The sequence below is a fragment of the Tenebrio molitor genome, chromosome 3, assembly GCF_963966145.1.
Source record: "Tenebrio molitor chromosome 3, icTenMoli1.1, whole genome shotgun sequence".
NCBI lineage: Eukaryota > Metazoa > Arthropoda > Insecta > Coleoptera > Tenebrionidae > Tenebrio > Tenebrio molitor.
Genome location: NC_091048.1, coordinates 25,771,625 through 25,883,842, shown reverse-complemented (window position 1 = coordinate 25,883,842; position 112,218 = coordinate 25,771,625). Strand labels below are relative to the sequence as shown.

The 112,218-nt window shown below is 39.4% G+C and overlaps 11 protein-coding genes across 17 annotated transcripts; 4 read left to right on the top strand and 7 right to left on the bottom strand.

Moving 5' to 3' along the window:
- Positions 1 to 7,256: 7,256 nt before the first annotated feature.
- Positions 7,257 to 8,380, bottom strand: LOC138125290 (chymotrypsin-like). Its single transcript, XM_069040531.1, has 3 exons — positions 8,222 to 8,380; positions 7,955 to 8,169; positions 7,257 to 7,906 (listed from the first exon to the last, which is right to left on the bottom strand). Exons 1-3 carry the CDS (start codon positions 8,276 to 8,278, stop codon positions 7,348 to 7,350), a joined length of 831 nt encoding a protein of 276 aa, XP_068896632.1. The 5' UTR covers positions 8,279 to 8,380; the 3' UTR covers positions 7,257 to 7,347.
- A 1,591-nt stretch (positions 8,381 to 9,971) lies between these two features.
- On the bottom strand, positions 9,972 to 11,095 carry LOC138125291 (chymotrypsin-like). Its single transcript, XM_069040532.1, has 3 exons — positions 10,937 to 11,095; positions 10,666 to 10,880; positions 9,972 to 10,617 (listed from the first exon to the last, which is right to left on the bottom strand). Exons 1-3 carry the CDS (start codon positions 10,991 to 10,993, stop codon positions 10,059 to 10,061), a joined length of 831 nt encoding a protein of 276 aa, XP_068896633.1. The 5' UTR covers positions 10,994 to 11,095; the 3' UTR covers positions 9,972 to 10,058.
- Positions 11,096 to 14,476: 3,381 nt separating this feature from the next.
- Positions 14,477 to 15,487, bottom strand: LOC138125292 (brachyurin-like). The gene is made up of 3 exons (XM_069040533.1): positions 15,360 to 15,487; positions 15,101 to 15,312; positions 14,477 to 15,052 (listed from the first exon to the last, which is right to left on the bottom strand). The coding sequence occupies exons 1-3, from the start codon at positions 15,414 to 15,416 to the stop codon at positions 14,494 to 14,496; spliced, it is 828 nt and encodes a 275-aa protein (XP_068896634.1). The 5' UTR covers positions 15,417 to 15,487; the 3' UTR covers positions 14,477 to 14,493.
- A 2,400-nt stretch (positions 15,488 to 17,887) lies between these two features.
- LOC138125293 (brachyurin-like) lies at positions 17,888 to 18,958 on the top strand. The gene is made up of 3 exons (XM_069040534.1): positions 17,888 to 18,045; positions 18,095 to 18,306; positions 18,351 to 18,958. Exons 1-3 carry the CDS (start codon positions 17,989 to 17,991, stop codon positions 18,892 to 18,894), a joined length of 813 nt encoding a protein of 270 aa, XP_068896635.1. The 5' UTR covers positions 17,888 to 17,988; the 3' UTR covers positions 18,895 to 18,958.
- Positions 18,959 to 20,680: 1,722 nt separating this feature from the next.
- Positions 20,681 to 22,734, top strand: Eno (alpha-enolase). The gene is made up of 3 exons (XM_069040530.1): positions 20,681 to 20,838; positions 21,123 to 21,273; positions 21,337 to 22,734. The coding sequence occupies exons 2-3, from the start codon at positions 21,150 to 21,152 to the stop codon at positions 22,512 to 22,514; spliced, it is 1,302 nt and encodes a 433-aa protein (XP_068896631.1). The 5' UTR covers positions 20,681 to 20,838; positions 21,123 to 21,149; the 3' UTR covers positions 22,515 to 22,734.
- A 3,832-nt stretch (positions 22,735 to 26,566) lies between these two features.
- LOC138127326 (odorant receptor Or1-like) lies at positions 26,567 to 28,194 on the top strand. The gene is made up of 4 exons (XM_069043301.1): positions 26,567 to 27,526; positions 27,575 to 27,674; positions 27,754 to 27,858; positions 27,907 to 28,194. Exons 1-4 carry the CDS (start codon positions 26,961 to 26,963, stop codon positions 28,123 to 28,125), a joined length of 990 nt encoding a protein of 329 aa, XP_068899402.1. The 5' UTR covers positions 26,567 to 26,960; the 3' UTR covers positions 28,126 to 28,194.
- A 2,559-nt stretch (positions 28,195 to 30,753) lies between these two features.
- Positions 30,754 to 32,897, bottom strand: LOC138127111 (nucleosomal histone kinase 1-like). The gene is made up of 5 exons (XM_069042974.1): positions 32,439 to 32,897; positions 32,196 to 32,392; positions 31,656 to 31,875; positions 31,433 to 31,606; positions 30,754 to 31,375 (listed from the first exon to the last, which is right to left on the bottom strand). The coding sequence occupies exons 1-5, from the start codon at positions 32,713 to 32,715 to the stop codon at positions 30,825 to 30,827; spliced, it is 1,419 nt and encodes a 472-aa protein (XP_068899075.1). The 5' UTR covers positions 32,716 to 32,897; the 3' UTR covers positions 30,754 to 30,824.
- Positions 32,898 to 33,100: 203 nt separating this feature from the next.
- On the top strand, positions 33,101 to 34,525 carry LOC138127112 (putative protein FAM10A4). The gene has a single exon (XM_069042975.1). The coding sequence runs from the start codon at positions 33,217 to 33,219 to the stop codon at positions 34,342 to 34,344; it is 1,128 nt and encodes a 375-aa protein (XP_068899076.1). The 5' UTR covers positions 33,101 to 33,216; the 3' UTR covers positions 34,345 to 34,525.
- Positions 34,436 to 35,729, bottom strand: Ttc1 (Tetratricopeptide repeat domain 1). The gene is made up of 2 exons (XM_069042977.1): positions 34,935 to 35,729; positions 34,436 to 34,882 (listed from the first exon to the last, which is right to left on the bottom strand). The coding sequence occupies exons 1-2, from the start codon at positions 35,593 to 35,595 to the stop codon at positions 34,755 to 34,757; spliced, it is 789 nt and encodes a 262-aa protein (XP_068899078.1). The 5' UTR covers positions 35,596 to 35,729; the 3' UTR covers positions 34,436 to 34,754.
- Positions 35,730 to 35,802: 73 nt separating this feature from the next.
- Positions 35,803 to 38,517, bottom strand: Ctns (Cystinosin). Its single transcript, XM_069042976.1, has 9 exons — positions 38,282 to 38,517; positions 37,721 to 37,835; positions 37,285 to 37,375; positions 37,064 to 37,237; positions 36,876 to 37,016; positions 36,727 to 36,826; positions 36,390 to 36,680; positions 36,219 to 36,336; positions 35,803 to 36,035 (listed from the first exon to the last, which is right to left on the bottom strand). Exons 2-9 carry the CDS (start codon positions 37,776 to 37,778, stop codon positions 35,908 to 35,910), a joined length of 1,101 nt encoding a protein of 366 aa, XP_068899077.1. The 5' UTR covers positions 37,779 to 37,835; positions 38,282 to 38,517; the 3' UTR covers positions 35,803 to 35,907.
- A 240-nt stretch (positions 38,518 to 38,757) lies between these two features.
- On the bottom strand, positions 38,758 to 103,380 carry LOC138127110 (uncharacterized). 7 transcript variants are annotated; one of them, XM_069042970.1, is made up of 13 exons: positions 103,167 to 103,380; positions 90,013 to 90,089; positions 75,758 to 75,997; positions 56,350 to 56,480; positions 50,544 to 50,685; positions 50,213 to 50,280; positions 46,043 to 46,294; positions 45,021 to 45,263; positions 44,539 to 44,752; positions 44,341 to 44,486; positions 40,935 to 41,216; positions 40,672 to 40,884; positions 38,758 to 40,613 (listed from the first exon to the last, which is right to left on the bottom strand). In XM_069042970.1, exons 4-13 carry the CDS (start codon positions 56,435 to 56,437, stop codon positions 40,507 to 40,509), a joined length of 1,755 nt encoding a protein of 584 aa, XP_068899071.1. In that variant the 5' UTR covers positions 56,438 to 56,480; positions 75,758 to 75,997; positions 90,013 to 90,089; positions 103,167 to 103,380; the 3' UTR covers positions 38,758 to 40,506. The 7 variants fall into 7 exon arrangements, with proteins under 7 accessions (XP_068899071.1, XP_068899070.1, XP_068899069.1 ...); XM_069042969.1 differs by lacking the exon at positions 103,167 to 103,380 and adding an exon at positions 91,224 to 91,317; XM_069042968.1 differs by lacking the exon at positions 75,758 to 75,997 and having other exon boundaries at positions 103,167 to 103,379.
- Between the last annotated feature and the right edge of the window lie 8,838 nt (positions 103,381 to 112,218).

The window sequence follows — 112,218 nt, the reverse complement described above, 5'->3', positions numbered from 1 at the left end:
TACAGGGTCATTATAAATGATTGTCCCATCGTAGTAGGCGTAGTTGGATGTGCCGCAAACCTTGTGACATGAGTGAGACTAGTATCGCGATACTGGCGGTAGTGGAAATCTGTCTACTATATATATATATTTGTTTTAATAAACCGTCAATTAGTTCCTTCACGAAAACATTCAAACCAGTTAACTTTCCTAAAATGAATACATTTTTTGAAAAATGTATTGCAGCAATGAAATGAACGTCTTCTAATGCTTCTTGAAGAGTTTCTTTTTGTACATTTTCTGCAGAATCATGTTTAAATAATTTTGACTGTTATAATGAGAATGACCATTGAAATAAGAGCCAAATTTCAGGAGATTCTCTGTTTCAACTACGGGGTGATCAAGAAGGACTGTTTAAGTTGGTAACACTGAATGGTATTTTAAATCGTATAACAGCAGTAACTTTCGATTGTTGATGGCTTCTCGTTGTTAATGCTATACCTATATCAGATATTTGTCAAATAAACCAACAAAACATATCCGGTTGCAGTGTTATAAATAACCGAATTAAAAAATTTTCTTAATTGTACTGCCAACTTAAACAGTCCTTCTTGATCACCCGGTAGAATGTTACTCGTTTATAAGTCTAGTCCATGGTACTGTAACGGTCCGAATAGGTTCGATAAATTAAGAATTTTAATTTTAAAATAATTTCAACGAAATTATTTTAAATACCGTTCATTTGCAACGGAAATGCTGGTCAGTTGTAAATTTTATTGAATCGGTGTCGGCACCACATTCCTCAAGTGAAATCTGCCAACCTTTCTTTGAAAATGCAGGTACACGTCTTGTCCGAACACAACACAAAGATAACAGTTTTTATGGGAAAAGAAACATTGCAAAATTTACTCGTTCGACAATTTGGGGAGTCCAGTTAAAATCAGGGGATAATTGAATTAATGAATTTGATGTTAGCAGGTTTCAAATTGAGAGAACAACAAAATTAATGTTCATTAGGTTAATTTACCTTTTTTAGCATTCTCAAATTTGTGGCATATTTGTAATTAAAGGGCGAGGATGGCAAATTAGAAACAGAGCGCTTTATCGTAGAAAATAACTGGAATCGTTTGCACTTTTAGTTAGAAAAGTAACAAAGCAAAGTAGAAAGGGAGTCCGTAGAAAACACAGAGGACCGGGTAACGGTAAAGCCAGGTGGTAGTCGTAGAAATCAGAGGTGTGAGTGAGAGAGAGAGAATGAAAATTACGAAGAAATTATTAATTAGAACGGTTTTGGGGAATCAAACCAATGTAGAACAATTTTTAGAAGTAGCAGATCAACGGAATTTAGTTGCATGACATGACAATCTACCTATTCAACGGAAGAAGGCAATGAGTGGGAAAAAGATAGAAGAAATAAAATTCCCAATGTTAAAATAAGACAGACGATTGCGCAGGAGTCGGTATGGAAAGCGTTATTAACCTCTTTTTGTATATCGCGCGCTGTCACTGTTCAGAAGTGGCTAAAGCTACAAACAGTCATAACACTCATTCACAGCTGAATGTCGGTTATTGAGGTTAAAACAAGAGAAAATATTAGTTAATTCTTTAAAGTGCTATCATGGTTGCGAATTGCTGTGTACCTGGTTGTAAAGAAAAATATAGAGGATCGACAAAGTCAAACTTGTTTGCTTCAAACCTTGAAACGTTAAATATTACTAAAAATTGCACCAAAAATTTTACTAACTTCTGGAAGTGGTTAAAGTCACATAGGCAACACTCCTGACAACTGCGCATGTATGGATAAGCATTTTACGCACATTGAATAGGTGGATTACGTAACAACGTTTCAAGCCCCATTTAGGTTTCAAAATAATGTTAATTTGTTTCATTTTTATTCTGTTTGTTTTATTTTAATTCTGTTTGTTTCAATTTAATTCTGTTTAATTTTTGGTGCTGATTTTTATTATTGTATAGAGTCGGTAATTTAGTGTTCTGTTTAATTCTGTTTGTTCCATTTTTTAATTGTGTTTGTTTCTTGATGTTGAGGTTTATTATTGTACAGAGTCAGTAATTTAGTGTTCTTTTTCAGAGTTCTAATTCAACAACAAATTATGTACATTCGGTCTGGTCCTAACAAAAGTCTAAATTTAAACATTTAAAATAATGGTGGAAAAACGGAAACTGTAATTTCAAAAGTTCTAGAGATATCGAAAGGGTGTCGCGGTCGGCGTAAAGTAGTAAAGTCACTTAAAGTAGAACCGAGCTGATTGGTCACTTTGGTCAAGTAGGGGTTGCGAAAGTGGGGTGCGCCAGAAATGATAAAACCGAATGCGGAACGGAAAACAAGACTTTTTTTATTCACTCGGGGTTTGATCTCCAAAAGTAGCCGGAAGTACGTTCAGTACTTCCAGTCCAGCACCCATTTTGTGACCACGTTCTTTACATTTACAAGGTAAATTATTTCTCTAATTCTGGTACATTATTTGTAGTGATTTAATTAGTCAAACAGCATTCAGTTCTTTATCGTTCTAAAGTAAAGATTATATTATTTTCTTTGAACTTTTGATGACCACGTGACTCTTTAGAATCTTGAATTAAATTCTTTATCGCGAAGTATGTGATCTTCTTGCATTTACCGATTGGGGAAACGTGCTCTCGACAAGTTTAAATTATTATAAAAAAAGGGGGGCATCTTAATTCATTATTCGTCGCTTTGGGACTTTCTCTCGGTTGGGGGAAGCTGCCGCCAGTGTTTATCGTTCTCATTAAAGCTGTTGGTCCGGCGTAGAGCACAAAGAGCCATCGCCAAATTTAGGTGGATAGTGACTCTTTAGGTACAGCTGACACGTGAAGAGAGGTACCCTTGTAAGTCTGTTAGAACTCTTTTCCCTTTTATTTTACCCTTTATTAGACCAGGCTAGACTGAGAGGTTCCAGGACATCGCGTCGGGTTAAATTTAATTGGGGAAATAATTGTAATCTAAATCGGATCACATAGTTCGCATCTCAAACTCGTAAAATGCTGTTCGCGCCAGAAACGTCTGTATTTGCCCAGCTTAGTCATTTATTCATGAGCCAGATCTCAATTCGTGGGCCGCGAAACAAAAAAATGCACAAAATGTACGAATACTAAGTAGTTTTATTTTGAAAACATAAACTACCTACTTTAAAATAATGATATCAACTGTCAACTACAACAATTTACTACAGTTTTACTCTCCTCACTTTAACTTTAGCAAATTCGTTAATTAGGGATGTGTAGTCTAGAGTGGCAGCCAGCAGTGGCTTATTGAACTTCTTAAGTAGTGTTTTATTAATTTTAATTTGGAAAAACTCCTTTCCCAGTAGCTACAGAGACAGGGAGTGTTAATAAAATCTCAACGCTACAACAGTACCTATTCGGAGACAATAGTAAATTTACGAGTTTTATAAGACGCTAGATTGTGACACGACGAACGCAGTGAGGAGGTATAAGTTTCCAGAAAGTCCCAACATCTTGTCTTCAACTTCTGTCTACATAAAAATTATTATAATAATTAGTTAATTTTGAATAAACTTACCGTCCTAGAACACCAAAATTACTTATCGTCGAGTTTATCGTTAGTAACAAGTAAACACAGCTTACCGTCTTTCCGTCTTGGAAGCAGACTTGATAAACAAGCAAACAGAATACATCAGTACAATCGCGCAAAAATAATTTAAAACATCCAAAGGTTTCATAGAACATGGGATACCTCAACATCACGTAATTCTTCTTGAAGATCATTTGCATTTATATCTGATCTGATTCATTTTCGACTGAAAGTATTGACTGAAGACTGGTACAATAATTTCCTAGCATTCCTATATCCTTGAGTTTTAAAATGTCATATAAAAACTGACATTTTTTTCTATGGGTTTTCAGAAGTGTGAATCGTTCATTCAGAGAATTCAGAAAAATGTCCAGAATGTAATTGAAAACATTTATTTTAAATTTATTCTCCTCTGTTATAGTCCAGTCAATATAAACATAAAAAAGGGTCCGACCTTGCAAAAGGTCATGTAGTTCTGGTTTTTTAATATGTTGTTTGGATCTCAGCCAAGAGTAAAACACCAAATTTGCAACTTCGAAAGACTTGTGCGCGCTGCGTGGTAGCCAAAGAACAGCAAAATTTTTGCACTATTTTCAGTTTTTGCTCAATATCTCCTAAGATATGAGTCTCACAGAAAAAGTTGAAGTTATCTTTTTTAAACTAGATTAAATTCGCTACAGTTTGTGCATGCAGCAGTTTCCGAGATAGAGCTCTTCAAAAATTGGGTATTTTTTCCAAGAAGTAAAGTTTTTTTGTTTACGTCTCTTATTTTATTAAATATCATCAAAAATACTCGCCCCATGAGAAAAGTCATGGGCAATGAACATGAAGTGTATTTATTTAGCTTTAAATTGAGATCTGACGGGCAGCTGCAGGTCCAATGCTTCTCCCAAAAGTGGCATATAACCGAAAACCTCGAAAAATGGAATTTTGGAAAAATAAATGAAAACAAGTTTTCGGCGCATCAAACATCACGTATAGGGCCTAAACCGATCAAATAAGTTATTTTAATGTAATTTAGTATGTGTGGTTAACAACTTGAAGAGAGTCTCTGAAGTTGGTGGAGAAATACTGCCCTCAGCGCCAGACTTGTTCTGGTTCTGATTGTATGGAAAATCATCGAACACCCCAAGTATGCTCGTTTGGAACGGGCTCATGGAGCAGGTGACAAGTGGTCTTGATTTTGATCGACCAAGAATTATTTTCCTCTCATTCATTGGCGCGCTTTAATTTGAGCTCCGGCGGGTAGATGTTCTGGCATATACAAGTATGTTTATCATGAACCCCATCTTTACGGTCCACTGTGCTAGCTCACTGCTGGAGATTCCACGCACATGTGCCAATCCACTGTAGCTTTTCATAAACCACATCAGCAATCAAATATGACCATAAGCCGGGCCAAAATCTATCGGATCGGCGGATTGTAAAATTTTGTTCCATGAATATCTTAAACTCTTTGTGAAGAAATACTGACCAACTGAGTGAAGACAAGGTAGCATTTTATCAATAGTACCAAGGTTCTTAATCACCCTGACGCTCTGCCTGGATGAATAGTTTTACGGGAGTAGACGTGTGAAAATATTGGTCCCACAGCTTTGATTACATTCCAAATTATGCAATGCAATTTTGAATTTGGCACTTAGGCTTTGGTAAGTCCTATTTTCCTTTACAAACAAGATGAGAGACCTCTCACTCTCATGTAGCTTATTCTCAGTTTCGGCTCTTTCTTTCCCAATCAAGTCTACCTCATCCAAAATAATGCCAGCCAATATCAGATTAGTCAAAATGTGTGCTCGTACAGCTCGTGAATAGGCATGACCATTCAGCATCTTGTCCAGGACTGTGATCTGTATAAATAGTCATAAATAGCGCCTTCAAGCAACTCCCTGCCATTATTGCACCGATACAACCCATGAATGACATGAGGAGATGGAACTCTCCAAGCCTCACAACCATGCAGCTTAACTCAGAATGCTGGCCATCCTCAACAATATCTCTGGCCTTAAAGAACAGTGGTTGATCAAAAGTAACGAAGCAGGTTTTTTGAAAATGATATTTACTTCTCTCACTGGCTTCAAAAGGTGATATGAACACTGTATCGTAATCAGTAAGTGGGGTGCGGATAAATGAGAGGAAAATAATTTTTGAGCCATAAAAATCAAGACCACTTGTCACCTTGGGGTAGTTGATGATTTTCCATACAATCAGAACAAGTCTGGCGCTGAGGGCAGTATTTCTCCACAGACTCCCTTCAAGTTGTTAACCACACATACTAAATTACGTTAAAATAACTTATTGGATCGGTTTAGGCCCTATACGTGATGTTTGATGCGCTGAAAACTTGTTTTCATGTATTTTTCCCAAATTCCCTTTTTCGAAGTTTTCGGTTATATGCCACTTTTTAGAGAAGCATTGGACCTGCAGCTGCCCATCAGATCTCAGTTTAAAGCTAAATAAATACGCTTCAAGTTCATTGCCCTTGATTTTTCTCATGGGGCGAGTATTCTTGGCGATATTTAATAAAAAAAGAGAAATAAACAAAAAAAATTCACTTCTTGGAAAAAATACCCAATTTTTGAAGAGCTGTATCTCGGAAACTGCTGGACGCACAAAGTTTGCTTAGGCCTCGAACTGAAGTGAATTTAATCTAGTTTAAAAAAGATAACTTCAACATTTTCTGTTAGACTCATATCTTAAGAGATATTGAGCAAAAACTGAAAATAGTGCGAAAATTTTGCTGTTCTTCGGCTACCACGCAGCGCGCACAAGTCTTTCGAAGTTGCAAATTTGGTTTTTTACTCTTGGCTGAGGTCCAAAGAATATATTAAAAAATCAGAACTACATGACCTTTTGCAAGGTCGAATGTTTATATTGACTGGACTATTAAGGGTTCATCTTCATAGTCAAAGTGACGCTTTTTCCTTCTGGCTCTAACTTCAGTTTTGGCAGGAAATTCTATATTGCATTCAAGATTCTGAGCAGTCTCATTAGCAGCAGTTTTATCTGATCATATCCAAATTGTCTACAACTTTTCATTTTTTGAATGGTTTCTGATAAGTGATAATATCCTTTCACAATCTGACAAATTTATAGTTACAGATTGCAGTAGCATCGAGACGGAATTTATTTTTTCTAATTTTGACATATAAAGTGACACTTTTCAAAATTAATTGACGTTGGGAAACGTCACACTTTTCGTAACTGGTTACGAAAAGTAAAATCTTTCCTAACTGGTTAGGAAAAATTTATTGTATCATCAATTTGACACTGTCATATTTTTTGTTTTTAAGCAAAATAACCGTGCCTACTTACGTACTTGATATTTTAACACAATAATAATTTATTATTAATGAAATTCATTACTTCGTTTAACGTTTGAAGAAACTTTTTTTTTGTCAAAATTAGAAAAAATCTTGTATGTAACACTTTAGGAAATGCAATTTTGTGTAACTGGTTACATAAATAGCTATTAATTTAACTAAAATATCATGCCAAAAAATCACACACTTCTTTGACACAGTTTGAATTTTATTCTTTACGTATCTTAGCATCTTCCAATTTAGGCAGGACAATGATAGAGTAATGCTCAAAAAATCTGAAAATTAAGGTCTAGTCTCGGTAAGTTTGTTGGAAACGGATGATTCCATTTCAAGAAACCAAACATGAATTGGAAAAATAATTGAAAATTTTAAATAAGAACAATTAATTAAAAAATAAAACTTCTTTATTTAATTACTTATAATGAATTAATTTCTTGATCCTCTCTACATAAATTAGATAATGTCAAAGTACAAAACTTATTTGATTTGAACATCACTGTTGGTTTCTATCCAGTCCAAGAAGCTGGTAACTCTGGAGAAACCAGAAGGATATCCAGGCAAGCAGAAGATGATTCCGAAGGAAACCACACCAATTTGTACATCATCGATGACAAGAGGACCACCAGAGTCTCCACTGCAGGAACCGGTATATTCGTCTCCAGATGTACAAAGAATTGAAGAAACCAAACTGCCGAAAAGCTCTTCACATTCTTGGTTGCCGATGACTTTTACATCGACGTAATTCAGGACGTCGGATATTTGATCACCGAAACCGTCAGTCAAACCCCATCCACTGACCCTGGCAGTTTCGCCGGTGAAGGTGTTGGAAGCATCAGCCTTGCTGGGCAAACTCACTGGTTTGATGGCATCATTAAGAGTAACAGATTCGGGGAGCTTGATGAGACCGACGTCGTTGATGATTTCCTCACCGTCGTAGTCTTCATGAACTTTGATTTCGGTGCTGACAATGTTCACTTGAGTGTCTTCAGCTTGGAGGGGTTCGTGGGCTCCAAGAGTGACATGAGCCTCAGTAGCTCTGAAAGAAGAGTGTAATGACTGGAGAAATGAACAATAACAGACTTACCCGTCACCACAATGTCCTGCAGTGAGGACGTAGTTTTCGGAAATGAGGGAACCACCGCAGTACCAGCCTTCGCTGTTGCTGTAAACCTCGAGGAAAGTTTGATAAGGGATGGAGTGTGGGGTGGCCTCTTGTCCGCCGATGATTCTGGGATGGGGTTTGATTTTGATTTCACCAACAGGTTGTTTGAACAAATTGCGGTAGTGCAATTTGGTCGGCTGCGAAATGGTATTATTAAAATTCAGACATAATTAGGAATTATTATCTTACCTTTGGGACGGCAGCTGCCAAAGCAACGATTGCTAGGATCAGAACGATTGTTTTCATGTTGGAGTCGTTGTGAACTTTGTTGGCAACTCACACAACGTTTCAAATTTATACCCATTTTTGCATCTTATCATTTTTTTTACAAAGCAATCTGGTACTTAAGATTAATTACAGAGAAAGAAGTACAAATAGAACTGCTGTCAATCATAGAGATTTTATTGATACCACCGGAAATGGAATTTAGAGGACTCTCCTAATCTGGCTTTTATTTGTTTTGCACTAAAGTCTGAAGCAATATATTTTAGAATATGCCACCACTTAGTACTTCTGATACAAGGTGTCGCAAAATTAACGTATTCCAAGGCGGGGGTCTTGTAGGAAAAAATCTCAGGAATCTCGAAAAAATAAAATAAAAAATATAGGGGGAGTCTTTACAAAGATATGTGGGTCTGAAGGTTCAAACTTTTCATCATGTTTTCTTCAAAATTTTGAAATATGGTGAAGATGATTATGTAAAATATTAAAATATAAATGAAAAGACATTTCTTGAAAAAACAGCTTTATCTCGAAAAAATAAAAGTTTTATTTTTCCAATTTTTGTTCAAAATGGAAGTACAACATAGCTACAATATTAATCAGGTACTTTTGAACAAATATTGGCAACTTTGATATTTTTTTCAAAGTGACACTAATTTTTTTTGACATTTTTACTTGGTCAACAGGATGTTGTATACTAGTTAGATGTTTTCTCATCTTTTTTTTTTTACAAATTGTAGCGATTTAAATTAAATTAAGTTTTTATGTTGGTACTGCTGATCAACTTTGACACATTTTTAAATCATATAGGTTTTTTTACAATATCAAATTATTTCAAAATCTATAAAGTGGATACCTAGTTATCATTCCCTTTTATGTTTGTCTAACCTTAAAGATAAGACACTAATCAATCATTGTATTATTGTTACTAAAGTTAACGTCACGTTATGTTTTTACTATTACAGGAAACTATCGCTGTTTTGGAACTCACAAAACACAACCGACATCTGTCAAAGATGTGCTCTATCTTCTTTCATCAAAAAGTCATAAGTCATAACCAACTTGATGAACTCTTCATTTGAACACCCGTTACCATAAAGTGTGAAACGCTAAAAACCAAAAAAGTTAAAACAAAATGAAGTAAAGTTGAGACAAAAGTATGTCTAGTAAACTACTTATTACACTATGGAAAAATCTCGTAGATAATCATAGATAATGTATTAATTACTCATCAAATAGAGATCAATCAATTGTTTTTCTTCTCATAAAGATTCTGGACCGGATAGCTGTAAAGTAAACTTTCCATTTGACAGGTGGACAAAGTCAAAGGTCAATCGCTTTGTCAAAGTTGAAGGGTTAGGCTTCTTGATAAGATCAACTTTCGTTGATCCTTATCTCTTTATTGACTAATCCAGCTTCAATGGTCCAGTCTGAAGTATCAAAGTCTTAGCAAGATAGGCATTATCTTCGCTACCAGTACTCTTGAACTTATTCTTATGAACGTCTTACCAAGTGCTACAGTATCTTAGAGAAGTAAATAACAGTCTGAATTTTATTCTTAACATATCTTAGTATCTTCCAATTTGGGCAGAATCAAGATGGAGTAATACTCCAAAAAATCATAAAATCAAGATTTTGTCTCGTCAAGTTTATTGGAAATGGAAGATTCCATTTCAAGGAACCAAACACGAGTCGGAAAAATAATAGTAAATCTTAATCTTATTTAATTATTTATTATTAAAGTACATATTAATTAATTTGTTAATCATCTCCACATAAATTAGATTATGTCAAAGGTTAACATTTATTTGATTTGAACATCGGAATTGGTGGCAATCCAGTCCAAGAAGCTGGTGACTCTGGAGAAGCCAGAGGGATATCCAGGCAAGCAGTAGATGATTCCAAAAGAAACCACACCAATTTGGACGTCATCTTTGATAAGAGGACCACCAGAGTCTCCACTGCAGGAGCCGGTATATGCGTCTCCAGATGTGCAAAGAATTGAAGGAAGCAAACTGTCGAAAGTATCCTCACATTTCTCGTTGCTGATGACTTCTACGTCAACATAGTTCAGAACTTCGGACAGATCGGTATCGAAACCGTCAGTCAGACCCCACCCACTGACCCTGGCAGTTTCGCCTGCGAAGTCATTGTCAGCGTCGGCCTTGCTGGGCAAACTCACTGGTTTGATGGCATCATTAAAAGTAACAGATTCGGGGAGCTTGATGAGACCGACGTCGTTGATGACTTGTTCGCCGTCGTAATCTTCGTGGATTTTGATGTCCTTGCTGACACTTTGCACTTGAGTGTCTTCGGTTTGGAGGGGTTTGTGGGCGCCAAGAGTGACATGAGCCTCGATAGCACTGAAACAAGATTTTGACGACTGAAGGAGTAACACTTAAGAGACTTACTCTTCGCCACAGTGTCCTGCGGTGAGGACGTAGTTTTCAGAAATGAGGGAACCACCGCAGTACCACCCTTCGCTGTCGCTGTAAACCTCGAGGAAAGTTTGATAAGGGATTGAGTGTGGGGTGGCCTCTTGTCCGCCGATAATTCTGGGATTTGTCTTGATTTTGATTTCTCCGACAGGTTGTTTGAACAAATTGCGGTAGTGCAATTTGGTCGGCTGTGAAACGGTTGATATTAATAAAATTCAGACATAATTAGGAATTATTATCTTACCTTTGGGATGGCAGCTGCCAGAGCAACGAAAGCCAAGATCAGAATAGCTGTCTTCATGTTGTTGGTTGTTTCTTGTAACTATAACTACGACTCAAAAATTCTAACTTATATACCGAAACTGAACTCTTATCTGGTCAAAGTTTTCCTTGAAAAAGTGGAATTAACTTTTAGATAATCTCCTACTCCAGATAACTCTTAGCAAGGAATTTATATTTAGAGGCGGAATCAATTATATTCAAATGATTTTTTTTTTGTCTAGTATTTTATCAACCGGAAATTAATGTTTGTTATAAGTGGATTTATGTTCCAAAGGTTCCACATTTTGCAATATTCCATAGTTCCTTCTAGGTGAAGTGGTCTTAGGTGAACGGACTTTGAGATGTGAACAAAAATTACATTTGCTATGTTAGGACGGTAGAAATAGGAAAGTTCTGAAAGTGTACGTATTGTTCAGCTGCACCAAGTTCCGAATAAAGTGTTTGCAGTTTTATAAAGGTATGTTCTGAATGTTGCTTCTTTCCAGAATTCGTGGTTTTACGACTTTTGTATGAACTGTTATTTTAGTTCCTTACAATTGAATACATAATCGACTATAGCTTTTTCAATACAAGTGAGCAAAGTAGTGCATTTAATCATGAGGACGGAAGTTGGCGTCCCAGCCGTAGGCGAGGGCCCCAACCGGACAAGAATCTTTGTCTAAAAAATAAAAATAATCTTTGTCTAAAAGAAGAATCTTTGTCTAAAAAATAAAAAGAAGGTAGCAGAGAAACAATATGTATTCCTGTGGAGTAAAAGTGTTATTTCATTTCTTGTGTAATTATTGGCCTCGTTGCGCTGCGCTGTTTAAATTTGCTTTTTTTAATAATAAATGCCAAACATTTTTTTAATAGATTTTTATGTAATTTTTTTTAAACATTGACCAAGATAAATAATGTGTATTTATTATCAGCTAACATTCAGAGATTTCATCTTCATTCAGTAAAAAAATGTGTAGGACATATTGAGATAATCTAATCTTGGTTATTAAAAGAAACTACTTACAAAGTAGAAACACGTGTGATAAAAATAAAAAATCTATAGTGCTCAAGTGCTCTCTTTGGGATTTTTTTTACTTCAAAAAAAAAAAATGTAAAATCTTAATCTTCAAAGAATCATACGCTGTGTGTTTTTGTCCCTCATTTAAAAAATAATTTTGACAGATCTGGCCACTTCCTGTTTGTACACTTGTTTTCAAAACTTTCGCGTACACGTATTTTTCGCTGTACTAAATCAAGGTTGTAATTAATCAACTGTGACATTTAAACTTTTGAAAAGTCAAAATGCCTCGACTGACAGAGCAAGACAAAGAAGAGGTGGGAACAAGAAGGGACCGTGAGTAGAAGACCGATCATAATTTTTTAAATTGCTGTCAATGTCATCAATAATGTAATTTCAAAATTACCCGTTCACACTGATTATTCTCCTTAGGGAGTAAAAGTAAAAACGTCAGATAGACAGGTTTTGCCAAGATTTAATAATCATCACAATTTATTTATTAATATTACAGTTGGATTTAAAAAAAAACGGGACACGTCAAAAAAAAAGGGACTTTTAAAACATTTTTGCGCGATTGTACTCTATTTGCTTGTTTACCAAGTGTGTTTCCAAGACGATAAGTTGTGTTTAGTCGTTACTAACGATAAACTCGACATTCAAATCAAGTCGCTTTGAAACAATTGAACAATTCCCTTTTCCCTCTTTTTCTTGTAGTACAACTACCTTTAGGGGACAAATTTTTGCGGAAGTCATTGTTTATTGTTGTTCTACAGTTTAGTATGAATCTTAAACGACATAAAGGGAGTTAAAATGGCGTTTTTAAGACTGGAGGTATTTGAGTAACGCGAGATTAATCTCCACCCTTTAAATTATTATCTATCTGTTAAATTTCACAAAAATCGGTCCACAAATAAGACTTAAAAGTCGTAGGTGGGACACCTGTATAAAAAACACATACATTTAAGAGTATCTGGAGGCTCTTTTGTCCACTCTTCTGTTTGATTTGATGAATCAGTTATCATTAATTACGTCTATGTCTGAAAATGCGTTAACAATTTTAGATAACAAATTACCTACGCGACGCATATATCACATTGTAGGTACATCTAATTTAAAAACTTCTAGTTAAGTACACAGATTTTGAGATGTCTGCAGTATATCAAGGTTAAAATCTCAAGTGTAAAATCGTCTCATTGTAACAATTTCAAGTTCAAGCTATCTACAGGGTTGTTATAAATGATTGTCCCATCGCAGTTGGCGTTGGTGACGTAGTAGAATGAACCGCAAGCCTCATAACATGAGTGAGACTAGTATCGCCGATAGGTGGCGATACTGGCGGCACATCCAAAATTTGTGTGGGTTTTCAACGCCAACTGCGATGGGACAATCATTTATAATAACCCTGTATTTTGTCTTTATAGCGTTTGCCTACTTTAAAATTAATTAAAAAGTAGGTACATCGCTTTTTAACAGTCGCAGCAATAATATTCCAAAATTTTTAGATAATAACATTATTAATGAAAATCTGCTGCCGATGGGTTATGGATGTTAATAATAAAAAACCCAAGGTGCTAATACTGCTAATGACAACGTGGGTTATAACAACAGATTAGTTATAGCCCAGTTTACTTAATTAAAATTAACAAGTAAAATGAGGTTCAGATCTGGACGGTTCGGTGGTAACACATAATAGTACGGAACAGTTTACATCATTATTTTTCTAGTGTGTAGTAGTAACGGGCGTTCAAATAAATTTATATTTAGAGCAACCTATGGAAATTCAATTGTATGCAACATTTTTCCAGCGTAGAAAATGACACAAGAAACGTCTGACATTTTAACAAAATAAAATTAGGTTAGAAAATATTTTTAATTTTTGTAGTGCATTCTCCCTATTCCCCCTCCACGGAATATGACAATATGAAAATAGGAAAAAGCTTATGTAACCTGTGTAACTCCGAAGAATAATTATTGGTTACCTACAAAAATTACTTTACACTATTAACAGAATAATTAGAATGTCGCCTACGCCTACTCTAAATATATATTTATTTGAAGGCCCGATAGGAGTAGTAGTAATAGTGTAGTAGTAGTAGTAGTAGTAGTAGTAGTAGTAGTAGTAGTAGTAGTAGTAGTAGTGTAGTAGTAGTAGTAGTAGTAGTAGTAGTAGTAGTAGTAGTAGTAGTAGTAGTAGTAGTGTAGTAGTAGTAGTGTAGTAGTAGTAGTAGTAGCGTTGAATCACTACTATCAGTTAAATTTTGTTTGGTTTACACTGATAAAAGAGAATAGAAATTCCGATAATTTTCGGTAGTTGTGTAAGAATCTTACCGAAAAATTCCTTACCTCTAACCATCATTACGCTTTACATTTTATCAGCATCATCATCTATGTTCCCTTTTGGCGTAATCTCTTACTTTCCGATAACTATCACAACCTCGTTCACTTAAGATTTTGATCTTTCTCATTGAGATAATTGAACTGGTGTTAAATAAAAACTGCAAGTCATTCAGTTCGACTCTTTATTACTCAATTTGTACATCAGTGTTTTCACCAATCCAGTCCAAAAAGCTGGTCACTCTGGTGAAACCCGAGGGGTACCCAGGCAAACAGTAAGTTATCCCATATGAAACGATTCCAATTTGGGTACCATTGAGGATAAGAGGTCCGCCGGAGTCACCTTCGCACGATCCAGTTCTTGCATCTCCAGACGTACATAGAATAGAGTCGATGACATTGTCGTAATCTCTGAGACACTCTTGATTGCTGATGACCTTAACGTCAACATAGTTGAGAACATCTGAGAGAATTTCGTCAAAACCATCGGTCAAACCCCAACCACTGACCCTTGCTTCTTCGCCAGTAAAGGTATTATCAACGTCAGCTGTTGTTGGGAGAGCAACAGGTTGAATGGTATCACTCAGAGTGACAGGTTCTGGTAGTTTAATCACAGCGATATCGTTGATTATCACATTACCATCATAGTCTGCATGGACTGTAACATCTTCACTGTCCACAGTAATTTCACCTTCGACAGATTCGCTGAGGGCGTGGGCGCCTAGAGACACCATGGCTTTAACCACACTAAAAGAAGTGTCAGTGAAGGTGCGAAAAGAAGATTCAGGTACTCACTCTTCACCACAGTGCCCAGCCGTGAGGACGTAGTTTTCCGAAATGAGCGAACCACCACAGTACCACCCTTCATTCTCGGTGTACATCTCGAGGAAGGCCTGGGATGGGATGGAATGGGGCGCTGCTTCTTGGCCGCCGATGATGCGCGGCAATACGTTCCTGGGTTCGCGGAGGGGGTGCTTGTACAAGTTGCGGAAGCGCAATTTGGATACCTGAGGGAGTCGATGCGGATAACTGGTAGAAGCAGAGCGAGATTTACCTGAGGGGCAGCTGTGGTGGAAGCCACGAGGGCCAAAAGGATCACAGCGGACCTCATTTTTGGTTCTGATCTAAGAAAACTTAAATCTATCGCTTATATAGGTACCGAAAGAGTGATTATCGAGATGAAAGTATAAAAAGGATTAGTACGACTGTCAGATTATCTAAGTGTGTTTTTGTATTTCGAGTTTTAAAAGAATTAAAAACAAATATAAAAATGATTTATTGGTGTCTTAAGATAAAAATGTATTAGACAATATAATTATAGACTCGGTACTACTCTTCCGATTAGCATTTGGACTTGAAGGGCGGCTCAGGTGTTGCGATCTAGAAGGCAATGGAAGGCTTTTTTGATATGCTGATGCAATCCTCGACCTTATGATGCTTTCAGTTCTCGACAGTCTACTCGAGATTTCAATCAGTACGTGTCTAAACACAGATAAGATAGTAAATAAATAGTTGAAGAAAACTAAAACTCATATTGTTTACGATGAAAAATGTACTAATTTCCATATTGCCTTCGTGCCTTCTGTCACCATCATTCTTGCAAAAACTATTTTCAGTGTACTAACAATGATTGAATTGTGCCCCAAATCTGAGAATAGTAGGTGGACGGAAGCCGAACCCCATTCCATCCCTTACCAAGTCTCTTTAAAACTGTACAGGAATGACGGTATGGAGTGGGACTGCAGTGGTCCTCTCATTTCGATAATTTTTTTGCGGTACCAACTTAAAATTGTAAAACTGCGAATTCTATCGTTCAATTGTCGGTAATTTTTATCCCAGAGGATTGGCATGTCGAGGAACCAGTTTTTAGTCAATCTACATCATCTTGTTGATCGATAACGTTTAAAGCAAATTGTGAGGTTAGAAGAAGTCGTCGCTGGTGTTTAGTGTTTACGTTCCTTTTGAGATCCTCGTTTCATTGCTTTCCTACATGTAATAAAACAATTCTTTTCAGAGCTAACTTTTGTCTGCGTTTTTTACGATCCCCGCAAGTTTCAAAACATTCGAAGATGCCGAATATTCACGTTGACTGTCATTCTACTCACGTATGCTGTAAAGCAGCCTTTAGGAATGAATAACCTCACTTCACATATTGTCATGTGTCAATCAATTGTGTCTATGTTCTTATGGGTGACAGTAATAAATTTCAAATGGTAATTTGCAAACGTCAATCATAAATGACAATGAAGGTTAAATTACACGCAATTTTTGTGAAATGACAGGAAAAGGGTGGACGAAATGTTTTGGCCGGAATAATAGTAATGTCGTGACGTCATGGATGTGTCATGAGTCTTGACGTAAAGTCCCTTTTTTTATAATCAATTGTCAATGTCAAAATACAGTAAAAAAACTAAAAAATCACTGACATTTGGTCCAGTTCTATCTCAGTTTCACCACTTTCACCCTAGATTTCCCCTAGCTAGATCATTATTGAGGTTATGTTGCATATGTTTATGAGTTTGAGACACGTGTTTAATTTAAAAATAAATTGTCAAATGTGACAATTAGTGACATTTTCAAAAGTCAATGTTCCAAACGTGATTTATAAAATTCACTGTTTCGAATTTTCTGTCAACCTGACAACACTTTACACGCATTATTTCGTGATTCTGACTATACCAATATTTGAAAATTTATATTGGCATCTTGAGACAAATATCATAACAAATTTCAATTTTTGAGATTTTGAGTTGATGATTTTTCTGCAAATTCATTCCTCCGTTTCAATTTGTTTTTCAAAAAATAGTTCTTTTCAGAACTCTTTTGATAACTATTTATCAACTAATAGGTAAAATACGGGGTGATCAAGAAGGACTGTTTAAGTTGGTAACGCTGGATCGTATTTTAAATCGTATAACAGGAGTAACTTCCGGTTGTTGGTGGATTGTCGTTGTTAATGCTATACCTATATCAGATATTTGTAAAATAAACCAACAAAACATATCCAGTTGCAGTGTTATAAATAAGCGAATTAAAAAATTTTCTTAATTGTACTGCCAACTTAAACAGTCCTTCTTGATCACCCGGTATATTAAAAGTTGTTAAAAACAACACTAAACAACCAGGTTTGGGTCAAGTGCCCTTACAAATTTGTTAATGTATTTTACACGCTTCTGCCAGTGGCTGCTGTTCAAGAAAGAGTTGCGTTGCTTTTCCTTGGCATCATAGGACGGAAATTTCAAGCAAAATTAAACAAAACTGTCACAAATGTAGTTAAAACCTAACCTAAAAATTTGACGTCGCTAATGGAATAAACGTACAACTCGCGTCTTGCTCTAATCGCACATGCCAAAGCGAGATGCATAGTGTCTTCCAGGATTTCCAACAGCTTTCACCAGGATCACTAGCTATTTGGACTGGGTAGTTGCCAACTCTGATGTAATCGTGTCACTAAAATTTCTAATAAACGGCCGAACATTGTGCAGCAATTTTTATCTCTTCCAAAAATAGAATCGAACATACCGGCAGGTCAAAAATGCATGTTTGTATTGAAACTAATCTGAAGTAGTTTTTCTTGAGAGCCTCTTTCCGTCCATTGTCACTACGTTTAAAAGAATATCCTGATAAGAGCAGACGTAGTATATATACTCGCAAAAATCTTTCCAAACAAATCAGTCTTCAAGATGAAAACTGCAGTCGTCATCCTTGCTCTTGTTGCTTTGGCAACCGCCGCCCCAAAGGTATAGATACATTTTATTTGCGCTTAAACCCTCCAACGGTTTTTTTCAGGCAACCAAGTTGAACTTCCGCAACTTGTACAAACAACCCATCAAACCCCTTGACAAGCCTGTCCCGAGGATCATCGGAGGCCGCGAAGCCTCTCCCCATTCCATCCCGTTCCAAGCCTTCCTGGAGGTATACTCCTCCAGCGAAGGGTGGTACTGCGGTGGTTCCCTCATCTCCGAAAACTACGTCCTCACTGCTGGACATTGTGGTGACGGGTAAGTTCAGTGGTACTCAGATTTTTGTCTTATAAATCGTTCAGGGCTCGCCAGGCGCAAGTCACTTTGGGAGCTCACAACATCCAACAGGACGAGAACACTCAAGAGGTACAGACCAGTACTGACGTTACTGTCCACGAACGGTACGACGGCGACCTAATCATCAACGATATCGCCGTGATCAAGCTCCCTCGCTCCGCTTCGTTGTCCGACGCTATCCAACCAGTAGCTTTGCCTAGAAGCGACGGCGACACTTACACCGGTGACACTGCTAGAGCTAGCGGCTGGGGGTTGACCGATGGACAGGGAAATAGCATCTCACCAGTCTTGAACTATGTGGACCTTGAAGTTATTAGCCAACGAGAGTGTGAAGATGTCTTCGGTTCTTTGGAATCGTCCATCTTGTGTACTTCCGGGGCCAGGGGTACTGGTACCTGCAGTGGAGATTCTGGCGGTCCCCTTGTTATCGATGGAACCCAGATTGGTGTAGTCTCCTTCGGAGTGCAATACTGCCTAAGCGGCTACCCCTCCGCCTACACTAGAGTTACTAGCTTCCTCGACTGGATAACAAGAAACACCGACGTCTAAATTGTCTAAATGCGTTTATTGGAAGCACTACTAAATGGTTTAAAATAAACTTGATTTGCTTTTATCTTGATTTTATTTTAAACTCAACTACAACTTTGAGCCGACTCCTTCATCAACTATTCCTTTCTTTCAATTTAACAGAGTTCTTGATTGGAGGTTTAAGATTCCATTTAGCAAATTATGAATTGGGAAGTCGCAATTGTACGAACACTTAGTGTTGATAAGTGTTCCGAAATGGACTATTGTCTTTCAGGATTTCCAACAGCTTTCACTAGGATCACCAGCTATTTGGATTGGATAGTTGCCAATTGTCATGTACTTTTGTTTCCATAAAATCTTCAATGCACGGCTAAATTGTGCATCAGATAAACATCATGATACGATAACTTTGACTCCAAAAAATGTGTTCTTTATTTTTCAAAATTTAATAAAAATATACCTATCAGATAGCACAACTAATAATTCCCATCAAAGATATAATCGATTATACTAGCGGGTAGTGGGTCAAAACATGTATGTTGAAACTAATCTCAAGCACTTTAGAGCTTTTTCCTTACATTGTCACAATTAGAAAAAAAAGCTCCTGATAAGAACAGACGTCAGTCAATTACGGTCCTAACAAATCAGTCTTCAAGACGAAAACTCTAATAGTCATCCTTGCTCTTGTTGCTTTAGCAGCCGCGGCTCCGAAGGTAGACAATTTGAATTTTCCGTAGAGGGATATGGAGGGAGCACTGCCTATGCTGGCAATGTAAAGGAAGCGGCACGTCGCGAGACCTGTGCGGAGACCTTTTATGACGCCTTTTAAAATGACCGCCAGTACTTCGTGAAATTTCGTGACGAGGGTCGTTGGGCATTAGATGCTTCATAGGCGTCGGTGTTCCGTCATTTTACTGGGATTTGATTTTTTACACGTGAACCGGTTGGTGAATTGTCTTTGTATTTTTTCAGTTGTATAACTCTGATCTGTTTTTATTTTGAACTAAATATTTACGCTCGTCTTCCTACAATTCCTACAAAAATTGTCCCCAGAAAAAAGTTAAAGAGACGCCACTGGAAAGATGAAATATCTGCGTTAACTTCGGTTTCGCTCGGCTCATCTGGAGACCTTTTATTAGGTCTACAGAAAAGCGCGGTCGTATCTACTTTTTTGAAGAGTGCTCCCTCCATATCCCTCTACGGAATTTTCGCTTGAAGCCTCCAATCCTTCTTTTCAGACAACCAAGCTGAACTTCCGTAATTTGTACAAACAACCCATCATACCCAATACCCATCGACAAGACTGTACCCAGGATCATCGGAGGCCACGAAGCCACTCCCCATTCCATCCCATTCCAAGCCTTCTTGGAGGTGTACCCACCCCCCATCTCCGAAAACCACGTCCTCGCTGCTCTCTACGTCACTGCTGGACATTGTGGTGAAGGGTAAGTTCTGCGAACTTTGATAAATTTTTGTGGCAATCCCATATGACTTAATTGTAGCGGCTGTGGCGTTTCCACAGACCGAGGGATGTGATTATGCGGTAATCCCACATAAGAGTTGTGGCGATCCCACGATAAAGGGGTAAAAAAAAAATTGTATACTTTACTGTATTATTTTATCTCATGATTTTATCTATGGAGCGGTTAGAGGGACAGCGCCCTCTGTCGCCCCCAACTCTAAACGTCTATCATTTCCTGTAATATTTTGCGATTTGACGCAACAACAATATCGGTGCGTTGATTTACATTTCAATTAGCTTTATCAGATTTATGAGCCCAATTGGCCTTATCAGATGCACTTTACTGCCTTCAGTGACATTGCAGGGACCTGTATCTGGAGCACCTTATTTTGACCTTCCTATAACCTTGTCATTTGTTGAGAGGTCAAAATTTGACACTTTGGTTGTGTACCGGCTCGAAGGTAGCAAGAAATTCAGTTCGTTCCGAAACAAATCAGAATTACGTAAGTAGATAGCACTAGTCGAGCCCCAATAACACCCTTTAACAATTTTAGCAGCTGTGTCATTTGCGTGATTGTTTGTGCAGAATTTTGGTGATTTTTCAAAAGTTGCGGTAATGAAGGTCATTTGCTATGCTTGTAGTAGTATTTTGAATTGAAATATTTAGTGAATGAATGCGTCCTCACGACCCTTAACAGAGTCGTGTAAAGTTGATTGAATAATAATAAATTTTGTGTGACAGTTGTTGGACATGTTGCGAAATTTTACGTAATATCGCCTGTTGCAGCGTGCGTTCTGCTCGTTAGTAAGCAAGATGCCTATCAAGTGTATTCAGGCCCGCCAGATTTTCGATTCCCGCGGCAACCCTACCGTGGAGGTCGACCTGATCACAGATTTGGGGCTGTTCCGGGCAGCAGTGCCCTCAGGGGCCAGCACAGGTGATTCGATTTTGCGATGGTTCGGTCCGATTTGACGATGATTTGCGAATTGTTTGTGCGCAGGTGTCCACGAGGCCCTGGAGCTGAGGGACAATGACAAAAAGAATTATCACGGCAAGTCGGTGCAGACCGCGATCAACAACGTCAACCAGATAATCGCCCCCGAGCTGGTCAAGTGCAACCTGGAGGTGACCCAACAGAGCGAGATCGACGAGTTGATGCTGAAGCTCGACGGCACCGAGAACAAGTCTAAACTGGGGGCAAACGCCATCCTGGGGGTCTCCCTCGCCGTGGCCAAAGCTGGCGCCGCCAAACGCGGCATCCCGCTATACAAGCACCTGGCGGACCTCGCCGGCAACACGGACATCATCCTGCCGGTGCCCGCCTTCAACGTGATCAACGGCGGCTCCCACGCGGGCAACAAGCTGGCGATGCAGGAGTTCATGATCTTGCCGACCGGGGCCAACTCGTTCACCGAGGCCATGAAGATGGGCACCGAGGTGTACCACCACTTGAAGAACGTGATAAAGCAAAAGTTCGGACTGGACGCCACCGCCGTGGGCGACGAGGGCGGCTTCGCCCCCAACATCCACAAATCCGAGGAGGTGCTGTCGCTGCTGGTGCAGGCCATCCAAAAGGCGGGCTACACGGGCCGCATCGACATCGGTATGGACGTCGCCGCCTCCGAATTCCACAAGCACGGCAAATACGATCTCGATTTTAAAAATCCCAAGTCAGACAAGACCAAGTGGATCACGGGGGAGAAACTGTTGGAGAAGTACAAAGGCTACATCAAGAAGTTCCCCATCGTGTCCATCGAGGACCCCTTCGACCAAGACGACTGGGCCTCGTGGAGCGCCATGACCGCCGCCACGCAGATCCAGATCGTCGGCGACGACCTCACCGTCACCAACCCCAAGCGCATCGAAATGGCCGTCGAGAAGAAAGCTTGCAACTGTCTTCTGCTGAAGGTCAACCAGATCGGCTCCGTCACCGAGTCGATCAAGGCGCACTGCATGGCCAAACAGAACGGTTGGGGGACCATGGTCTCGCACAGATCCGGTGAAACGGAAGACACTTTTATCGCTGATCTAGTCGTGGGGCTCTCTACCGGACAGATAAAGACCGGAGCCCCTTGCAGGTCCGAGCGCTTGGCTAAATACAACCAGATCCTGCGCATCGAGGAGGAGCTAGGGGCGGGGGCCAAGTACGCCGGAAAGTCCTTCCGCTGCCCACACTAAACCACGACGGACGCGGTGGCTAGTTTTTTGGTTCCAGGCAGTTTTTCATTGTCACTGCCAGTTTTTTCCATTTTTTAAAGTCGCCAAATCACAAGCCGGTCGTTGTTGCGCTAGCTGCAAGGGTGTTGTAGTTGTAAATGTATGATGTATGAAGTGTACAATAAATTGTAAAAGAAAAACGTTGACAAAAATAAATATATTTATTCCAAAATACAAGAAATCGGTGCACGATTCAGTCTTTGCTGAGACGTATTTTGAATGTTTATTTACTGTTAATTGATGGAAATCCTGTAACAACTGCACTGCACTTCCTCAAAAAATAACTTTGGGCAAGTGACTACGTAGGAAATTACTATTTTCTTAGGAAAATGTATTTGTCTTTCTTTGTAAAGAATTATTCTGTATGCTGGTTTGGAATCTTGTAAGGGACCTTACTGGTGTTTCTAAATGCGGACCTTTAGGTAGATCATTTCCATCTTTCAAACTGTAACTCACAAGGAAAATGCACCCTGACCCCTCCCGAATACTGCCAGATTATCTAGTTTGAACAAAATAGGAAGTATTCTTTTAAATGTAAGATTAATTCTTTGCCGTCGCCGCCTTCTTGTCCTATTGGCGGACACTGCATATGAAAATGTGCTGAAACAAAGTACCTACAGGTCTAGACATCTACGTTTCAACTAACTAAATAGAGAACACACAGTTCACTAAAGTGTCCCAGAAAAGGGTTAGTTATTAGTTATTTCATTATGCCTAATAGCTAATAAATTAGGTTCGTTTCTTTTCGATTTAGAGCTTAGAAAGGAATTAGGTATTATTTAATAATGCAAAAACCACAGAGATAAAACCAACTGGTTTGATAAAAAATATACAAGGTGATTCACGAATACTGTGTGATTTAGCGCCTTTATTCCTGCAACATAGAATACTTCGCTGTTTTTCAATTTGAATAAAATTTTGTGATCATACTGATCGGATTTCAGAAAAATAAAACGATATTGTCAATCAAATGTGTCAAAATAATTATCTTTTTGTAATAACGTGCGAACAATTAAAAAAAAATCGAGTTACCTGGATTGTGCTATTCTGATGCTTTGATTGGTTCAAAACACCATTTTCGCCTACTCTGATTTTTTTAAAATTTGATCGCACGGTATATCAGACACTATTCGTGAATCACCCTGGAGTAGTTAAGTGGTAGGTATATAAATTGTTGGTGAATATGCAACGTGCCTCAGTCACAGAAATAACTATGTATATTAATTTTAACCAGTGACAGTTCTGGTCAAGAACAACAAAATTTGTATGTATCATTTTTTCGAAATATAATTTTCATTTCAGTATTTTTCCCTTCATAAATTAACGAGCTGTCTATTTACTTGCATTTTCTCGTTATTTGACCCAAAGACAGTGACCGTGAAATAATACTTTTTTGTAAAATCAACGCAAAACATTGTGTTTTTAAAATACCTACGCTTTTTCCGCTCTGCGGCGGAGGTGTAGTTTTTAGTTAGTTTTTTCCGACTCCACAAGGCAGGTGTTTGACATTGACCACCGGCTCTCTGGAGAGGTCGAACTGTCGAATATATCTTCGGGTTCGATTTGTGCACCGATGCCTCTTCCATGCCAGAGTGACTCTGGAAACAGCCGGTTGGATTCCGCTTCTCGATGCACGTGGTCTCGAAGAGCATCGTCTTTTTGTCCAGCTCGCTTTTACGGAGCTGCAGTTTTTTTTTTGTAGAGGGGGAGGAGAGGAATGAACGAAACGAACACGTCTAGAGCGTAAACGAAAATGAACGAATTTCGGCCGGCGTCCCCTATTTATCGCGGCACGGACGGAACTCGCTCATTGGCCGGCCAATGAGAGAGCAGAGTGCCCAGAACAATACCGGGACGCAACGGCGTCCGGGTGACAATTGGTGGAAATTGTAAAATGGCTTGAAACGCCTTCTTTACATTAGCTGTGTCACCAAACTTCTCATCAACACAATAAATAAGTAATTTTATTATAAAACAAATAAGAATACAATCTTAATTTGGTGGTAGTGCTTACAGTAATGCAATAAATGAGCAAGTCTAATATATTTTGTTTTAATACCAATTAAAAAAAAAAGACGCACGATAGAAGTGAAAAGTTCTATGACGCTCGTAATCGATTTTAAGTAATATACAGGATGTTTCAAAACGAACGCACCAACTAGGTACTATACTTGGGCCAACCAACAGATATAGTAATAAAAAAAGGGGGATGTGGCCTGGTTGCGTAGAACGATATACGCCGAAGCCTGTTTCACAATGAAGCAGGTTCTTTCTAACAAATAGAGAACCAAAAATCTTGAAAAAAAAATATTTTGTAATGACTTAATCTTTAATTCACCTAGAGACTTGGCTCGTTTTAAAGCTTTGCAATGCAGAGAATCAGGATCTTGGTTACATGCAATACCTTCTCCTAATATTGGTACTCTTTTAGATAACACTTCCTTCCAAGTTTGTATTGGTTTAAGATTGGGTTGTAATCTTTGTACACCTCATATTTGCAAATGCAATGCGAAAGTTGACGAAATTGGCACCCACGGTCTAAGTTGTTTCAAAAGCAGTGGTAGATTTTCAAGACACACTGAAATTAATTCCATTATCAATCGGTCTTTAACTTCAATTCATGTGAATTCAACTTTAGAACCAAACGGACTGTCTCGGGATGACGGAAAACGCCCAGATGGGATGACTTTAGTACCGTGGATTAAAGGTCAACCTTTGGTTTGGGACGTTACTGTTGTAGATACACTTGCAGACAGTTACGTATTGAAATCATCTGAAGTCTCAGGTTCTGCCGCTGAAATGGCTTGCAAACGCAAACATAGCAAATATAGTTCAATCATTTCGTCAAACTACGTGTTTAAAGGTTTAGCATTTGAAACCTTAGGCCCTTGGTGCAAAGAAGCCATCGATTTCATTAATGTCATCGGAAACCGACTTATCGCGGAATCAGGCGATTCAAAATCAAAGAAATTCCTTTTCGAGAGGATTTCCCTTGCCATTCAACGTGGAAACGCTGCAAGCATTCGAGGCACTTTTCCAGATTCCGCAATATTATCGGAAATTTTTGTATTATAAAACAAAAATGTTTATGTAATTATGTTATAATATAATATTTTTATACATTTTGTAATACAAATCGAAAAATGCCAAGGAAAACAAACAAACATAAACACGTGGTCAAACTCCCGAAGCGAGGTTAAAACGAATGAGATGCCGGATGCCGTCAAGTAATTTTTGTGGGTGTAGGTACATCAGGCTTTCGAAAATTTGAGCACGTTTTGAATAAGCCAATTGGAAGCTGCTATTTAAAATACGCGGGCACTAGGGGGCGGTTTTATTACTAGGTAGGTATATGTGTTGGTTGGCCCAAGTTGTACAGAATACAGTGAGAAGAACATAAAAAGTAAATTGAAATACCTTTTTCAAAGTAATCGTTGATATAGAAATGGTCAATTGTTGTTTCGTTGCTATAATTATAAATTGTGTATAATGTCTATTTATCATTGTTCAAAATGTATGTGAATTTGTTGTTACGTAAGCAACCGTTAAAGCTTTAGTGTTTTAAAGGCCCTTTTTCGCACGCATTTTAGTGTCAAAAAGAGGGATTATGATTCAGGTATAATAAAATTTTTTTTTTGTTCCAATTGTATTAGACAGAGTAGGTATTCATTCAATTGCAATAACATTCACTAATTAAATTATTTTTCTTTTTAGTCCATTTGCTTTTTTAAAAACCGAAATTTAAAACTTTTCTTACACAATTTTTGAATAAATCTTAATCAATTAATCATGTGCTTGTATATGTCAACAAAAAAAAAAAAAAAATTGGAAAAATAAGAAAAAACAATATTTGTCATTTCCGAATCCAATCAACTTCAGATAGCACGACATGATGAGTAGTCGACCATTGGAATGAATTTTAGATAAAATAGACAAAAAAGTAACGATACAAAACGATGTAGCGTAAAATTAAACGTTTGACTTGATGTGACGATTAAATATCAATTAGCTTCGGCGATATCCTCAAACCATTATTATCGATCAAGCGTTCTAATTCGTAGGTAGAGTTAATAGCGACTCTGGCTATTAATTATCCTAATTGGACAATTGCTTTGTTGCTAAGAAAAACCTCCAACTGTTGTTGGACCACCCGAACAGACCTAAATTAAAATTTACCCAGTCGGAGCTTCACACAATGAGCCTCACGATCCACGTAAATATCTCTATTTCTTCACGATCCACTTTACAATCATATTTTAGGATTACGACCTCCGCGATGCCTTCGCCCTCGAGCGCAAACTCCTCTTGGTTGTCGGATTCTACCCTCGAAGAGACAAAAACTATCGCTACCTCTACCTCTTGAGCGCTTTTTTCAACTTGTTGATCTCGTACGGCCAACTCTTGACCATGATCATCCAGATGGTGCTCGACAGAAGAGACCTCTCCAAACTGACCGAATCGCTGCTCTACTTCTTCACCCACTTCACGTTTCTTTGCAAGCTGTTGAATTTTCAGTACTACGAGCAAGATCTTCTAAAAATCGAAAACTTTCTAACCGATCCCGCTTTCTACGGGTTCAGCGACGATCAGTTGAAGATCATTAAAGCCAAGATACGATCTTCCGACGTTATTGCCACAGCGTTCAGGATTTGTTGCACTTGCACTTGCACTTTTTACGCTCTGGTGCCGTTTATCGACGAGAGCAGGAAAATGAGTCTGCCGCTCCCTGGGTGGCTGCCCTATGATGCGACCGAGCATTATTTTTCGACGGTCTTTGTACAAGTGTTGAGTGTGTTTATCAGTGCTTATTGCAACACCGCGATCGACATTATAACGTGGAAGATGATCACATTGGTGTCGGCGCAGTTCGAAGTCCTTCGACAAAATCTGGAAGTCATCGACTATGAAGCCACTCCTGAAGAAAGTGAAGCAGCGCTGGTTAAGTGTGTGGAACACCACACGAAAATCATGGAGTAGGTATGTGATGGAGACCAACACACTTTACCATTTTGTTTTTTTAGTTTGGCCAAGCAAGTCCAAGTGGTCTTCTCTAAGGGCATGTTTTTGCAAATTTTTGGCAGCGTGATTGTGATTTGCACCACCGGTTTCCAGATGATAGTAGTGAGTCTGAGCTTAATTTAACCGCAGCGTCAACTGTCAAACTACCTCCAATTTGAAATAAACGACAAATTTATTTTAGGTGCCCATTCCCAGCGTCCAGTTTGTCGTTTTGGTGTCGTATTTATGCGGAATGACCACCCAGGTGGCCACTTACTGCTGGTACGGCCACGACGTCATAACTACGGTATGTACTTTTTTGAAAATCGACCCATTTGTTACGATTTTTTTGCAGAGCGACGCAGTCGGATTGTCCTTCTACATGTCGAATTGGTACTTGTGCGACGAGAAACTCCGCAGAAGTATGTTCATATTTTTGGAGAAGACAAAAAAATTCACTTCGGTCAAAGCTGGAAACTTTATTACTTTGTCGTTGGCAACGCTGATGCAAATTTTGCGCTCGTCGTACTCCTACTTTGCTGTGTTGCAGCGGCTCTACACGGATGACTCTTAAATTGACGAAACACGATTCTTGTTAAACATTTTATTTGCAGCACAAAGGCACAATCGTCACAAGCGTTTAATTTTTGAAGTGAAACTTTTTATGGGAGGGGTTTGAAATTCTGCTCGGCAACCTTTTTGTGTGACGAAAAGTGGTGGGGGTAAACACTGTCTCGCACAACGGTTGCGCCAATATTTCCATCTCACTTAATTTGGAGTATAATTATGTAAATTAATCTGTTTGACACTATACAAACATCCCTTAAAATTGTGTATACTTCTGTCTTGGTCAGACTCACGGCATTTATCGATAATGTCCTCTCTTTTAATTAAAAATGAACAATGAGTTACGCATTTCGATATTGTTTAGTGTTATCGTTAAAATATACAATTTTGTTGTAAATCTGCTTAAGTCAGGCGCAGAAAGAACAAGAGCGTGGCGTGAGAGAAAACGTACGAGTGAACTGACAGTTCAGAATGTGAAAAAAACGGTGTAAATAATAAAGACAATGAACCAGCAACTAGTACCTCGGCTCAGCCACCTCCTCTTGCACCTATCAGTGATAATTTACAATATTCTGATTTTCCTGTAATACAAAAGTTTCACTTCTATCGTGCGTCTGTACGACACACTCTCTTTTTTTCATCATTTTCTTGCCTTAAATAACTTTTTATTCATTATCAACGTCATTCTTGGCATTGTTCTGTGCTCTCATTGTTCAATTTACGTAACTCGTAACTCTATTTGCTTCTTCATTTCTAGTGGGGCAATATAAGCGTTAACTATTTTTGGACCTCTTCTTCTTTGCTTCCTTTTTTGTGTCTAACACATTTTCATCACCTCCACGATTTATTTTGAAAATTAGATACTCTATAAAGATGACCTTTCAAATCGCAATGAAACAAAAGTTTTATTTATCGTGCAAAAAGATACCATTCACAAAAAAAAAGATTTAAGAGAATATCACACGTTTTATTTTTCCCTCGTGGATTTGGGCGTTTGCCTACTCGCCTTAGTTAGCAAATATTTGCTCCCTAGTGAGTTTTCATTTTTTTGACAGTTGTGACAAAAATCTAATGGGAGTTTTCATTTTTTTTGACTGTTGTGACAAAAATCTAATTGTGTTGTCAAGGCAACTACTAATTCCATTAAATTCATCGAAAGATGACAACTCATTTGTCATCATTTTTTTATTCTTAAAATTTGAGATTTTTGTGCTGTTTCTACTCCCTACCGTGAAAAAAATAGTATATGTATATACTTCTGGAGAGAATGCTCATTTTTCCCTCGGTGCTTTGTAGCCCTCGGGCTTCGCCCTCTGGCTACAAACTGCACCTTAGGAAAAATCATGCATTTCTCTCCCTCAATATATAATATACTATTTTTACTTTGCAGCAGAAACTAGGGAAAATTGCATTGTAAGGTTGGCATTTAATGAATAATGACGTACACAGTGGGAAACACATAGTGGGAAACGTCAATTCACTTTAAACGAAGTGGATGGTTCGTCACATTTGGAATTATAACATTAATAAAACAAATAAGAATACAATTCAAAAAGATAAGAGTAATAAGAAGGTCCTGAAAATAATTACTGTTGTTTATGTTTTACATGTGAAGAGGAATAATTTGTTCAATGTTGTTTGATCGTAGAAGATGCCATAGACGCTTTAAATTTTAATAATCTAATAATCAGCGCGGAAGGGGGTACCAACCCAACAGTAAAAAAGTTACTATTTTTTTTTTATTGTTATACAGTGTGGAATAAAATGATTTACATCTAGTTACCTATGGAATTTTTGCACATGTAAATTTTCCTGTACGGTTCTACTTTTTTTTTGAAGAATTAACAAACGTTGGTGGCCACTTTCAACACTAGCTGTGACTTGCTTTTGTTAGCTCCTTTTTAATTTCAATCTCTACTTTGCATTCATATCATCCCTTCGCAATAAATCACATTTGGAATTTTGGAATATTTTGAGGTTAGGCTTTCTTTTTTTGTAGAGCGGCATTTCGTATTTTTACAAGGGTAATGCAAAGGTAACTAGATGTAAATCATTTTATTCCACACTGTAGTTATTTACATAAAAGTCAGGAAAATCTCACATTACTGAAGAGGAGCTAAATTGAAATACGAGGCACTTTGTGCGGAGTATTTTAAAGCTTCGACTCAAGTAAGAGATTTTACTGACGTGTATTGTATTAAATTTTTCCGGAAATCATAAAAGACGAAATTTACAAATTGTTGAATTTTTTTTTACAAATTCCACAAAAATCAAGTTTGTCAATTTTGTTGGCAACCATAGTTACAAAGTAAAAAAACATCGAAAAAATTTATTTTGCGTCTTGTAGTCTTTACAGTACTAGTCCGGAAAATTCAATTTTCCTGCGCGTAAATAAGCAAGAAAATGTTGTTTCCAAGACTATTTCCGGAAAAATTATTTACTTTTTTAATTTTATTTTTAAATATTTTTGAGATTTCCCCTCCTTTCTTTATAGTTTTTTACTCTTTTTCTTATATCCAAACCATTTTTTAATCTTACAACACAATTGGCAAAACAGCTCACATTAGAAATGAAAACCCACTTCGGTATTGTTTTGTCGTCGCTTCTTACTTAGCTATGTTGCAATGAACCCCAATTCTAATTAAAAATTTTATTTACTGCAAAGGCATAATACAAAACATGATTTAAGAAAACATTACAAGGATTTTATTTAGATCTTGTTGATTTGAGATTTCGCTCGTCGTAGTTTACTTCTGGCAGATTCCTCCTCATTCTTCCCCCCGCCGTTGCAGGACTTGTTCTAGGCTTTCGTTTGGCAACCTTCTCATCGTCCATTTTTTTCTTGATTTCTAACATTTCGGCGGTATAACCGTTAGTCTCTGGCACCTCAGTCTTTTTATTCTCTTTGTTTTTCAACTGCTTTTTCTTCGCTTCCTTTTTCTCTATCCTGGCCATAACTTCCTTCATCGCCTCCGTCATCACCTCAGTAGTGACAACTTCCTCAATCTCCTGCGGCTTCTTCTTTCTCCTCACCGTTTTCTTCACCACCACATCTTCGTCTTCTGAGTCTTGCATTTGAGCTAAATCTTCCTCACCTGTGCTTTTTCTTTTCTGCGCACCTTGCAACTGCAACGGACCATCCACTCTCCCACCATTCTTCTGTACTTCATTCTCGAACCAACTACGAATTTTCTTATAGTCGGGCTTTTCATTGTGCTTCAACTTATCCACGTACTGTAAGTACTGCGTTAATGTTTCTAAAAAAAATGCATTCACAACATTCATTGACCTCTATTTTAATAACCATCACTCACGGTGATTCTTCTTGAGACATTTTTTAACGAATCCCGGAATGTCACTCCAACTCTCTTCTTTCAGTTGCTGAACCGTCTTGGGATTCTCCAGTTTGGAGTCCCACGGTAGACTACCACCCAACCAGTGGATTATGTTGTAGCCCAAAATTTCAAAATCTCCCCTTCTGGTGGGTACTACAGTACCAAAATTTGCAACTCAACTAATCGACAATCTACTACTTACCCCCATGATGGGCGTCGCGACTGAGGTACTCGATGGTACCGTCGTGAGCTTTCTTGGGATTCGGCTTAAATTCTTTGTCGGTCGTGAATTTACCCGCTAAACCGAAATCGACGAGGTAGGCTTGATTTTTATTTTCCGTGGTGTCGCCCAGAAGGACGTTGCCCCCTTTGATGTCGGCGTGAACGTAGCCCGTCTCGTGTATGTACTCCAAAGTGTATGACTGTTCAAAAAGGACAATTTCAGGTTTTCTTTATTAACTTGGTCCAATCAAAACAGCAACTTATAAATTTATACGTTCGGATTACCGTGCAAGCAACTGTACACGTTTTCACTTTATCAACAACGTAAACAAAATAACAAAACTAATGTGACGTGATAATTAAAAATATTTCTACAATATTCAATTAATTAAATGCTCCAATTTGGGTACTTTACCCATAATCTGTCAAAAAATTGTTTATCTAATATTTTTTTGTGGAAAATTTGAATACAATATAAAGCGCTGGTTACACAACAAACAACAGCGCTGATTACACTTACAATCTGCCAAGCTAACTGGTATACCACAGCCTCTGGTAGCGCCCCCTTGTTTTTCTCCCTCAATTTGTCAATATCCACTCCGAACTTCTCCATAACAATGAACCTATATTTGGCAGCCCCCACTTCGTGGGATCCCGACCCCAGATACGCTGGCATCCCAAACCTCTTCAATTTGTGCTTCTGTTTGAAAGCATCAACTGAAAATAAAAGTTACAGCTTTGAAACTACAATAAATCCACCTACTGTCGGCTTGTTTGGCATTCTTCATGTAGAAATGCATCTCGACGAAAAGAGGTCCGTTGCCGTGGGGCTCCACTTTTATCACAAATGGATATTTAGACGAACTCTTTGACGCGTCTTGAGCAGCGTAGATTTCCCCAAATCCCCCTTTACCGATAGATGGTCCCAATTTCCACCTAGTTTTGGCAATGTCGGTTAAAATCTCACCCTTGGGAAGGGGCTCGGGCATGCTGTAACCGTTTGTGGCTTTTTTACGAGGTTTCTTTGACGCTTGGGCCATTATTAGAGGTTACACAATGACCGTTAAAACACAAACAAATTACACCCGTCAGAAAATTCAGGTTAACTAATTCTTCAACAATTACGAGTTTTTAACTGATTTTTAAAGGGAAAAAGTGAATCTGATTAAAACACGATAACGTCCCGCTAAACGCTGCTTTTTTGACAATTGAACAGTCGTACCAACGTACGTTATCTTTGACCAACGTAACGACCTGAGTTGGATCGCAATGCTAAAATAGTTTTTGTTCTTAATAAAAAATATTTTTGTACAAAAATATTTGCATTTTGTATTTTTAGACTTGTAGAAGTATTAAAGATTAATTTTTGGAATTTATTTGTAATTTTCTGATTGACAGAAATTCTCTTTATCAACGGAGCTTTTATTTACATTTTTGACAGTCATTCGACAGCCGCACCGGTTTCTAGAATTTTTCCATACCGATATAATAAAACGCAGTTGTTTGAGATTTTTGGACAAAAACGAAATATCCAATCGAAAATGAGTTGTCCTTTTGGAAAAGAGTCCTTGGACAAGTTGAAACAATTTGTCGACGTTTGTGCGGCCAATCCTGACTTGTTGTCTTCGCCGGATTTGAATTTTTTTAGAGAGTTTATAGAGTCGTTAGGAGGCAAGATTCCTTCACCTTCGAAGATGTCCACAGAAGCCCCCGCCGACAAACCCGAAGAAGCCGCCCCGGAGGTAGAATCTGAACAAGAGTCTGATCTGGAACTGGATACTGAGGGCTGCGTGGAACCGGACAGCGTGGGCGACGATCAGAAGATGGGCGACCCCGAGAAAGAGGTGAGCGAAGAGGATACCGAGAAGTCCAGCGAGAAGCGCATGGAAGCCATGATTCAGTTCTCTGAGGGCAATTTCGACAAAGCCATCGAACTATTCACTGAAGCAATCGAATTGAATCCATCCTCGGCTCTGCTGTTCGCCAAACGGGGCCAAGCCTTCTTGAAAAAGACCAAACCTAACGCCTGCATCAAGGACTGTTCGAGGGGCCTGGAGCTGAACCCCGATTCGGCGGCGGCGTTCAAGTTCCGCGGCCGCGCCTACCGCCTCCTGGGCGAGTGGGAAAACGCGGCGAAGGATTTCCGCCAAGCGTGCAACATCGACTTCGACGAACAGACCGACGAGTGGCTCAAGGAGGTCACCCCCAACGCCAAGAAAATCGAGCAACACAAACTCAAGCAGGAGAGGAAGCGGATCGAGAAGGAGGAGAAGGAGAAGCTGGAGAGGGCTCAAAAAGCGCGAGAGGCGCACGCTAAAGCCAGCAGTGCCACACCAAACACCGAACCAAACACAAACGCTACTCCTAATCCTGACGATTTTTATAAAGTTTTGCAGGATCCTGAAATCAGGGCTGCCTTCGCTGATCCGGAAGTCTCGGCGGCGTTCGCCGACATTTCTTCCAATCCAGCTAATTTCATAAAGTACAAATCTAATCCTAAAGTCATGGCTTTGATCACAAAGTTGTCTGGGAAGTTGGCAGCCACCGGGGTCGGGCCTGGAAGCTTCCCAGGATTTCCTGGCGCGTTTCCAGGGTTTGGAGGGATGCCGGGGGGCGGCGCCGCCCCACCACCACCATTCCAACCCCCAGATGATGACAACTTAGATTAGACATGACTGCTTCTTTTTTTCTTTATAGTATAAAGGCTGATTTTATGATAACCATGTATCAAGCATTGCGATTTACAAATTAAAGGGAAACTTGTCAGAATCTATCATCTTTTATTTGCAGGTAATACAGTAAAATGTTTTGTTAAGGGAACAAAGACTCAATAAATATGTTGAAGAGTTACATCTCCTATTTTCAAACCAACCAGACAACCTCCTTCAGTTTGTTCACGAGAATAAGACACTTAGAAATGTAATGAAATGTGAGACTTGACATTCTAGAAAAATCCGATAGAAAAGAAAAAATCGTCACATGTACAGCTAAATATCACAATTGTCCAGATGCATCACATATACAATACAAAATCTACCTGATCTGTCTTTGTGGGTTTCCCCTAAATTCTACCAACCAATTAATTTGATGGATTTTGTTGGAAATTTACAGAATATCCTCCAGTGTTGGGGTCCTGCTGGAGGTTAAAATTGTTTGTGGACAATCCAAACGGTCTCAAGAAAACGTTCCCCAAGTCTTTTAATTTTCCTACAACACGCAATCAGCAATTGCACATTTGAAACCTGCAACCAACACATACCTAGCATCTCCTCCTTTAGTTTTTCATTCCTGTCACTTATCAAGGGCGGCAACCTATGACTTGCGCTTAACGCGTCTCCATTCCCAGGATCCAATTCTAGAATTTTCTTGTAATCTTCCAGACTCTCATCTAACTTGTCAGTCTCTTCATACAACTTAGCCCTCCGCAAGTACGCCCTCACGTACTTGTCGTTCAACTTGACGGCTTTCGTGCAATCATCAATCGCGCTGGCTTTCCTCTCCACCTTAATTTTCGACGCGGCCCTATTCGCGTACAAAATCGCCCTGTCACTCTCATACTTCAGCGGACAGAAACTCAGCGCTTCTGTGTACGTCGCAATTGATTCTAAATATTGACAAGTCTTGAATTCGTCGTTTCCGCGGTTTTTCAAAGCTATCGCTTGCTGTCTTTTCGCTTCTTTCGCCTCGTCCGTGAGGTCAAGTTCTTGATTTTTTAAAGCTTCGTCGTCAGAGTCGTCCGACACGTGTTGGGGTTCGTCCACTTTGTCCGACTCTGGGGCGTCGAAATCTTCCGGAATGTGTGCTTCGGACTCGTCTTTGCGCGAATCTTCCACCGTGAACTGGGCATCTCGCAAATCTTTGGTTAGGTCGTCGATGATTTGTTCGTTCGTCGGAATTTCACCAACTGTGTCTTTCGACATTATCACTGATTTGTCCACCCCCAAGGTACAGTATCGCAATATTTACACCACAAATAAGCAATTTTATCTGTTTAAATTCACACAATTTGACGAGTAGTGACTGACAGTTGACAGCCAAGTCGGTCGGTAATGCAGTGCGCATCTTTTGGTGCGCATGTGTCAATTTTTTCGAAAATGGAGGAGGGCGAATTTTGAAAAACAGTCAGGTTTGTATAATAAAATATATTTAATTGTATAACAGAGCGTTTTCGAATCACATTAAGTATATAGCAAAATATGTTTTGTTAGGGTGTATAAAAAAGGACATCTGACTCAGCTCTCTTCATAGTTTGTGTGTCTGTACAAGACATAGTGCTGGACGATGAAGAAAATGTCGAAAATCACCGAGAACAGGCCCAGTCCAAACTTTGTGGGGTCGCCAAATATGGAGACCCAGTCGTCTGCAACATTCAGGTTAGTTTGGGTGTAAAATGTTTGATTGCGGAAAAAGGCGTTTTTCGCATTTAATGGCTTGTAAAATTCTAATATTGTGAGTTTGAAATGTGAAAACAACGGATCTTGACGCATTATTGCGGTCAGTCGAGCGTGCTAATAACAACGGTATTTAACTGCGTCATACTTACCATAATTATAAGAGTTAACAATCATCTGAAGCATACTCAATGTGCCTCCTGTAAAGTCGAGGAAAATATTTCCGATGCTCCAACCGACCGTGCTCTTCCTCTTGTAGTTCATGTAGGCCTGGAAGGCGTAATTGTATTAAACCGTTTCGCTTCTCTGTGTAAAATCCTTACTTGAGGGACGTATTTGATGAGAGTGATCGTGAGCTTGACGTAGGAACAATAGTACAAAAAGTCCAGCCAGTGAATCACATCCGTCCCCGCCAGGATAATACTGATGAAAAGAAACAAACCAAAAACTCCCAGAATCCCTCTGGCCACGAGCGAGACTCTTTGATCGCTCCTTTCGTAAAAAAAGCATTGTGTGATAGTAATTACAGTGGCGACGGCGGCATGTACAGCGAACACGATGTCGTTGACTTGAACTGGATTCAAGCCTCTGGGGTACCTGCTCGAGTACTCCTCCTGAAACGATTCCGTCAGCACCGCGTCACACAAAACCTCGCCGTACCTTAATCTCGGGAATGAAGTACAGCCCCAAGTTGAAGACGCCGTACAGGGTGAAACCGACCAGATTGAGGGCGAGAAAGTCGAAGTTTAACCCGACGACGCTGCAACAAAACGATGTGAACGACTTGCGAAAAATTTTGTCGCGAGCACCTTTTCCTCTTGAAGTTGATGTAGATTTGGGGGTAGAAGGAAACTGACCACGCCACGAAGTACACCCAGCCGACGACTAGAGAGAACGTGTCGAGTCCCGGGATTTTGTTGACCGTGACACGCACGTACGCGTTATTCGTGCTGGAAAGAATCAGTGAGGGTGAGCGCTTCGGGGGTTGGTTAGTTACTTTATGGCGGGGTTGCTTATGTTTGCCACCACTTCGGAGTGTCCGGCTCCGGTTGCTTTGACCGTTACGTTGACAACAACATCTGCACGGACTTCTACAGAGGAAGGACTGACACTGATTAGGTCGGTGTGTTGGACGTCAAAGTGGAGGAGTGCAGGATCTCCAGTGTAATTCCTAAAAGATGACTTTTAGCGCTGCTTTTCACAAAACGGGGTGATTACCTGATTTGCAAAAAGAAAACGTCTGTGTGGTCTAGTTGTATGGTTAAGTCGTTCGTCGATACGCTAATATCACATTGAGCATTTTGTACAACTGGAAAAATTTTTTTTGAGACAATGTCAATGTTGGGTGGGATGAAGAAGCTTTGACTATCTACAAGTGGTGGTAAAGTGCTTGTACGGAAGATTGGAAAAGCTGGTCGACGCAAAGCAAAATATGTATTTAATGTGTTGACAAATTGTGCGGCGAGCAACCGGTTGTGCACCTGTCTTGCTCGTCCAGTTTGCCCAAAGCGTGCGATTAAAACAGTGTCGATTAAGAAAATCTTTTACCTACAGCCGCCGCTTTTCTAATCTTATACAATTTTTGGAAAACCACCAAAACTACAGTCGTACAAAATCGATTAAAAGATGGAATGTCGTTCGGCGCGAGACTCACCGTTGATGAGCAATGCTGCGAGGAGCAACAGCTTCCGTTTGGTGAAGAGTCGTCGCATGCTGAGCCGCGATGAACCTTGTCGTCTGAAAATTTGGCGCCCAACTGGTGGCGCGTCCTGCGAACAACGCAGCAGATTAAGTCTAATTCCGGGCCATCCACAGACGATAAGAATGTTACGAATTTATTGCTGATAGTGGGAGACCTAAATCCGCGGTTTGGGCGCGGATTAAACGGTCTCCGTTCATTCATCGCAATCTCATCAAGGATCGCACGATTTGCATCAAATAAACAATTAGCGCGATAAGGAGTTTAAAATGCAGATGACGACACGCAACGCCGGACGCGACGAAATCCGATACTGGGTTTTTTAAGGTCAAACGTCGAACGTGAGGGACATAAAAAATGGCAACACACGCCCGGGGAAATGGGACAATAACGCAGAAAAATGTGTTTCGATTTTAATTATGTTGCGCACTGCGACTGGCATAATTGGATTCGAAGCGAGGTAAGTAAACATTTTGGCATCAAGGTTGTACGCGGGTGATCGATACGGACACAAACCTGAGCACCGGTGGCGGTCCTTTCGCAGGATCAAAGCATCACCGTCGACGTCTTCGTCGCACACTTCACAACTTAGGTTATGTTTACAACTTGCCAAGCTTTGAATTATGAAAGAGGCAAAGCGCGCTGCTATCTCTACTTATGTTGCGATAACACTGGCTCTCCCACCAAGACCGCGCTGCGAATAACCAGCAGCAACTCCAGACCAAGCCCGGTCAATTCCGACATCGTCGATTAATTGGGAACAGTAATCACGATTGAATTGGACAAAGCGCCCGATCGACCGTTTCGACGGAAAAATGTCGAGATGTGGGCCACGTGTTGGGCGCCAGGAAGCGTTCGGTGTTATTGATCGGCGAGGCGAGTCACATCGTGGCAAGACCGTCTAGTGACACACTTTCGGCCGTTAGAACGTGAAAGTCACTGTGCGATACTCGGCCGGGGACTGTGCCCCCGGGTCCAATAAAACGCACTCCTCTCTTCCATGTTTTATTCAGATAATGTACAGATATTATTACAACAATTGTATTTGTTCATATATTCAACATTTTGTGTTTTTTTTATCAAACAAAACATCCAAGGCACCATTCTTCTATAGCGCGAGGTGGTCCGCTTGTACGATTCCGGCGATTCACACTCTCGAGTATGACTTGCAAAAATTTTTTAGATTGCATTGCATTCTTGCGATAAGCGAATTGGTGTAGATTAGATGCAATTAAGATAGGGAGCGGGGCCATAAAACACGAATCCGAGCTGTTGGATTTTTTTACAAGCGAGCCATCACGCGCTTTACATATTCTGCCTTTGTAAAACAGTCTACTTGCTACGAGTACTATCTTAGAGTTTGTTCCAATTTAATCTATTTATTTTTTACATATTCACCTATTCTAATCCACTAAATTCGTTAATAAATTATACATACATATCTTACAATGATTGCAAATCGCACAACTTTGTATGAAATATTAATCATTTCGGCATTAAAAGTCTATCGAAGTCGTTACGAAAGTAATTTGCTGTATGCTTTATCGCTACGGGAAAGCATAACACAAATTATTTCGCCAGAACGCTTATCGATGCTGGGCGACATTTCGAGCGGCGTCGGAAGAAGTGGTTTTGAGCGTCAACGGAAAAGGGGAAAAACCTGGGTCATACACTCGTTTGACATTAAACGGGGGGGCTTCGTGGAAATCGAGCGGGAGCGTAGACGACCAGGAGTGCACGTAGGTGTCGCCCGACATGTCGCACCAGTTTCACTTACAACCATTTTGTCATAATAGTCAATATAAAATGATAAATCATAACGATGTGTAATATGTAGGTATACAAATTTCTACTAAACTATCTTATATTATTGCTCATGGAAAAATAAAAACGTAACTGTCCAAATGAATCGCATCACGAACATGATTACAATTTAACAAAAATAAATGTAATATTGCTTCCGGTTACCAAAAATATCACCATCCATATATTTTTTTAAACAAGCAAGTGTTAAGTGCAAAAATACGTATTTTATTGCAAGCATTTTTCACGAATAAAAATGCTATTATCGTTCATTTAAAAACTCCTTGAATAAAATCAATCACAGTTTTCAGCTATTTTGTTTCTATATTTGTGTGGGTCGGGTCGAAACAAACGCGTTCGTTTATCTTCGCGGACCTTAATGATATGTTGAACCTTCTTTCGGGTGTTGTAACAGATGAGAAGCGATTTTTCCCGGATCGAATCGCGTTTGTTTCGCTCAAAAAGGAATCTAAAACTATCGAAGCAAAGTTAAAATCAAGTCTGAGAGGAACATCTTTTTAAAACACTAATCTTACGATTCGATTCAAAGTGGTTAAAAGTGAGGGTTACTTCCTAAGTCGGTTCTACATTGCAGTAATCACAGATTAAAGTATATACTTAATTACATTACAATATACAAGGGTATCTTGAGACTCGTTCCTAAGAGAGAAGTGTGTAAAGATCCGTTCGGAAATTTTAATAAAACGGCACTAGCCCCATCCGAGCGAGAGCCGGAGTGACGAGGAAAATAATCGAGTGAAGGTTTCCGTGGGATGGGCGGTGCTGGATCATTTGAACTTTAATCACTTCCACTTGATACATATTTAACAACAAAACACAACCGAGATATTCCGCTTCACAACAAAAATCGGACCGGCGAGGACCTAATTATTACAGTCTCATCATTGAATAAATTTCCTAACTTACGAATATGTAGATCATCTCTGAATGAGCGCCACGATGGCGTACTTTAGAATATTGGAGTAAAGGGTGAGAAGGAGCAGCGCTTTCGTCTCCCCGGAGCTGCTGGTCTCGACGCATTTGCCTGAAAAATTCGATTCGGTATGGCTATCGAGTCGAAGTAATTTTAACGATGTACCCACCGGTACTGGTGACGTTAAAGACCAGCTCCCCGGTTATCCCCGGCCTGACGACGCGATCACAGTTATCGGCAGATGTCGAGAATAGCACCAAATCGGGGCTGGACTCCTTGTAGATGAAGCAGTATCTGCGGGAGCCGTGCGACGACCGGCTCAACGGCGTCGTTATCAAGTAGCTGGTGCCGTTCTCTTTCCAACCCCCGTGGCAAGAGTAAGCTGAAACATTCGGTCGTGACACACCGGAAGCGCCCACCGAGGCCACTCACAGGTGATGGCGTCCGGAGAGGAGCACTGCGCCCGGAACTCCATCGTGTCGACGGAGTTGCATCCGATGACGAGGCTCGTGAAGCCGGTGCTGTCGCACTCCACGCTCTGGTCCACTCGCTTGATCCTCCTCTTGTGGTCGGGGGCCGACCTGGGGAACTTGTTCACGTAGTAGTTGTTGTCGTAATAACGGGTGTCGCTCTGGTGGGAGTTCTCGCTCCTGATCAGGTTGCTCACTTCGAATTTGCCGGTGTAGGGGCAGGCCCGAGTCTCGGGGAAGGTCGCTGTAATTGATACCGTCCTCACAAAAAAATTCGCTCTCCTAGATAAAAGTCGACGCGCAGATTGGTTCGTACAGTTGGAATGAAAGTAGGTCACAGCCGTCACACACATTTGTGGACTTCAGGTAAAAACATCAAATAACCTTTTGACGAGGTGATTTCTAATGTCAAGTCCAAGAGTAGACAATATCTGACTCGTTTTAATTATTCAGATTCCAATAAAGTTAATGTCCAACTTGTTAAATATTTAAAATTTCTTACTGAATTTAAAAGCTGGAGGTTCTGAATTAAAGCTCATTTATAATGTATTGCTCATACATATCAATTAAACAAGAAAGGACTGTGGAAATTCCAATGAGCTTTCTAGAAGATAAATGGCTCGACGATCCCTTTCAATGTAAATGCGTTCGATGTTTTTTAATGTAGTTTATTCGACTGATTCGATTTAAATAAGTTTCTGTTTAATTTTACTAATTTCGTAAATGATATGTTGGATAAAAATTGTTACAGAAATATCTCCTCAAAGTTGGCGTTGAAGAGTCGATTGTGAACGCACCACTCGTCATTCTGCAGGGTATAAAACACAAACAACGCAAAAAGTGAGGTTAGAATGTTAGATTTAAACATAGATAATATAATAGTATCGTATATAGAATGCAAACTTCAGGAAATTTGTTTGAAATAAAACAAGAGCGCCCTCTGCATTTTTGGGGCTAAGTATTAAAAAAAAAAAGAAATAAAAATGGATTTTATTATTTTATTGTTTGAAACGACGTCCCTGAAGCTTCCAAATCTTTTAAAAATGGTTTCGCATTTGCTTTTGACAGTTTTGACAAAATTTTCAAGACCTGTCAAAAATGTGACGTTGAATGTGTTGTCTATGGCACCGGTTCGTTATCTGCTCATTTTGCTTTAGGGCAGTTAAGAGGCAGTTTACAAAGGAGAAAAATGAGAATTTATGACAGTTGAAAACAATAAAATTTTGTATGCAACTCGTTTCTGGGTAAATTGGGTTTTTCTAATTGCCCTCGAGGCCTTAAAACCCTCGCTACATTCGTGTTTTAATCTTGTCGGGTAATTAGAGAAGCCCAATTTACACAGAAACTCGTTGCATAAATAGGTAACCATTATATCCTGTTCACGTTGGATTGAACATCAGTGGTGCAAATCGCACACATTTGGCATTAACTTTCATATGAGTTGTCATAGTAACAGGTCAGGTCATTTGCACCACTGATGTTCATTCTAACGTGAACAGATATTATTTTACTAAAATTGTATTGAAGGTATTTATGAGGTATTTCCAATACCTTCTATTACCTAATAGATACTTTTTCTAATAAGAACAACATCAGTTAATATTTAAACTGATTTATTTTTACGAGAAAAATACATTTAAAAATACAAAAGTATAAACCACTGACTTTGACTGTTATTTACCTTCAAAAGCAGGTTTTTCGGGATAGGTACTATGACTTAGTTTTCCACTACTGGTAAAATCTTCTGCAGCAAAGTGAATTCCACAAATTCGATAACTTATTAAAAATTCTTTGTCTTTTAGCGTTTCGATCTCTCAAAGGGTTCGGAAAGCGGTGCCGAGAGAAGTTTTTATTAAAACATTTAAAAACTGAACAATTATATTTTGACATTTTTTTAGTGTCACAATTAAAAAAAAAAACACGGCCTCCTAGAGACTCATTTTGAAATATATTATAATTCAGAATAAGTGGCATCGCGGTAGGCTTTGGAAATTCAAATTTACGTTGGCAGCAAGACCCTTGCTAATAATAACCTAGTTTCGATGCTGTTGGTAACCTTCGCTTTTAATTTGGCCTTGATATTATCATTGGAATCGTTTTGTGTTTATTTTCTTGTTATAAGTATGTATTTGCAATTTCCTTGTTTCATTTATGAAAAGTGTATTATTTGTCTGGGGGTTATGTCTGCTGTGGGTGAAAACTATGTCAAAATTATGTAACGCATAACCTCAGAATAAAGTAATGACGGTTTCACATGTTTACTAAATTTTTTGACATAACATAAAGCTCACTTTAGAGAATCAACGCCTACCGCGATGCCACTTATTCTGAATTATACTATACCTACATTATCAGTATGATTTTCCAAAATCTACAACGGACTGCGTTCTATGTTATCAATAGCAATGATCAAAAACAGACATTTTTCGAATGCGACTGGTCGGGAAAAAAGACGAGTGTCTTATGTATTTGGGAGGCCGTGGAAAAATGATACGTATTCATAGAAACCTGTGCTAGAAACATTACAAGCGCCATCTTTATATTTGGGGCTAAGCTTTTAAAATCATAAAATTTCGCATACATTGCATTCTATATACGATAGTATATTATTATATTATCTATGGATTTAAAGAGCTGATCTCTGATCTAATCTGTGGTGCGTTCACAATCGACACTAGACAAACACCAATTTTGAGGAGATTTTTGAACGAACATCCGATATACAAATTGATATCTTAAAATTTAAGAAAAAAGAAATTTGTCGCGATCAAGTGAAGTAATAATTTGTGTTGACGAACTGAGCCCACCTTTAATTTGACAGTTAAAACCGTAAGAATCAATCTACGAATCCACTTTTGTTTTTCATGGCCAATTGGCCTCCGAAATTTATTCGGTCGTAAATCAGGCGAATTCGAGTTGGAGTTTGCGACGTCGACAATTTACTTTTTAACGAATTAAAATTAGAACCTGGCCCGATAAGTCAACGGCGAAAAGTGAATTCCAGTTTGTTTGGCACGCGCTTATTTCAGTCGGCAGGACCACCGAGAAAGAGTCGTTAGAAATAATGAATGACATTCGGTGTGACACATGTTAACAATTAACGGCGATATTGGCGGTCGCGAGGCGAACAGCGTCTGTTCGTGGGGTGGCGGAAATAGATCAAGCGGCGTTAAAAAGGCGGAAGTTGTTCGGACGCCGCCACCTTCGATCGTGGGCGGAACAATGCGTTTTATTTTCGGGTTTAATTTCGGTTTGCAATTTGGCGCGTGATTATGCGGCAGATTTGTAATCGAATGAGGCAGCGAGACGCGGTATCGACCGGATTTGTGCCCGTCGCAATTAGCATCGTTGTCGTGTGGAGTACTCACTGACTAGGGTGACGTATGGCAAATTGGTCCTGTTGAAGTAAGCCGGATTGCAGGCGTCCTCTTGTCGCTTGGTCTGGGTGCCAATTTGGACCTCGATGACGTGCACGTCGCGTCTGTAGAAGGCCATGCAAGTGAATCCGCTTTGGCTGCAATCAATCAATTAGGGGGGTGGGTTTTGACGAGGGCACGTCGACCTACCATCCCATCGTGTAGTGCGTCAAGACCACCACGGAGTTCTCGTCCCTCGGTATCAGCTGGGTGCAGACGACTTTCATTTCCAGTCCGGATGAATTGGTTATCCTGAGGGTGGAGTTCCTGTGATGAAAACTGTAAGTTGCCGAGTAATCCAGAGTGTGCCAGTGGTTATAACTCGCCACCCAGGCAGGGAAGCGACACTTATTCAACAAGGGAGCTGGAAAAATTCAAATCACTGATGTTACGCCGGAGAGAAATTAGCCCGGGTACAACTGAGACAAATTCCGGATTTCGAGAGTTTCCCCCGTAAAGGGGATATTTCGGAATGCAAAATTTAATCAAGTAATGGCCGAGAGGCGCATCTTAATAAGTCTCCCGCACGGGCCGGAAAAAATAATAACAAACGCCAACAAACTGCTCCCGAAGTTTGAAATTGTCACCGCGACCGTCTCCAAGGAGCGGCCCATTCGTATTCAGGAACTCACCTCTCTTAAGAATCATAGTCCTGCTTCCCTCGGTGGCGCTGAAGAGTCCATTACAGGTCGCGTCTCCGCTTTGTGCGACTCTATAATCGACACCATCCAGAGCTTCCGACGCCGCCGACGCCTTTTCGTACACAAAGCATCTGAAACGGTCCTCGTTGGACGTCGCGTGGTTGTGGTGCACTTTGCCTACTAAATACCTCGAACTGCCTTCTTTCCATGTCGCCAGGCACTGGAGCTCCTCCACTGGCAACGTTATTAGATTTTAGTGCATAATAGAGGCTGATAGAAAAGTGAAAATTTATGAGCCATTGCGAAGCCCGACCGGAATTCCAGATGAAGCCCAAAAAACAAACACGAATCTGCGACGGTCCCAGTGGCGTCCTCCCCCCCACGACGAAAGGTTTTGCGGACGCGAATGACTCCGGGTGCCCGCCCCTCGTTACGCTGCTGGCTCCGGCCGAACGAAAGTCAATTGTGGCTTGCATATTGATTGTAGAAATGTTTATTAGTGCGGACCACAACAGAATTTCTGTTCGTGCCGGGTTATTGGATGTCGTAATTACGTTTAATGGCATTACGTTACTTGCAGAGAACTGCAAACATACCCCAAAAGGACCGCCAAATCCCGCCGCTAATAAGGCACGTTTTTAATGAAAATTGCGGTGCTATCGCATGCAGCGGACGTGCACCGTCCGAATGCAATTGATTTTTTTTTCGTCCATCACATGCAACCAGCGCCAACCCCAATTGTCTCAACTGCATTACCGCAATAACCCGCTGCCGGATAATGCACTCTACTCCCTTATTTTTTTTTTCTCTTCATCCGACAATCAGTTTATCGGGGGCCCCGCGATCCGACCCATCCAAATTACCGGCACAACCGGCTTTACTTAAATAAAATATTCAAATATCGAATCCCCGACCAATTTAATAAATGTCAAGGAATATCCTGTTATGGCACAAATTTAAATTTCATGCGGGGCTTTATCTGATCGTCGCGATAAAATTTCCCCACGACTCACCGGTGCTCTCCGAACCGTACACGTCGGGGCAGGCCTGGTAGCTGAGCAGGAGTCTGCTGTCCTCGGTGCAGGTGTCGATGCTGGAGACGGGGGTGCGACACTCGCCGTGGCCCCTGTTGTAGGTGAAGGTGAAGGGCCCCCGGAACGGACAGACGTAGGGGGCGGCGTTCTCTCTGAACATGGAAAAGAGCAACGCGTCCCCCGTTATTAGGCTGCACAGCGTCGGAAGGGAATCCCGATTGTGACAGAAGGCTGGAAAGGAAAAAGTTGCGTGACGCACCACCGAATTATCATAAATTAGTCGGAGAAATTTTCCTCGTGTGTGTGATTGGCTTTTAATGACTGACAAATGGATTCGGCCGATAAAAAATCTTTTGTTCTCTTTCAATTATTTCTGATAGCGTTTTCGGCACGGTAATGCGTTGATTTTGTGTCGGAGATTACGTGGAGATTTGTGGAGATGGCGTGCGGGTCTCGTCCAGGAGCGAGGAGGAGGTACGGAAACAACGACACAACGACGAAGGATGATTAACAGAAAAAAATGCGTAACAACTATTTGTGAATTCCTCGCTAATAAGGAAAATAATTGAGGGGAAAAGTTAAGACGATTAGATTCGGAACAAAGAAGCTGAACGTAATAGACGCCACGATAAAATAATGCTGCAAAGGATGATTATCAAAGACATGAAGCTTGGGACGGCGAGGATGCAGTTATTCACGCTAACCACGTGATTAAGTAAAAATGTGACTCTAACTTGCGGTGGATTTTGTTCGTTTTTTGAAGTCTACGATTTTGTGTCTTATTTGGAGAATGGTTCGATCCGTGGAGAATGTCACTGACCCAAGTTCACCGATGGATATAAACACGAATTTCAACGAGACAATTTTGTTCTAAACGACAAAGTTCAAAGCTTAATAGCATGTTTGTATTTCTACATCTAAGAATAGAACAAATAAGTATAATGCCACCTGGAAGATGATATAAATTGTCTTGTTTTGTACAAGAAAAACTTATGTTTTCTTTGCAAAACGGCTAGTTGCGCATTTGGCATGTCTTTCGAAGGAAAATAAGATAGATGGAATTGCTAAATACGAACACGAGGGTGTATTTCTAGTTGTTCTAAGAAACGAATCTTGCTCTTTGGAGAATGAAAAATACAACCTCGCTAGTTGCATTATGAGATGAAAAATTGTTTTTGATGTTGATTTCAAAAATGACAATTTTATTTGAATGTAAGGGAATCTAACCTGCGTTCAGAAACTAATCCACCTATAGTACCTGGTGGATTTTTGAATATACGTCTGTTTAAAATGCAGCCGACGTTTTGTTTATATTCCTAGGTTTAATTTTAGGTTATCTAGGTTATAGGTTAATGAGAAGCAAGCAACCAACTCCAAATATGACGATTTTGAACACTCGTTATAATAATAATGCTTTATTTGCCCTCCGGGCTTTCGGATTCCTGATTACACACTTAATAATACAATTCCAAAAATTAACATTTTTTTTACTATCCCCACCCCTTTCTTTTTCTATCCTTTCCTTCCTCTTCCATATCTCTTTCATCGATCTTATCTCCCTTTCGTCTTCATTCAGTATTTCTCCCCGTTCCTTTTTCTCCTTGTCCCTCATTTCGCTACATCCATTCCACATGTGCTCCATTGTCTCTCTCTCCTCATAGCATATTCTGCACCTTCTTTCCTTTCCTTCCATCCAATACCTGTTTTCTCTCTCCTAGTTCCCACGTCTAAATTTCTTTCTCTTGCACTCTCTCTCCCCAGGTACTCCGGAATTTCCTCTGTCATACACCTCTCATACTTCCTGTTATATTTTGATTCTTTGATTCGTTCCCTTCTTTCTTGCTTGTCTGTGCCTTTGTCCCTTTCACTCACCTCTACATTCGTCCATCTTCCTTTTGCTTTCAATCTTTCCATTTCCTCACTGGCATACTCGTTTCTCTGATAGCATTTATTTCTCTTCTTTTTCTCCGTGTTTTTTTTTTCTTTTCTCTCCAGCATTTGGTTAGTATCCTGCACTCTCTCAAATATTTTTATTGTAATTTCTCTACCTCCTCTTGTTCCCTCCATCCCCAGTACATCAATATACTCTCTCTCATGCTCTCAAACATCATCATTGATCAAAATAGCAAAATAGTGGATTGGCAACATTGATGCAGTTGGTAGTGCAAATCTTCTCGTGCATTATCTGCCAATCATTTCTATTTAGGCTAGGTTAAGTCACGAAGTACATTGTTTTGTTTGTTTGTTTGTTTCAATTTTGAAAATTGCGTGTGTCATGCCAACGATGTTGCCAACTAAAGATTTCAAATGTTTTACCAACATAACAAAATAATTTTCAATCATTGATAGTCACTCGGTACGTTATTGTGCTGAAAGAGTAGACTATTGAACGAGCGTGTACTGATGACTATTCCCCATGAAGTGAAGTTTGCGGCACGAGCCGTAGGCGAGTATGTTATGCCCTCGGTTATGGCCGTTACACGCGAATAGAATACGATACTTTTTCCATCACGTACACATTTCTTTCTTTCCACAGTTCCAATTCATTTACTATTTACTATTTCTTTAATGATAGAAAGAAATGTAATACAGAATTCGCGAATTATGACAGTTTAAAGTAATTATAGTTTATCCGTGGAATAATAAGTCATTACTCACAGCCGTGAGTAATGAATATTGTTGCTTAAGAGGCAGCTACAGAAGAAATTAATATTCAAAATAAATATAACATCACGTGACAATTATCTTGTTGGCCTACAGTTTATGTAGCTATGTAAATAAAATTATTTTATTAGAAACAATTTAAATGATTGATTAGAATGTTTAATAAAAAAATTGAGAGTTTAGAATCGTCTTCAATACATTTTCAGACGTTTTTTTCATTTACGAAAAACTTGTAACATTGCTGACATAACGAGCGATGAGTTTTGCCCAAGCAACTAGCGAGGTAATTGCACAATAAGCATCAACTGGGATTTTATCTCTATTAAGAGTATATAAAACTGAGATTTTCTCATTTAATCTTCCTTAATCCTTTTACTACGAAAATTTAGTGTTATGTGTTTGTCGAGCGAACAAATTCGCAACTGACGTTTTATTTACCGTTCGTATTTACCCGCCTTACAAAAAATGTTTCATTGTAAAAATCTGAACTCCAACAAAAGAATAATTGTGATGTTTAAGCGCGAAGTGTTTTTGTTTATTAAGCGCATGCAACAATTTGAAAGAAAAGAACGAGAAGAATGCTTCGCTTTAGCGAAAATTGAACCGATAAAAATCTATTGATACGGAAATTTCTGTTACTTTTTACGATTATCGCCTCTTCTTTACATTTTATACAACAGTTGCAATAAGAAGGGTGCACGGAATGCATCTTTCTACCGTGGAAGCTTTCAACGTGCAACTATCGGTCCAACTAACAGCAGATGTTCTCGGGGAGGTCGTCTTTTATGAAGTCTTTTTTATGGTGTGACCTTGCTAATCGATCGAATAACTCGACGGGAAGTTGTCGAGGAGGGAACCTGAGGAGTCGGTGAGAATATTTGGGCAACGTGTAGGGCCAAACAGTATAAGTACACCTGCCACTCCACGATAAGAAGAGGTGTCAGGAAGGGACAGATTGTTATTGTTTCGGGAGAGGGATTAAATGCGGATTTATACAGGGTGTTGAGCAAGTCCGGCGCATCCACCATTGTCGGAACAAGAAGCGTGATTTATCGCGGAACTTTAAAATAAGCAATCTCGTGGGGGGTTCATGAGGAAGATAGGATTCTTAATATTTCAAGTTATGAAAGGCGTTTCAAAACATATCATTAGGAATGATATATGGGGGCAAGAGCAAGATATTTCTATTTATATGTGACTATTCAAACGACAAGCATGTTACAGTCGAGTCGCATAGTTTTTAGGTTGTAAATAATGGCGGAGCAAGACGCTTAATGGGCGATATTTTTGTGGAACGGTTAACAAGATGTTGTGTGGAGCGAGCAAAAAACGGTAAAAAAGCCGTCCCTGATAAAATTAATGTAATAAAGTTGTGCAGCGTTAAATGATAAGTCTCTGTGTGGATAAGTGACGTGAGTAATGCGCCACCAGTGGCATTAGTCAAAGTGCAGGGTGGTAATAGGGCGTAATGTGGGTCCTACTTACTTTCTTTGTATTGCAGAACGTTTGCGTGTTTCTCGTGAATCACGACGCAACGATAGCACGCCCTTTTGCTGCAACAAAACACATTTTTATTAATGTCACGGTATTAGTCCCGGCCCTCAAAAGGGAGACTTTCACCTGCGTAATATCTTTATTGTCCGGCATAACAGTCTGTTTTTTTTTTCGGCCGCAATTACTTTTAAAGGGTGGCGCGATAAAAAAATGGTCGGGTTTAATTGTGACGAAATTTCCATGGTGCCGGCGTAAATCAGGCGTGACCCGATTCCGGGCCCGGATCCGGCGATAATTCCGACGTAAAAAGGCGGCCACTTACTCATCCACGACCAAGAACTTGTCGCCCTCCGATCCCAGACATCGTCCTTTACTGCTGAGTCGTGGACCGTCTATGATGATGGGTTGTCGGACCCCGGACTGGAACCACGTCCCCTCCCATCGCTCCGGGAAATAGCAGACCCCTGGAAACACACAGACAGAGCGCTAATGTAGATAATGCAGATGCATGGCCGGCTAGAGGGGTCAGATTTAAAACTGAAACCGGCGAATATGGGAACAGGCGAGGCAAAGATTAGCGGTTTTGATGAATTTACACGGCCGGCATCATATTTAGCGGTCCGGGGGCTTTTTCGCCGGAGCCGAAATTAATCGCAATTGAATTATTTAGGCGGCCGTAATGAAACAAAAAAAATCGCGGCGGATTATCGTTTCGAGATCAAGTCGTGGGGTTTTTGACGCGATGGGAGCTTGATGGGCGATCGTTCTTTTTAAATTGTTTTATGTCCGTTTTACATCATCCGCCATAATTGCGACACACGATCAAAAATGCAAATGTGACAATCCGATATTGGTCGCCGGGGACCGGAGCAAAAATGCCTACCCTACCCTCCCAGCGGTCGTTCGTCCCTCATCTGCATGATGGGTTTGCCAGAATGTCGAATCGCCGCTTTCACAAGAAACGGTTTCATTTCGCCCTTTTAATTGGGGATTTTCGTGTGTCGAGGACTCGGCGCTTTTCACTCGCCGTGTCAGTTCAATAAGCTCGCGATTTGCTACTACAAACACCTGCCAAGTGTCAACAAGACAAAACAGCAACTCGAGATTCTTCATAAAATACATTCAGGAGGCTGCCGAGTGAGAGTAAACGTCAGATTTTTATAAAGTGGAGACAACCGAGGTGCACGGATAGAAGCTTCACAGGAAATCTATTGTTCTGGTGATAACATAACAACTCGATTATTTCTACCTACTCGGCTCATCTTGACGCAAGTACGATAAAATGTTTGTTAGTTTTAGGCGAAGCGATGTAGATGTAGATAAGATTGCGTGTTTGTTACGTGTTTAAATGGACAAGTCAAGTATTTGACCGATAATATACATCTACTGGGTGTCTCAAATGAACTGATGACAGTCCAGGGACAAAAATGGAGTCTACGTGAAAAAATAAATAGAAAACATGGACGAGCAGAAGTTGTCAGAATATTTTGAATTTTGGATGTCGTAATCAATTTTTAATTTTATGTTGCCACTATCTGTCAAAAAAGAAAATTGGAGTTAAACAAATGCAGGTACATGATTATTATAAATGTTTTTAACGACGTAGTTGGCGTAGGAAACCACACAAATTTCGGATGTGCCGCTACCGTCGTAACATGAAGCATGAGACCGACTAGTAAGTGGCGGTACTATAGCGGTAGTTTTTACCGTCGGAAATCTGTCAACTGTCATGTAGGAATGTATGTATGTATATAAAGCGGCACACCTAAAATTAATCACCCAGCCAACTACGACGCTATACTTGGGCCAACCAACAGATATAGTAATAAAACCGCCCCCTAGTGCCCGCGGATTTTAAATAGCAGCTTCCAATTGGCTTATTCAAAACGTGCGCAGATTTTCGAAAGCCTGATGTACATTCACAAAAATTACTTGACGGCATCCGGCATCTCATTCGTTTTAACCTCGCTTCCGGAGGTTGACCACGTGTTTATGTTTGTTTGTTTTCCTTGGCATTTTTCGATTTGTATTACAATTTTTTTTTGTTTCTTTATTTGTCAGAAAGTGGTACGTGGTACGCTTCATTGTGAAACAGGCTTCGGCGTATATCGTTCTACGCAACTAGGCCACATCCCCTTTTTTTTTATTACTATATCTGTTGGTTGGCCCAAGTATAGAAACATTTATAATAACCCTGTATAAGCGTCCATCTAATGACAGAATATCGTTTTGCTGTTGTTATCACAATATCAAGATTACTTTTTGAGTCTGCCTGTCAAAAGAAACAAATATATTTTTTGGCCTCCTCAACTCTAAATGACATGTTTACACATTTTGAACAGCTACGGTATCTTAATTTTTACACACTAATCAAACGACCTGTCATTTTACCGCACGGAGTGTGTAAAATACCACAAAAATTTTAAGCTTTCAGGGACCTCCAAAAAACTGTTAGCTTATCATAAACAAAGTCCATTTATACTAAGACAAGATACCGCTACCATTGATCCGTTCAGTTTTCGAAAATGAACATAATTTAAATGTTTTCTTCTGAAAAAATGTTAATTCTGATGGCGCCATCTTGTGGTATAAATCGTAAGCATATCAGTTATCGGTATAATAGATAACTTTCTGGTATTTTATTAATCAAATGTCAGTCTTTGACAGGTTTTGCAAAATTATTGGTTACAACAAATTTGAGAAAACGAGTTGTCGGCCAAAAAGATTAATATGTACATTACTAATGCGGTAGGCATTTTACATCACTCGGTTTTTGTTAAAACACTCCCGCTGCGCGGTCGTGTTTCAATCTAAAAACCTCGCGCTGTAAAATGTAGCCTACCGCACTTGTAATGTAAATAACTAAAGCACTATAGGTGCTTTCGCACCATAAAGAAATACCATTTTTACTGTAATTTTTTATAAATCGGAAGTTTTCGTTACATTTATCTGGGGAAAACTATGTAGGTATATAGGTCAGACAAATGACTTTCTGAATATTTATATTTTCTTTATGAATTATTTTTCTTTATTAATAAAGAAACTCTCATGTCATTTTCGCAAAATTAAAATAACTTTCTAAATTTGCAATATAAATTTTATTTCTTACCAAAATGGTCTGCTGAAAGAAGCTATTTAAGGTGGATAAATGTTTCCTAAGTAAATTTTAGTCATTTTGTCAAGATCAAAATCGCTTTCTATGAATTCAACACAATTTTATATTTCAGAAAAGCTATCCACAAGAAGGTTTCACTTGGAATAGATTTTTTTTAGTTTAATACAAAACATTATTTTTTCTCCTGTTTTCTCATATTTTTATTTTTATTAAAATGCTCGCCAAAGGAACTGGGTATAATACACACATGCTACAAGTAAGTCTGGAGAGTAATGCTCGTTTATTGAAAAAATATCATTTGAACACAAGAACAAAATCACTTTATAATAGGTACTAGAGACAGTTTGTCAAAAAAGGTTCTGTAAGCGAGACAAATGTCTTTTTAAATGTGCATTAATGTCTCTTTAATAAAAACTATCTCCCGTCATTTCTTTCTAAGAACGTATGATGTTTGTAACAGTAGAAATATCATTTCTGCTGTCATGTACAATGGAAATATTATTTCTACTGTTATTTTTATTAAGTTAAAATTACTTTACAAGTTGTAAACGTAATTTTGTTTTATTATATCTGAAATTTTGAAGCGTAACCATTCACAGTATTAAAACAGTCCCTCAAAACCCTTAAAAAAGGTAGATATAGCGACATAATTCTTTTTTTTTTGGTTGACATGTGATAGTTTATCATTTCTATTGTCATTTTCATTAAAATGAATTCAATAGAAATTCAAAGGTAACTAGTGGTGGTTCAAAATGTTCGAATTTCCTAATTAAAGCAAGAAGAATAAAAACATTGACAAAACGTACTTACATGATTTTAAAATTTAAAAATTAAATCGAAAACAAAATTATTTTGAAATTTGTCTTTTTCCAAAAATGTGTAGATACCTAATAGTTATTTACAGTAAAAGTGAGGAAGGCAGAGCTTTCGTTCACGCGAATTGCGTGTTGAGCTGAGTGGACAACGCAATTGAAGTAGGGATGGGCGATATACATCGATGTTAGCCGAACATCGATGTTTTGATTTCAATCTTCAATATTTTGACATCGATGGTATTCTTTTTCAAACGTCAATATTTTATCGATGTTCGTAATAAAACATCGAACATCGACAAAAAAAAAAAACAAACAGGAATATAGTTTCCAAGAGATGACGGGAACGGCCCTTCTGGGAAGTGCACGTGTATATTTGGCCCTGACTTCGCACTTCGCAGATCGGGATCGGTTGATCGGTTTCCGCTGCGGCGCTGCCATCACATTTACTTTTGCGTTTCATTCTGAGTCTGAGTTGAAAGGGTTGAAAGTGAACAGAACAGAAGTGAAAGACTTCTTGTTGTCAATTTTATTATTTTTGCAATCTATTGATAAAAGTTTTTGGAACCTATAATTTTCGTAATTCTAGTTGGATACCTAGCTACCTAATTTTAATTTTTTGATATTTTACTTTTTGTACTTTAAACATGTTTTTTATCAACTTATTAATGTAATATGTTCAAATGACTATTTTCACCCCAATTTTTAATACCATCGATGTTTCAAAATATCGATGTTTTTTGTTCGATGTTTCCTACCCATCGATGGTCGCTACCGATGTCAACACCGATATTGAACATCGATGTTTGTGTTCGATGTCCCATCCCTAAATTGAAGTGAACGAGTGTTGTATTTGATTTTGTTCGATACCTCCTTACAAATTTAGTGTGTAATTTTGTATTTAAAATTTTAAATAAAAATAAATCACATTTTTGGACGGATCTCTTACTATGGAAAAAAATACAAAATAAACAAAGTTCTGTAACGTGAATAAAGTGGTTGTGTGCACGTTGTGAAAATGGATGATGAAGAGTTATATTTTTCTGATAATGTCCTGGAAGAGGCAAGGGCAGCGAGGTACCAAATGTTGCCTCAAAAATCAAAATTACGTAATCAGTAAGAACTGGAAAAATTTACCAGTGAATCAAAACCAGTGAGCGAAAGTGAAGTGAACGAAAGAGAAACCTTCACCCACTCGTAACTATGGATACAGACTCACTTTCTACGGAGATATCAAACATTTTGTATTTTGTTCTGGCATTGCTAATGAATGGGTGTTCTTTTTTGTTCTTTTTTTAATATTATACAGTTTGATAAAAATGAAAACAATTTGATTATTTGGTCGTTATCTTTACGAGTTATCTAGTGCACAAGATGCATGACCGAATTATCAACTCGTTATTGGGGCCAAGTGTACTCGTTGAGTTTTCGATGACCTGTTTTCGTAACATAAAGGATTCGGTCGTCAAGCGTCACCGGAATCGACGCAATGGCGATCCCCGGAATCGAAACGGTGGCGATCACCGGTGGCGTGATCTTGTCAGCGTGCACCTCCTTCGGTGGTCAATCCGCATACGGCCGCCTTTATCGCCGCCGCTCATCGCTTCCGCCTTGCGACTAGGTCGAATCGCCGCCGCCAACCACCTTGATTGATCGCGCCAACCCAACACAGACAAATACAGGTCCGATAATTGCGAACGACCCTTCGAGGCTGACCCTTCCCTGTGTATTTGCATTCGCCATTTTATAATCTCACGCACTTTATCTCCCACGATTCGTCTTTGTCGAGGCGAAGAAAATAAAGATGGATGCAACGCGCGCCCAACTTTAACTATTAATCGTCGAAAATGTACGTGAAAGTGGATGAGAAGTTTTATCAAAACGTTCGGGCAAGAATTCCGATTTATCGGCGGGTAAGATACGTGTCCGAATTATACGGCCCCCGGTGTTTCCCCTCGCCGCCGCTGCCGCCGCCGCCGTTTTAAAACCCTTCCACATCGATCCGCCGGCCCGAAATTTACTGTTTTAATGTAAATTGTTGCAGGATAATGTATTGCCGGCCAGGAATGGGCGGACCGGTGTGAGTACGTTTTTTTTTTGAAATTTCGCGGTTAATGTCCCACGGGTAATTGTTTCGGATGTTGCGTTGGCACCGATTAACCACCCGAAAGTACCCGGGTGTGGTGGGGTGATGTTGTTACCTTGTTGTTTGAAAGTAGCAGTGAAGTGGAAAAAACAGGGCAGGACGATAGCGAAGTGAGTGAAGAAGACGGACCATCGAACATCCATAGTGAAGCTTTATTGCTGCGGGTTACATTGTAGCACTTTGTACCTGAAACAAGGAAAACGGGGGAGCTTTTAATAAGCGAAATATTTTATCGGTGTAATTTCGTGGGGATTGTGCGGGGTGTGTTTTTTTCCGGTGGCAGAACTTAGATATTTCACCTTAAAATAAACACATTATACGCCACTCTGAATTTCTATTATGAAATTAAGCTCGGCTCGGCTCTAATTCGTGCCAGGATGCCCCATAAAGCTCAAGATGCAGCGCGGCGGATTAGATCGGGCAGCGTCGAAAAAATAAATCCCGGAACCGAACCGGATAAATGTTGTCGCCCGGACTTTGGCGGAGTCATGCGTTATGCGAGGCGGTATGCAAATTTTTCAATTACACCGTACACTCGTCGGTCTGCATCGTCGACCGCGGAATATGAAGGAACAAGCCCGGCGGCGGGCACGACACGGAGGGATGGGGGACATCCAGACGCCCGGGTCAAATCCGGAAGACACCGGAGTGGAGTTTCATGTTCGCCGGGGGTGCGGCAACTTTGAATACCGGAGCGTCATGTGCCACGCATGGCGGCCCCCACACCTTGTATCCAAAACGACGTGATAATTTGACAATAAGGGCAATTGCGGGGGATGAAAGGGATCCGACACAAATTCGCCGCTAATGGCCTCTGCAGGGAACATCGGCAGATGAATAATAAATCGGTCGGTTATTCCCTATCCCTCCCGCGAGAAAAATCGCCAAATCTCCACCGTAAACAGCTTTGCATTTTAAGCTGCTCCTTATTAGTTTCCGAAGTAATAAAATAAAGAAAACATAAGTTTCGCCGCGAGAATATTAAAGTTGGCCGCACCGGCTCCGAAAACCGTGTAAAAACAAACAAGATTTAATTTGGTGCCGAAAACGGGCCACAAACCAATCTCGACCTAACAAGTCCATTAAGTCCTGTTCTGGGCAGGATGTGACAAATTTTTTTACTGCCGTCGAACATGCGAATAATGCTCGGATTTACGCAAACTCGCGTCATTCTAATGTAAACTATGCCCTAACCGCTTTATCACCTGTTTCATGCCGAAGAATATCGCGTTACTAACTGACATTAACCTACCCCCCTTATCTGCTCACGCGCACTGCGATGACAGATTTTATTATTATTATTATCATGAAACAACAACCGGAATTACTTCGCCATTTCCAAACAATACGCCGCCACAAACTTCTCCAATATCGTGGGCCCGGCCCTTAATTAAACGTGTCCTTTTATGTGCATTATTCGGATCCGAACGGACTCCAATAAATAAGTGCAGGTTCGCCTCAAAAGCACATTTACCTCTCGCCGACTTAATTTACCGCCGGGAACATGCACGGTCGAGGCGAGCTTTTTTTTTCTCTTCGACGCACGACTCCAGAACCTTTGAGTTACGAACTCGACAAACAGACGCAAAGGAGAAAAATCAAAGTCACACATCATTTCAAACACAAACGGATTTAATTTTGTCGGTACAGACGCGTCTTATTAATTTACGAAATTTTTTTGTATATGGACATGTGTAGCTATTATAAAAGGGGAGGGGCACCGCATCCAGGCCGGATGTATTTATCATTACGGATATTTCTATCAAGTCGCGATAACTAATTCCTATTAAAGCACTATTTACATTATGTACCTACATTTTATCATTTATTTTTATGTCACATTCAGGTCAGATGTTATTTATTGATCATTATGAGTAACAAATGGTATATACTGAAATTAGGTAATGAAGTAACAACGCGACGCAGTGTCTTCGGCGACCACCCATTCAAATATTGACTGCATTCAACCTTGCTTAACGTCTCTGATTGAATGCTTTCTAATTAGGGCTTTCACTGCGGCACGGTCGTCAATTATTTTGTTTCTCCTATTAGTTCCAAGAAAAAAAAAATCCTATCCCCCACCCATCTCCTTCTCCATCCTTTCCCTCCTCTTCCATATCTCTTACGTCCATCGTATCTCCCTTCTGTCTTCATTCTGTATTTCTCACCGTTCCTTTCTCTCCCTCTCTCTCATTTCGCTACATCCATTCCACATGTGCCCGATTGTCTCTACCTCCTCATAGCACATTCTGCATCTTCTTTCCTCTGCTTCCATCCAATACTTGTTTTCTCTCTCTTCGTTCTTACATCTGAGTCTCGCCATCATTTTTCTTCTCTTACACCTCTCACATCCCTGTTGTATCTGGATTCTTTGATTCTCTCCCTTCTTTCTTGCTTGCCTGTGTCTTTGTCCCTTTCAGTCAGCTCTATATTCATCCATCTTCCTTTTGCTTTCAATCGCTCCACTTCTTCACTGGCATACTGGTTCCTCTGGTAGTATGTACTTCTCTCTATCCTTTCTCCTCTTCCCAATACTCCTCTTGCACTCTTTTTCCTATTTTCCCATTAAAGTTCCCTCCCATAAGCATACATTCTTCTCTGTTTTCTTTTATTGTATCTTCTATACCTCTTCGTGTTGTCTTCATCTTTTTGCTGTATATTGTCCATCATTTAGTGCCTATAAATACGTTTCCTTCCTCTTCTCCATTTTCTTGTCGCTTTTCTTTAATCCCCAATTTTACCCCTGTTATTATTTACCCAGCAGCTCTTCATTTCTTGTTTCCTCGTTTTGCCCCTTGACATTCCCATTTGTATTCTTTAGGTAACCACTTTTCTATTTTTTCCCAGCTCCGTTCCTCTACCCATATTTCTACCACACTCACTATCTCAAATTGTCTCACGTAGTCCCAGTATTCTTCCTTTTTTTTAACGCGCTACGTTTCAATAATATAATACTGTCACTTTTGCCGCTTTCGTTATTTTTTTTTGCTTGTGCCCTCCCCTTCGTATCTTCTCTCTTATGTTCCCCTTTGCGCTTCTTTTCCGGTTCCAATTTTCCTTATCCATCTACCTTTCTCTTTGTCCTTTTTCCATGTCCGTTGTCTCCGTTTTCTCCATCCCTTATTCCTCCTCCTACTGAAAAATCTCTAGTCTCCCCCTTTCTTCATTCTATCTCCACTGTACCCCCTCTATTGTTATTTTCCCGTATCCCATTTTTACTTATTTCCCTTCCCTTTTTTCTTCTTTCGCGATGGTTCTTAGTTTCTTCGGTATCTCTCGTTCGTGTTTTGTAAGGTCGTTATCTATGAATACGAGTATCTTCTCTGTTTCCTTCTTTTCTCTCAGTTTTCCTTTTTGTTCATCACTTTTTCTTTCCCCCATTTTCACTAGTATTTGACCCTGTTTATGTTGTAACAATCTTTGACTTTAGCTTCCTATGTTTTCTTTAATGAACTTTTCCGTGTCCTCTTTGATCTACTGCTTGCTCTTTCCTTCACCTTTCGATCCTATTATCACTATGTTATTTTTTTTCTTCTCGTTTCTTCGTTTTCCATTTTCCTTTCCAGGCTGTTCTTCTCTTCCTTCCATTTTTTTCCCTTTATTCTTAAATTCTTTTTACACACTTTCATTTCCTCCAACTTTTCTAGTAGGTATATTTTCCATTTCCATTTTCCTCTTCTCCTCCTTTGCTATTCTCTCTAATTTTCTCTACCTTTTTCTCCCCTTCCTCAGTTTACTTTTAACCACGTTTTGCTAATCCTTGTTTACCTTGTTTCTCCTATTATTATTGTTTTTAGTTATACAGGGTCATTATAAATTATTGTAGTCCAAGTTGGCGTAAAAACTTAATGGTGGCCGCTCCTTATAAAAAATGAAGAATAAATGAATACATACCATTCACACACAGGAGTTAAATTGGTTGCAAAACAACTCAACATTTTTAGAATCATTCGTTAATTTAGAAATAAATAAATAATATTCTCATCACCGAACTTTTCACCTAAAAATGACACTGACAGTGATAAAAATTGACAGTTCACAGAGAGGCGGCAAAAATTTCATCACATAGGGCATGGTTTGGTTCGACTACAATAATTTATAAAGACCTGTAGGTATATTACACAAAAGCCGACGGTTTCGAAGGAAAAATTTAAAAAAGAAAGCGAAAAACCAATAGTTTATTTTCAAAATGCCGCCATTCACTTAATTTTAAATATACTTTTTTCTCACTAGTATAGACCATAGACATTTATAATTATTTATAATTATTATTCCTATTTGGAAACTTTTTTTCGCGGGAATATCGATATATATCGATAATTAAATAATTCTGAAAAAAACTGTCTTATGAATATAGTTTGGCTATACATAATAATTAATAATATAAAAAGACTTCTGAAAAACACGCCACGCGCTGTCACACTCTCGATTCACGAACACCCCCTTGAAACTACAGAATCAAGTGATCCGACGAGTATTGTTTGTCTGTCATTGTTGTGTTTTTCCTTTGGGACCAGTTTTTCCAATATTGCAATTTTTTTTTAGTGAAAAAAATTAAAAAAAAATTAATTTTGTCCGTGTCTTTATGTTAATTTTTGCAGTGTGCTGCGCTAGTTGGGGAGCCACCCCTAGTAGCCGCCCTCAGCTACTTACCGTCCCCGCCAAATAAAGCGGCGACCACTTTTTTCGAAACTGCTAATTATGCAGGGGCGGGGATCTGAAGTGCAGCAAGTGTTCCTCACCGCCGCCAGATGGGGAACGATAATGACATCTACATATTCGGAAGTTTTTGTCCGTTTCGAAGCGATTCACTCTTTTCCATTGTGCGCGGCGAACACGAGAAATATGTACCTCATAAAACTGTTATGACAACTAACTCATTCTTATTGTCCTTTGTGGGTCCCTTTTAGTGATTAGTAATGAACGTTTACGATGGAAAAATGAAAAATCTCCTCCCTCATAAAACTATTATAACGAATAATGAGCTCATTATTGTCCTCTGTGGTGCCGTTATTGACGGCGAGTTGTAAATTTTTACGGCGTGCATGTTTTTTCGATTTTATTCGTTTGTCGGAGGCGTTTTCCAGGAGGTTCGGGACAAATGCAAAGCGGATCGTCCCCCGGAGGATCAACAAAGTAAACACCAACAAACGGATAATTTATTTAACGCGAGTGTCAACAGGACTGTCAAAAAGTCTTGTTTAAACCGAGTCGATTCGTTTGTTAATCAGTGGCATCCGGTAAAAATCGCCGGAGTTGGTGGGGGTGAACCCTCGACTGGCCCACTTATTCGACGCCATATATTCTCCACCCCTTAAGAAAACAAAGCCAGATTAACGGTTAAGTTTAAGGGATCTGACAGCTTTAAGGTCGTCTCCATCCGAAACAATCTGATAGTATGGAAAGGGATGAATAAACAAAGGCAAAAATCATAAATATTTCGCCGGTTCAACGTCTTCCATCCAGAAGTTTTCCAGTCGTAAACAGCGAGATGGTCCACATGGAGATAGATTATTAAGGGAGTCGAGACGAGAATGTGGGGACAGGGCGAATGTGTTCATTAACAGGAGTGGCCTCATTAGGGGATGCCCATTCAGCAGCGGGAGTTTCGCTCTTCCAACACAAAGTATACACAACTTAGTCAACTGCAACTGCAGCCTCAGCTTAACACATTGTAATGTTTGCGCCGTGGGGGCGGAGGGTGTGCGGCGTCGCCTCGGGGGTTCGATTTTTGAAGAAGTCCGTTCAGGGGCGGCGAATTTGCTGTTGCGGCTTCGCGTTCGGCATTTATGCCCTTGTTGGCAACGAAACGAAGTAATTAATTAAAACGTAGTCCGGCGATCAAAGCGGTCCCGTCGGTATCGGCTCCCTGTGAAATATCTCCGGAGTCCGGAGTCTCCGGTCCGGGCCGCGAATTTATGAATTACGGCTATTTGTTTCGACTTTATTAAAATACAAAACACGAATTTAATATAGCCCTCACGATAAACTCGGTACAATCTAATGTATTAACGGAAATTTTGCATGCTGATGAAGTTGGGAGAAGTTGACTTAAACTTTATATTAATTTTGTCTGGTGCGTAATTAAGTCGGGCCGTGGAAGGAAAAGGTGCGGCGGTTTTTTCGCCCCCGGCCCCGCCGCCGCCTCCGAGTCTTCCCGTTGATTGCTGGAAACCCTAAATATGCACATACATTACGTGTTTATATAAAATATCATGAGCGCATATAAATCATGCATGTACGTTTACATTAAATTAAAGCCACAAAAGGCTCCTTAAAATGCCACCGGATTTAAATAACAATAGAAGATGATGAAGCTATTTTTGGTTGATGGGTGGCGCGGTCGAACCTGTCCACCAGAACCCGTACTTTCCACAAAATAACCACCTGTCAGGGTTCTGATAACTCAAACAAAAATACCATAAATATGTAATTAAGCAGGTGGCTTATAAGAACCACCCCGCAGGAGCCAGGCCTCGTTCGTGCCTCCGAACAGGTTTCCGATGTAAATTTATCGGCCGGTGCTCGTGAAGTTTTTAAAAGTTTTACGGCTTTATTTCATTTCTGGAGCAATCATTTTTATACTCCATATAAGTTTTAGGAGGTCTTAAAAAAGTGGAGATTGGGGTCGGTCTGAACGGGCCTGCTTAATTATGTGTTCTGGCGTCGTCACTGGATGTTTGTGTGTCTTCCACTGTCAACTGTCGACAATTTAAATATTCATAAAAGCGAACAAAGGGCCGTTCTTTATTCGACGGCGAGAACTTCTTTTGTGTAATTTTACGAGAACTTCAAACTAAGTACATTTGATGGCCACCGCCTAATTAGCTCTTTAGGGTATCAAAGAAACCCATTACTATCAATGCGAAAGACTCCATTCACTTATCGTGCCATTATATAAATCCATTAAAATATTACTTTGTGTCGAACTACGATCTTTATCGGGGCAACCCTTTAAAACGGCGCCATCTGTCCTTTTCACTCGAACTCGACTGTCAAGACCGATCGCAACAGTCATCCCAACATATCGCCGTTTACGACCCAAGAATAACTGATCGCTTTTGAATTTGATCGAACTGATTGGACCGTTAGTCGACCGAACGCGAAGAAGTCTTCGTACCGCTCGGGGAGTCCCCGCCGCTTCTAATTCGGAATTTACGACGAATAAATCAGCACGAATTTATGATTTTACGGCGCTGTTTTATCCGAAATTAAATTTCAATTTGATCAACATCATACCAAGTCGAGAACAAAACAATAACAACGACCAGAACAGAACTAGCACGAAGCGAACTTTTCCCGAACTATATTATTATTAATTCAGCGGTTAAATCGCACTACTGGGATTCAAATAACCGGGCTTTTCCCATAAATTCATCAGCCAACTCACGTCCCACTTCCGTGGATGCATCCCGCTGGGTCCCGCCGGCTTGCATCAATTATCATTAAAAACGGGCGAAATTCATACGTTCCGCCGCCTTCGAATTAATTAATTTCAATTTTTGAGGGGGAAACGACGCCCGCGAGCTCCCGTCCCGTAATCCGGACAATTAATAGCTTGTTTTTGGAAGTACGACGAAGTTTCCGGGACATCAAGTACACGTGGTGCTGATGCATCCAACGTCGTCTCTTCACTGCATCCGCTGTTTGAACAGGGCTGGTGGTAATTAAACTGTGAAACTACTTTTATTTTTTTTCCTACTTGCCTATGCCTGAAAAGTATCTTAACATCATATAAAAGTCACACATACATGTTTTGTATCGAGCGTTCATTTAAATTTCCGGTCAAAGTTGGCGTTGAAGAGTCGATTGTGAACGCACCACTCGAAACGACGGCAAGATTTAAACAGCTGATCCGTGATCCGTAATCCATAGTGGGTTCACAATCGACTCTTCAATGCCAGCTTTGACCGGAAATTTAAATGAACACCCGATACGCAATATGTATGCATCACTTGTACGCTTATAACTAAAAAATGAATGGACAAACTGTGATGGGGTCTTCACCAATGGTTCAACCGTTCTTTAGCCTAAGTTTTAACAGAGAATCTATTCTCTACTTTGGGAGAGGGCTGAGTAATAAGGAGTAAAAACATGTTACATAGTGTTATCGGAAGGAGAGCTCGTCCAATCTGGGCTGAACAATGTGTCATCTCTTGATTAGCCACTCGTTAAATAAGAGCTTGATGTCGCGGATTACGGGGGAGACGGCCATAAATTTCGTACCAGTAAGTGGTCTTAATTTGTAATTTTGGCCAGAGTGGCAAGATTAGGATCTACGACGGCAGCGAGTTATAATTCAGCGGGACCGCTCCATACTGGGCCCCAAAAATTAATAAGCCCGAGATACGGACGTAACGTACAGGAGAAAGGTGAAAAGTCTTCATAAATTGTGTCGTTTATGTTTGCGATAAAGGCGGCAGTAAACGTGGAAATTTTTGGCAAAATAATCTCGTCCTTGGTCGTATCGCGTGTCGATCCTGCGTGATGGAGTGGCGCAAAACAACGTACGTCAAATTAATTAAAACATGTAAGCGTTTTAAAACGACAGTCGGATTTTTATGGTAATGGTGTGTGTGAAAAATTTCGGGAGGAGCGAAGGAGTTGGGGTCCGTGACCACATTAATGCCGAAATTGGAACAAACGGCGAACGAAATTAATGAGACCGCACTGGAAAAAAACAATGAAGGAGGTAGACAAGAAGATGAGATTTGGCGAGTGAAGAAGGACCCAACAATGGGGGGCTGGAAGGAAGGCAAGAAACCGGGAGGGAAATGTGGAGTTTTGTTGTGTTGTCCGACTCGACGAGATGGAATTCCATCGTAAATAATTCGTTCGAATGGGGGTTTTAAATTGGCGGGACAATTAGTCCAACGTAATGACGGAGTGCTGCAGGAAAGCACCGCAGAATGGTGTAAGTAACACTTCGGGTAACCAAGTAACAGTGATGTAATCAGTAGTTTCAAACGTGTTTTTAAATCAGATAATGTCGGTAAACTTACATCGATAATTCCAGGGACTCGCCGTGTTTTCTGAAGGCTATACTTTCAGCATAAAAGGCGTTTTAGTTGGATGAAGTCATAAAAGCAAGTGCCTCCCATTTTTAATCAAATGTATTAGTCGAAAGCTCTTGTTGCCGCAGTGCGATCAACAAGTTCGGAATTTTCAAAGGTGGAAAAACCACAAAAATGACGTTCCGATAGATGTCACAAAGGTGAAATCGATTGGTCCATTTGTTAATGATACAGCGGTAAACTTTTTTCCGATCGTGGGAGAATATTTTTCAACAGGACCTCTTAAATATGAAGGACGAAATTTGCTTCGCAACGTTTCTACGTCGATTTGAAGCAATTTACGCAAAAATAGCAGAACAATAATATTGCTCCGAGTGGCATGTTCAAATCCAATCGATAAAAGATTGTTATCGCATCCCCTTAACGGGTAATTGTTATGAACTTTAAAAAATAAGTACGTATGAAAATTCTGTTGAATATTTTCAATAGAAGTCACATAACACGTATGTTCTATATACTTTTAAATAAAAAAGTTTCCTTTTTTGTGTTCTTTATTTTGTTCCGTTTTTGTCTGATTTAAATAATTTTCAAAATTTTAAGACAATTAACAAAACATTGTCACTCTCTATCATGGCCATATATTAATGATTTGACCCTATTGTATGTGAGATTTAACGATAATGACGTAAACATTGCTTTGTATCCGTTGCGGCTTGTAAGCCTTGAATAACCCAAACGATCAATGTTTGTATCCGGCTCGAAGGACCAATGTTGCGACTTGTAATTTTTGAATAACGCGACGGACCAATGTTGCGGGTTGCAACTCTTGAAAGACTCGAAGGACCAATGTGAATAATTACAAGCCGCAAGGACATAAAATATTGAAAAAATCTTGTTATGGTATTCACAACATCAGGCGAAGATAACGTCACCAGTGGAATTTTGTAACAAGAGGTTTGAAGTCTCGAGATCGTTTTCAACACCTCTTGTAACCGCTTGTAAATTGTTTCCTCACAGAGTTAGGACGAATCAAGCTCCACCACAGGCATATGATCCCTCTTAATGAGAAAACTTGTCGATCGCACGTTATAAACATAAAGATGAGCACAAACAAAGGCAACAGGGACGAATCAATCCCACCCCGTCTCGATGGCACTGAGCAAACAGTGCGACGTAACAAGTTGTGGGGCGCAGAGGTGGCCATAATTATGATTTTCGAATATAAACGAGCCAATTTCGCGTCGATGTAAAAATGGCGTCGTCGACCGAAGCCGGGGTTAATTGAATAATGGCCGGCGATATTTTAGTTTTGATTCGGATCGGTGTGTTTGGCGAAGGAAGTGCGAGATTAAAAAAGTCGGGGTTGGGTGTGGAGCGGTCGGTTTTAATTAGAGCCCCGTGCCTTTCTTAAAACCGGCGGTAATCCGCCCCCGGTCGAGGGCGGCAGCCTCCTTTCAAAGGGCAAATAACGGATTCCTTTTGGAGTTGTGCAGCGGTTTAAGTGCAGTTATAGAAATAATAATCATCTAATAATTTCTTACGGCGTGTCTGGCGGAGCGTGAGGCCGTAAATCCGGGCCCGGCGTCAGCTCCACGTTCGCAAAGGGGGCCCCCGATGTGAAATATGTTTAGAATTTTCCGCACCGGCGCTCGATTTTTTTATACATGGATTATTGTCGTCTGGTACCTGCGATTGCATTGTGGCCAGTTTTCTATTTCCCGGAGACCGTTGCCGTAATTGAATGGCGAAGGGGGACGGGGCCGAATCTCGGGAACATGTCGGGGTGGATTAGGCAAGAACGAAAAACAGAATTTTATCAATTACGTAAATTTGAGAGTATGGAATATTGAAAATATGCCCGAGGCAACGAACGACGATGTAACATGTAATCGGATTCAATTTGATCAAACTGATAGATATGTAGTCGATATTACCTCCCTCAAATTTATGGATATAAATTTCAAATGCTAAAAGTTGGGATAAAAGAACGGAAGGGAATAAATTGGAAGACGAGAGGAGTGGAAAAAATCATCCCGTCCTCGTTGTTTTCGTACAAACTCTCTAATTACGACTGATTTTAATTTGAAATTATTTTGATTCCTCCGACTCGACTCTCTTCTTTGTTGTTTTAAACCGAAACCGTTTCAATAAGTTTAAGTGAACCTCGTGCGCAACCTGCAGTATTCATTAAACGCTGGATTTGTATATTTGTGAGGTTCGCGTTTTCGAAATTAACTTAATAAAAGCCCCGGCTCCCTACACAACATTCATACCATTAAGCAGAGAAAACATAAATAACGCCATGAATTATAGAGACCAACGATTTGGCTAAATTGTCGGTACCTACAAATTGGCAGTTGCGTCAGTGAAAATCTATGGCGCCACTCACGAACGGACGAAAAATCTGCCAACTCAAAGTCGAGGGCAGGGATTAAATTAAGAGGTTTTAATAAAGGAAAATGGGAACAGAACCGTCTGGAAATTTTCGTATAATAGTAATGGAGTTGAAAACTAACTGATCGAAGAAAAACTCGTTTGCCACACAAAAAACTTAACTGCTTTTCTTTTTATGTCGAAAATAACAATAAACTTGTATAAGTTGGATGTGTACTTTACTACAGCAAACGCAATAAAATCACACGATAAATCTTCGATTCTTGGAATAATTTTCTATTTTGTAGCGTTTTGCGCAATTGCTGGGCGACTCTGCATGGAAAAAGTACTTTGACGAGTTGGCTCAACTCTGATAAAGTCGAGACCGTAACAATTGGCGCAGTGAAAGCTTCCAGTGTAAATCTGGCTGCATCAAACAAACAACTTTAGCAACTTCAGCAAGAAAAATAGTTCTTAACACGAAATATTAATTTTTTCTGATCCTGTTAAATAATACACGCTTACATATGCGCTAAACTGTTAGATAACGATGTTCATTGGCCACGGCCACGGCAGTGAGTAATGACGCATTATTCAACGAGTGGTCACAAAATTGCCTTTACAAAACTGTAAAGTTGTTTGGATGCCCCATAACAATTCTCTATATAAGATTGTTTCATTAAAAAATGAAGTAATAAACGAATTCTGAAAATGATGAAGTTTGTACGGCGTAAAAAGTATCGTATTCTACTCGTTTCTAATGGCTATTACACACCCGAACGATTACAGCGCTCTCCTATGGTTCGTAATAGCCATCATTACACGTTCGTTGAATAATGTACTATTATTCGTAATATCATAAAATTAACACCGTTTAATTTCACCCGTTCAACTGTCGCAAAAACATTTTTGGGACCAAAATTCTTTCATAACCAATTTTGATTTTGTAAATTAATTTTAACGACAAAGGAATTCTTAAAAAATCTTGAATTTTGTGTCAGTCCGATAAAGGAAAAAAATCGGAACCGATTTTCATTTCGGACTATCCACAAAATTATTATTGTTACGTCGCAATAGTGGTACAGTAGACTAGTAGACATACAAACCACGGAAGTAGAGGTGTTGGATTTTCTCATGGGCTATGAGTCATATCTGCGCAAACGACGAATATCGGTCTCAAGTAGGCGCTACAAACCGACCGGAAAACATCGTCATTCGTTACATTAGTTTCGTCTCTCTCTCTCGCCCATTTGGATGTAAAGTAGTCGACGTTTTCAGTTTTCATTTACAGATTTTTTACTGCTTTATCGCTCCACCTTCGCGCAGATATTTCCAAGGTCGCAGCCCTTGAGAGAATCCAACACCTCTAAAATGGTTCACTGTAAACTAACTTGCAATCGACAACTTCACTTTTGGAGAAAAACAAGACTATCTCCAATCAGAAATAAAGAAAATAAAAAATATTTTCTTTTGAAGAAATGTAGATTATACAGGTTGTCCCAAAAGTACCGCGTTTCCTTGAAGGTACGCCATCTAGAAGTGTTATGGAATACTGAAAAATAGTACAATGCTATTACGTATTTCTAGGTAGAGGCAATTCTCAGGTTTTTTATATTTTAAAATGCGTATATTTCCTAAATCAGATTTTTTTTTAAATATTTTTCCAGCACTCTACCACATCCCTAAATAACGTACCTTCAAGGAAGGGCGTTACTTTTGGGACAGCCCTGTATAATTAGATTCCTTCCTGTTTTTCTAATGTCTTGTCATTTTCGTTTCTCAAACAATTCTCTCGAAAGGTCTCTTGGCTCCGCATTAGATAATTACCCTAATTAGGAAGCTTTACAAGATCACATGCTGAGTTTGTAACTGGTAATCGTTAGGATTTCAGGTAATCTGGTTTGTAAACTGGATTGAAACGTTGGAAAAAAGTGGGAATTAATTCGAAGAGTAGTGCCGATTTGGGCGGGCGCGACTGTACGTGTAGGTGTTACCTATTAGGTAAAGCAGGATAATGAACCTTGAAAAGGGGAAGAAAGAATCGGTTTCGTCGGATGGAGTATTAGATTGAATTTCGGGATAATAGAGAAGAAACAGTATGGGAGAGATTAAAAGCACACAGGAATATTCCGTAATCAAGTGCGAACAGAGGCAAGAAAGGGGGCGAATCGACAAAGAAAGGGATCAGGTCGAGTGTTCCGGGTGACATTTCGGGAATGCATCATTCGGGGATGATTTTTTAAGGCGTTAACCGCCTCGATTTACGAGGGAGGACTTGAGGCAGGTCGGACAATTGGCCATAATTGTTAATAGCGGAGAGCGTCCAAAAGGGGGTGGCGTTAGCCAGCCCATCAGGGATTAATTTGACAACGTCGTGCGGTAGGCATCGACGCGTCATCGTGAAAAAGCGAGTTTACGACCTGATTACCATTGGTGCGAGATCAATAACAGTGCACTTTGTTCCCGTTTGCCAAAAGCATACACACGGTGGTGGTGTTTTTTTATTTGTATGATGGATGTTCCCCAACATCGCACGTTGGCCATTGAACAGTGTTAAAAAGGTGGAGGCTCCCGGTGAATATGAAATAAGACGTGAAAATATGAAGGTTTGGGGTTTGTACAATGCGAAGAAAAAGGAAATGAAAAAAACCGAAAATTCTTTATCGGAAGCATGTGGAGAGGTGGTGAATGTCGGTCCGACGGGGGGCGTACCGGGGCGTAATTGAAACTTCGGTGTCAGATCGGAATATGTCGCCGGATTATGATCATTTCCCAGTAGTCGTGTTCGCAACCGATCTCTTCGGCGCATCCCTCGATCGTCAATCTAGCAATCCAGGTATTACCGGAAGATAGAGGGCGAAATAAATAGTGGTTTGAGATGAGAAAGCATCACACTCCTCTAAATTTCTGTTTCCGTTTTTTCAGGTTGTTTCGCAATTTCTCTCGGCTGGCGTATCTCGTTCATCCCGATAAATAAGGAATGACTTTTGCAAGGGCGGCGGCACTGCTACAAGGGTGCCAACCCCATCAATAATAATGACTGGAAGTTCCCTCTAAATACACACTTCACTTAACTCTCCGGGCGAAATATTAATGCAACTAAATTGAAAATCAATATGGCACAACTTGCTGCGGACTTCACAAACTAAAAGTCATCGCCGCGTCGGGCGAAAATTTTTTTCCCGATTGTTTGCCTTTCAAATGCACCAAAGACGGCTCGATATTGACTTAGGGCTCCTGCACGTAATTTACTTAACGTATTCAAACCCCGCATAATGTTTATCTTAAGTCGTACGAATGCCTCCAAGACGTTACTTTCATTTCCGACTAACAGCTTTTCCGCGCCCGGGTAAATACCAATAAATTAGGGCCGAATTTACATTTATATAAAAGTATAATTTTGGCAGGTAATTTTACTTATCTCCTCATCATGTAATTGGAAGCCGCGTTGCACGGGGCTTAAAAGCTTCCACCCAATACTCATTTAAAAGCGACATTTAACGCAATTAATTTGTTGTACTTGAGCCTTGCAGCCTCACAATGTTAATTAAACTCACACGTTGCTACTAATAAATTGCTCTCCCGATTAAATTACGCCACCTCTCTTTTCTTGTCGCTTTTTCGGTACCGCCGGATCAGTACCGGCGCAAATAAAGCAATTACGACGCCTAATTAGCGCCACCCACCTACCCACTCCCAAAACCGAAACGTGTAGCGGGGACGGCGGCGCTTTACATTTTAAATTGAAAGAAGCACTGGTTATCTGCAAATTGCCTGACAATTTGCAAACAAAGAAATGCCATTAACGTGGAAAGGAGGAGAACAATCATAAGAATACTTTATAAATTACAAGTGTCATGGAAGCAGGGTTTTTATTATTTATAACTCCGCAGTGATCATTAGGTATTTTTGTAAATAAATCCATTTTTATGGAGAAGTGGGGCCGCCGCTCTGTAATTTGATTTTAATTCAGTCCCTTTATGCCGACGCTATTATTTATCAGGAACTCGGCAGGATGCCGGATCGCGCCACAGGGGCGGACTGGGGCGGCGGAATCGAAGCGCGATTAAAATTTCACCTAGTCGATACTCTCCGGCAGCTGGAGGAGAGTCCTCGACGAGATATGACGTCGGGGTGGGCGAAAAGTGTTATTTACCGAATAAGACGCTCGGAGATAATGTTATGAACGACCATAGATGGAATGTCACGACGATCAGCAAAGTCGGATAAAATTGAAAAGAAAGGGGCACAACAAAGGAAAACACTCCCCGGAGAGGTGCGAGAGGGCCGCGTAAAAACACCAACAAGGGGAGAATCTCTGAAATAGATACTCGGGCTTCGTTAGGGTTTTGATCGTTGCCGAAAGAATCCTAGTTAGTTTTACGATGATGGGATGATCTTCGAGTTTACCGTGTAATAAAAGTTGCATAACCGCCGGTGAGAATATTATTATTCTTCGGTTGGAGCAGTCGAAAGTTTCGTATCTTGCGATGAGATCGAGCTTAGAACTCGGTTTGCACTAAAAATATTCATTTATACAAAGTTTGCTCTCTTCTCGGATGTTGGTGCGCTCAGCTTTCGATATATCATGTGAGATTTGGAAAGAAAAAGAGGAAAAAACCGCGGCGAGGCGGGTCAGAGGTCCTCGACTCGGCGGTTAATTTCTTCGTTAATCGGGAGTCAGGCGAGGCACGAGTGCTATTGATAATAAAGGACAAACAGGCCATTCAGATGATAACCCCGTTTTAAATTAATAATTCAAGCGACAATAAGCCCCCATTATTGCTGGGAAGTTTTTTATTGGCCCGTTTATAACGGGATAAAATTCTAACATAGTAAAAAATACATTTAGATACATATTTATATCAATAAACAGTGTTGTTCTTTGTTGAGTTTTGCTTTTACGGTCCGGTTATAAAATGGGACTTTTTTATTATTACGATCGAAGCTATTAGATACTGAAAAAGTTTTAATGGACGCGTTACGAGGAAGACAATTATTCGGAAGTCGCGGGCGGGACACAGTCCCCGGTGTGATTTTTCTCGCCAACAGTATACTGGATGTTTGGCGGAATTTGCATCCGGCGAGCGTAATGCTCTCCGACGAAAAACTGCATAGATACCAGAGACATTAAAGAACAATTTTCTGGCTAATTTATTATCTAAATGGTACATCTCCCCTTTTATTCCCCAATATTTCCGAAACAAAATATGGTCGGAATTACCCATACATCATCTGTATCTGGGACCATTACAGATAAAACGATGTGTCGGCATTATTATAATTTGTGGGCGGCGGACGATTCGAATTTGGCGCTTTCGGAAAAAACACCACACTAATTGGGAGCGCGATCGAAGTTGCTCCGGAGACAAACAAGCACATTTTTTTACCTTTCCTTTTTGGTGGTCTGTTTTAATAAAGCTCAGTCACAGTGTTAATTTATATTTCGTTTGGAAACTTTCCGGTGTAGACTGCTAGTTGGATTTATACGGGAAAATAAAATAGCAATTGGTGTTGGTGGAAAACTCGCGAAAAACTGAACTGATTTTCTTTTTATGTCGAAAATAACGATAAACTTGTATAAGTTCGGTGTGTATTTTACTAGAGCGAACGCAGTAAAATCGCACGATAAATCTACGATTCTTGGAATAATTTTTCATTTTGTAGCGGTGTGTACAAGTATTGAGCGACAGTTCAAAAAAGTTCCGCCAGTACTGCATTTAAATGAACACCCGATATCTATAAAAACCATCACTACTAATTTCAATTTTCTCTCATTTTTATTACCTTTTATCGATTAATTTTCCCAATGACATGTCATATTATTTTTTAATTAATTTACTGCATGGCTTTTTAGATCAGTATTAAACAACTGCGCTAAATAGAATTTTACAATAATTTTAGGAATTAAGTAATATGTATTGTGTTTGCATTCAAGTAATTTAGTATCAACAGCTAATTCAGACGATGGAGTAAACCGTCCAAGGGTTGTACAGATTTGGATAACAGCGATTATTCGTGTAGATATTCTCAACTGGCAACATAGGGAACCAGATAGGGGAAGGGGAAAATAACACGATAAATCCCATGCTTCTGAAATAACGAGTGATCAAAAAGAAAACAAAACAAGAACACTTATGTGCATAGAATTCCGCTACGACATGACCGATAATTTGCAACGCCTGCTCTGAATTGTTTTCTTTTTGATCACATTGTACTTTGCTTGCTATGAACAACAAAGATCCAGGCTCAAATGTTTGTTCACTTACACGTTCGAATTGTATTGAAATATGTATTGAGAAAAAATTACATCCAGCACATTGATCAAGAAGAATTTCTAAGGTTATATCGGGCCTTCAAATAAATATATATTTAGAGTAGGCGTCCGGGCGACAATCTAATTCTGTTAACAGTGTAAAGTAATTTTTGCACATAGTAAGTTTTTTCCCAATTTCATGTTGTCATATTCCGTGGAGGGGGAATAGGAAGAATGCACTACAAAAATTAAAAATATTTTCTAACCTGACTTTGTTTCGTTAAAATGTCAGACGTTTCTTGTGTCATTTTCTACGCTGGAAAAATGTTGCAAACACTTGAATTTCCATAGGTTGCTCTAAATATAAATTTATTTGAAGGCCCGTTACTATTTCCATAGATGGAATGGAATGATTCTGTTAACTTTAAAAGTGGTACATCCTTGTTGTAAAATGTCAAAAAGTGATCACATGATTATAATCATGGGGGTAAGATTACTAGATACGAATTCGTCCGTTCGAGGGTTGTATTTTGAGTGGCGGAGTGCCCGGGGATGGTCATTTCGAATTTGGCGCTGTTGTAAAAAACAGCGTCGGTAATTGGTGTAGCAATCGAAGGGTCGATTCGGGGGAGTCCCGGGGCAAGCGACCGGGAGAATCCGTTGAAAACGGCAAAGTTTGTAAATTCTGTGCCGTAGCGTCGAGGAGCACTTTATTGTTCGCAAGATCCACTCATCTGAAAGCAAGTGACAATCTCTAATCCTTGTAGGGAGTGTTTTGTTTCGACTCTGCGTGACTCCTTCTAGGTGTCAGACTTTCGGTCGAATGGAGGGTCGGTTCAGCACGCCGCCCCGCCGCCCCTCCGCCCCCAACTCGTCGGGGGAGCGGTCGATAATACCGGGTTTTGGCTAGGGCTTCTCAAAAGGTCGGTTTATTGGCTCATTAAAATTATTAATATTGCGCCGCTGACGTTGCCGCCTTTGAATATATTTTGATTTGATTAGATTAGGTGGGGCGTGCCGTCAAAAATCTCGGCGGAGTCGGGGCTTTAACGTCCGCGGTAATTAACTGATTATTTACATAGCATAATGGATTAATTACGGTAATTAACGCCAAGTGGAAAGTTCAACGTAATCCGATCAAAAAATTACGGTGCCGCCTTGAAGGCAACGCCGACGTTAAAGGATTAACCCCCGTCCTCTCGGCCTGCTCGTTTAATCGGTCGTTTTGCCGCGCCGATCACCTCCGTTTCATAAACATCCCGCCGGGGCCCCGGTCGAGGGTGGGCCCGCAGGGGCCGGCTCCCCTTCCTGATACCAATAATTTTAATAATTATTATTCCCGACGTTCCGAAACCTGCCCCGATCCCACCTATGCTCGTTATGTGTGAAGACCGACTTAATAGCCCCATCAGGCCCCAAATCCTGCCCGATATAATTGGACCCATATCACGGACCACCCTCCTCCTTCTTCTTTTCGCCATTTTCGACCGACATCACGGCCACTCGGAACGGTCACGGCGCGATTAAGCGGAACGAGGAAATGGAAAAAACGGAAACGCGGAAAATTATTTTAAAATCGCCGGTTTTGACATTTATCCTTTAATTATTTTTTAAATTTACAGGATTAGCGGGGCGCGGATTGCGTTTGACGCGATTTGATCGCTGCGCCGATTCGCAAATTTGCATTCGCCGAAATCGGGAACGCGTGTACAAATATGTTAAGCTAAGAGCCGTCATTGTTCGGGGATGATCACATGTTCGTTAGGGGTGCTATTTACACGTGTTGACCTTTCAGAGTCGCAACACATGCGTAAGCTTACCGAAAGCGTCGATTAAAATACGTAAATCGAGCTTTTCTCCACAAATTTCTCAGACAAAGCGGTGTCGGTTTTATGACCGCGAGTCGAGTGCAGTAAAGCCAACAGGATGGAACTCCATCGCATTTGTCGCCGCTCGTTTCAATGAAAATTTCTCTCTTGTTTTCTGTCTGATAACGTTTTTGTTACGGTGCAGGGGCGTAACTACCGGGTGGATGACGCGATCAAACAAGAAAATGCTTCCTGGAAACAAAGTTAATTCAATAATTAAGTAGAAAATTCAAGTTCCGAGATAAACGAATACTTTTTCGTATGTTACGTAAAATATTCCAAAAGATATTCCGGCCACGATTTCGTCTCAATTGCTCTCATTTAGACAATGTTTTGTAAAAGATTCATCCAAAATTAATTCCTAGGTGGAATTAACTGAACTTTATACATTAATAGAAAAATTCTTCGTGCAGTGGTCTTCAATGCTTATTATATTCTTCTCAACATCCCTGTTTCGGTTGGTTCGATAAAAAGCTTATTTTCAAAATTAAAAATAATTATAAACATTTTAGGGAATATCACTGTCCAACAAAAATTATCTGCCTTATAAATTATTTCAATGAGAAGTGACATTGCCAAAACGATAGATATAATATCGGGTGTTCATTTAAGTTTATCTTCAAAGTAGGCGCTGAAGAGTAGATTGTGAACGCACCACGAATTACAGATCACAGATCAGCTGTTTAAATCTAACCTCAATTTTTGCGTTGTCTGTATTTTTACTCTGCAGACTCACCAGTGGTGCGTTCACAATCAAACTTTGCCCATATTAAAGCGAAGATTTTTTAATTTATTTTCTTATCATATTTTTCTTTTTTTTTCTTTTTGTTAAAAACGTACTACTTTTTGTTTTTTAACCAGGAATCCTTGAAGTCATTTTTAATAAAACTAAATAAAAATATTATTAAATCTCATAAAAGTAAATTTTTAAGATTGGCCAAATGATGGGAAGTTATTTTTGTGAGCCATTAAAGGGCCATGTTTGACTTGGCCCTTGGCTGCATTGTTACGCCACTGTTACAGTACAAAAATAAAACGCCAACAGTCATGGTTAATTACACGAAACATTTTCGAACTTTGCTCGACAACATATCGATAACAATTGGGCCGGATATAGAATTTTTTGCGGACTTGGTAAGGGATTAAATAATTAAAATGACAGGTCACCCGCTGGGTTAAAATAGAAATTGGCTCTTATTGGGTAGGAACGATGTTTTTGTTTACATCATACAAAAATATTGAATACAATTTTGAACCAAAATAATTTGATGGATTTCGGTGCAAATGCAATTTTTTTAATTAATTTTTTTTTTATGTTTTATAATCAAGGGTCAGTTAAAATGTAGCTTTGCAAAATTTAACAAGGCATTTCCAAACCAAAACAGAACGCATTCAATTTTTTTTTGTACATATGTACATACTTGCAATTCGTTGTTGTTGTTTGTTACTTTTTGGGTATTTTTCAGTTAGAAACAATCACTGTTGCAGTGAAAATCCACTAAGAAATGTTTAATAGAGTCTTCCTTTTTTCAGAAAAATTGAATTCAACTATACAGGGTCATTATAAATGACTGTCCCATCGCACTAGGCGTTGGTGACGTAGTTGAATGTGCCGCAAGCCTCATAACATGAGTGAGACTAGTATACTAGGTAGTTTGTCTAACTTTGCGAGGCTGCGGCACATCCAAAATTTGTGTGGGTTTTCAACGCCAACTGCGATGGGACAATCATTTATAATGACCCTGTATATTTACTAAGCCTTCTTTAATCAAATTTGAAATGTTTTTATCATCATTTTGAATACAAAATTGTTCAACATTTTAAAATATGCCGTTTTAAGATTTAATAATAACAAACCTAAAACGTACTAAAGCAAATATAAATTCAAATATGTACTTACAATTTTTTATCATTTTTAAAAAATTCCAAAAGATATTTCTCGCAACGGTTAAGTAAACCTGTTCAATTGTTTTCTAGGATCTGTCAGTAAATTTTTGATAAAAACTAGTGAACGTATGAAAAGAATATGTACTTAGAGCAAATAACTTTTTGGTTAAAAAAATGTTGTAGTCATGTTTATTCTTTTTTTTTACGTTGTAGATTGATGTTTTGTACGATTTTAGATCTTTTGTGTCTCACAATTCAATTTAGACAATTTAAGAATAATTATAGCAAATTTTTAGATTTTCAGAAACAACCACTGCTTGCATTACAATTTTGAAATTAATGTAGAAAGTTGTGTTAAAACTTTTTTAAGATAATTTAGTAAAATGCACCTTTACAAAAAATTCAAAAACAGATTAGAGCAGATTTGAACGGAAGTATTTTCACTTTTAATTTGAAATAATTGTTATTTTTATATCGAGCGATCAAATTAATTTGTAATCGAGTCATCCATGGATTTGAATCCGTATGTCTTTTGCTATTGATATGTCGAGATCTAACCTGTGTTTCATGGATAACTCGATTACAAATTAATTTGATCGCTGTTTATTTTAGAAATAGTTTTTCCGTTAAAGTTGTCTGTCCATCGAATAAAGTTTCCAAATCTGCTTGAAATCAATAAATATCCTAGAACGGCTATTAAAAAATTAAACTCGAGCTTTATAAATCACAAGTTACTTTATCTTGCCCCACCCTGTATATAAAGGACACTTTGATTCATTATCAATTTCCCGGCCTTCTCGCCACGCACGTTTGTTCCATACTTGATTTATTGACTGGCGCTTTTACAGCTTTCGTTCCACAAATATAGAAAATTATTTACCGAACAATTGACACCAGCTTAATTTTCATCCACTGAAAATTCGAATTAAATTTTTTCACTGACCTATATCGCTCTACTAAAAATAACTTATTTACAATTTTTATCCTAGCGAATTCCAAATTAGATCAATTAAAATGTGGATTTTTTTTTGTGCTGCAGAGCTCGTTACTATGATAGTTTTCCGCAGCTCTAATATTACATATTTTGTTGTCGATGATTAGTAGATTCCATTATAATAATTAATATATTGCACAATAGGACACAAATGGAGCCAGGATTTCTATTTTATTAATTATTACTTTGTGCAAACATGAGTTTAAGTTTTTCGTACATAATAGAGAGTGAAGGTCGTGAAATTAAAAATTTACTCTCTCTAATGGAAACCACTCGAATATTTCAAACATATTATTCAAGTGATTTATTCTTTTTCGATTTTAATATTTTACAGCCCCACATTTTGAACGACACAATTACATTCCTGATGAATAGCAAATCCACTTTTTGTTCGGCGTTGAATAGCTCTTCGAGAAGAAAAAGTGGCCATTTAAAGTTATGTTGTTCGAACGCACAAATAAACGCTCTTTTATTTGCAATTCCAGAAAATTATCACGTCTCAGCCGATTTTTATTTCATAATCATGCAAACTTTATTAGGCGTAATAAATATCCGAAAGAGTTGACGACGTCGGAGGAAAATCGCGAAAACTGAGTCTTTGACGGTTCGCGTCGACATTTTACAAAAAGGGCACTGCCGCCGAGAACTTCGATCTGGAGGCGGCGTGCTCGCCCCCGGAAAAGTACAACCTAGCGTTCCTTTTCACCCCGGGTCGTGTCACACTCTAATAAATTTCACAAGGTAAATTTGAGGTCTAGAAGGGCGCAAAGGCCTGTTTCATTCAATGATTACAGAAGGGACCGTCTAAGACCCCGGGATGATACATATAAAGAAAGATCAAGTTATCTAGGTGTGTGGACTCGCCGGTGAATCGGAAGTAACGTTCCTGCGAAGTCGTTGTTTCCGATGGGGGTGAGTCGAATTTACGAGGGGCGCGATTAAAACGTCTTCGAGTGTGGGATGACAGACGAGACGCGAAAGGTAGAGAAGTTGAATAAATATAAAGTTCGAGCTGGGGCATCACTTTCTCTTGAGTTCTTTACAAGAATGACAAGTTGTCATGCTGGCACCCTATTATTTCATAAATTATGACGAAAAACCCTGTATCACAGATGAAAAAGTCGAAAAGTTGCGACCGCCGACCCACAATTTTTTTTAATCAACTTGCCCCCGCGCATCTTTTAATTATGGAACCGTCGAGATTTTTGCCCGACGCGAATTATTTGGAAGTTTTCTCACGGCGCGATGCGTCTGGCTAACGCGCGATTGATTTTCCTTCAAGATTCTTTATCGGCAATAAAACGAAAGTTGAGAGTATCTTTCGGCCATCGGGGCCGGGGGATTTTTGCAAACTTGTTAATTCCGGCGGTCTTCGATTGCATTCTGATCGGGGTCAGGTGCGTTCGCGCCCGCCTAATCCCGGATTGATTCCCCCGGATTCTTTATTAACCGGAGATTAGTTCGGTGGGGGCGGCGCCCTCTCCGACAATGGAAATCGCCGGCGTTCGATAATTATTTTTAAAACTATCAATTCGTAGCGTAATACCTCGGAGGAGTCGGTTTTTGTTCGATCGGGGATTTATCGTGTACGGTTTTATTGTCCAACATCTCGAATGGATGTTTCCTATAAAATCACAAATCCATCAGTTTCTTGGGCGGCGAGCGCGAATCAGATAAATTGCACCGGGTTTTTTACGACTTTGCCAATTACTTTTTTGGTAAAAAATTTGAAGCGGAGCTCTCTCGGATAGAAATTACACAAACCATTTGGAAATTACTCGGAGATGGTATCGCGGAGCTTGTTTATTGTTTACGCCGCGATGGAAATATTGTTGTCTTCGGATCGCGGAGATAAGTCGGCCGGAAAAAGGGGGAAAACACAATTTATCTGAAAGAAAAATAATAAAATTAGAAAAGTCTTAAGCTGTCAGATCACATCTCTATCGCATTTCATGTCGCCAACAGCGCCACCTGCCTCTGACAACATCATCCTTTACTTCTTAAATCGAACCCGGCCCAGGTCCGGGGCCACCACATGTCGGGGGTTGCGCCCCCCGCTCCGTTCGACGTAATTAATCTTGAATCGCCGACGTGTGACGGCGTTCTGTGTATGTTGCTAAACTAAACGTTGACCCGGATTCGTCCGGGGAATATCCGGTCGACGGAACCGTTTCCAGAGCGGTCGGTCACCTGTCCTCCTCCATTACGGCCAGATAACAGAGGCGATGGAATTGACTGATGCCTGTCCAAGGGCTATCTCTTCCCGGCCGCGGAAAAATCGTCCACTCGTATCGTCGAATCCAGTCTGGAACTAATGTCGTTATCTGATCCTGGAGATGTCAAAATTGAAGCAATCAATAGCACATGCGAGCACGCTCCACCTGACAAGTGTCATTCAGAAGTCTCGACGGTCTCGGCTGCGGACTGTTGTGATGTGCCGGTGTGGGCGTCGCTCGAAATAATGTATTAATAACTTTCGAAGCAGGATGATTTGTATCAGTTTGGATGTCGCGAACTCAACTTGAATAAAGGATGAGTTCCATGGTGCGGCACGAGGTGGGAACGGGGCGAAATTGCTCCTGGCTGCTTTCGATCCACCTTATGTTTTTCTCGTTTTTGGCAAATTTGCGCGCAGAGTACAGCACAGAAACACGTACCTATGATAATTCTACGGCAGTCTGCTCAAAAATCTCTTTAAAAAGAGACTTTCCATTCAATAAGAGCCGCGGTTTGTTTCAAAATGCTCCGGATGTGGCAATGAAACTCGACCTTTGGGCGGACTTGCAATTTATACGAAGATGTTGATGCAGAAATTGCATTTCATAAAAATCGGTTAACTGTTCTCCACGGAAGAATTCCAACCGGCTGGACTATTAAAAATATTCTTTCAACATCCAGGTGATGAAGGGTTCTTGCGTGTTCATCCAGAGTTCCCCGTTCTCAGCTGGACAAAAACTGATCAACTAATTTTTAAAATCCGTTCTTACGGTGTAGAGAGTCGCAGAAGACAAAGTACAAGTTTTGGAACTTGTGTTATCGTTATCTCTATACTTGTATCCACTTGTAAGTTGTTTCTACTGTTTTTAAACTGTAGAGGTTTATAAAAAATTGAATCTTTTGCCTTTAGGGAGTAACTTGAACTCGAACAAATGTTACAGTTTTGGAGTTTTCTTTGAATAAATCTTGCACATTGTTCTGTCTGCATTTTATATTTGTTAAAAATGTTCTTGACACAATTTTAGCAAAAGAATATTCACTGAAATTCTAACAAGTTTGCATAATAAAGGCTTCTTATTTTTAATTTCTCAGGTATATCCTTTTTATTTTGAATGTGTAATTGAAAAACATTAGACAACAATTAAAACAATTTGACAATTAAAAAACATAACCATAAAATTATCTTTTGTTAAAGATAAATAGCGAATTTCGGATTATTGATTTATGCTTTAACAAGTGGCGTTACGCAGGGTGTTAGTTTAGGGCTCTTGTTGTTCACTATCTTTACTACTGATGTTGCCAAGCAATTAACATCAAATAGACTCTTATCAGGTGAAGATTTGTATTATTTGTAGTGTTATCGATAAGTTTAAACAAGGCACTTCAATTTTTGCACTTCTAATGTTTAGTAAAGTAAATATTAACATGGTACATACATTACAGTTCTTAAAACGGTTTGTTTACAATATGCTTTATGCTTTATTTGCCTTCCGGGCTTTCAGTCCTGATTACAAACAAAAATACAACTCCACAAATTAACATTTTTCCTATCTCCCACCCTTTTCTTTTTCAATCCCTTCCCTTCTCTTCCATATTTCTTTCATCCATCTCCCTTCCGTCTTCATTCAGTATTTCTCCCCGTTCCTTTCTCTCCCTCTCTCTTATTTCGCTACATCCATTCCACATGTGCTGAATTGTCTCTCTCTCCTCGTAGCACATTCTACACCTTCTTCTTCTCCTTCCATCCAATACCTGTTTTCTCTTTCCTTGTTCCCACATATAAATCACGCCATCATTTTTCTTTCTTTTGCACTCTCTCTCCCCAGGTCCTCCGGAATTTGCTCTGTCGTACACCTCTCATACTTTCTGTAGTATCTGGATTCTTTGATTCTTTCCCTTATTTCTTGTCTGTCTGTGTCTTTGTCCTTTTCACTCAGCTCTACATTCATCCATCTTCCTTTTGCTCTCAATCTTTCCACTTCTTCACTGGCATACCCATTTCTCTGATAATATTTCTCTCTCTCCTTCTTCTCCGTGTTTTTTCCTTTTCTCTCCAGCATTCGGTTAGTATCCTGCTCCTGCACTCTTCCCTTCCGTCTATTTTGTCTTCAACCTTTGCCGCTCTCTTTCCCGCTTTTACTCTCAGCCTATTCCTCTTGCACTCTTCCCTCACTATGTAACCTGGCGTTTCTCGGTCCACACCTAGGACCCCTTTTAAATATTTTTCTTGCACTTTCTCTATTTCTCCATGTTCCTTCCATCCCCAGATCTCTGGGATGATGTTTGAGAAAGTGAGGAGGTGATTTCAGGAGGAGAATGATTTGAGAGCACAATAGAGAATATATTGATGTACATATCTAGTACATATTTATTGCAATGTGATTTAAAAAAAAAAAAAAATCAAATAAAACAATTGCTTAATAAAGAAAAAGAATATTTTATTGAAAAAATAGAAATTACGCCAAAACGACTAGAAATAGGCATACACAATGTTAATAAAAGTGGCCTTCAAATTAAATTTTACATTGATATCTAATGTCAGAAATGCCACTAATGTAGTTGCCATTTAAAAAAATGAAATTTTTGACATTTTTTGTTTATCAATTTTGAAAAATTGCAGTAGGCGTATGAAACTCAAAAAAATGTCACTAGTAGCGCAAAAGATCGGCCAAACCTTTAGAAATTTAATTCAAAAAAAAAATCAATGATTTATTTCCAATAGTTCAGGAGTTATAATTTTTTTAATGAAGCCCTGCAACCCCGCTTTTTTGCGAAAAAGATGACATTGGTCAAAAACGATGACAGATAAGTATTGACAAAAGGACATTCTAAACTTAAAATTTAACGTAGAATCGAAATTTGAAATCAAAATGGAGCCTTTCCATTTAAAAAAAACAAAGATGGCGTCGATTTTCAGTATTTCTGGAAGTGTCCCCTTTTTGAAAATATTTTATTTGAACTTGGAGCAGTCGATTATAGTCGGCAACCAATTTTCATATTAATACGATTTTGGGAAATCAGAAAGTTTCTAACGAACGGGCTACGTGAATCACCCTGTATACTTGTTTGTTAATAAATTATTTGTCTATAGATGGTAAATGTTACAGCTTCTGAGTAATTTCAGATCAAAAATGTTCTTAATACAGAAATTCCCTTTGAATGCACTTTGTTAGAAAATGCGTTACTACATACAGTTGCAGACAAAAAAAAGTAGGACAAGTCTTATTAAGAAAGTTAGCCAAAATTGAGTTGAGTAAACTGGGGTTACTATAATAAATAAATATTTTCATAGTAACCATAGAAAGCAAGCAAGCAAATTTACATTAGCGAAAAAACATTGTCCTACTTTTTTTGTCCGCGACTGTACTAGGAGAATTTCATTTGAATAAACCTCACAGTTTATTCAAAAAATATTCTTATGGAAAGGTTTTAGATGAATAACAAATATTTGTTTGCATATTTTTTTGTCTGTTTTCAGTCTTTAATATGTAAGCAAAGTAGTTACAAAATTGTTTTTGCATCACCATTAATAAAAATAGTTGTTTAATATGTATCGTAAAATGAAGCACTCTATTTTAGTGTTTGGAAAACTTTATCTTGCACTTTAGTACACTTGTACTTAATCAATTTTTGCTTCATTTGCTTTAGAATAATATAAAAAATATACGCAAAGAATTTCTAGTGAACGGCAATACTTCATTATCACCGTCACCACAGTTTTCCCTCATTTTATCGAAATAATTGGAAAAAAACTTTAAATGTGCACACTTCAACATGATGACAATATTTCACTTTTATCTGGTTATCTAATTTATATTTTTGTCGTGATTATTTCCTTCATGTGTTTAGCAACCAATTGCGTGACAACTATTGACCAATCAAAACGAGAGAACAAAAAATAACTCGATAAAATTTCTCTAAAATGCACATGTGCAATAATCTGAAAAAATGTCGGTACCTGATTTTTTTTTAAATTATTTTGAATAAAAAGGATTGGAAATAATGCGTTTGGTTTCATTCTATTCGGAAATAATCAGCCGTATACCCCTCGTTCAAAATTTTAATATCGGCAATTTTTTTGCTAATGAATTCAAACATCCATAAATTATTCGGTCAGAAGACCAATTATTATCAAATAAAAAGCCTTGACTTCGTCTCCTGCTCTTATTTGCTAATAATTGATCTTCTGACCTCATTTATGGATGTTTTCGTTCATTAGTAAAAAAATTTCCGATAAAAATGTTTGCACTTGGGATATAATATGTGATAATTTTATTTTTTGAGCAATTTCAGAGGCAAAAAAATGCAGTTTGTGTATAAAGCACTTTTTTACACGTGGTGTTACAACACTTGCCGCGTACGTGTGTGTAAACTTCCCACTTGTCTATTGTCGCGCAGGATGTACCATTATTGTTAATTGAATTTCCAAAATTATCTATTAATTATTAAGAAGGAAGAATTCTGGTTGTCCACGTTTTTCGGAAAATGTTGTGAGGACAGAGCAATCTTGGCAGCATTTCAGTCGTGGCAGCGGGGAAATTGCTTCCTCGTCTGGCTCCGAGGAGACATGGTTTTAACCGTGCCACCGTAAAAGCGCTAAATATAATACAGGGTGTGATAACGGCGACGTTTCGTAATATTAGTTGCGTCCTCAATTAAATTTGCGACCGACACGTCGGCCGTCGCTCTTGATTTACACAGATGCAAGTTACGTTCCGTAGCATAGCGTAAACGTGCTATTTCTGTCAGAAAATGAAATTAGAATTGATAAAAACGCAGCGATGCCTTCGCCGGTTTGTGCCGTGTCAGTTGTCAACGGTTTTTATTTAAAACTCGCCGCGGTACATTTAGAAAAATTGTTTTCCATGCAACATTTAGATCTTCCCATTTCGCTCCTCGGAAAGGAAACAATCTACTCTCCTGTGGCTTTTCCCCCTATCACTTTTAATTCGTCGAGCATTCCGGCAGACGTGGCGGCGAAACTCGCGATTTTTCCCCAATTTCTGGACCGATCGACGTCCGGATTTACGAGCTAATATCAATTTCGACGCTCAAAGAGGCCCGGACCACCCGGAGAAAGTGGTTCTCCGGAACGCCGTGTTATTGGCTCTAATTACGTTTTAAATTCGACGCAAATATGGAGTCGCTTTGTTGTTCGCTAGTTTTGCGAAAAGGTAATCTGCGGAATGTACCGCGAGCATTAAAATCGGGTTTCCTTTGTGGCGGTCGCGTACGCCATTATTGATATGTTTCGTACGGCGCACCTCCACCCATCAAAGGGATGGAAATTATTTATGTCGAAGGGTTGCGCCATGCCACTACTACAAACGGTCGCGATCCGCTCGACCCGCCTTGACAAATTAATATTTCCAAAACTAAATATGTTACAACACGTGTTTTTTCCCAGCTGGCGAACTATTAACAGTGAGGAATCCGATTAAGTAAAAAATGTCCAACAAACACGCCAGTGGGCGGTCTACGCACGTTGTACCGGATTCTACCACCCAAAGAAGATTTTTTTGGGCAACCGTACGCGAAACGAGCACTTCGCGGACCTAAAACAGGCCGCGAAATTCAATTTCGCGGCCGTTGCTCTTAACGTCATTTTGATACAAATTAGAGTTTCCTTGTTCGTTTTATATTACAAATTTTCGGTTGCACAAAAAAATGTTGTGTACACTTTGGCCGGGAAATCTTTAACGTCCTCGAGATTGTCTGCCTCGGCCGCAAGCGGCCTCGGCGACAAATTTCAGCATGTTTGAAATTTTTTTATTCCAGTGGAGTGGGATAGGTTTTTGGAATTGGATGAATACAGAATGAACAATGAGACAATAAAGGAAGTTTAAAGCTGTCGTTGAACGTGCTCGTGGAGGGAGATGAGCAGTGCATGGTGGTCAGAAACGAAGGGGGAGTGTGTTCACCCTTAACAGACTACTGTTGTAGATGCGAAGACAACTTTGATCATTTGGGAATCCAGCGTCATTAAGTTTTCGAAAAAAATCCAAACTTCATCTATCTTTCGTGGCCCTGCGCGCCGCCCCCGGGCAGATCCGGGGCGGTTCGAACGTGACGATCAAGACTGCACCAGCATTTGCATTTGAAACGGTCCCGCACCGCCGTGGAAAAAATCCAGTCGCAACTATAAATTTTGCATCCCCCGAAATACTCGCCCCGGCCCAGCTGACACCTAAACACAAAAGGTCACGTAATCAGAAACCGTGATACTCGAAATTCCTGACCTAAAAGTTATAAAATATTTATTGAGTCGGCGGCACCAAAAAAATTTGACCGCCTCCACAGCGGAGATGTTTTCTGTGGGACGTGTTTTTCCGTGCAGGTATGTCGTAATTAGGGGTGTTTGTGCGGGCCCCGGGGCGGATTGCTCAATTGTGAATGAGGGCAAGAATTTTTGCGCCGGTGTATTTTGCGAGAATATCGACTCTGCAGCTTAAACGGCGATACATCGTGGGGGTGGCTTTATTGTCCCACGGCTAGTTTATTCGATTCCGCATTAACATAATGGGGCGCGTGCGGTGAGACAAAGCGGCGGCGACTCCATTGTCTCATTTTTGTGTCGGTGGAAGTGCACTGCCGGTGACATCTGCAATAATTGACGTGAATTATAGAGGCGATTTTTTCTCTCTTCGGTTTGCTTTTATTGCGTTGCTTGTTTTTATTGTGCCTCGTGTCCGATTCTTCGCGTGCGTTTCCCTTTTTTCCCTCGGCCGGGATCTCTTTTGCTAACAAGAAAGTGGCTGTTTTACTTCGGAAACTTTCAATCGTCGGACGTATCATTTATGCAACGGTATCCTTTTCGACCTTCCGCACATTCCTTAAATAATGCCGACTTCGAGTCATGCAATTTAGATTCCCGTCCCTCTGCCCAGGACATAATGTGACATATTTTGATGGAGGAGTTCCGGCCTGACCGTTTACGTTGATATTTTTCGGGGAGTTTATGTCGAGGGGAGAATACACACGCACTCGGACTTTATTCCGACCGGTTATCATCCCTAATTATGGAATGAGGCGGCGTAAAAGCACCAGTTCACCTAAAACGCATCGAATTACGACTGGAACACTCGCTCGCTTCGGTTAAAATTCATTTTTTATACCCGAATTCTTCGAAGGAATTTGGGGAGGGGTGAAATTTGTATGTATAAAGACACCGGAGACCGGAGACACTGCCCCAACTATTGTAGACGAGCATTGTTCGAAGATCAAACGGGACACAAAAGAAAACTGAAGAATGTTGGGCTATAAAATACTAATTTCTCCGAGAATGCAATTTATATTCGTCGATTTGTTCTTTGTATGACAGCTCGGTCGGTCCAGACAAGTCAACTACATTTTGTAAAAAATCTAGGTTTCGGGCACGAGGCGAAGCCGAGTACTTCATTACTTGGAGCAATTCCTTCTGTACCTACGTGACCACCAAGATAACACTAGACTTTTTTGTTGTTGCAAAATGTTGCGTTATTCGTTTAGTTGAACAGATTTTTGGGTTTAATTCGTGAAGCGGTAAATATGGTAGAACGTGAGGGATCCTCGCGGGGCATCTCCGTCGTCATTTAAATAATTCATATAAATTCCCGATATTGAATAATTTGTGTTTGGGTTTTCATAATATATGAAGTGGTTGAGAGGCTCCCCGGAAAATTTCTTGACATGGCAATAAAGCAAAGGCGCGCGGCGACGGGCGCGGGGGTGCGGCGAAAAAAGATGTGTTATAGACATTTCACGGACTTTAGCTGGGTAAATTTATTTTTGTGAAAGGCAAAAAATGTGCGGAGCTTTTGAGGGAGCAAAAACGGAAAGTCTGCGGTCTCGGAGGACCTTAGCTTATCTTCCAGCGGCTCTGCGTCGTTTCCTTCTAACTTTATTAGGAATATGAGCCCTTGTCGGCCGCGGCCGCTGCGTCTTTCTCTCCGAGGTGCTTCACCAGTTCGGCGGCCATTAAAATGCGAATGTTGTTCATTTTTCATTTTTTACGAGATTTAAAAAGTTGCACGCAAACCTCGAGATGTTTTATTTTATATTTTGCGCCCTCGCGGATGCGAGAGGGTTAATGTTTTATTACAATATGCGTTTCGGAATTTATGCCGCGCGCCGCCCTTTGTGCCGGTTTTAAACCGTATTTATGAACACTATTTTACTAACTGTTTTTCTTATTCGCCTGTCCGGATGATGAATGGCTTTTTATGAGGGCCGGTCCCCGGAAGGTGGTTGCGCGGGAATTACGCAAAAACATCCCCGCGGGTTAAACGCCGACCTATCAATCATCCCTCCGCCGATTTGAATTTTCATGGGGTCGTTAAAGTCTCCTCGCCCGAACAAACACAACTTATCGCGTTTTTATTGCTCCATAATTAACTTCATTGTTAATCGCCGGACTGCCTTTGTAAATCTGCACCAGTAATTGCACCGCAAACACAAGGTGATAACGTGAAAAATTTATTGCTCAATTTGCACACGTCCGATCTTACGTGCCACATGACCCTCCAATAAGACGCCCATTACAGCCCAAGTTCCGAAAATACGACTTCGTCACGTAATAACTTAATTGGCCGAATAAAAAACCGAATTAACGGGCCCTGTTCATGCACATGCACCGAGCCGACTCCGACAGGGGTGGAAGCCAGACTCGGGGGCGGCGAGCGCTAAAAGGCGGCATAATTGTCTTTAGAAATTGTGACTACAAAATCTGAGATAAGCCGACTTGTGCGGCTCCCAACGACGGAAAAACTCTATCGGGAGCTTTGAGATGTGCTTTGGACCAGTTGGAAGGATGAAATTTGCATTTGTCTAAATGACAAGACTGCCGCTCGTAAGCTCTTCACAAAAAGAGGTTAGATGTGAGAATGTAAATAAATATCGTTGTACAAATATAAAATTTTCAAAATACAAAAATAATACAAAAAAAGTTGAAAAAGGCTACTAACGATAAATCAGGAATAAGAATGGTGTCAAGATAGGCAAGAAGAATTTAAGAAAAGAAGAAATATAAAGAAAAAATTAAGGCTGATTTAAAAGAGAATGTGACAGGAGTGTTGTGAAAATGAAACACAAAATAAATAAAAACGAATAAAATAGGACAACCAATACTTACCAGGTCTATGAAAGTCAGTGCCGCTTTGCTGCTACTGCTTCTTGTATTACTTGGTACTATATTGGTCCACCGAATTGCTAAGAAATAAATAAAAATAATTCAAATGATGATAACGGTAAATAAAAAGCAGTGTCGAAGGAAGAAAATTAAAATTAGAAATAAAAATACCGAAGAAAAGAGAAAATAATAATAATAATTAGACGTGGGTAGCTTATACACACGAGCGCAGCAAGTGTTGTAATCCCACGCGTAAAAAAGTACTAAGCGAATTTTTTGCAGTTTAGAACGATCGGTTTTTGTTTGTTTATTGACTTTTAATTTTTTGTTTTTATTACAATCGAGCTAGGTAAATGACTGGCCCCTCGTTCGTGCGAACGTAAAAAATATCCCCTGCACATGCACCCCCATAACCGTGAAATATGCCCATCCGACCGTCCATACTTAAGCGCGATAATCGCCCGGAGTCACAATTCCGGGACACGCAAGCTCTCGCCTCCGGCGATGCATTTAATTGTTCGCCTCCTTGAAAAGTCCGCGTCGCCGCCGCCTAATCCGATTTGGCCGGTTTTTATTAATTAATGAGGGACCAGTCCGGACCCTCTATCTGTTTACGGTATTGCGGATTGCGGTGGTCCGGCGAGGCTTTATCATGCAGCTCTTGTATAAATTAACCATAACCGGGTAATTCGGACGGGACCAGAAAACCAAGGGCGGATTTCTATCGGAGTGCAATCGGAAAAACGGAATTCCTAATGTTGTGTAATTTAATTAGGGGAGAACTGTGCCGGTTAATCGATTAAGTGACGCGCTTTTAACACAGCCACAACGAAAAACCAAGTGCGTTCGCCGCCACCGGACCCGATCCGGGCCTGTGTGCGGCGACCGGCTCCGGTAAATATTTTTCTTGCCCTACGCCAAACAAAAACAATCAATTACGGCAATTAAGCCACTGAGGGAATCGAAGAACGAATTTTAATGAACTTCGACTCTAGGGGATATAAAACATACTTAATATTAATGATGTCTTCGATGGAAAATCAATAGCATGTTTGTATAGCACCGTTTGATGTTTATTAACGTGGTCTTAATCTAATGGGCATTTTTCTTATTAAATATACAAGCCTGGCCCGGAATCGTCTCCTTTTACATTATAAGAACTTTTCCTCTTTTATCGTTTTTCATTTTATTAATGCAGGAGTGAAACAACTTACATTTTAGTTCTTTGGATACGTGTCCACCACAGATGCTCAACAGGAACTGCGAACCGTTTGTCCGTTTGTGTTTTTACATAATTAGTATTCCGCACTGTAAACATGATAAGATAGGTTAGGAGGTTAGATAGTGTGGGGGAAAGGTTGCTAAAAACATCTAAAATAGAATAGCTGGACAATGATAATGCACCCTCTGTGGCGAAAAGCCAGATGGTTCAATCTTTTGCAAAGACGAAAATGAAAAATATTTTGAAAAAGCCATCAAATAATAGTAATAAGAATGAAGAATATGTTGACAAAATACAAAGAATAAATAATTGTGGAATATACATTAGTATGTATTAAGAAGAAGTATAGGTGTTGGATTTTCTCATGGGCTATGAGTAATACCTGCGCATCGGTCTCAAGTAGGCGCTACAAAACGACCGGAAAACATCGTCATTCGTTACGTTAGTGTCGTCTCTCTCTCTCATCTATTTGCATGTAAAATAGTCGACGTTTTCAGTTTTCATTTACAGATTTTTCACTGGTTTATCGCTTTGTCTTGGCGCAGATATTTCCAAGGTTACAGCCCATGAGAAAATCCAACACCTCTACGTACGTATTAGGTAAGAACAGAAGAGTGAATGTGAGAAAAAGAGAAAACATTATTATGCGGAAAAGGAATGTCAATTATTATTTATTAAAAAAAGGATATGATAAAAGGAAAAGAAAGAATTAGGCAGGTTAGGTAAGGTCAGGTCATTGTGAGATTTCAAATGTAATTTAATGATGAAGTCCAAGAAATGTAAAATCAGAAATACAAGTTTTCAAAAAAAAGGAGTATCATGGGAAGTAGAAAATAAACTGCAATTTCCTCGTGAACGTCAAAACGCCGCACACAAGAAGTAGCAATAAAAAGACTTAAAAGAAAACAGGACAACAGAATGCAGAACTGCAGAAAAGATGAAGATTATGAAAACACAGAAAGGAAAAAAGATAAATAAGACAGGAAATTAAGTGAGAAGAAGAGAGATTTTGTACGTTAACTACGAAAAGTCCAAGAAAAAATTGTAAAAACAAGTTTAGAAAATAAATACAGTGTCCCCAAAAAAAAAGACGAGTCCATAGCTCCCTTATTTATCGGACGATTTTAATTATCTATACACCAAATTAAATGGTTGTTAATAGACTACAAAACGGCTTAATAAATTCACGTATAGCTCCAAGGGCTTCAAGAATAAACTGTCAAAATATTTTTTTTCAAATGGGATTACATACTTTTTTTAGTAATTCTGATAGAGATCTGAATTCTGAAAACAACAATGTATCACAAGTATAACTTCACATAAAAAAAAATAACACTAACTTTTGAAACAAATGACGAGCACCAAGCGAAAAGCTTTCAAAATGCATTGCGTTACAATGTAATAACCAAATTAAGGTAGCTGGAAAAACAAATGACAAATAATAACATGTGGGATTGCGCAGATATGCCGCCAATGTTTAGCGCAAAATGGAACATAGACGACAGTAGCGTTTTTTTACTTTTTTTTTGGTAAATTTTTGGTATACTTGTGATACATTGTTGTTTTCAAAATAAAAATCTCTATCAGAATTACTAAAAAAAAATATGTAGTCATTTGAAAAAAAATATTTTGACAGTTTACTCTTGAAGCCCATGGGGCTATACTTGAATTTATTAGGCCATTGTGTAGCCTATTAACAACCATTTAATTTGATGTACAGATAATTAAAATCTTCCGATAAATAATGGAGTTATGGACTCGTCTTCTTTTTTGGGGACACCCTGTATATGGGACTAGTTAGGGACTTTTAGAATTAATTTAATTAGAAAAAAAAATATAAGAGTGTGGAAGAAGAGAAATTGAACCAGCAACCAAAAACAGGAAAAACAGATCTGGAGAATATATTGCTAAAAGAAGTAGTAAGATAAAAATATGATTTGGAAAGAGTAAGTAAATAATTGGAGAAAAAAATTGAAAAAGCAAAAAACAACTAACTTGTAAAGTGTACTTTACTGCTATTACCTATTGGTAATTAGTACTTTAATGATAAAGGAAAATACAGGTATCAAAGAAAGAAATATAAATGTGATAAAGAAAAATATATTTGCCTAAAAGTTAGGTCCTATTTAAGTATATCCACAAGAGATACTAAAATAAAGAAAGAACGTGTGTGTATAGGAAGAGATGGGTATATGTGAGAAGAGAAATAGCAAAATAAAGGAGAGCAGAATGGACATTCTAAATCGATAACAGTCAAAAGCTGGCCAATTTACTACTAGCATTACTGAGAGATATTTTATGTACCTACCTTTAAATTTGTTAATTAATGAATAATTTATTCATTGTACATTGTCCTCTAATTAGGATGTATCCTGTTGGGCAATGAAGTTTATTATAATAAAAAAGAGAGCACGGCATCAAGGGCGGGATTTACTTGTCATTACACACAAGCACTAATTTTGTTCATGGGACATTGCGGATTACAGAAGTATTGAAGTTGTGGTTGCTTTCAGCAGTCACCCGTCCAAACACTGACCGCGTCCGGCATTGCTTAACTTCACTTACCGAATGAAGATAGTGCTTTCATAGCAGCGGGGCTACCGTATTATCATAATTATTTGTGATGGTTGTCCAACCGTAACCAAGAGTCCGATAATATATTAAATAATAAGTGGTTATTATTGAGGCAAACAAAAAGGTTTTTTAAATAATTAATATTCCACGATATAAACATGTGTACGTTTTAAGTAGGGTAAGCGTTGTTACAAACAACCAAAATAGAACACCTGGAAAAGAATGACACATCACGCATCATGTATATGTAAGTATTTTCATATTTTAGATTTTCTATAAATGCACTTGACAAAACTGGTGATTCAGCAGGAATCTAAAAAAGAGATGGAATTTTGTGACGCATCTGCGGGCCCATTTAATTATTGCAAAATATCTGAAAGTCCAGCGGACAACCCCGCAAAAATGTACCGGCCCACGAAAGCGTATTATATTCCATCCGTCGTCGATGATTTTACAAAAGCGTATCAGCCATACATCAAAGCTCAATCGATACGGGTGAAGCGGCTTTAAAAATGTTTTTTCGACCAATCAAAACCGGAATTTCACCACGCGTTGTTACCAAATAATGAACAACTGACAATTACACATGTGTCGCCCGTGCGGCATCTGTTTTATGAACAAACCCGGCCGCAAACGTTCTTCGATTCCACCCCAGAAAGGGCTCGGGGGCTGTTTTCTTGTTAAACTTGCGAATTAGCAAAGTGGGTTTATTCCCGTCGACGGAAAGAGAGCGCCTCTCATAACAATCATGAGACGGTTATGTCGATTATTCCCGGTCGGGAAGCCAGAAGGGTTGGAATCATTCAGATTTTTATCGCACCAGAATCAGTATTGACGAATTCTTTTCCTGGAAGTAAATGGGATTAACTGACAAGGATCGATCGCCGGTGAATTCCTTATTGGAAATTTTTGCTTCACTCAAAAATTTCCAAGTGGAGCTTTCGACGATCGACACTGTTGCCCAGTTGAAAAGTGCAGGTCAGGAGTGAGGGGGTTTAATGGGGCGGCCGTTTATTAATTCGGAACCTGGGGAGGGTTTTTCCCAATGTTTTCTTCATCCAGGTAATAAAAAGGCGGGAGAAATAAATAAAACGGTCTTAATGACCGAACCCGGCCATTTGCGAACAGGATTTGGGAACGTGTCCCGTTCATTTTTCCAGGTCCTTCCAGGACGAATTCCTGTCCCGCAATAATTACGAATCGGTTCGATCGCATCGCTCCCAACAATAATAATTATTCCCCTTTTGTTCGTCGTGATGGAATCGCGAGATTACTTTTGCAAAATGGCCGTTTTCGTTGTCGATGCGGCGCATAAATCATGGAGAGCACACATAACGGAGAAAAAGGGGACCGGAGAGAAAAAATTATGAGTAATATTGTGTCTAAGTTCGACGCTGCGCGAGATGTGTGTAAATATGTTTTACGAGTTACTTTTTTCTGTAGCGAGATCAGGTGTGGGGGTGAGGTCGCAGCCAGCCCCCGACGAAAGACCGGGAGGCATAATCCACAGGAGACAAAGCGGTTCTTATCTCCGTTGTCTATCGGTTCGGACGGATATCCTCCAGTGGAGTCAATCCGCATCCCAAGCAGATAGATAAGTGTGGCCGGTCTTTGCGTCGGGAATATTTAATTTATATATTATGTTGTGACAGCCACGAGTGAAGATCTGGCCGAGATAGCTGTCCGCAAGACAGATTTACCGGAATACACAAAAAGAAACGGAGGCTATGAGGCGGCATCGTACGATTATGGAAAAAATCGTTTTCAGATCTTACGCGGCAAACATTTTACGAGGTTCTTTACAGTCAAGAAGAAGATAGGTAGTATAGAATAGAAGAATCGATCAGTTGTCTTTATTTGGTAAACTCTTACAAAAAAATGGTTGGGAGTGGGGAAGTTAACAACTTATCATCTTATCCATCTCCCTTCCGTCTTCATTCTGTATTTCTCCCCGTTTCTTTCTTTCCCTCTCTATCATTTCGCGATGTCCATTCCACATGTACTCGATTGTCTCTCTCTCGTCATTGCACATTCTGCACCTTCTTTCTTATCCTTCCATCCAATACCTGTTTTCTCTCTCCTCGTTCCCACATCTAAATCTCGCCATCACTTTTTCTCACTCTCCTCAGGTACTCCGGAATTTCCTCTGTCATACACCTTTCATGCTTCCTGTTGTATCTGGATTCTTTGGTTCTTTCCCTTCTTTCTTGCTTTCTTCTTTGTCCCTTTCACTCAGCTCTACATTCATCCATCTTCCTTTTGCTCTCAATCTTTCCACTTCTTCCACTTCACACTTTTCCCTTCTATTCATTTTGTCTTCAAACTTTACCGCTCTCTTTCCCGCTTTCACTCTCAGCCTATTTCTCTTGCACTCTTTCCTCACTATGTAACCTGGCGTTTCTCTGTCCACTCCTAGCACCCCTCTCAAATATTTTTCTTGCACTTTCTCTACCTCTTCCTGTTCCTTCCATCTGCAGATCTCTGCCCCGTACATCAATATATTCTCTATTGTGCTCTCAAACACCATCATTTTCCTTCTGAAATCACCTCCCCACTTTCTCTCTCATATTCGCCAAACACATCCCACTACCTTATTTGCTTTCCTCACTGACCTGACCTGACCTGTGCCTTATTTGTGGCTCTTTCAGTGAATGCGTTTACTCGTTCTATTTTCCTTCCTTTCCATTTCCATTCATATTCTTCACTCTTCCTCTTTCTCTTATCGAACACCATCATTTTCTTCTTCTCAACATTCACTTTTTCCTCCTCACATACTTTCCCAAGCTTTTCATAATTTCTTTCGCTCTTTGCCACTATCGAAACAAATATAATCGTCTCGATTCTGAAATTTCTGGAATGTCTATTTTCTTTTTAGGTTTTAGACGACAATCTTTGTAATATTTAGACAAAGAATTTCAATCAAGTGGAATAACTGAAGATAATGATTAAGATCAGCCTCATCTGTTAAAATCGGATAAGATTACAAAACCTTTGCGATGGTAAATCCAAGTGATATTTTGGAGAAAAGATAGGTTGAAAATATAGAAGAAAAAACATTTACGATTAATTTCAAAAAATACACATGAAGAAAAAGAGTAATGTGTTAAAATCGATTATTTCCAATAAAGAGAGAGCGAAATGAAAAATCTGTATGAATTTAACAGATTGTTTCCTTTTGGAGAGATATCACTTTCTCCGGTTAGTTCTAATTCTAGTTCTAGATTCTACAAGAACATAATCTGTGACAAACAAAAAATCTCTTGTCGAAAGATTTGAAAGCTATTGGCTAGAAGCATTCTTAAAGACATCCAAAATAGTTTTGGATTAAATAGTACAACAGGACAATGTTAAATGATCAAAAATATTAACAAAGCTATTTCTACATTTTGTGAATACAGGGTGTTTTTGAAAGTTGTGCAGAAATTTTAATCATGAGCTACTGGCTTCATGTAGAACAAAGAAAAAATATTTAAAAAATTCTATGTCAAAAAATTAAATGACATTTATTTTTTTAGCTACAATTTTTTAAAATTGCTTTTAGTTTTCTACGTTGTCCTACAACCTCGTAGGTAAAATTTCGGCACATTTTAGAAATACATCTTGTATATCATATTTTATAAAATGTATGCCAATGCGAAGTAACCTATAGGAAATATGCTTTAAAACAAGGAAACCGCATTGGTGTATGTTTTATAAAATATGATATACAGGGTGTATGTTTAAAATGTGCCGAAATTTTACCTAGGAGGTTGTGAAACAACGTAGAAGACTGAAAGCAATTTAAAAAAATTGTAGCTCAAAAAATAAATGTTATTTTATTTTTTGGCAGAGTTTTTTAAATATTTTTTCCGAGTTCTACATGAAGCCAGTAGCTCGTGGTTAAAATTTCTGCACAACTTTCAAAATCACCCTGTATATATAAATATGTAGTTTGCCATGTCATCGTCTCATGATAATTACGCCATCGAGGTAGACAAAATTACATCTGGTAGTCCAGAAGCTTTGGAATTCACGTCCTTGATATCTCTTATTTTTGTAAATGATTCATCAGATATTATTTGAGACAATTAATTTTTGCTAATTGCTTCAACATCTTTTACTTTGCAACGAGTAACTTAATACAGACAGATGTACTTTGTGAATCATATTGTACATGCAATTTTATTTACTTCTTTCTCATCTTCCAATTCTGGAGACTCTTCGTCAGAGGTCACCGAGGTGACATTCTTCATTAGAACCATTTTAAAAAACGTCACTTTTTATTAGAGACTTTGAGTGTGAGAAACTTCCATCGCGATCCGAATTACTTCCCCGAAAAACTCCTTTTTGACCTGTTCTTGTTTTTTCACCCTTCACGCAACGCATTTATTTATGGACAAACCGGATTTATTCCGCCAGTAAATAACGATTGTTGTTATTATTACGGCTTACGTCTAACAAAACCGTCATTATAAACATTCCAATTTCCGCATTTACGATTGTGTTTGCATTCCGGCGGCGGTAATTTTAGCAGCGTCCATCATCCCCCGCTCTCCAACTTTCCGTAAACATATCGCGACGTGACAGATAACTAACGACACTTTGTGTGTTTTTTTAATTTGTCGTTTTGCCTCTGCCAGATTTCTACCGTTGTCGTTAAAATTCCCGTCATTGTTCTGCGGCGACGTCATCGCCCGTAAATTGATAACGGCCCAAACGGAATTAGATGCAACATAAACAGGTTATTAACGGAGGCCGAGGGGGCCCCGACCCGAAAAAATCTCCGCGACCACGCAGGAGTAATCTTTTAATTCACTTAAGTGAATGCAAATGTCTCGTGGTCTTGTCGAAACGAGCATTTTTGGCAGCTGTTGGTGTCCTGACAAGCTCCGTTTGTTATTTCGCCGTTTTTCCTCCTTCATCCATTTTTTAGGGCTTATAATACGGAAATACGTCTTGCGGATGTTGCGGCTCTCTGCATTATTTATCCCATAATATCTTTAAGTACCCGTCTCGGAATCAATCAGTCACAAGACCGCGACATTCGACATCTCTGCAATAAAACCGTTCCGAGGGGCTGTTACGTCACGAAATAAAGCTCCGCGCACACCCACCCGCGCTGTACGCATCCGTTGCGTACGACGCGCTCCACTGTCAAATATTTACCGACCTCGTGAAATCTATTCACGATTGGGTCATTAATATTTAATGTGCGTCGATCTCTGCATAAAACTGTAATGTCATTATTAATCTTGCGGTGTGTTGATTTTTTCTTTCGTCCAGGAGAGAACGTTTCGGATTCCGTCATGCAATCACGTTGATTGTCGTGTAATTACGTGCAAAGAGAAAAACTGCTTTCGGCACGGTACTTGTTGAAGGAGTGGGTGTGGAAGTTAGTAAAGGCGAAATATGAAGCTGTGTCAGAATTAGATTGGGAGTTTTCGGGAGTTTAGCTAATTGAAGCTTGCTTGCATTAACTCCAGTTTTAAGTGTTTGGCGTGTGTAATGTATTCAACAGGAGACGAGATTCGTCATGTTGCAACAGTTTCAGTCTTTTTAGTTTGTTGCGAAATGAAGCGAGAACTAAGGACAGGACGAGAGGAGTGAAATATGCAGTTGTTATCTCCCTGGTGTACGAATTATGTCTAAGTTCGCGAATAATATTGTTGTTGTTGAAATAAGCACGAGGCGCAGATGAGTGACTTATTTCTAAAAACGAGGAAACATTTACGGAAAGTATGACTCGGCGCAGTTCATACAATTCACCCCAGATGTCTCGCTGACAAATGGATTCGCGAATACTTTAGTCTATTTCAGTACTTCCTTGAATTAGATGTAAATTTCTTAGTTTCTCGATCACATCTGAGTTAGCAATTCTTTTAAGCATATTTTTTGACGTCTCGCAAAAACAACCCTTTTCTGGACTGTCCGAGGACACACAAGCCCATCGATCCGTCAGAGTTTTCTTTTAACTTTTTTGCACCGCCACATCAGAAAAAATATCTTCGGGAAGTACAAACAACGTGGGATGCCATCTTGGACGAAAGTTGTTTGTCATACCGGCGGAACGAGGCCTCCATCGAGACCATTTTTATAGGAGCCCTGTTTCGGAGTTGCACATCCGATGTTTGCCCCCGGCTTTGTGCAAACAAAAATCAAGGGTTGGATTTATTCTGCGGCCGCGGTCGGGTCTGCTCGAGACAATAAAGCAGTCGCGAAAGAAAACAATTTCTGCAGAAAGTGGTGTTGCTAATGGAGAACGTCGGCCACATATCTTGTTGGCGGTGTTTTATTTGTGGCGGGTGTTAACGGGTTATGGTGGTCGATCAATTTCTGTGAATGTTTAATGAGACGAATGTCAACGGAGTGGCCAAACTCTGCACCAGAGCGATATCTCAATTAGCTTAACAGAAAATCGTCGACGAATCGGATTTCCCAGGTTTACCGTACGGGGCTCGATAAGTTGCCACTTGTTAATTCGGATATTAAATAATGATTAATCTGCATTATTTAGTGATCCAGATATCTACCTATTAATTAAATTACGCCCGTAAATAACACCGCGGTAATTCACACTAATAGGGGTGCATTATTAATTTTCTTTACACCAATCTGGGACAGATTTTTTGCGTGTTTGTTGGTGAAAAGTGTGATCAATGCGATGTGACGAACGGCGTTGCAATTTGCATTTCCACCGGGACGCACTTTGAAACGCGATACAAGAACAGTCAGTCGATCAGAAAGTGTAATATAGAGAGGAACGAGACTTGGACACTATAATTTCCACTGTTGGGAAAACTTTCCCCGAAAACAACTTATCGAAACAACAATTTATCGAAACGCGCTTTATCGATTTATGTCGAGGTGGAGAGCCGCGAGAAATGGGATAATTCGTTGTGGATACAAATTGTCATCAAGCAAGATACTTTTTCCTTTTCCGATTTCTTTGATCTCGCCACAGGTTGAGAAACGCTCTGGTAAATATTGTGACGTGGATGTTTTGTTCTCTTTGATCTGGTGCAAGTGAGAACGATGGAAAAGCTCGATTTTATTCTAATTTCGGGACCGACAAAGTGAAACGATCTGGCGCGTATTCCCTATTTTTTGCGAATTGCTGCAACAAGGGCCCGTGATAACTAAAAATAGGACAAGAACGTGACCAAGTCGTCGCCACTAGGACAGGGGAGATTACTTTTATGGGGAGGACTTACGACCGAGGCGCAACTATACCGTGTTCGGTTTAAAAATGGGCAACCGTAAAGCTTATCACTCTTATCAGCTCGATACAGAGGGAATCTCAAAATTTTAAGCTGTCTAAGGTTCCGCGCTCGTCGAGCTGTAGTTTTATTTTGGCAGCGAAGAAAAGAGACACGAGTGACAGTTGGAAGTTTTTGAAGTGAAAACTTCTTCAGGCGCACTACATACATTTTATTCCCGGGCAGTGAATTAGTTTCATGCGACACGGTAAAATCGTTCGCAGCACGACACGGCAAGCTAAAATCTCGGAAGTCGAGATTTTTTGCGGAGCGAGCGAAAAACAATCAACTGTGTCATTTATCATTTGTCATTTGTGTAGCAAAATGTGAAGAGGAAAATGGACAAATTATCATAATACAGGGTATTGCTATGAAAACTTGTGTTCTGTTCAATATAATAGACCATCTATCGTCAAGAAAATAAAACTGAAACATCGAAACCTAACCTCACAAATTTTGCCAGTCTGTCTACCTCTAAAAGGGGACGTATTTGCAGTTTCTATTGAAAAATGCAGATTTTTGATGATTATTGCTTGCTCCTTATTCCTCCAAGTACTATCATCCATAATAATATAATTTATAGAATACATATTATTTAAAATCAATAATGAGCGTCATAGAAGTGACTTCTGTCATGCGGTCTTAAGCACACTCTTTTTTGCGTTTTTATATATGGCTACTCCTGAAGCTCTGCACGCACAGCACAGCTGACTGTTTCTTGCTCGTTCGGTCAAACTCGACTCCCCCGAACTTACTCGAATAAGCCTTTCACGTCGGAGCGTGTGACATGACGCGTGACGCGTGGCGATTGAAAACGAATTCGCTGCCCGGAATAATATTGTAAAGAAGTTTTCACTTCAAAAATTGTACGGCATCCCACTTCGTGTTCTGGACACTTCGAGAAAGATCAGAACATTGTCTAATTTTAACAATCGCGGAGTTGGCCCTTGTGCCAGAAAGATCTCTTCGTTTCGGCGATTCCACTTTGTAGAAAATTATTTATCTCGTGGTGCGTCACGACCGTCCATTATTCGGTTCCCACTGCAGTGTTCCAGATTTTTGCAAAATGGAATAAAATAAGAACATTTGCGTCACGGCGTTAACAAAACATTACAGAATCCGATGTACCGTATTAAAAGGCTGCATTTTACGCCATCAAATTTTTGGCTCCAGTCCACAATAATTTCCATTGTGTGTGTTAAACTGCGGCGTTGCTAACGGAATGTTTCCGTACTTTATTGTTCATTGTTACCGACGAGCTATTTGAGGAGGGCTCCCTTGGCTGTCTTCGGGAGATCAAGATATAATTTACAACGCGTAATTGAAACTGAAATGCGCGATTACGGCACCCGCACGAGAAAAATTCTTTTGCAAATTCCTCCCCCACGTCCGTGTGGATGAGCGTCCAGACCGAACAAATTAAAAATGTGTAAAGTGGAATTAAATGGCCAAATAAAAAACTTGTCCCGTTAAGATAATGGCATCGGCTTAATTGAAATTTATGGTTAAGTATTTTGAGAACGGTTGCGACGTGGAGAATCGAAATTTTACATAATCGTGTCTGGAAAAAATCGTAGGGGTTGCAAGCGCAGCAGACTTCGGTGCGATTAATCTCGGTGGTAATTAGCGCCGAAGACGCCGTTTTAATTGTGAAAAGTGTACCGGCTCTTGCACTGTTTAATTATATCAACAGCTCCACCAGGAGCACATGTTCGACTATTTCGAAGCGTGAAGTTGTCGGTTTTTTGCCGTCATTTGTAACATGTTTCTCTAATGAATGACAACAACTGGACCATTATCGTGAAGAGTTTCCTAGCGAAAAAAGCTCGACGTGGCGCTTTAAATCGGCGTCGGGGTGTTGATCGCGAGATCGTCGATATTTTGATTGGGAGATGTAGCTGTTTATCCAGGGAGGTGGTGAAGAAAAGTTGTGTAAAAAGGCGGTCCCAGCCGGGTTGTTTAATATTAAAATCAGTGGATTTAATTTGATTTGGTCGTTAGGAATTCCGGGCGCAGACTGGATGTTGTTTGCATACGAAGTCGAAACGTATCCGTTGTAAGTGGATGTTAAACAGTTTTTATGGAGATTGTGGCGGCGGCGGAGAGGGCACGTGCTGTTTACTCACCTATAGATTATCACTCCCATAGATCGGAACTAAGTCATCTTCTTGTAAATCACATTGACCGCGTGGCGCGCGTCTCGTCGATGGGCCTCGGGCCCGGAAGGGTTGGTGGCGCGCTCGCACCGGATCAACACTGGACACCCGCGGTACTAGAGGAAAAATGCTGGAAAGTCGAGCATTTGGCGGCGAATGTCAGCCTTCGAGGCCCGGGAACGAAATAACTTATCCGGTCCGGCTGAGAGAGCGGCACGCTTCTCCCTTCTCTTCGGACGGCCACCGTTGGAACCCGAAGGATTTTCGAACGTAGGTCGCAGACGCGTCGGCGCGCTCTCCCTGCATCCCTTCCTCGCCTGCGACTACCCCCGGCTGTCTCGCTTCGCCCCGCACTCTATTTTGAATTTCTTTGCCTGCTCGAGCCACCCCCGAGGTCGTTCCTGCGATCCGTCCCGTATGGATTTTGCCACCGATCGTCGCCGCCCTCTCGCTCGCCGCCGCGTTTTCTTCGATTCGATTTGGCGGTCCGGGTCGGTCCGCGCGTTTTTCCGCCGACCAGGACCGGGCTCCCAATTAGTCGACGAAAAAGCGCCCAAAAAAGCGATTTAATTTGCGGGGGGCCCGTGCGCAGGCTCGGGGGTATCAAGTGATTTTGAACGAATTATCTTCTGTTTTTGTTGTCGTGCGTCCCTCTTTGTTACACAGTCGATAAACTTTGCTCTGCCCAATACAATACCGCTTGAAAAACGGGGAATTTACCCCCGGTTACTAGTCGGGGGGGCGCATGCGCGCCCTCCACCACGTCGGCTTTTGTTTTCAGTCGCTCCGAGCCCGGAGCGGGACCCGCGGAAGCTCGCAAATCAGCGGGAGCCGCACATAAACAAAAATCCGGGATCGAACGCCTAATTAAAACTAGCGCACGGAATCGAATTAGTCCGGCACGCGCTCCGCCCGAACAAAGGCCGGGGTCGGGGGCGGCGGACTGGAGATGTAAAATTAGCGTTATTTTTTTCCACCGACGATTCGTTAGTCGAGTCGGAATAAATTACGGGTCCGGCCGTTTGCTTTTATTTATTTTCGGTGTTTTTCGGCCGGCCGGAATTGGGAAAACAAAAACCGTGTCGTGGGGGGACGCGTGCGGTCTGTGCGAACAACAATTACGGGACGTGCACACCCAGATCCCGAACTTTCCTTCTCCCTTTTCCAGCCGTCCGACTCTATTTAGCCAAATTAAATTGGCTACCTGGGAATCGGACTGGCTCATCTGCGACCGGCCGATTTCCGAAAAATTAATCCCGGACGGAGATGGCGCGATTTAATTAACCGAAAATTGGAAGTGTCGAAAGCGATTTTTTAGCGGGGGAGGATTCCCGCTTCGCTTCCCGTTCAGACGCCAACCCTGATTGATGTTTGTCAATTAGCATATCTCTGGGAAAAAAATCATAACAGAAGGAGCAATAATTTGATGATGAAATTTGTTCGATTCCAAAATTTATTAAATATGATAACGAACGAGACGCCACCGAGGCAATTATTAATTAATCGCTTTCAATTTTCTGTTTTTTCTGCTTTCGAATCGACGAACCCAAACGCTTTCACTTTTATTTATTGTTCCATTTTGCTTCTTCATCTGGTATTTACAAGCTGATGTTTATATTTTTTATTTACCCTTAGCATTTTGCAATATATGTACCATACGTCCTATACATCTCCCACGCAATTTCATTTCTGTTTGCGTTACAATTATCCTTTATTCTGACGTTCAGGACGGTAGTCGCTGTTTTGTCATTATTAACTCTAAGTAACTTGGAATGTTTTTGTAAGTACCTGAAACTACACTCGTGGTAAGCAAAAAAACAAACTACTGACACAGATGGTAGATGGGAGAAGTAATGAAAAAAAAAAATGAAACAAAGTGTAAAAATGGATCACTAATAAAAACAAGGCAGTGCTTTATCTTGCATCTTGTAACTAATCTTATTGTACTTAATTTTCGTCTAATTCAACATTGCTAAGTAACAACATTGCTATCTCTGCAATGTTGTAACAATGTCGATAACCATTTTATGATTTTCTGCTATTCTACCCAGAAAATTTGAGCAATGATTGTTATTGCCGCGGTCCATCATGAACATCGTTATTTAACAAGCGTCGCGCATGCGCAGTTTGCTTAGCTAGTGGGCATTGCTCAAGTCAAACGTCAAACCCGCGTCAATTAATTTAAAAATTGATTCTTGCTGTTCTTTTGTTAACGTTAAAAAAATGAACAAGAAGAGCAATTTCTAGCAAATGGAAATTATGATCTAAACGTTGGAGGAGCATATTTTAGTAATTTTTAATTAATTTTAATTTCTTATCAATTTATATATTATATTTATATATTAGAATTAATCTCAACCTAGCCTTGAAAGCACAACAGAACTTCGTAATAGCAAAAAAAAGTGCATATTATTCAATAATTCTCAGCATTTTCCACGTTATTTTGAAAATTTAAATGAAAACTTGCTGCAATGAAGTCCATCTTTAGCACGATGATTTGTCACACGTTTATATAACAATCTTCATAACCATGATTGTTAGAAAAATGGTTATAATTTAGCAAACTAGAATAGCATTTTTTGACAAGACTCTTTATGTTACCTGAAAATGTTTACATAACTGTTTCTGGTATTGCTAAGGGATAACCATGTTGAATTAGAATCGCACCGATTATTGAACTAGAAGAGAGATTGGAAAGATTGAGATGAAAGAGAAAAATCCCGTTAGGAAAGAGTGGAAAATAAATGATAAAAAAATGCAATAGAAACATCTGACGGAAAAAAAGAATATAGATTATGGTAGACCAGATGAATTAGAAAAAAGTAAAAACACAATATTCTTTTAAATAAAGAACAGACTGTACATAGGATATAAAAAGAACATGTCACGAAGCGAAAAAGGTAGAGGCGTTGGATTCTTTCTTGGGCTGTGACCTTGGAAATATCTGTGCAAAGATCGAACGATAAACCAGTGAAAAATCTGTAAATGAAATCTGAAAACGTCGATTACTTTCAAATTCAAATATGTATGTACATACAAACAGACGAGAGAGAGAGAGAGAGAGGGAGAGAGAGAGAGACACACACAGAGAGAGAGATGATGTAGCGCCTACTTGAGACCGATATTCGTCGTTTGTGCAGATATGACTCATAGCCCAAGAGAAAATCCAAGACCTCTACAAGAATGAAAAACTAGCCTTAAGAGAATATATCGTGCGTTCATTTAAGTTTATCCTCAAAGTAGGCGTTAAAGACTCGATTGTGAACGCACTGTACGGATAAATGATTACAGATCAGCTGTTTGAGTTTACGGTTTTACGCGAGTGGTGTGTCCTCAATCGACTTTCCAACGCCAACTTTGAGGATAAATTTAAATGAAAAAAATATCTAACGCAGAAAGGAAGAATTTTGAACAACGAGATAATGAAGAAAGTCGAGATATCAATTAACGTTTATTAAAGTAAAAAAAGAAAAGAAAAACATTAAAAGTCAAATGAGATCACATTATTTTGCTACGTTCTTGGAAATTCTTTGTATTTCTAGTTAAAACTGTATCACTAATTTTTCTTTCTTTAGGATCTGTTGTTTTAAAATTGTTTTTGTCAAACCTGTTCGTATTTCACGGAACTCAAATCATTCATTACTTCCTAATTGTCTTTTACTTCTTTCACATCTTTTAGATTTTTTTTTTTTGACATTCTTCATTTTTATTTTATGTCGAAATGTTGGCGTTCAGATTTCACACAGAAAAGTTCTTCTTTCTATATTAATTTAATTTCTTTATTTTTTCATTTCTTCATCATTTTGTATTTTATCTATTACGTAATATGATTAATAAGACGGTGAATATACTGATTGCTTAAGAAGTTTGTTTAAAAAAGAAATACATATACATATAGCTGTGGATAGATGTGGATTGGGGACTTGTCGTTAAGTTGGCACTACCAGCAAAAGTAACCAGGCGCGCCTATAAGGTATTTGGAATTTATGACCGATCTCACTAAAGTACAGTCCAATCATAAATTTAAAGCGACCTTGAGTTTGACAATCCATATCCAAAACGTTTTTATTATAATAATATCAAAGAATTGAGAAAATAATTAAAGAAATTGGAAACAAGTACATACTTACTAAAAATTATGAAAAAAGAGAAATAAGGAAAAAAGAAAAACACACTATAGAAAGGAATATAATCGGGCTCTAGAAATACATACAGGGTTATTCACATAAAATGACGAGCCCGACCAGGTAAGGCACGTCATTTTACGTGAATTACGCTGTATAAAAAATTACAAATAAATGAAAATTGATACAAGAAAGGAGAAGAAAGCGAAAGTACATACATATTTCATTTTCCTTAATTTAAATCTTTTTAATATTCGACTTCTCCAGATTCTTTCTTTGTTTTCTTATGCTCTTTTTCTTTCATATGTTTTTATTTTCTTTCAAGATGATTTTCAACTTTATTTTCTTCAATTTTGTTGTACTGGAAAAATAATTTAATCCTGAATTTTTCCTTTACGACACCGGCAATTTGCCTCCAAAACATATCTAGTGTCCCGTAATAACACTTCAACTCGTCCTAAATACGGTGTGAGTTAGCGCCTCATCTTGCATTGCCTGTCCAATCTGCATGTTCCACATTCTTTGCTCGACTGGATCCACACACTTCTCGCTGTTTTTCACCTGTTCCTCACAAAGATTTATCTTCTGCCCAATTACGCCTCATTATCCCTCGTTCTCGACCGTTTTCCCATTTTACACTCTCCTTCCTCCCCTTTATGTAACGTCTCGAGTGATGTGAGTGACGTTTCCGGGTAGTTCATTAAAAGCTTCTTTAAATTTTGCACCTGCATATTGAACGATAATAAATTTATCAGGCGTCCACCTCGACGCGTTCAAACTTGTTTAAAAAAATCCCCCAACCCCGATCTACCAATTAATTCGAGACTTTAATCGCTCCGAAAACAACTTAATGGCCATAAATCTATTATTACCATTTAGAGTAGACCGGCCGATGTCGAAACGAGTCGCTCCTTTCAATTATTATTAATTTGAGGGGAAACCCTTGAGTTTGCACTCGACCTTAACCCCCATGTCAATTTCAGCTAATGAGATTTTTCGGTATTGATTTTTTTTAAATTCCATTAAAACTTTTAGATTAAACATGATTATTATTACATTATGACTACAACGTTTATAATTAAGGCGGCAATCTGTTCTCCGGGCCCACCACATCAAGTCTCTTCATTAAACTTGTAACAAAAATTATAATCACCATGTTATTCATTGTTCTAACTGGTCCCGTTGTGTTTTTCGCCGTTTATGGTCACTTTATGGTAATCGTGCAATGCCACCTCTTTAACTAACAATAACTCCTTCTCACAGCGTACAATTAAGAATTATCGTCATGAATATTAAAACCTCGTGTTTATTGTAAGTAGCGATCAAAGGGCATTATCTTCCGGTCCTGCTGGAATTCGTGCCGCCTCCGATGCGTCTTTTCGATTAACTCTTCCCCGAAGTGGTCAAGAAATCCGCCCCCGGCAACATTTTAAATGATTTGTTGTCGACGAATTCTTGTCCCGGAGAGCAATTTAATTGATCGAAGGAGCAACATCGAAGTGCACCTGAGCTGATGCACTCAGAAGAATTAGAAAAGCCTGGCCGGCGCAAACCGCTGCGTAATAACGACGACGTAATTTGTTTTCGGGGTCAATATCTTTCCGATGTTTACAAATATCGGGTCCGTTAATCAAGTTTGGGAGCGACCGGCCGGCGGGTTTTGTAAAGCCACCGACTTAAAAGATAATCGAACTTGACATTATCGACGTAATTTGGGCCACATCGGTCCTATTTTTAAATGTATTCGTCGAGATTCCGGTTTCCCCTACGTGTCGATCAAAAGGATCGATCCCTGTTTATCGTTTCTCCACGCTTTAAAAGGGATTAAAGTCTTTCATCCAAAATCGGACTGCTTTTAATCTAATAATTTCCTAAAAAAGTCACGTTAAAAGTGGAAGGATGGGACGGAGTCAAAAAATGCCGGATAATGAATTCGGTTTAGCAATCTGGAGAGGTGGGACGTGTTGCGATATACTGGGTGGTTGTTTTGGCAGCGGAAGGAGCTTGACGTAATTTATTCTGAATGGAAATGGGTCGGCTTCTCTTTTCTATACCCTCCACTTACTTTCGTTTTTCCTGTACCGATCAGTTGTTCCGATTATTTACACCTCGATAGGTATTTGACGTTTTCACCTGTAAATGACATAATCTATACCTTTTGTGCTGCGATTTTGATTTGTGTCGAAGTAGTGTCGCTCTGATTCTTCACTTGATAAGTGCTAAATGTTATTCATTCACAGCGAAAAGTCTTTTAACTTCTCTTTTGCACCTTTATGTCCACGACCGTACCTTCCAAACGCTGATCAATAATGCTTTCCAATCTTCTTTTCCTTTTTCCGGTTGATTACATCTCGCCGCGTATTTGATCCTTCCAGTCTAACATGGCAAACCTACACTTGTTATCGAAAATGCACTTTCCTCCTCTTTTTAAGTCTCCTTGTACTACTCCTTTTTTACTTTTACCCCTATTTTACCTTTCACTCCAAACAGGGAGAGGTAAAATTGACTGAATTCCGGATTATTTCCTTTACGAGGTATTTTTGTTTTCTCTTTGTTTCTCCATCCTTTAAACTTAGTCAATAGTTGTTTTTCATTCTACTTCCATTTCTTTATAAAATAGCTTACTCACGGACACCACCTTATCATACTGTTCTTGGAATGCTATGACTTTGTTGCATATTTGGTTAACACTGTATTATTAACTTTTCCTTTTTTAACATCTCACTTGTGAATTGTTAATGTCCCTCTCACGGCAATTTTTGAATCATCGAGACAATTATACATGCAACCCACAATACATTTGCAAAGCAAACGTGGTTTGCGTCACGTATCACATTATCCCTTCTTAACGATATTAATTGCCTGAAATAGGATAGTAAGAGGATATCCCAGTCATAATTAAAACAAAAGAACCTATCACCTTATTTTGGTCCGACTCTAATGGTAAAGATATTTGTCAAATTTGACAGCTAAAAATGTTTCTTCAAATGGCGCAATTATGAGCTGAAAAAATGGTGCGCTAATGGTTGGGGAAACATCACTGAAATAAGGAAGCAATCAGTAAGTGGATTCCAGCAAATGCAGTACAAAATAAAAAAAAGCAAAGTCAGTGGCGTCTGTTTGGATTTAAATGTACCTCATTCATTATATTCTCTCGTCAAAGATAAACTCGTGATTAATAATCCATGATACGACTCATGAAACCCGTTCAGCACGTGCAACTCGTTTTACGAACTCCAAATATGGTTGATTATAAATATGTAATCATATCAGTTATGATGTTGTTACTGATAACATGATAACGTTTTTTTTTAGCCCGTTTAGATAAAAATAAATATATATTTCACAAGTATTTTTATGTCCACAGTAATAAACATTGTCGTAGTTTTGTTTTTATCTATGAACATAAACGAATAAATAAATATACAAAGCGATCAAAAAGAAAACAAATCAGAGGCGTTGCAAATTATCGGTCATGTCGTAGCGGAATTCTATGCAAATAAGCGGTTCAATGCATGGGCGTAGACAATTTATGGTCTCAAACGCTACTTTATAATAAATCACCTCATAAATTTTAGACGTTGGAATTGCAATTGTGCATTTTATTATTATTATTATTATCTGTTATCTGATAATGGAGAAAATTTATAAAATAAACAAGAGCAACATTTTCCATTCGTAAGAATGGGTAATTTACTAGCTTTATTCCCAAATACAACGCCACTGATAAGCAAGTTTTTCGCTGAAATGTCAAAGAAACGTCAACGATGTTGTGTTGTTAACCTAGAAAACAATTTTTCGATGATGATGATGATGTTTGAGAGCTTGACAGAGAGTGTATTGATGTACGGGGCAGAGATCTGGGGATGGAAAGAACAAAAGGAGGTAGAGAGAGTGCAGGAAAAATATTTGAGATGGGTGGTAGGAGTGGCCAGAGAAACGCCAGGTTACATTGTGAGGGAAGAGTGCAAGAGGAATAAGCTGAGAGTGAAAGCGCGAAAGAGAGCGGAAAAGTTTGAGGACAAAATGGATGGAAGGGTAGAGTGCAGGATACTAACGGAGAGAAAAGAAAAAGAACACGGAGAGGAATGAGACAGAGAGAAATGCTACCAGAGGAACGGGTATGCCAATGAAGAAGTGGAAAAATTGAGAGCAAAAGAAAGATGGATGAATGTACAGCTGAGTGAAAGGGACAAAGACACAGATAAGCAAGAAAGAAGGGAGAGAATCAAAGAATCCAGATACAACAAGAGATGTGTATGAGAGAGGAAATTGCGGAGTATCTGAGGAGAGAGAGTGCAAGAGAAAGAAAAGTGATGGCGCGAGAACGAGGAGAGGGAAAACAGTGCACGGAAGGAGAGACAAGAAGGTGCAGAATGTGCAATGAGAAGAGAAAGATAATCGAGCACATGTGGAATGGATGTAGCGAAATGGGAGACAGGGAGAGAAAGGAACGGGGAGAAATACTGAATGGAGACGGACGGGAGATAGGATGGATGCAAGGTATATGGAAAAGGAGGGACAGAATGGAAAAAGAAAGGGGTAGGGAATAGAAAGAAATGTTATTTTTGTTTTGGAATTGTTAAAAATGTATGCAGGAATCGGAAAGCCCGCAGGAGAAATACAGCATTACTACTGTAGTAAGCAACACTTATCTCAGAATAAGCGATAAATTAAGTTTTACCATTGAGGAGAAAGCATTTTATTAGAATGTTACTTTCGAAACAGGGTGAATAGGCAACCAATAAAACGACTGTGCATAGCATAGTATAATTCGGCGTACGAGCAGAGCAAGACAAACGTTTCGATAGAACAAAAGATGAGAAAGCACTCTTAACTTGTTTTCTTTTTGATCACCTTGTGTAAATAAATAAATAACTTTCTATTACAAAAATAAA

What these genes read in the sequence shown, in the direction of transcription:
- LOC138125290 (XM_069040531.1), bottom strand. Translation starts at nt 8,278, where the DNA reads ATGAAAACAATCGTTCTGATCCTAGCAATCGTTGCTTTGGCAGCTGCC. An exon ending in TGGCAGCTGCCGTCCCAAAG is followed by an intron (nt 8,170 to 8,221) that starts GTAAGATAATAA and finishes ACCATTTCGCAG; the next exon opens with CCGACCAAATTGCACTACCG. An exon ending in GCAGGACATTGTGGTGACGG is followed by an intron (nt 7,907 to 7,954) that starts GTAAGTCTGTTA and finishes CTCTTCTTTCAG; the next exon opens with AGCTACTGAGGCTCATGTCA.
- LOC138125291 (XM_069040532.1), bottom strand. Translation starts at nt 10,993, where the DNA reads ATGAAGACAGCTATTCTGATCTTGGCTTTCGTTGCTCTGGCAGCTGCC. An exon ending in TGGCAGCTGCCATCCCAAAG is followed by an intron (nt 10,881 to 10,936) that starts GTAAGATAATAA and finishes ACCGTTTCACAG; the next exon opens with CCGACCAAATTGCACTACCG. An exon ending in GCAGGACACTGTGGCGAAGA is followed by an intron (nt 10,618 to 10,665) that starts GTAAGTCTCTTA and finishes ATCTTGTTTCAG; the next exon opens with TGCTATCGAGGCTCATGTCA.
- LOC138125292 (XM_069040533.1), bottom strand. Translation starts at nt 15,416, where the DNA reads ATGAGGTCCGCTGTGATCCTTTTGGCCCTCGTGGCTTCCACCACAGCT. An exon ending in CCACCACAGCTGCCCCTCAG is followed by an intron (nt 15,313 to 15,359) that starts GTAAATCTCGCT and finishes CGACTCCCTCAG; the next exon opens with GTATCCAAATTGCGCTTCCG. An exon ending in GCTGGGCACTGTGGTGAAGA is followed by an intron (nt 15,053 to 15,100) that starts GTGAGTACCTGA and finishes CACTTCTTTTAG; the next exon opens with TGTGGTTAAAGCCATGGTGT.
- LOC138125293 (XM_069040534.1), top strand. Translation starts at nt 17,989, where the DNA reads ATGAAAACTGCAGTCGTCATCCTTGCTCTTGTTGCTTTGGCAACCGCC. An exon ending in TGGCAACCGCCGCCCCAAAG is followed by an intron (nt 18,046 to 18,094) that starts GTATAGATACAT and finishes GGTTTTTTTCAG; the next exon opens with GCAACCAAGTTGAACTTCCG. An exon ending in GCTGGACATTGTGGTGACGG is followed by an intron (nt 18,307 to 18,350) that starts GTAAGTTCAGTG and finishes TAAATCGTTCAG; the next exon opens with GGCTCGCCAGGCGCAAGTCA.
- Eno (XM_069040530.1), top strand. Translation starts at nt 21,150, where the DNA reads ATGCCTATCAAGTGTATTCAGGCCCGCCAGATTTTCGATTCCCGCGGC. An exon ending in GCCCTCAGGGGCCAGCACAG is followed by an intron (nt 21,274 to 21,336) that starts GTGATTCGATTT and finishes GTTTGTGCGCAG; the next exon opens with GTGTCCACGAGGCCCTGGAG.
- LOC138127326 (XM_069043301.1), top strand. Translation starts at nt 26,961, where the DNA reads ATGATCATCCAGATGGTGCTCGACAGAAGAGACCTCTCCAAACTGACC. An exon ending in CACCACACGAAAATCATGGA is followed by an intron (nt 27,527 to 27,574) that starts GTAGGTATGTGA and finishes TTGTTTTTTTAG; the next exon opens with TTTGGCCAAGCAAGTCCAAG. An exon ending in GCCACGACGTCATAACTACG is followed by an intron (nt 27,859 to 27,906) that starts GTATGTACTTTT and finishes ATTTTTTTGCAG; the next exon opens with AGCGACGCAGTCGGATTGTC.
- LOC138127111 (XM_069042974.1), bottom strand. Translation starts at nt 32,715, where the DNA reads ATGGCCCAAGCGTCAAAGAAACCTCGTAAAAAAGCCACAAACGGTTAC. An exon ending in TCGCGACGCCCATCATGGGG is followed by an intron (nt 31,607 to 31,655) that starts GTAAGTAGTAGA and finishes TTGGTACTGTAG; the next exon opens with TACCCACCAGAAGGGGAGAT. An exon ending in ATGTCTCAAGAAGAATCACC is followed by an intron (nt 31,376 to 31,432) that starts GTGAGTGATGGT and finishes CATTTTTTTTAG; the next exon opens with AAACATTAACGCAGTACTTA.
- LOC138127112 (XM_069042975.1), top strand. Translation starts at nt 33,217, where the DNA reads ATGAGTTGTCCTTTTGGAAAAGAGTCCTTGGACAAGTTGAAACAATTT.
- Ttc1 (XM_069042977.1), bottom strand. Translation starts at nt 35,595, where the DNA reads ATGTCGAAAGACACAGTTGGTGAAATTCCGACGAACGAACAAATCATC. An exon ending in ACTAAAGGAGGAGATGCTAG is followed by an intron (nt 34,883 to 34,934) that starts GTATGTGTTGGT and finishes TGCGTGTTGTAG; the next exon opens with GAAAATTAAAAGACTTGGGG.
- Ctns (XM_069042976.1), bottom strand. Translation starts at nt 37,778, where the DNA reads ATGCGACGACTCTTCACCAAACGGAAGCTGTTGCTCCTCGCAGCATTG. An exon ending in ACTTCATTCCCGAGATTAAG is followed by an intron (nt 36,681 to 36,726) that starts GTACGGCGAGGT and finishes GAATCGTTTCAG; the next exon opens with GAGGAGTACTCGAGCAGGTA. An exon ending in TGTTAACTCTTATAATTATG is followed by an intron (nt 36,036 to 36,218) that starts GTAAGTATGACG and finishes TGAATGTTGCAG; the next exon opens with ACGACTGGGTCTCCATATTT.
- LOC138127110 (XM_069042970.1), bottom strand. Translation starts at nt 56,437, where the DNA reads ATGGATGTTCGATGGTCCGTCTTCTTCACTCACTTCGCTATCGTCCTG. An exon ending in GACTATGATTCTTAAGAGAG is followed by an intron (nt 44,753 to 45,020) that starts GTGAGTTCCTGA and finishes GAATTTTTCCAG; the next exon opens with CTCCCTTGTTGAATAAGTGT. An exon ending in ACGCACTACACGATGGGATG is followed by an intron (nt 44,487 to 44,538) that starts GTAGGTCGACGT and finishes GATTGATTGCAG; the next exon opens with CCAAAGCGGATTCACTTGCA.